This window comes from Tachyglossus aculeatus, chromosome 5 (assembly GCF_015852505.1).
Source record: "Tachyglossus aculeatus isolate mTacAcu1 chromosome 5, mTacAcu1.pri, whole genome shotgun sequence".
Lineage (NCBI taxonomy): Eukaryota > Metazoa > Chordata > Mammalia > Monotremata > Tachyglossidae > Tachyglossus > Tachyglossus aculeatus.
This window is the reverse complement of record NC_052070.1, coordinates 54897575-55029163: the sequence shown is the minus strand read 5'-3', so window position 1 is coordinate 55029163 and position 131589 is coordinate 54897575. Positions and strand designations below refer to the sequence as shown.

The following is a 131589-nucleotide window of genomic DNA, read 5'->3' as shown; positions in this document are numbered from 1 at the left end:
TTGTAATAATAATATTACGGTATTTGTTAAGCGCTTACTATGTGCCAGACACTGTTCTAAGCAGTGGGATAGGTACAAGATAATTGGGTTGGATGCAGTCCCTGTCCCACTCGGGGCTCACGGCCTTAATCCCCATTTTACAGATGAGGGAACTGAGGCACAGAGAAGTTAAGTAACTTGCCCAAGGTCACACGGCAGACGAGTGGCAGATACTGGGATTAGAAGCCGTTAATATTAGTGTACAAGTAAAATAGAGTAATAAATCTGTACAAACATATATACAGGTGCCGTGAGGAGGGGAAGGAGCTTAGTATAGTGCTCTGCACACAGTATATGCTCAATAAATTTGAATGAGTGAATGAGATTATTCATTCATTCAATTGTATTTATTGAGCGCTTACTGTGTGCAGAGCACTGTACTAAGCGCTTGGGAAGTGCAAGTCGGCAACATATAGAGACGGTCTCTAGCCAACAACGGGCTCACAGTCTAGAAGGGGGAGACAACAAAGCAAAGCATGTGGACAGGTGTCAAGGCATCAGAAGAAATAAAAATAAAGCTAGATGCACATCATTAACAAATAGAATACTAAATATGTACAAGTAAAATAAATAGAGTAATAAATCTGTATAAACATATATACAGGTGCTGTGGGGAGGGGAAGGAGCTTAGTACAGTGCTCTGCACACAGTGTATGCTCAATAAATTCTATAATTCAGGTACGTTCCAGTCAATCAACTGTATTGAGCAGTTAAGGTGTGCACAGCACTGTAGGTAGAGTCCCATGATCCCACTGTTGGGTAGGGACCGTCTCTCTATGTTGCCAACTTGTCCTTCCCAAGCGCTTAGTACAGTGCTCTGCACACAGTAAGCGCTCAATAAATACGATTGAATGAATGAATGAATTCGATTGAATGAAAAAATGAGCTTCAGGATGGACCAAAATGGCCCACTTTTCAGCTAATCGGAAACCGTGAGGGCTGGGAGGGGACGCACTGTGTGTAGTTAAAGAATCTGCCTCCTTAAATAATTATTTATTTATTATTTAAATAATTATTTACTGTTTGTTCAGAAAACATGGAGACCCCAATCGAAAGGCTGGTACCCAACTGCCGTTTCACATGGTTCCACTTTAAAGGCTTTTAGTCTGCTCCGAGCAAGCCACTTCCCTCACCTTACTGATTAATTTACCTTCCCAGCCCTCCCCGCAAAATCTGCTTATCTTCCCCTGAATCCGTAGGAAGAGACATCTTTTTTTTAATTGTATTTGTTAAGCGCTTGCTAGTTTCCAGGCACTGCCCTAAGCACTGGAGTAAATACAAGCTAATCAGGTTAGACACAGTCCGTGTCATTCAATCAATCAATCAATCGTATTTACTGAGCACTTACTGTGTGCAGAGCACTGTACTAAGCGCTTGGGAAGTACAGTTCAGCAACAGAGACAATCCCTACCCAACAACGGGCTCACAGTCCCACAGTCTAACACTCTTACAGCCTTATTCATTCATTCATTTATTCATTCATTTATTCGATCATACTCATTGAGCACTTACTGTGTGCAGAGCACTGTACTAAGCGCTTGGGGAGTACAATTCAGCAACAGAGACAATCCCTACCCAACAACGGGCTCACAGTCCCACAGTCTAACACTCTTACAGCCTTGTTCATTTATTCATTCATTCATTCAGTCATTCATTTATTCAATCATACTTATTGAGCACTTACTATGTGCAGAGCACTGTACTAAGCGCTTGGAAAGTGCAATTCGGCAACAGAGACAATCCCTACCCAACGGGCTCACAGTCCCACAGTCTAACACTCTTACAGCCTTAATCATTCATGCATTCATTCATTCAATCGTATTTATTGAGTGCTTACTGTGTGCAGAGAGCACTGTACTGAGCGCTTGGGAAGTACAGTCAATCAATCAATTGTATTTATTGAGCGCTTACTGTGTGCAGAGCACTGTACTAAGCGCTTGGGAAGTACAAGCTGGCAACATATAGAGACGGTCCCTACCCAACAGTGGGCTCAAAGTCTAGAAGGGGGAGACAGAGAACAAAACAAAACATATTAACAGAATAAAATAAATAAATAGAGTAATAAATACGTACAAACATACATACACATATACAGGTGCTGTGGGGAGGGGAAGGAGGTAAGGCAGGTGGATGGGGAAGGGGAGAGGAAGGGGGGAGTTCAGTCTGGGAAGGCTTCCTGGAGGAGGTGAGCTCTCAGTAGGGCTTTGAAGGGAAAGTAAAAACTAAACCCTGACAGGGAATCGAACCCGGGCCGTGGCAGTGAGAGCGCTGAATCCTAACCACTAGACCACCAGGGACTTTTAATCCCCATTTTACAGTTCAGGAACGGGCATAGAGAAGTTAAGTGACTTGCCCAAGATCACACAGCACAGAAGTGGCATTACAGGATTCGAATCCTGGTATTTGGAATTAGAATACCATAGAATATTAGAATACCATATTCTAATCCTGATATTAGAATATGGTATTTGTTATGCACTTTGCCTCGTGCTGGGCACTGCTCTAAGCACAGGGGTAGATGTAAGATCAATCAATCAATCAATCGTATTTATTGAGCGCTTACTGTGTGCAGAGCACTGTACTAAGCGCTGGGGAAGTACAAGTTGGCAACATATCAATCATCAATTGTATTTATTGAGCGCTTACTGTGTGCAGAGCACTGTACTAAGCCCTTGGGAAGTCCAAGTTGGCAACATATAGAGACGGTCCCTACCCAATAGTGGGCTCACAGTCTAAAAGGGGGAGACAGAGAACAAAATCAAACATATTAACAGAACAAAATAAATAGAATAGATATGTACAAGTATTAAAATAGAGTAATAACTATGTACAAACATATATACATATATACAGGTGCTGTGGGGAAGGGAAGGAGGTAAGACGGGGGGGGATGGAGAAGGGGGATGAGGGGGAGAACCTGATCACCTTCTCTCCCCCCCACCCCCCCAGCGCTTAGAACAGTGCTTGGCACATAGTAAGTGCTTAACAAATGCTATTATTATTATTATTCTCTGTGCCTCAGTTCCCTCATCTGTCAAACGGGGATGAAGGCTGGGAGCCCCATGTGGGACAACCTGATCAGCCCGTATCTCCCCCCGTGCTTAGAACGGGGCTGGGCATGTAGTAAGCGCATAACAAAATGCCATCGTCATCACATTTGAATCCCTCTGAGTAGCTAGGAAACTGAACTTAATAGCCCGGATCATCATCATCATCATCATCATCATCATCATCATCATCATCAATCGTATTTATTGAGCGCTTACTGTGTGCAGAGCACTGTACTAAGCGCTTGGGAAGTACAAATTGGCAACATATAGAGACAGTCCCTACCCAACAGTGGGCTCACAGTCTAAAAGGGGGAGACAGACAACAAAGCCAAATTCGGTCTGTAAATGAAATTTGCAAGATAATCAGGTTGGACCCAGTCCATGTCCCATATGGGGCTCACAGTCTTAATCCCCATTTTACAGAAGAGGTACTGAGGCACAGAGAAGTTATGTGACTTTCCCGAAGTCAGTCAATCAATCAATCGTATTTATTGAGCGCTTACTGTGTGCAGAGCACTGTACTAAGCGCTTGGGAAGTACAAGTTGGCAACATAGAGAGACGGTCCCTACCCAACAGTGGGCTCACAGTCTCAAAGGGGGAGACAGAGAACAAGACTAAATATACTAACAAAATAAAATAAATAGAATAGATATGTACAAGTAAAATAAATAAATAGAGTAATAAATATGTACAAACATATATACAGGTGCTGTGGGGAAGGGAAGGAGGCAAGATGGGGGGGATGGAGAGGGGGACGAGGGGGAGAGGAAGGAAGGGGCTCAGTCTGGGAAGGCAAGTGGCAGAGCTGGGATTAGAACCCACGTCCTTCTGAATCCCAGGCCCATGCTTTGTCCGCTAGACTGTGAACCCATTGTTGGGTGGGGATTGTCTCTATCTGTTTCCGAATTGTGCTTTCGAAGCGCTCCGCACACAGGAAGCGCTCAATAAATACGACTGAATGAATGAATAGGCCTCGCCGCTCCTCTTGCTCTTGAGTAACATAACAGCTTGTCAAAATGATAAGCTCAGTGTGATTCTCCTGCGCCAACCTAGAGGCAGCTACAGAGTAACAGCCGCCGCTTCAGATTAGTTTAATTGGATGTCAAGGTTTTCGCCACCCCGCTCTCCCAGCGCAACAAACCAACTCAAGCGCGAGCAAAATCAAAATGCCTTATCGCTGATGGTTTAATCTAATTCTTCTCAGGGCCCGAGGCTAATGTCCTCTTCTTTAGAGAAGCAGCGTGGCTCGGTGGAAAGAGCCTGGGCTTTGGAGTCCAACTTGTTGCCAACTTGTTGCCAACTTGTACTTCCCAAGCGCTTAGTACAGTGCTCTGCACACAGTAAGCACTCAATAAATACGATTGATGATGATGATGGAGTCTGAGGTCATGGGTTCAAATCCCGGCTCTGCCACTTGACAGCTGTGTGACTTTGGGCAAGTCACTTCACTTCTCTGGGCCTCAGTTCCCTCATCTGTAAAAGACTGTGAGCCCCACATGGGACATCCTGATCACCTTGTAACCTCCCCAGTGCTTAGAGCAGTGCTTTGCACATAGTAAGCGCTTAATAAATGCCATTATTATTATTATTGTTATTATTCTGACCAGCAATCACAATCGCTTTACTAATAGGACTGTGAGCAGGGAACCAGGCATACTGGGCCTCAGCCAGCCTGGATGATTGGCAACACCTGCTTCTTTTTTGTTGAGCAATTTCACATTTGTTTTGCTTTTTTGTTCGTTTTGTTTTTTCCATGGTATTTGTCGAGTGCTCATTATGTGTGGGACACTGTGCTAAGCACCGGGGTAGGGACTGTTGGGCACAGTCCCTGTCCCACGCAGGGCTCACAGTCCCCATCCCCGGTATACAGATGAGGTAACTGAGGCCCAGAGAAGTGAAGTGACTTACCCAAGATCACACAGCAGACAAGTGATGGAGGTGGGATTAGAACCCAGGTCCTTCCGACTCCTGGGCCCGTGCTCTATCCACTAGGCCATGCTGCTTCTCTATTTGAGGCAAGGATTGACCTCCTTGCTTTTATTTGAACTGAGGGCAGAAGGAGTTAGGGACTTGACTGTCTTCCTCACCATTTCCTTCTCCCATGGGTGACATCATCAAATATTAACTATGAAGTGTCCTCACTGTGTACGTGGTGCTGGGAAAGTGACCTAAAATGATCACTACCCCTGCTCAAAGAGCTTTCTGCTAAAATGGAGAGAGCAAACAGAGGAAATTCAACTTCGAAATTTTAATTTTGAAGAGCAAATAAGTGCGGGCCCATAAAACCTGAGTGTGAGGTCAATATCCCACTGTAGACTGCTCTGACTGGGGAAGGGTGGGTAGGAGAAAGGAGGGGGAAGTGACAGAGAAAGAGAGTGTGCGTGTGTGTGTCTGTGTGTATTGTGTGTGATGTGTGTACACATTCACAGATTGCTCTTTGTCTCATAACAATGAACGGAAGGGTGGCAACATTTTCTTGCTACTGTGGAGATGGATAGGAGGCAAGGGTCTTGAGGGAGTGAAGATTGGGAAGGGACAGACTTTGGAGGGCAAAGTAAGTAGACACTTAACAAATGCCTTAAAAAAGAAAGCTACCTTAAAGTCAGCAAAGATATGTGTCCCTCTAGACTGAAAGCTCATGGTGGGCAGGGAATGTGCCTGTTATATTGTTCATTCATTCAATCGTATTTAGTGAGCACTTACGGTGTGCAGAGCACTGTACTAAGTGCTTGGGAAGTCCAAGTTGGCAACATCTAGAGACGGTCCCTACCCCACAGCCGGCTCACAGTCTAGAAGGGGGAGACGGACAACAAAGCAAAACATATTAACAAAATCAAATAAATAGAATAGTAAATATGTACAAGTAAAATAGAGTAATAAATCTGTACAAACATATATACAGGTGCTGTGGGGAGGGGAAGGAGGTAGGGCGGGGGGATGGGGAGGGGGAGAGGAAAGAGGGGGCTCAGTCTGGGAAGGCCTCCTGGAGGAGGTGAGCTCTCAGTAGGGCCTTGAAGGGAGGAAGAGAGCTAGCTTGGAGGGTGTGCGGAGGGAGGGCATTCCGGGCCAGAGGGTGGACGTGGGCCGGGGGTCGACGGTGGGACAGGCGAGAATGAGGCACGGTGAGGAGATTAGCGGCAGAGGAGCGGAGGGTGCGGGCTGGGCTGGAGAAGGATATTGTTATATTAGATTGTTATATTGTCCTCTCCCATGCGCTTATTACAGTACTCTGCACACAGTAAGAGCTCAATAAATACGACTGACTGACTGACTGGCCGACTGTTCCTCTTAGTCTATTGGAAGGATATTGAGAAGCAGTATAGCTTTGTACACGGGACTTGGAGTCAGAAGGACCTGGGTTCTAATCCCGGCTCTGCCACATGTCTACTGTGTGACCTTGGACAAGTCTCTGAACTTCTCTGTGACCCAGTTATCTCATCTGTAAAATGGGGGTGAGTGTGAGCCCCATGTGGGACAGGGTCTGTGTCCAACCTGATGAGCTTTTACCTACCCCAGGGCTTAGAACGGTGGTTGGCATGTAGTAAGTGCTTCTCAATCAATCAATCAATCAATTGTATTTATTGAGCGCTTACTGTGTGCAGAGCACTGTACTAAGCGCTTGGTAAGTACAAGCTGGCAACATATAGAGACAGTCCCTACCCAGCAGTGGGCTCACAGTCTAGAAGGGGGAGACAGAGAACAAAACCAAACGTACTAACAAAATAAAATAAATAGAATAGATAGGTACAAGTAAAATAAGTACCATAATAATAATAATTATTATTATTATTATATATATAATAATAGTTATTATTATTATCATATGGGAAGACATAGGGAAAGCTGAGGAGGAAGATGATGGTCAGGGCTGGGGCCACTGAAGGCCCAGGTCAGACAGGGCAGCTGCAGCCTCTAGAGCACCAGTCCCACAGACCCAATGGGTCACTTTAGCTGAGACCAATAATAATAATCACGGTATTTGTTAAGCGCTTACTATGTGCCAAGCACTGTTCTAAGCGCTGGGGGAGCCACAAGGTAATCAGGTTGTCCCACGTGGAGCTCGTAGTCTTAATCCTAGAACGGTCCTAGAATAGTCTTAATCTTAGAACAGTGCTTTGCACGTAGTAAGCGCTTAACAAATGCCATCGTTATTATTAATCCCCATTTTACAGATGAGGTAACTGAGGCACAGAGAAGTGAACTTGCCCAAAGTCACATAGAAGACAAGTGGCGGAGTCGGGATTAGAACTGACTCCCGAGGCTCTTTCCATTGAGCCACGCTGCTTCTAGAGAAGCAGCGTGGCTCAGTGGAAAGAGCATGGGCTTTGGAGTCAGAGGTCGTGGGTTCGAATCCCGGCTCCACCACATGCTTGCTGTGTGACCTTGGGCAAGTCACTTCACTTCTCTGAGCCTCAGTTAACCTCATCTGTAAAATGGGGATTAAGACTGTGAGCCCTGTGTGGGACAACCTGATCACCTTGTATCCCCCCAGCGCTTAGTACAGTGCTTGGCACATAGTAAGCGCATAACAAATGCCATCATCATTATTATTATTATTATTCTACTGAGCCATGCCAATGCTATCAGGCAGCCCTGCCCCTGGCCTACTCTGAGCCATGTTTCCTCCAATCAATCAATCAATCAATCAATTGTATTTATTGAGCACTTACTGTGTTCAGAGCACTGTAGGTAGGAAACGGTGGAGAGGGCGGTGGCGGAGGAAGTACGTGAGCGCTGGCTCTCTTTCCCCCCTGCCCCTCTTCTTTTAGCTGGGGGCATCAGGAAGCCGGTGGCCCAGGCCTCTCAGGAAACAGTGCTGCCATATCAACAGAACATATAAAGAATATACAAACATATAACAGAATCCCACCTCCCACCCCTCCTCGCCATATTTGGCTCTGAGTGACGGAGGACGAGCCTTGATGTGGGACCCTTCGCAAGGCCCGGGCCTCCTCTGCAGTGGTGGAGACGACAGGAGCTGAATGCCAGGGGCCTGGATGCCAAGGGGGCTAGTGGAGAAGCAGCGTGGCTCAGTGGAAAGAGCCCGGGCTTTGGAGTCAGCGGTCATGGGTTCAAATCCCAGCTCCGCCAATGGTCAGCTGTGTGACTTTGGGCATCACTTCACTTCTCTGGGCCTCAGTTCCCTCATCTGTCAAATGGGGATGAAGACTGTGAGCCCCCCGTGGGACAACCTGATCACCTTGTAACCTCCCCAGCGCTTAGAACAGTGCTTTGCACATAGTAAGCGCTTAATAAATGCCATTATTATTATTATTATTATTAGTGGAGAGCACAGAAACTCTAAGGAGCACGAAGGCTAATCAAACCGGCTGGGACACGAAGCAGGACAGGGAGGCAACTGGAGGCAGGTCCCAGGGTGGGTCGGAGGCCTGAACTTGTTTTCATTGTCTCCCCCTTCTAGACTGTGAGCCCACTGTTGGGTAGGGACCGTCTCTATATGTTGCCAACTTGTACTTCCCAAGCGCTTAGTACAGTGTTCTGCACACAGTAAGCACTCAATAAATACGATTGATGATGATGATGATGATGATGACTGTCTCTGTTGCCAACTTGTACTTCCCAAGCGCTTAGTACAGTGCTCTGCACACAGTAAGCGCTCAATAAATACGATTGATTGATTAATTTTGGGGTGTAGCTCTCCCCGAAACTTCGTTCCTATGAAATAGCAAAGATGCCTACTCTACGGAACTCACCCTGGGACATCTGCCCCGGAAAACAATCAGTGCTGGGGAATTCTAAGTAATAGGAGTCGTAATAGTATTTGTTACTGTACTCGTACTTCCCAAGCGCTTAGTACAGTGCTCTGCACACAGTAAGCGCTCAATAAATACGATCGATTGATTGATTTTGGGGTGTAGCTCTCCCCGAAACTTAGTTCCTATGAAATAGCAAAGATGCCTACTCTACGGAACTCACCCTGTGACATCTGTCCCGGAAAACAATCAGTGCTGGGGAATTCTAAGTAATAGTAGTCATAATAGTATTTATTACTGTATACAGACCACTCTGCGAAGCTCTGAGAGAAACTTTACCTACCCCAAGCCCCCACTCTGTGTCTTCCAACTCTAGTGAATTTTACTCTCCCTAGAGCTTAGTACAGTCCTCTGCACTCAATAGTTTTTTTTTAATGGCATTTATTAAGCGCTTACTACATGCAAAGCCCTGTTCTAAGCGCTGGAGCACTGTTCTAAGCTCTGGGTTATCGCCAATGGAATTTATTGAACATTTGCTATATGCAGAGCACTGTATTAAGCCTTCCCAGACTGAGCTCCCTCTTTCCTCTCCCCATCCCCACCCCCCGGCCTTATCTCCTTCCCTTCTAGATGTTGCCAACTTGTACTTCCCAAGCGCTTAGTACAGTGTTCTGCACACAGTAAGCACTCAATAAATACGATTGAATGAATGAATGAGGAGGAGAGGAAAAACAGACTGAGCTCCCTCCTTCCTCTCCCCCTCCTCCCACTCCCCATCCCCCCGCCTTACCTCCTTCCCCTCCCCACAGTACCTGTATATATGTATATATGTTTGTACCAATTTATTACTCTATTTATTTGTTTTACTTGTACATACGTATTCTATTTATTTTATTTGGTCTATATGCTTTGTTTTGTTGTCTGTCTCCCCCTTCTAGACTGTGAGCCCGCTGTTGGGTAGGGACCGTCTCTAGATGTTGCCAACTTGTACTTCCCAAGCGCTTAGTACAGTGCTCTGCACACAGTAAGCACTCAATAAATACGATTGAATGAATGAATGAGGAGGAGAGGAAAAACAGACTGAGCCCCCTCATTCCTCTCCCCCTCCTCCCCCTCCCCATCCCCCCCGCCTTACCTCCTTCCCCTCCCCACAGCACCTGTATATATGTATATATGTTTGTACCGATTTATTACTCTATTTATTTGTTTTACTTGTACATATTTATTCTATTTATTTTATTTGGTTTATATGTTTTGTTTTGTTGTCTGTCTCCCCCTTCTAGACTGTGAGCCTGCTGTTGGGTAGGGACCGTCTCTAGATGTTGCCAACTTGTACTTCCCAAGCGCTTAGTACAGTGCTCTGCACACAGTAAGCGCTCAATAAATACGATCGAATGAATGAATGAGGAGAGGAAAAACAGATTGAGCCCCCTCCTTCCTCTCCCCCTCCTCCCCATCCCCATCCCCCCCACCTCCTTCCCCTCCCCACAGCACCTGCATATATGTAAATATGTTTGTACAGATTTATTACTCTATTTATTTGTTTTACTTGTACATATTTATTTTATTTGGTTTATATGTTTTGTTTTGTTGTCTGTCTCCCTCTTCTAGACTGTGAGCCCGCTGTTGGGTAGGGACCGTCTCTAGATGTTGCCAGCTTGTACTTCCCAAGCGCTTAGTACAGTGCTCTGCACACAGTAAGTGCTCAATAAATACGATTGATTGATTGATTGATTGATTGAATGAATGAATGAAGCGCTTGGGAGAGTACAACACGACAGAGCTGGCATACATGTTCCCCTCCCACAACCGACCTTTCAATCTAGAAGAGGTTATCTTGTCTTGTCTTATGCCGTCGAGTCGTTTCCGACCCATAGCGACACCACGGACACATCTCTCCCGGAACGCCCCGCTCTCCATCTGCAGTCGTTCTGGGAGCGTATCCATAGAGTTTTCTTGGTCAAAATACAGAGTTGATTTACCATTGCCTCCTTCCACGCAGTAAACTTGAGTCTCCGCCCTCTACTCTCTCCCATGCCGCCACTGCCCAGCATGGGTGAGTTTGACCTGTAGCAGATTGCCTTCCACTCACTAGCCACTGTAGCCCAGAGGAATCCACTGATTGACTGACTGATTGACCAAATTGATCTAACACTGTGATATGGTCTGGGTGTCTCTCACAGTTGCTAATGAAAAATTGAACTGAATAGACATGAAACACTGAATTATTGCCCTAGTGTAGACTTAGCTCAAGCAGTCATATGTCGACATTTGACTTCCTCACAGTACCTTGTTCTCGCCTGTCCCGCCATCGAACCCTGGCCCACGTCATCCCCCGGGCCTGGAATGCCCTCCCTCTGCCCATCCGCCAAGCTAGCTCTCCTCCTCCCTTCAAGGCCCTACTGAGAGCTCACCTCCTCCAGGAGGCCTTCCCAGACTGAGCCCCTTCCTTCCTCTCCGCTTCCTCCCCTCTCCACCCCCCTCGTCTTACCTCCTTCCCCTCCCCACAGCACCTGTATATATGTATAGATGTTTGTACATATTTATTGCTCTATTTATTTATTTATTTATTTATTTATTTATTTATTTTACTTGTACATATCTATTCTATTTATTTTATTTTGTTAGTACGTTTGGTTTTGTTCTCTGTCTCCCCCTTTTAGACTGTGAGCCCACTGTCGGGTAGGGACTGTCTCTATATGTTGCCAATTTGTACTTCCCAAGCGCTTAGTACAGTGCTCTGCACATAGTAAGCGCTCAATAAATACGATTGATGATTTCACTCTCTCCCAGGGGGTGATAGTTCAAAGCCTGCATCTTGTTGGTCTGCCTCTGCCTCTCCATGTAGGTGGAAGTCAAATTGGTTTGGCTCCTGGTGATGAAATAAATAAGCCCCAGAGTGTGTCCATTACCCCATTCAGCCTATCACCTCTCACCCTCCCGGTTTAGCACTTGAACCCTGAAGAAGTGAAATAACTCACCCCTTGACCTTGCCCTTGTTCACTGGGAAGGTTGGAGCAGAGGCTCCTATCCCCATCTTACAGGTGAACAAACTGAAAAGCGGTGACCTGCTCCAAGTCCTACACTAAATGTGGACAAGAGCTGCAGGAGAAGCAGCATGGCTCAGTGGAAAGAGCAAGGATTTTGGAGTCAGAGGTCATAGGTTCAAATCCCGGCTCTGCCCATTGTCAGCTGTGTGACTTTGGGCAAGGCACTTCACTTCTCTGGGCCTCAGTTCCCTCATCTGTCAAATGGGGATTAAGACTGTGAGCCCCCCATGGGACAACCTGATCACCTTGTAACCTCCCCAGCGCTTAGAACAGTGCTTTGCACGTAGTAAGCGCTTAATAAAAATGCCATTATTATTATTATTATTATTATTATTATTGTTGTTATTATTATTATTATAATAGCTGGATTCCACGTCTCTGAAGGTCCAGGTTTCCTGTGGGTCTGGGTTCTCTGCCGTGGAATCCCCCAATTCCACCTTCCTGCCCCCAGGGTCGGGGGTCACCAGGTCCCAGATGGGAGGACATTCCTCAGTGCTGAGTGGTTGGGTAGGAGCCTTTAATTTAGGGTGACTTCATGCAGCCTACCCAAACCTGTTTCCCCACAGTCCGCAGAGGAGGTTTCTCAAACAGCCCCGTCTGAGCCTCCGCCTCTCGGCCCTGCCAAGCTCCTAGGCTGGCAGAGGTAGCACCCCCTGGGCCCTGCAACACTTCCTTGTGGCACCTCATACAGCATCCCGCCCCAGCTGCCCAATCAATAAATCACTAATGACCAACAGGCTGTGGAGCTTCCTTCTGCCAGATCAGTTCTGTCAGATCAGGTTTCCTGGTCCGGTCCTGAGAAACCCACATAGGAGCAAAGATGCCCATAAAATGAGTGTTTTACCACCACCTCCAGTGCCCAACTCTACCTGGGCATTGAGTCCTTTCCTCTCGAGATCAAATGCTCAGGGCTTACCCAAGTAACCATCTCATAATAAAACAACAAAGTCCGGTCTATCTGCCCCTCTCTACATCCAGGGCCCTGAATATCTCCACTCAGAGCACGTCAAGCCCAGTCCATGGTGGCCCCCGAGGAGGATGAGTGGGCTACTATGGGCAAGGCCGTGAGAGGGCTGATCTCAGTGATCTGTGTAATTCATTCATTCATTCATTCAATCGTATTTATTGAGTGCTTACTGTGTGCAGAGCACTGTACTAAGTGCTTGGGAAGTACAAGTTGGCAACATATAGAGACGGTCCCTACCCAACAACGGGCTCACGGTCTAGAAGGGGGAGACAGACAACAAAACAAAACATGTAGACACGTCAAGTTGTCAGAACAAATAGAATTAAAGCTAGATGCACATCATTAACAAAATAAATAGAATAGTAAATATGTACAAGTAAAATAAATAGAGTAATAAATCTGTACAAACATATGCAGGTGCTGTGGGGAGGGGAAGGAGGTAGGGCGGGGGGAATTCCCTACATGGACCTTCCTTTAAGCTTCTCCCAAGAAGTGGCTCAGAAATCTCTATGGGTTGGAAAATAAGAATGATGGAGTCTCTTTGAGATCAATCAATCAATCAATCAATCGTATTTATTGAGCGCTTACTGTGTGCAGAGCACTGTACTAAGCTCTTGGGAAGTACAAGTCGGCAACACATAGAGACAGTCCCTACCCAACAGTGGGCTCACAGTCTGGAAGGGGGAGACGGAGAACAAAACCAAACATACTAACAAAATAGAATAAATAGAATAGATATGTACAAGTAAGATAAACAAATAGAGTAATAGATATGTACAAACATATATACATATATACAGGTGCTGTGGGGAAGGGAAGGAGGTAAGATGAGGGGAATGGAGATGGGGACGAGGGGGAGAGGAAGGAGGGGGCTCAGTCTGGGAAGGCCTCCTGGAGGAGGTGAGCTCTCAGTAGGGCCTTGAAGGGAGGAAGAGAGCTAGCTTGGCCAATGTGCGGAGGGAGGGCATTCCAGGCCAGGGGGATGACGTGGGCCGGGGGTCGACGGCGGGACAGGCGAGAACGAGGCACGGAGAGGAGATTAGCGGCAGAGGAGCAGAGGGTGCGGGCTGGGCTGGAGAAAGAGAGAAGGGAGGTGCGGTAGGAGGGGGCGAGGTGATGGACAGCCTTGAAGCCCAGGGTGAGGAGTTTCTGCCTGATGCGTAGGTTGATTGGTAGCCACTGGAGATTTTTGAGGAGATCTGTTGTAATCTGTTGTAAAATCTGTTGTAATGCCCAGTGGCAGCCCTGCTCTCCCTGGGAGCCCCGGTGGGAGGAAACGACAAAGTGAGAGAGGTTGAGGACTGCAGCTCTGGTTTCTGGACTTTCTCAGAAGTGTCAGGGCCTCTCTGCCTGCCCAGGCCAGACTCAACAGACCAGAGCTGAGCCCCCTTCCCTGTCTGCTCTCCTGTAGGGGCTCTCTGAACTCTCACCCTCTTATCATCCCAAACAAACCCACAGCTGAGGCTGAGGCTGAGACAGGGCCTCAGACCTAGACAAACCCTGTCGCCCTGCAGGGTCAGTTGCCCCCAGGGCAGGTTGGGTATGGAGATAGTGGCTGGTGCTGAGTTTTTTCATTCTGGAACTGACTGTCCCAAGAAACGATTTTTTTATGGTGTTTGTTAAGCACTTACTATGTGCCAGGCACTGTAATAATAGTAATAATGGTATTTCTTAAGCGCTTACTATGTGCCAAGCACTAAGTGTTGGGGAGATACAAGGTAATCAGACTGTCCCACATGGGGCTCACAGTCTTAATCCCCACTTTACAGATGAGGTAACTGAAGCCCAGAGAAGTACAGTGACTTGCCCAAAGTCACACAGCGGACAAGTGGCGGAGTCGGGATTAGAACCCACAACCGCTGACTCCCAAGCTCGGGCTCTTTCCACTGAGCTACACTGCTTCTCAACACAGGGGTTGATAGAAATTAATCGGATTGAACGGAGTCCATGTCCCACATGGGACTCAGTCTTAATCCCTATTTTACAGATGAGGTTGTGTGACTTGCCCAAGATCACGCAGCGGACAAGTGGTGCAGCTGGAATTAGACCCAAGTCCTTCTGACTCCCACACCTGCGAAATTCAACCCCTGGCATCCAGTGAGGAAGAGACTAATAATAATAATAATAATAATAATGAAATTTGTTAGGAGAAGCACTGTGGCTTAGTGGAAAGAGCACAGGCTTGGGAGTCAGAGGTTGTGGGTTCTAATCCCGGCTCCACCACTTATCAGCTGTATGCCTTTTTGGCAAGTCTTAACTTCTCTGTGCCTCAGTTACCTCAACTGTAAAGTGGAGATTAAAACTGTGAGCCCTACGTGGGACAACCTGGTTACGCTGTATGTCCCCCAGCACTTAGAACAGTGCTTGGTACATAGTGTTTAACAAATACCATTATTATTTTTATTATTATTTATTAAGCACTTCCTATCATGAACATTGTAGTATTGGAGTGTGGTCAGACCCTTCCATCCCCCACATACCATCTTCGTTGGCAGGACAACAAGATACCCAAGCAATGGCTCAGTGGCGAGTTGAAATGGGGTAATTAGAGGCACAGAAGAAGCTCTTTAAAGAGTCAGAGGAGCAAAACCTTAAAGGACTATGAGGCGTAACAGCGTGGAGAGCTGCAGAAGACAGGTTGGTCTGGTGTACAGCGATCAAGCATGAGATATCTCTCTTGGAGCAGAAAGTTCTGGGAAGATCTTGACGCCAAGAAGGAGGAACAAAAAGAGAACCAGGCAGCGAGTGGCAATCTTCACCAGCTCACAATGCAGAAGGAACCACCAGGCTCCATTGGTGTTATCAGCCCTTTCTGCGTCCACCAAGAAAATCTCATCGGCATCCTTCGCCTCACCGTTGAAACTGAAAGATAACTAATTATGTCATAAATCACGAGGGACCATTAGTTAACAAGTCATGACATAAACTCCTTCACCGCAAGCTCGCTGTGGGCAGGGAATGTGTCTGTTTTTTGTTATATTCCAGCACTTAGTACAGTGCTTGGCACACAGTAAGCACTCAGTAAATACAATTGAATGAATGAATGAATAAATGCTGCATTGAATACGGGCCCTCACGCCCCACAAGGAGCTTTCAGTTCACAGTATTGTGGCTGCTCCCCCGTGGAAGGGGTGCTATCCTATTTCACCAGAGAAGAGAAAGCACAATCACTCTGTGAGATGGAGGGTTGGTGGGGTGGGGGGAGAATCAGCCCATGCACCATCCGACCCCCCACCCCCAGTAAGGAGTTGCTTCTAAAAAACTCCAGTGGTTGCCCACCCACCTCCGCATCACACAAAAACTCCTCACCAGTGGCTTGATAGCAGTCCATCACCTTCTCCCTCCTACTACAACCCAGACCGCACAGTTTGCTCCTCTAATCTGAGCTCATCTCACCGCTGACCTCTGGCCCATGATCTACCTCCCACCCGAAACACCCTCGCTCCTCAAATCCGACCATTACTCTTTCCTCCTTCAAAGCCTTATCAAAGACCCACCTGTCCCCCAGAAAAGCAGTGTGGCTCAGTGGAAGGAGCCCGAGATTGGGAGTCAGAGGTTGTGGGTTTTCAGCCCAGCTCCGCCACTTGTCTGCTGTGTGACCTAGGGCAAGCCACTTAACTTCTCTGTGCCTCAGTTACGTCGTCTGTAAAAGTGGGAGTTAAGACTGTGAGCCCCACGAGGGACAACCTGATTATTACTCTATTTATTTATTTATTTATTTATTTTATTTGTACATATCTATTCGATTTATTTTATTTTGTTAGTATGTTTGGTTTTGTTCTCTGTCTCCCCCTTTTAGACTGTGAGCCCACTGTTGGGTAGGGACTGTCTCTATATGTTGCCAATTTGTACTTCCCAAGCGCTTAGTACAGTGCTCTGCACATAGTAAGCGCTCAATAAATACGATTGATGATGATGATGCTCTACCACAGCACTTAGTACAGTGCTTGGCACATAGTAAGTGCTTAACAAATACCATAATTACTATTATTATTATTTCCTCTTCTCCCACTCCCTTCTGCATCATCCTGACTTTATTCATCCCCCCCTCCCAGCCCCACATCACTTATGTATATATCTGTAATTTATTCATTTATATTAATGTCTGTCGCCCCGCCTCTAGACTGTAAGCTCCCTGTGGGCAGGGAATATATCTGTTTATTGATGTATTGCAGTCTCCCAAGTGCTCAGTACAGTGCTCTGCACACAGCAAGCACTCAATAAATACAAATGAATGAGAGAGAGAGAGAGAGAGAGAAAGATGGAGTTGGTCGGACAGTGAAAGAGACAGAAAGAGAGTATGGACAGCCAGGCAGGCGGCCCCAGAGAGGAAAGCACACCTCCTCCAAGAGGCCTTCCCAGACTAAGCCCCATTTTCCTCAGCTCCCCCTCCCTTCCGCGTCACCTCCACTCACTCCCTTTGCTCTTCCCCCCACCCCATCTAGTTTATATACATGTATATGTCTATAATTCTATTTATTTATATTGATGCCTGTTTACTTGTTTTGATGTCTGTCTCCCCCGCTCTAGACTGTAAGCCTGTCGTGGGCAGAAACTGTCTCTCTTTATTGTTGTATTGTACTTTCCAAGCGCCCGCTGTGGGCAGGGATTGTCTCTATTTTTTGCTGAATTGTACTTCACAAAGGCTTAGTTCAGTGCTCTGCACACAGTAAGTTCTCAATAAATATGATTGGATGAATGAATAAATGCTTAATAAGTACGAATGAATGACTGAATGACTGACTGGCTGACTGACTGAATGAATGACTGGCTGGCTGACTGACTGACTGAATGAATGAATGAATGAATGGCTGAATGACGGACTGACCTAATGACTCAATGAATGAATGCATGAATGAATGGCTGACCAACTGAATGACTCAATGAATGAATGAATGAATGAATGAATGGCTGACCGACTGAATGACTGGCTGACTGAGTGAATGAATGACCGACTGAATGACTGACTGACTGACTGAATGGCTAACTGACTGACTGACTGAATGAATGAATGAATGAATGACCGACCGGCTGACTGGCTGACTGAATGACTGACTGACTGGCTGACTGGCTGACTGACTGACTAAATGATTGAATGAATGGCTGGCTGACCGACTGGCTGACTGACTGACCGACTGACAGAATGAATGAATGACTGGCTGACCGACTGAATGACTGAGTGAATGAACTTCTCTGGACCTCAGTTCCCTCATCTGTAAAATGGGGATGAAGACTGTGAGCCCCCCCGTGGGACAACCCGATCACCTTGTAACCTCCCCAGCGCTTAGAACAGTGCTTTGCACATGGTAAGTGCTTAATAAATGCCATTATTATTATTATTATTATTATTATTATTATTATTAATGAATGAATGGCTGACTGAATGACTGACTGGCTGGCTGACAATGACTGACTGGCTGAATGACTGACTGGCTGGCTGACAATGACTGACTGGCTGAATGACTATGACTGACTGGCTGACAATGACTGACTGGCTGGCTGACAATGACTGACTGGCTGAATGACTATGACTGACTGGTACATTTATTTGTACATGTTTATTCTATTTATTTTATTTTGTCAATATGTTTTGTTTTGTTCTCTCTCACCCTCTTCTAGACTGTGAGCCCACTGTTGGGTAGGGACTGCCTCTATATGTTGCCAACTTGTACGTCCCAAGCACTTAGTACAGTGCTCTGCACACAGTAAGTGCTTAATAAATACGATTGAATGACTGACTGACTGGCTGACAATGACTGACTGGCTGAGAATGACTGGCTGGCTGAGAATGACTGACTGGCTGGCTGACAATGGCTGGCTGAATGACTGACTGGCTGACTGGCTGACAATGACTGGCTGGCTGAATGACTGACTGGCTGACAATGACTGACTGGCTGACAATGACTGACTGGCTGGCTGAATGACTGACTGTCTGACAATGACTGACTGTCTGACAATGACTGACTGGCTGACTGAATGACTGACTGGCTGAGAATGACTGACTGGCTGCCTGAATGACTGACTGACTGGCTGACAATGACTGACTGGCTGACAATGACTGACTGGCTGCCTGAATGACTGACTGACTGGCTGACAATGACTGACTGGCTGACAATGACTGGCTGGCCGAATGACCCACTGTTGGGTAGGGACTGTCTCTATATGTTGCCAATTTGTACTTCCCAAGCGCTTAGTACAGTGCTCTGCACATAGTAAGCGCTCAAGAAATACGATTGATGATGATGACTGGCTGACAATATGGCTGACTGAATGACTGACTGACTGGCTGACAACATGACTGGCTGACGATGCCTGACTGGCTGTCTGACTGACTGGCTGACAATGACTGACTGACAATGACTGACTGGCCGCCAACATGACTGACTTTCTGTCTGCCTGAGGCGCTTCGGCGATGGCGGCGTTGGCCGGTCCGAGGCCTCGGGGGTGAGGGAGCGGGCCCGGACTACAACTCCCAGCAGCCCCCGCGGCGGGGCCGAGGAGGCCGTGCAGGCCCAGGCCCCGACCATTGCCCTCCCTCCCTCCATCCCTCCCTCCCTCAGCACCGGTCGGTCGCCCTCCCTCAGGACCGGTCGCCCACTCGCCCTCCCTCCCTCCCTCCCTCCCTCCTTCCCTCAGGACCGAAAAGCCGCTGCAGCCGCAGCCGGGGAGGGTCGGTCCCGCTCCCAGGCCCGGCGGCGATGAGCAGCAGGACCTGCAGGAGAAGCTGCAGGAGAAGCTGCAGGAAAAGCTGCAAGGGCTGCAGCAGCTGCAGCCGCCTTCGCGATGAGCGCGGGTGAGGGGGGTCGGCCGACGCCGGCTGTTCGGGGGTGGGCTGGCCAGCTCCGTATTTATTACTCTATTTATTTATTTTACTTTATTTATTCTATTCTATTTAGTATGTTTGGTTTTGTTGTCCGTCTCCCCCCTTCTAGACTGGGAGCCCGCTGTTGGGCTAGAGGTTGCCAACTTGGACTTCCCGAGCGCTTAGTACAGTGCTCTGCACGCAGTAGGCGCTCAGTAAATACGATCGAACTGTCAGCCCACTGTTGGGGAAGGACCGGCTCTAGATGGTGCCGACTTGGACTTCCCAAGCGCTTAGTACAGTGCTCTGCACACAGTAAGCGCTCAGTAAATACGATCGAACGAACGAACTGTGATCCCAATGTTGGGTAGGGGCCGTCTCTAGATGTTGCCAACTTGGACTTCCCAAGCGCTTAGTACAGTGCTCTGCACACAGTAAGCGCTCAGTAAATACGATCGAACGAACGAACTGTGATCCCACTGTTGGGGAAGGACCGGCTCTATATGTTGCCGACTTGGACTTCCCGAGCGCTTAGTACAGTGCTCTGCACACAGTAGGCGCTCAGTAAATGCGATCGAACGAACGAACTGTCATCCCACTGTTGGGTAGGGACCGTCTCTAGATGGTGCCAACTTGGACTTCCCAAGCGCTTAGTACAGTGCTCTGCACACAGTAAGCGCTCAGTAAGAACGAACGAACTGTGATCCCACTGTTGGGGAAGGACCGTCTCTAGATGGTGCCAACTTGGACTTCCCAAGCGCTTAGTACAGTGCACACAGTAAGCGCCCAATAAATACGATGGAATGAATGAATGAATGAGCCCGGAGGGGAGACGTGGGCACCAAGCCCGGCATCCCGGTGCCGTGTTCCCGGGAGGGCCCCCAAATCGGGGGGCTGTGCCCCCCTCGGACCGACTTGGGCGAATAATAATAACAAAGGCATTTATTAAGCGCTTACTATGTGCAGAGCGCCGTTCTAAGCGCTGGGGAGGTGACAAGGAGATCAGGTTGTCCCACGGGGGGCTCACGGTCTTCATCCCCGTTTTGCAGATGAGGTCACTGAGGCCCAGAGAAGGGAAGTGACTTGCCCGAAGTCACACAGCTGACAAGTGGCGGGGGCGGGATTCGAACCCGTGATCCCCCCCACCCCTTCCCTCGGCCCCGGGTGACTGACAGCCCGAAAGGGGGTGTGCATCCCCTGCCCCCCCCGGACTCCGGGGTCCTGGGCCAGGCTGGCTCGGGCTACCCCATAGCCCCCAGCCCCTCTGGGAGGGCATCTCGTCCAAGCAATAGCCAGGCTGCAGGGGCCTACTTGGGTTATGCAAACTGGGGAGAGACAGGCTAGGACACCGCAGAACTGCTGCTGCTACTCCTCCTCCTCTTCCTCCTTTTCTTCTTCCTCCTCCTTCTGCTGTCAGCGAGAGGGTGGCACTGTACCAGAGTCCCTGAACCCTACTTGCTTAGGTCTTGTTTCTGGGACAATTGTTGCCAGTTTGTACAAATTGTTGCCAATTTGTACTTCCCAAGCGCTTAGTACAGTGCTCTGCACATAGTAAGCGCTCAATAAATACGATTGATTGATTGATTGATTGGGCTGTGGCCTGTCCCCATCTCTCTTCCCTCCTTAATAATAATGATAATGATGGCATTTCTAGACTGTGAGCCCACTGTTGGGTAGGGACCGTCTCTGTATGTTGCCAGCTTGTACTTCCCAAGCGCTTAGTACAGTGCTCTGCACACAGTAAGCGGTCAATAAATACGATTGAGTGAATGAATTTAAGCACTTGCTCTGTGCCGAACACTGTTCTAAGCGCTGGGGGAGATTCATTCATTCAATCGTGTTTATTGAGCACTTACTGTGTGCAGAGCACTGGACTAAGTGCTTGGGAAGTACAAGTTGGCAACATATAGAGACGGTCCCTACCCAACAGTGGGCTCACAGTCTAGAAGATACAAGGTCATCAGGTTGTCCCACGTGGGGCTCACAGCCTTAATCCCCATTTTCATTCATTCATTCATTCAATCGTATTTATTGAGCGCTTACTTTGTGCAGAGCACTGTATTAAGCGCTTGGGAAGTACAAGTTGGCAACATATAGAGACGGTCCCTACCCAACAGTGGGCTCACAGTCTAGAAGATACAAGGTCATCAGGCTGTCCCACGTGGGGCTCACAGCCTTAATCCCCATTTTCATTCATTCATTCAATCGTATTTATTGAATGCTTACTGTGTGCAGAGCACTGTACTAAGCACTTGGGAAGTACAAGTTAGCAACATATAGAGGACGGTCCCTACCCAACAGTGGGCTCACAGTCTAGAAGATACAAGGTAATAAGGTTGTCCCACGTGGGGCTCACAGCCTTAATTCCCATTTTCATTCATTCAGTCGTATTTATTGAGCCCTTACTGTGTGCAGAGCACTGGACTAAGTGCTTGGGAAGTACAAGTCGGCAACATATAGAGAATTTATTGAGCGCTTACTGTGTGCAGAGCACTGTACTAAGCGCTTGGGAAGTACCAGTCGGCAGTATCTAGAGACGGTCCCTACCCAACAACGGGCTCCCAATCTAGAAGGGGGAGACAGACAACAAAACAAAACACGTGGACAGGTGTCAGGTCGTCAGAATAAATAGAAGTAAAGCTAGATGCACATCTTTAACAAAGATAGAAGGGACCGTCTCTATATGTTGCCAAATTGTACTTCCCAAGCGCTTAGTACAGTGCTCTGCACACAGTAAGCGCTCAATAAATGCAATTGAATGAATGAATATGTACAAGTAAAATAAATCCAGATGAAGGAACTGAGGCCCAGGGAACTGAGGTGAGTTGCCCAAAGTCACACAGCTGATCAGTGACCACTCCCCTCTTCACCTTCCCTCCCGCCATCACTGCCCTCATCTTTCCTCTCTCTCCTTCCCCTCCCTTTCTCCTTCCTCCTCCACCCCGCAGCCCCCGTCCCGGAAGGCCCCAGGGCTGGGAGGTTTTCATTTCATTTATCCAGTCGTATTTATTGAGCGCTTACTGTGTGCAGAGCACTGTACTTGGACTGACAGCCCGAGAACCGGGGGTCAGAGATGCGTCATTGGCAGGGGGTCAAAGGGAGGTGAGGTTCTGAGTTTCTGGATGACAGCCCGAGGGAGACTGATGCCCCGGAGAGGTTTGAGGGAGGGGAGGAAAGGCTGGTTTTGTTCCTGGTACCGGTTCCTCAGTTGGTTTCCTCGAGTCCCTGGCAAGCAGACAACCTGCCTTTTTCCAGAGGCTCCTTGATAGATCTCCTAGTCCATCCCCCTGCCTCCCTGCCAGACCACGCCAGAACCAACCTATCCAGACACAAAAATCTCCCGGTTTAAAGATTTAGGAGAAGGAGCTTCCAAAACCCCCAGGCACCTCCTGGAGGGTCCCATCCCATGCTCTCCGGGAAGTTTTTCCATCAGTTCAACCTAAATCCCTCCTGCCATAATAACGATAATGATGATATTTGTTAACCACTTACTATGTGTCAAGTAATAATAATAATAATGGCATTTGTTAAGCTATGTGCCAAGCACTGTTCTAAGCACTGGGGGAGGTTACAAGGTAATCAGGTTGCCCCACATGGGGCTCACAGTCTTAATCCCCATTTTCATTCATTCATTCAGTCGTATTTATTGAGCGCTTACTGTGGGCAGAGCACTGTACGCTTGGGAAGTACATGTTGGCAACATATAGAGGCGGTCCCTACCCAACAGTGGGCTCACAGTCTAGAAGACTAGAAGTTCCAGATGAGGGAACTGAGGCACAGAGAAGTGAAGTGAGCCCACTGTTGGGTAGGGACTGTCTCTATATGTTGCCAACTTGTACTTCCCAAGCGCTTAGTACAGTGCTTATCAATCAATCAATCAATCAATCGTATTTATTGAGCACTTACTGTGTGCAGAGCACTGTACTAAGCGCTTGGGAAGTACAAGTTGGCAACATATAGAGACAGTCCCTACCCAACAGTGGGCTCACAGTCTAGAACACAGTAAGCGCTCAATAAATACGATTGATTGATTGATTGCCCAAAGTCACACAGCTGACAAGTGGCAGAGCGGGGATTAGAACCCATGACCTCTGACTGCCAAGCCCGTGCTTTTTCCTCTGAGCCACACTGCTTCTGTTCTAAGCGCCGAGTTACATATAAGCTAATCAGGTTGGAGGCAGTCCCTCGTAGTCTTGAATCCCCACTTTTACAGATGAGGTAACTGAGTCACAGAAAAGTGAAGTGACTTGCCCAAGGTCTCACAGCAGACAAGCGGCAGAGCCGGGATTAGAACCCAGGTCCTTCTGACTCCCGGGCCCAAGCTGTAGCCACTGGGCCATGCTGCTTCCCGAGAAACAAGAATGCCCATCTCAGTATCAGGAGAACAAGGATTCACTGGTCTCCGGTCCCCCCCGCGCCGTCCACACACTGAGCCGTACAACCCAAAGCCTCGATCTCACAGCCGGAGATGCCCAGGCTGCCGTCTGCCCGCTTTGCCCGGGCCAGGCTTCTCCCGAGGGCGGGCCGGGGGTGCCCAGGCGGCGAGCCCGGGCAGGGACACAAAGAGGAAGCCCAAATCTGGCTCGGTCTGCGGCCGTATCAGCGGCCAGGGAAGTTGAGGTCTGGCGGCGTGGTCCCAGTAGGAAGCGAAGAGTTCCTGAATAGCTTTGACTCTGGTTCCGTGGCACAGTGGAAGGAGCCCGGGGCTTTGGAGTCAGAGGTCATGGGTTCAAATCCTGGCTCCGCCACTCGTCGGCTGGGTGAATTTGGGCAAGTCACTTAACTTCTCTGGGCCCCAGTTACCTCATCTGTAAAATGGGGATGAAGACTGTGAGCCCCCCGTGGGGCAACCTGATCACCTTGTAACCTCCCCAGCGCTTAGAACAGGGCTTTGCACATAGTAAGCGCTTAATAAATGCCATCATCATTATCATTATTATTATTATTATTATTACTTGGGCTGGGGCCACCCAGCTTGGCTTCTCTCCTACTGGGCTTTGGGAGGGGGTTGTTGTCACCACCATGAGAGGGGAGCCAACTATGGGGCAGAGTAGGCCCCGTGATCCCTCTGCCCCCTGGCTGAGGGGACCCACTTCCATCTTCTAGACTGTGAGCCCACTGTTGGGTAGGGACCGTCTCTATATGTTGGCAACTTGGACTCCCCAAGCGCTTAGGACAGTGCTCTGCCCACAGTAAGCGCTCAATAAATACGATTGAATGAATGAATGAATGAATGAATCCAACTGACCCTGAGCACCTGATCTTTCAAATCCGAGGACCGCTTTTCGTTCTTCTCTCCTTCACCATGCTCACCACCCCTGCTAGTCTCTCCTCCCATCCTCTGGTGGTAGCGGTGACCGAGGGAGTTGGGCCAGAGACGAGGAACAGCTTCCTTTCGGAGAGGGATTTTAGACAGAACCGGCGGCTCAGTAAAGCCAGGTAGTCTCCCACTTTGAACAGCTTCAAAAACCAGGATTCTGCTGCGGTAGGGCGGTTAGGTGGAGTCGTGCCTGGAGGCAGAGGGATGGATTAAATGACCTCTTTGGGGGTGCCTTCCAAGCCCAGGGGTGCCATGTTGTATGGAACAGTGCAATCCGCACAGCTGGTGGGGAAAGTCTGATTTAGGATGATAGTTGGGGAGGGTGTGTGTGTGTGTGTGTGTGTGTGTATATATATGTGTACGCACTTCACATTTACATAAAGGAGAGCAGCCTCACTGAGCTAGCTTGGCTAACCATCCTTCCTGGTTACATGGGAGCCCCTCCTACCCAAAGTCGGAGATTTTGCTCCTCAGGAGACCAGGAGTAGTAGTAATAACGATGATGATCGTCATCAATGGTATTTATTCATTCATTCGTTCGTTCAATCGTATTTATTGAGCGCTTACGGTGTGCAGAGCACTGTCCTAAGCGCTTGGGAAGTACAAGTTGGCAACATATAGAGACGGTCCCTACCCAACAGTGGGCTCACAGTCTAGAAGGGGGAGACAGAGAACAAAACAAAACATATTAACAAAATAAAATAAATAGAATAAATATGTACAAATAAAATAAATAGAGTAATAAGTACGTACAAACATATATACAGGTGCTGTGGGGAGGTAAGGAGATAAGGCGGGGAGGATGGGGAGAGGAATTGTAGTATTCTCATAGTATTGAGAGCTACTATGTGCCAAGCACTGTACTAAGCTCTTGGGAGAGTATTCATTCATTCAGTTGTATTTATTGACACATTCCCTGCCCATAACGCGCTTACAGTCTAGAGGGGGGGAAACAGACATTAATATAAATTAATAAGTTACAGAAATGTACCTAAGTGCTGTGGGGCTGGGAGCGGGGAAGAAGAAAGGGAGCAAGTCAGGGTGATGCAGAAGGGAGTAGGAGAAGAGGAAGGGGGGGCTTAGTCAGGGAAGCCCTCCTGGAGGAGGTGTGCCTTGAAGGGGGCAACAGTAATTGTCTCTCAGATTTTAGGAGGGAGGGTGTTCCAGGTAGGGGTCGGCGGTGAGATAGGCAGGATCGAGTCACAATGAGAAGGGTAGCATTAGAGGAGTGAAGTTTGCGGGCTGGATTGTAGTAGGAAAGTTGCGAGGTGAGGTAGGAGAAGACAGGGTGATTGAGTGCTTCAACACCAATGGTGAGGAGTTTTTGTTTGATGCAGAGATGGAAGGACAACTACTGGAGTTTTTGGAGGAGTGGGGAGACACGTCCTGAACAATTTGTAGAAAAATGACCCGGGCAGCAGAGTGAAATATGGACTGGAGTGGGGAGAGACAGGAGGCCGGGAGGTCAGCAAGGAAGCTGATGCAGTAATCCAGGCAGGACGGGATGAGAGATTGTATTAACATGGTAGCAATTTGGATGGAGAGGAAAGGGAGGATTTTAGCCACGTTGTGAAGGGGGGGACCAACAGGATTTAGTGATGGACTGAATATCTGGGTTGAATGAGAGAGAGGAGTCAAGGATAATGCCAAGGTTAGAAAGGCTTGTGAGATAGAAAGGATGATGGTGCCGTCTACAGCGATGGGGAGGGAATTCAGGGGTACAATACAAAGAGTTATCAATCAATCGTATTTATTGAGTGCTTACCATGTGCAGATTCATTCATTCAATTGCATTGAGCGCTTACTGTATGCAGAGCACTGTACTAAGCGCTTGGGAAGTACAAGTTGGCAACATATAGAGATGGTCCCTACCCAACAATGGGCTCACAGTCTAGAAGAACACTGTACTAAGTGCTTGAGAGAGTACAATATAACAGAGTTGGTAGATGCATTCCCCGCCTACAATGAGCTTAAAGTCTAGAGGGTGAGGCAGATATTAATATAATTAATTTAATATTTATTAAGTGCTTACTGTGTGCAGACCACTGCATTATGCACTTGGGAAGAATGCACACATAGGGGAATTAGACAGATTCCCTATCCTGCAAGGTGCTCACAATCAAAGGGTTTGTTAATGATGTGCATATAGCTATAATTCTATTTGTTCTGATGATTGACACCTGTCTACATGTTTTGTTATGTTGTCTGTCTCCCCCTTCTAGACTTTGAGCCTGTTGTTGGGTAGGGACCGTCTCTATATGTTGCCGACTTGTACTTTCCAAGCGCTTAGTACAGTGCTCTGCACACAGTAAGCGCTCAATAAATGCGATTGATTGATTGATTGTAGGGTAGAGACCGTCTCTATATGTTGCTGACTTGTACTTCCCAAGTGCTTAGTACAGTGCTCTGCACACAGTAAGCGCTCAATAAATACTATTGATTGATTAATTGATTGTTGGGTAGGGACCATCTCTATATGTTGCCGACTTGTACTTCCCGAGCACTTAGTACAGTGCTGTGCACACAGGAAGCGCTCAATAAGTACAATTGAATGAATGAATGAATGAATAAGGGAGGGAGAGGGGTCTGAAGACAGATATATAAGGAGTGTTGGAACAAAGCACTAAAACAATTTAAAAGACAAGACCAAATTCACAGAATAAAAGCAAAGGTAAGTGGGGTGCTGTGGCCAGAAGAGCAGAATTCCAGGCTCCTCATGGCTCAGAGTCCAAGGCACAGCTGTAGCCACAGTGACCCCCTGAAGCAGGTGTTCAGAGGCCGGAGGGCAGGCAAACCAGTACACACATGTTCTCACATGCCCAAAGGCAGCAGAAGGAGCAGCCTGCTTGCCCACCCTAGGAAGACATAGGCCTCATGACCTCCCCTCCCTCCCGGGAACCATCCGGCGACTGAAACAGGAGTCAATATTGATCAGGGGACGTGATGCTTACAGGGTAACTGGCCCAGAATACCGGTGTTGGTGGCCCCGTCACTGTGCCGGCTGGGTTTGCAAGGGCCATGGAGCCAGAATCTCCCAGAAATAATCTGTGCGGCCCTGCAGTCAAGAGTAGGATGGACAGCTCCACGTATACCGCAAGTTGGGGCTTACCACTTCCCGAAATTCCACCTGGCCAAGGGTACTGGCATCCTCGCCGTTGCCTGGAGGATTTAACGTGACCGAGAGGAATGAAAACCCCTAATAGTCCCCGGAGAGCCCCAGCCTTCGGGGGCTGCCTCTGCAGAGGGGGAGCTGAGACCATTACTGCTTCCTCAGCGGAAATCAAGAAACAGTGGGAAAACTTGGTCGGGGGAGCGGTGTGTTGTGGGGAAATGAGCACCAGTTGATTTGAGCGGTTCCGTAACTCAGAGGACCGTCTCTATATGTTGCCAACTTGTACTTCCCAAGCGCTTAGTACAGTGCTCTGCACACAGTAAGTGCTCAATAAATGCGATTGAATGAATGAATGAAAGTAATTTTGTTCCTAAGCTTTATTTGGGGCTCAGGGGCTCAGAGTGCGGAAGTGAATTGAACTAGGAAGTGAACATTTTGCTTGAGGAGGCGGAAAGAGTGTGGGAAAGACCCTTTTAGAGCTTCTCAGCCCCTTCCTCCTCCCCATCCTACTTAGAAATAATAATTGGGGTGTTTAGTTGCTTTATTATGTGCCAGGCACTAGACTAAATCCTGAGGTAGATTCAAAATATAGGTGGGAGAACAGGTATTGAATCCCCATTTTGCAGATGAGGGAGCTGAGGCAAGAGAAGTGAAGTGACTTGCCCAAGGTCACACATCAGACAGGGAAGCAGCATAGCCTAGTAGATAAAGCGTGGGCATAGGAGTCAGAAGGACTTGGGTTCTAATTCAGGCTCTTCTACTTGTCTGCTGTGGAACCTTGGGCAAGTCCCTTAACTTCTCCATGCCCCAGTTACCTCATCTGTAAAGTGGGGATTAAGACTGCGTGCCCCATGTGGGACAGGGACTTCCTCTCCCCCTCCTCGCCCTCTCCATCCCCCCTGCCTTACCTCCTTCCCTTCCCCACAGCACCTGTATATATGTATATAGGTTTGTACGTATTTATTACTCTATTTATTTATTTTACTTGTACATATCTATTCTATTTATTTTATTTTGTTAATACGTTTTGTTTTGTTCTCTGTCTCCCCCTTCTAGACTGTGAGCCCACTGTTGGGTAGGGACCGTCTCTATATGTTGCCGACTTGTACTTCCCAAGCGCTTAGTTCAGTGCTCTGCACACAGTAAGCGCTCAATAAATACGACTGATTGATTGATTGAGTACAACCCAATTTGCTTGTACATGGTAAGCATTTAACAAATACCACAATTATCAAGTGGCAGAGCCGGGATTGGAACCCAGGTCCTTCTGCCTCTCCAGCCCATGCTCTATCCACTGGTCCATGTGAAGCAGCATGGCCTAGAGTTGAGAATGCAAGAAGAAGCAAGACTCAGAGTTGGGAAATGAACATATGAGCCAGCCACCCCTCCCCCCAACCAACTTCTTTCCCACTGCTTTCAAACATGCTCATGATCTCCTCTGACCTAAAACAACCCTTCCTTGACCCCATGTCTCCCTCCTATCATTCCCTCCAAACTCCTTGAGCAAGTCATCTACACCCACTGCCTTCACTTCCTCTTCTCCAATTCTCTCCTTGAACCCCTCCAATTTGGCTTCTTCCCCCTTCCCTGCACCAAAACTGCCCTCTCAAAAGGCCACTAACGGTCTCCTTCTTGCCAAATCCAACATCCTCTACTTCATCCTAATCCTTCTTCGCCGCTCAGCTGCCTTGGACACTATAGGCCTCTTCCTTCTCCCGGAAACATTATCCAACCTCGGCTTCACTGACACTCTCCTCTCCTGGGTCTCCTGTCTCTCTGGTTGCTCATCCTCAGTCTCTTATACAGGCTCCTCCCCTGCCTCCCACCCCCGAACTGTGGGAGTTCCTTAAGGCCCTGTCTATTCTCCATCTCCATCCTTGGAGAACTCATTCAGTCTCATGGCTTTAACTACCATCTCTATGTGGATGATCTCTCCTGATCTCTTTCCGTCTCTGCAGTCTCATATTTCCTCCTGCCTTCAAGACATCTCTCCTTAGATGTCCTGCTGACACCTCCCTGACCGACTGATAGGTCCTTACCCTTACACTGGGATTCCAGAAAAACAATTTTCTATAACACGGATTTCCACATTTCCTCCCAACTTCAAAGGGCAGACAGCGCTCCTTCTACAGCAGGATTAGGGAAATGAAAAAACAGGCTGCTGTCCTCTGTTCTTGTCCAGTTCTAAAGGCCTACTTTAATCTTCCTCCAGTCAGTCACTGTCCACGGTAAATATTTGCTGGAACGTCCTTGGAGAACAGGCTGTTTGCTCTTGATGGCTAGTCAAAGCTTAGCAGTCGGAAAATGTTAGTCACCTGCAGGATTTTTATTAGCCAGGTCTTCTACTTCCTGAAGAAAAAGCACTCCTGTTGACTGGCTCTACTTTTCACATATAAAAACTCATACCCTTTCCCACTGCTCAAGACAGCCCTTCTATGCGCTACTCTTCTGCCGCTTCATTTTATTGGCTAGAAATAAAAACCCATATTTTAATAGCAACATATCTAATTAGAGAAGCAGTGTGGCCCAGTGGAGCCCAGTGTGGCCTCTCCCCCTCCCCATCCGCCCTACCTCCTTCCCCTCCCCACAGCACCTGTATATATGTTTGTACAGATTTATTACTCTATTTATTTTACTTGTACGTATTTACTATTCTATTTATTTTATTTTGTTAATGTTTTGTTGTCTGTCTCCCCCTTCTAGACTGTGAGCCCGCTGTTGGGTAGGGACCGTCTCTGTATGTTGCCAACTTGTACTTCCCAAGCTCTTAGTACAGTGTTGTGCACACAGTAAGCGCTCAGTAAATACAATTGAATGAATGAATGAATGAATGAATGAGAGAGCACAGGCCCGGGTGTCAGAAGTACCTGGGTTCCAACCCCAGCTCTGCCAGTTGCTTGCTGTGTGACCATGGGCAAACCACCTCACCCCTCTGTACCACTGTAAAATGGAGATGCCAGTTCTCCCTCCTATTTAGACTGTGAACCTCATGAAGGACAGGAACTGTGTCTGAACTAATTAACTCATACCTATCCCAGTGCTTAGAACAGTGACATATAGTAAGCGCTTAACAAAGAGCATTTAAAAAAATTTAATGAGCTGGTCTGAACAGAAAGATTATTTCGAATAGAATTGCCACTTGTCCAGGATTTACCCAATCACCTAGTAATCTAGATTTCTGTTTGGTGTCTGTTTAATGTCTGGGAATGTGGTAAGTCTTTACTGAAGTCACCACAGCTTCTGCAGTCCCAGATTTTCCAGCCTGCCTAGGTCAATGGCAGATGATGGCAGTGATAGTTAGCCGTGGATGGGGCTGCTAAGTCCCATTTTTTTTAAATGGCATTTTTTAAGTGCTTACTATTTGCCAGACACTGTACTAAATGTTGGGCAAGTCACTTAACTTCTCTGTGTCTCAATTACCTCCTCTGTAAAATGGGGACTAAGGCTTAAGAGTGCTTGGGTAGTGATAGATGTGAAATTAATCGAGGAAGGCTTCCTGGGGGCGATGTGATTTAAGAAGGACTTTGGAGATGGGAGAGCAGTAATGTGATGGAATTTGAAGAAGGGGAAGGATTTCCAGGCAGACAGAAAAACACGAACAAGAGGTCGACAAGCTGTACTTCCCAAGTGCTTAGTACAGTGCTCTGCACACAGTAAGCGCTCAATAAATACGATTGAATGAATGACAGTGAGAGAGAGGAGATTTTGAGGTAGAGTGGGTAGATTATCCCGAGAGGCACAGAGAGTGTGAGCTGGGGTGTTGTGAGAGACGAAAGTGGATAAATAGAAAGGAGAGAGCTGATGGAGTGCCTTAAAGCCAATCATCTTTCTGCTTGATGTAATGAGGAACTGGCAACCACTGGCAGAGTTGGGAGACGTGAACAGAACAATGTTTTAGAAAAGTGATCCAGGCAGCAGGGTGGACTGGAGAGGAGAGTGTCGAGGCAGGAAGGTAAGCGAGGAGGCTGGTGGAATAGTCAAGGAGGGTTATAAGGAGTTCCTAGACCAGCACGATGGCCATATGGATAGAGAGGAAGGGGCAGAGTCTAGAAGTGTTTTGAGGGGAAAACTGACAGAATGAATATAGGGGTGGAAAAGAGAGGGGACAGTCAAGGTTTGGGTTTTTGAGGGACCAGAAGGATGGTTGGTGGCGGTGTCAACTGGGATGGGAAAGTGAGGGGGAGAAGAGGATTTGGGAGGGAAGATGAAGAGTTCAGATTTGGACATATAATCAATCAATCAATCAATCGTATTTATTGAGTGCTTACTGTGTCCAGAGCACTGTACTAAGTGCTTGGGAAGTACAAGTTGGCAACATATAGAGACAATCCCTATCCAACAGTGGACTCACAGTCTAGAAGGGGGAGACAGAGAACAAAACCAAACATACTAACAAAATAAAATAAATAGAATAGATATGTACAAGTAAAATAAATAAATAGACTAATAAATATGTACAAACAAATATACAGGTGCTGTGGGGAAGGGAAGGAGGTAAGATGGGGGGATGGAGAGGGGGACGAGGGGGAGAGGAAGGAAGGGGCTCAGTCTGGGAAGGCCTCCTGGAGGAGGTGAGCTCTCAGTAGGGCTTGAGGCGTGTATGGAACAACCCTAGAGGAATGTTCTGGAGACAGGAGGAGATGAGAGATTGCAAAGAAGGAGAGCAATCAGGGCTAGCAAGGTAGACTTGGGTGTCATCCACGTAGAGCTGGGAGTTGAAGCCATGGGAATGGATGAACTCCCCAGTCAGTCCTTCAATCAATCAGTGGTATTTATTGAGCCCTTACTGTGTTCAGAGCACTTCACTAAGTGCTTGGGAGAGTATAATTGAGTTAGTAGATACGATCTCTGTCTTCAAGGAGTATTCACTTAAACTCTGGGAGCCGGGAGCTGCACCTCACGAGCCTGCGGGGCTAGCGGGGTCATCCACTACTCACGCGTGGAGCATTCGGCCTCAGCTTGGAGGGCCAAGTCTCGGGGTGTGAGGGAGCGGTCCCCTGGCCAGAGCAGGGGCATGGTGCAAATGGGGCTCGACTGTCCTGCCTGCACTGTGGGCAGTCTGGTTTCCACCAGCCTGTCCCCCGTCCTGGCTGCCGTGATCTGCCTGGGCTCTGGCTTTCAGTACCGGTAACCACCCCGGTCCCTTGGCCATGGCTATGGGCAGGGGCCCATTATTCATTTGCGGTGGCCAGGCTCATGGAAACCAACCAGGGAAGGGAACACAGTGGCTCTGCAGGAAGTTTGGGAGCCTGGGGAGCCTTCCCTAAGCTCTCCTTTTCTCTTCTATTCCCTTTGGCATCACCCTGACTTGCTCCCTTTATTCATCCCCCCTCCTAGCCCCGCAGCACTCATGTACATAGCTGTAATTTTATGTATATTAATGTCTGTCTCCCCCTCTAGTTTGTAAACTCACTGCAGAAAGGGAATATGTCTGTTATATTGTTATAGTCTACTCTCCCGAGTAATACCGTGCTCTGCACACAGTAAGTGCTCAATAAATACTATTAACTGACTGACTGAGGAACCCACCTCTAAAGTCACGCTGAGAAGCAGCGTGACTTAGTGGAAAGAGCATGAGCTTGGGAGTCAGGGTTCCAATCTCAGCTCTGCCACTTATCAGCTGTGTGACTTTGGGCAAATCACTTCTCTGTGTCTCAGTTCCCTCATCTGTACAATGGGGATTAAGACTGTGAGCCCCATGTGGGACAACCTGATTACCTTGTATGTACTGCAGTGCTTAGAACAATTCTTGGCACATCATAAGCACTTAACAAATACCCATTATTATTATTATTATTAAAGTCAGGCCAGCTCCCCTGGAGATGTCTGGATGCCAGATGTTTCCCTCAGGCCAGACGGGCCCTAAAAATGGGCACGGGGGCTTTGAGAGGCAGGAGTTCCTTTAATGGCCCTGCCTGCTCTTCTATCCAGTCCCATGTGGCTGTTTGGCTCAGAGCAGGCAGGTTGGCGTGGTGGGCTCAGGGGACGTGCAGACCCCTGGAGTGGCCAGCCTGTTGTGCCAGAGTGAATCTAGTTTCCGCAGCCCTTCCTTCCTCCTGGGGTAGGTGACACAGAGCCCCTGGGGCTAGGGGCAGTGGGGATGAGGGGGTGTGCATGGGGAGGCCTCCCTTTGGGGAAAAGTCCAGGTGTCTCCCGACTCACTTGCCTTCTGGCAGAGAACAGGGAGCTTTCACCCTGCCCAAAACTGAGAACAGCTGTTCCTCCTGGCCAAGCCCCCAATCAGTCAATCAGTTGTATTTATTGAGCGCTTACTGTGTGCAGAGCACAGATGAGACCCTTGGCCCACAAGGGAGGGAGGGCAGAAGGGTGAGGAGGGGAAGCAGCTGGCTGTGGTTTCCTGTCGTAAGGGTTTCAATGCAGAAGAATGGGGTTAAATTCTCCTCCCTCTTACTTAGACTGAGAGCCCCAAGTGGGACAGGGACTGTGTGCACTCTGATAAATTTGCGTCTGCCCCAGTTCTTGGTACAGAGCGTGGCACATAATAAGTTAGACTGTGAGCCCACTGTTGGGTAGGGACCGTCTCTATGTGTTGCCAACTTGTACTTCCCAAGTGCTTAGTACAGTGCTCTGCACACAGTAAGTGCTCAATAAATACAATTGATTGCTTGAGAAGCAGGGGGTGGCTTAGTGGAAAGAGCACAGGCTTGGGAGTCAGAGGACATGGGTTCTAATCCCAGCTCCACCACTTATCTCCTGTGTGACCTTGGACAAGCCACTTCACTTCTCTCTGCCTCAGTTACCTCATCTGTAAAATGGGGATTAAAACTGTGAGCTCCACGTGGGACAACTTGATTACTCTGTATCCACCCCAGCGCTCAGAACAGTGCTTGACACATTGTAAATGCTTAACAAATGCCATCATTATCAACAAATACCATTAAAAAAAATGTATTGGGTATCGGTTCTGAAAGTATCTGCTGCCTGCTGGCTTTTCACAGTGCATGGGGTGGGCGTGCTAGTACTCACCAGTAGCATTTACCAGAGCCATTGTCTTTAAGACATTCCATCAGCTCTCTTACTAAACCACTCTCTTCTCCCACTGCACCCCAGCTCTCACTCTTAGCTCCTCTCCAGCCCATCTACTCACTGTGCTTCACTCTCCCACACCACCGACCTCTTGTTCAAATCCTGGAATTCCCTCGTCCTCATATCCAGCAAACTCTTGCTCTCCCCATCTTCAAAGCCCTTCTGAGAGCACACGTCCTCCAGGAGGCCTTCCCTGACTAATCTCTCATCTCCCCACCCTGTGTCTCTCAAATGCCACTCCGGCAACTCTCAGCCACCAAAGCACTTTAGCATTTGCAACGCCTCATAGCTCAGTGGAAAGCCTGGGCTTTGGAGTCAGAGGTCATGGGTTCAAATCCCAGCTCCGCCAACTGTCAGCTGTGTGACTTTGGGCAAGGCACTTCACTTCTCTGGGCCTCAGTTACCTCATCTGTAAAATGGGGATCAAAACTGTGAGCCCCCCCGGGACAACCTAATCACCTTGTAACCTCCCCAGCGCTTAGAACAGTGCTTTGCAGATTGTAAGCGCTTAACAAATACTATTATTATTATTATTATTATTTACGGACATGTCTTTGTACTCTATCACTTCTTCCTAGCTGTAATTTATTGAAGGGTCTGGCTCCCCACTAGATTGTAAGCTCCTTGAGAACAAGGATCACGCCTGCTCATTCTCATGTACTCTCCCAATCACTGAAAACATTCATTCAATTCGGTCGTATTTATTGAAGCAGCGTGGCTCAGTGGAAAGAGCACAGGCTTTGGAGTCAGAGGTCATGGGTTCAAATCCCAGCTCTGCCAATTGTCAGCTGTGTGACTTTGGGCAAGTCACTTGATTTCTCTGTGCCTCAGTTCCCTCATCTGTAAAATGGGGATTGAGACTGTGAGCCCCACATGGGACAACCTGATCACCTTGTATCCTCCCCAGTGCTTAGAACAGTGCTTTGCACATAGTAAGTACTTAATACCATTATTATTTTTGTTATTATTATTGAATGCTTACTGTGTCAATATCATATGTTGCCAACTTGTACTTCCCAAGCGCTTAGTACAGTGCCCTGCACACAGTAAGTGCTCAGTAAATACAATTGAATGAATGAATGAATGAATCAACAATGGCATTTATTGAACGCTTGCTGCATTCAGAGCAGTGAACTGAGCGTTAAAGAAGCTGCGTGGCTCAGTGGAAAGAGCCCGGGCTTTGGAGTCAGAGGTCATGGGTTCAAATCCCGGCTCCGCCACTTAGCTGTGTGACTTTGGGCAAGTCACTTAACTTCTCTGGGCCTCAGTTCCCTCATCTGTAAAATGGGGATTAAGACTGTGAGCCCCACTTGGGACAACCTGACCACCTTGTATCCTCCCCAGTGCTTAGAACAGTGCTCTGCACATAGTAAGCGCTTAACAAATGCCATCATTATTATTATTATTATTATTACAACAGAGTTGGCAGAGATTTTCCCTGCCCACAAGGCTCTTACAGTCTAGAGGGGGAGACAAGACTGTCTGTAGGAGCTTACTAAATACTTAATAAATGTGGTAGGAGCTTAATAAATCGTCCTGGCTGATTGATCTGGAGGGTGGGTGAGTCTTCCTTCCTCAGTGACACCTGCTGTGCAGGTCTCTTTGGTACAGCAGGTCGGGGAGCCGGGCCTGCTCAGGGTGATCTGGGTGGCCCATTTGCCCTCCTCGTGCCCGTGGCTCCCTGCCCAGGGCCTGCCATCTTTCTCCTGTGGAAACTGGAGCCCGTCCATCAGCTCTGTACCCGGAGGCACAGTCCACGACAGCTCACCCCAGTCTGGCTCAGCACCCTGAGAGTCGGCTCTCTGCCTCCATCCCGCCCACCCCCAGCAGATGGGAAAGGCCTCTTGACCTGATTCCAGCCAGTCAGTCGTATTTATTGAGCCCTTACTGTATGTAGAGCACTGCACTAAGCGGTTGGGAGAGTACAATACAAACAACAAGCAGACACATTCCCTGCCCATAACGAACTTACAGTTTAGATCATGTAGAGAGTGCCTTCTGAGATAGGGGTCCTTCAGGGAAGGCTGGTCAGAGAATTCAGTCGTATTTATTGAGCACTTACTGTTTGCAAAGCGCTGTACTAAGGGCTTGGGATAGTACAATATAACAATAAACAGACACACTCCCTGGCCACAATGAGCTTACAGTCCAGAGAATGACAGAGTCCGCAGGCGCGGGGTTGGAGAAAGCCAAGGTGGTGAGTTAACTTCGAGCTGGTCACTGATTTGCTGTGTGACATTGGACATTTGTCCAAATTCTCATTCATTCATTCATTGTCGTATTTATTAAGCCCTTACTGTGTGCAGAGCACTGTACTAAGCGCTTGGGAAGTACAAGTTGGCAACATATAGAGACGGTCCCTACCCAACAATGGGCTTACAATCTAGAAGCCCATTTCACCCCACAGCCCATTTCACCCTCCACCCCGCAGCCCTTATGTACATACCTTTAAATTGTTTATTATAAATTATTTATTCATATTAACGTCTGTCTCCCTCTCTAGACTTTAAGCTCATTCTGGGCAGAAAACATGTCCGTTGTTTCAAACTCTCCCAAGCACTTAGAATAGTGCTCTGCACATAGTAAGCGCTCAATAAATATCATTGATTGGGCAAACCTTCTGGGCAGAAAACATGTCCGTTGTTTCAAACTCTCCCAAGCACTTAGAATAGTGCTCTGCACATAGTAAGCGCTCAATAAATATCATTGATTGATTGGGCAAACCTTCTCTGGGCCTTCCTTTACCCATTTGTGAAAAGGATACCCCCCTCGGTGCAACCCTAGGGGTGTGTGATGAGCAGGCGCTGTGGAAAACCAAGGGGCAAGGGAACCTCTGGCCAGGCTAAATAGGTGGGTGGAGCTGGAAGCACCTGCCCAACCTCCCCAGGCCCTGTAACTGGGAGAGGGAGTCATGGGAAGAGAGCGGGATGTGGGCCCAGGAGGCTGGTGGGCACTGCTGATTGTGGGTCAAGGCAGAGGGAAGGACCACCGCTCTTGAATGAGGAAGAAAATTGTTTGCAGAAGTGGGAAAGAGGGTCACCGAGGGCCGAAAGAGTCATCTGCTTGGCTGGTTACCCTCCCCACCCTGAGCCTTGGCAGCCCCAGGCAGGAAGGGTGGGAATGCTGGAGGGGCGACCAGCTGGGACCAGGCCCGAGACCAGTGAGGAGTGGTCAGAGCTCAGGTCAGGGAGGGAAGGAAGGGTGTAGAGGGGGCATGTGTTGGGCAGGAGCTGGACACTCCAACATTGTTGAGATGTCGAGCTGGGGCTGCCCTCTCCAACCCTGGTTACTGGGGCCGGAGCCCTGGGCTGTTTGGTCGTGGGGGCTCCTGGACTCTGGCTACAAGGTGAACTTTCCACAGAGAGCAGAGTGGGACATTTCCCCTCTGGGGTGGGGCAGGACCTGAGGTCCTGGCTTAGGGGTGGAGCCCCGGCTAGGGTGGACAAGGGCGGGGGACCTCATGAGGTGATAGGGTGGGAGTCTTGGGAAGTAAAGGGGTGCGGAGCAACAGACTTCTTGGAGAGCCCTGACAGAGAGGACGTGGCCTGGATGGGCCCGCGAAGGGTCTAGGCTGGGGAAGGAGGGCTCTGAGCCCAGCCCTCACCTACCTGTGCTCCTGTGTCCACAGACAGCAGTCGGCTCCTGAGCCACCCGCCCCCTCGCTACGGGACCCTGGTGCCCGGCACCCCCGTGACCCGGAGGGTACGTGCAGCGTCTGCTGGGGAGATGGTTGGGGGAGCCCGGAGCTCAGGGCGAGGTCTGCCTGGGTCCCCGGTATGGTACTGGGGTGGGGCCGGGGGAAATGAGGTGCCAGCTGAGGGGCTGTGTTATTCTGAACTGCTGAGCCCTCTTCTTAGGCTGCCCTGCCCTCTGGGAGTCAGTCTCTCCGTCTCGCCTAGGGGCTGGGGGGTGGTCGATCTGACCTTCTCTTCCTGGGGGCATAGGGGGTTGCTCTGTCCATCTCTCCTGGGGGGTTGGAGGGGAGTTGATGTATCTATTGCTCCCTGGGGGCTTGGGGAGTGGTTTGTCCATCTCTCCTCGGGGACTCGAGGCGGGGGTGGTCTGCCTCTCCCTGGGGGCTGTCTGTGGTCTCTCCCTGGGGGTCGGGGGGGAGCATTCTGTCTGTCTCTCCCTCCCTGGAGGCTGAGGGGGTCAGACTGTCCATCTCTCCCCGGAGGCCAGGGGGAGATCGCTCTGTCACTCCTTGAGGACTGGGGTGCTCAAATCTCTCCATCCCTCCCTGGGGGTGAATGGGGTTGTAGGTCTGCACATCTCTCCCTGGGAACAGGGCGGGGGTCAGTCTGTCTTTCCCTCCCTAGGGACGGGGAAGAGGGGGTTGGTCTGTCCGCCTCTCCTGGGGCAGTGGGGGGTGGGCGGCAAGTACCTGGCAGGTGGGAGGTGTGGGGCCACAAGGCTCAGTGCCTCTGGGCTTCCCCTCCAGGAGGTGAGCGGCTACCAGCGCAGCACGTGGCGCGTCTGCTTGTGCCACGCGGGGGCTGTGCTCACAGCCGGGGCCCTCCTCCTCCTCTTCCACTGGAAGCCGTGGCTAGAGGTCCAGGCCAAATGCACCTCCTGCCCTCTGGGCCAAGCTGACTGGCTCATCATCAAGGTGAGACTGGCTCCCCCCGAAACGGTCAGGCAGCAGAGAGCCGGAGGGGCCGGGAGGCTCAGGACCCTGTGGCATAGATCCCGCCCCACGGTTCCCGGGGACACTGGAAGGGCTTGCCCACCCTCACCCTTGCCTTGGAGGGAGAAAACCAGGCTCAGAGAGGGTGGAGAGTCATCCGAGTCACACAGGAATCCAAGGACCCTGGCACCCAGGGTCTGGCATGCCCTCCTGTCGCAGGAGGCCTTGCAGGGAAACTAATAATAATGACGTTTATTAAGCGCCTACTATGTGCAAAGCACTGTTCCTACTGCTGGGGAGGTTAGAAGGTGATCAGGTTGTCCCACGGGGGGCTCACAGTCTTAATCCCCATTGTACAGATGAGGGAACTGAGACACAGAGAAGTGAAGTGACTTGCCCAAAGTCACACAGCTGACAGTTGGCAGAGCCGGGATTCGAACCCATGACCTCTGACTCCAAAGCCCACGCTCTTTCCACTGAGCCACGCTGCTTCTCTAATCAGGTTGTCCCACGTGGGGCTGACAGTCTTAACCCCCATTTTACAGATGAGGTAACTGAGGCATAGAGAAGTTAAGCGCCTTGCCCAAAGTCACACCGCTGATAAGTGGAGGAGCCGGGAATAGAACCCACAACCTCTGACTCCCAAGCCCGCGATCTTTCCACTAAGCCACGCTGCTTCCGAGGGGCCCCCGGCGTCAGCTGCCGGGGATGCCAGGGCAGGATTGGGCCACAGGAAAGAAGAGGGGGCGAGGGCTGAGGGCAGGGAGTCGGAGCAGAATGGAGGGGAGGGACCCTGAGGCTTTGAAGGAGCCCCGAGGACCTGCCTTTGCTGGGCCGGGAGCCCAAGGGGACAGCTCTGTGCCCCGGCAGTGAGGGCGCGGGCTCTCGAGGGCCGGGGGAGTTTCGGGATGGTCCCAAGTCCGGGTGCTCCGTGCTTCCTTCCAGGACCAATTTGGACAGCGTTTCACCGCCCGAGTGCAGGCTGAGGCCGTCAGTGATGGCAGGTGGGTCCCGGGCCTTGGTCCAGCTGATCGAGGGGAGAACTGGGGGCACGGCGTGAGTCAGAAGCAGCCCATTTTCTAGAGGGGAGAAACCTTAGGAACTCCACCACCCTACACACTCTGGGTCCCCTGCCCCCGCCTCCGCCCCCCAAGCATCCCCAAACCCACAGGGCGCAGGGCCAGGCTAGACAAAACTGGGGTCCCCCGATTCCCAGCCCCTTCCCTTCTGTTTTCCCGAGAAGCCTGGGGCCGGCCCACGGGGCTCCGCAGGATGACGGACGGAACCACGTGGCCGTGGGAGTGACCCAGGAAGAAGATTGGCAAGACACCATCCAGTTGCAAAGGAGGGAAGAGGTAACGTCCTGTAGCTCTCCTCTATTTTTTTGGTATTTGTTAAGCATTTACTGTGTTCGTTCATTCATTCAGTCGTATTTATTGAGCGCTTACTGTGTGCAGAGCACCGTACTAAGCGCTTGGGAAGTACGAGTTGGCAACATATAGAGACGGTCCCTACCCAACAGCGGGCTCACAGTCTAGAAGTTCAAACACTGTTCTAAATCCTGGGGTCTAATTAGGTCAGAAACAGTCCCTGTCTCACGTGGGGCTCGCAGTCTAAGTAGGAAGGAGATCAGGTATTTAATCCCCTTTTCCCAGTTGAAGAAACTGAGACACAGAGGAAGTAAAGTGACTAGCCCAAGGTCACGCAGCAAGCAATTTCACAGCCTAGGATTAGAACCCAAGTCCTCTGACTCAAAGACCTGGGCTCTTTCCACTAGTCCACACTGCTTCTCTTTCCCCCCACCCGTCCTCGCTGTGGGAGTCGAAGTGATATGTGGCCCCCGGTGCCACTGTCCTGGCCATCGCCCTCGCCCTGCCCTTTGGTCCTGGCCTCCGGTCTCTGGCCCCCAGCAGAGGAAGGCAGGTTCACCTGGGCCCTTTCCTTCCGGGGGACTGGGGCAGGGAGGTGGGGGCTTCAGCTTCTCCTTCTCCTCTCTGCCATCCAGAAGAGTATCCTGCGCTACTACGTGTTCCAGGGCTTGCGATACATCTGGACCGAGGCCCGGCAGGATTTCTGTCCAGCCTGGTGAGGGGCCGGGGGCGGGGGCACCAGATTTTATCGGCCTGTTGGTAGAGAGGACGGCCAGGGGTGTAAACTCTTGGAGCCCCCGGGTTTGGGGGCAGGAGGAGGGTCTGGTGGACTTGGGGCATATCACTTCATCTCTCTGGGCCTCAGTTTCACCATCCGAACAATGGAGCTGGTAGTGTGCCCATCCTGTGAACCCGCATTGGGCCCAGTGGGGACTAGGTGAGGCCTCTATCCCAGAACTGCCTGGTGATACTCCTGCAGGAACTGCCGCCGTGGGTCACTATGAGTGAGGCCTGTGACCCAGAGCAACTGAGTCCCCTTCTGGGGCTTTATCCCTGCTGCTGGGGGAGCCTCACTCCAGACTTCCAAGTGCTTATTAAGCGCACCTTAAGCGTTCAGTAAATACCATGATTAATTGTCCGACTGCCCCCCCACATAGGGGGAGGCCAAGCGCTTGGCCGTCCCCAGGCCTTTGATCATCATCAGTCGTATTTATTGAGCACTTACTATGTGCAGAGCAGGCCTTTGGTGGACCGGGAGGGACTGGAAGAGAGGGGTGGGAGCTGAGGGTGTCCGGATTGTCCCCGACACCCGGGCCCCAGTGACCCGTGGGCCTCTCCGGCTCTCCTCAGCGTCCTGGACAGCGGCTGGACATGTGGGGAGCTCCTCCACTCCTCCGGCCTGACCCGCCAGCAGAGCAAAGACAAGTAAGTGCAGAGCAGACTCCCCTCTCCCCACCCCACGAGGACCCGGGGTCAAGTGGACGGGAGCCGGGCCCAGACTCGATCTTCCTCGTCTACTGTGGCTCAGCGGGGTGACGGAAGAACCCACTTGTCTAAGATAAACAAGGAACCTGAGTTTGATTAATGGGGATGGGAGGACTAGTCATTTTATCTCTCTCTGGACCTGTTTGGCCATCTGTAAAGTGCAGAATCCCTCCCGTCACTGCCCCCTGACTGCCCAGTGGAAGGAGAGGGTGGGTGTCCTGGAGGTTGAGCCGCCCACAGAGCTGGGAGCTTCTGGAGGAACAGATGGGTTTTCTTTCCTCTTGTCCGGGAAGCCCTCCCTGAGGGGCTTCAGCCATTCATTCATTGTCGTATTTATTGAGCGCTCACTGTGTGCAGAGCACTGTACTAAGCGCTTGGGAAGTGCAAGTCGGCGACATATAGAGACGGTCCTTACCCAACAACAGGCTAGAAGGGGGAGACAGACAACAAAACAGAACATGTAGACGGGTGTCAAAATCATCAGAACAAATAGAATTAAAGCTATGTGCACATCATTAGCAAAATAAATAGAATAGTAAATATGTATGAGTAAAATAGAGTAATAAGTCTGTTCAAATATATACAAGTGCTGTGGGGAGGGGAAGGAGGTAGGGCAGAGTGAGGGGATGGGGAGGAGGAGAGGAAAAAAGGTGCTCAGTCTGGGAAGGCCTGGAGGAGGTGAGCTCTCAGTAGGGCTTTGAAGGGAGGAAGAGAGCTAGCTTGGCGGATGTGCGGAGGGAGGGCATTCCAGGACAGGGGTCGACGGCGGGACAGGCGAGAACCAGGTACAGTGAGGAGGTTAGCGGTGGTAGAGGAGTGGAGGGTGCGGGCTGGGCTGCAGAAGGAGAGAAGGGAGGTGAGGTAGGACGGGGTGAGGTGATGACTCTCGGCCTTGAAGCCGAGAGTGAGGAGTTTTTGCTTGATTCGTAAGTTGACAGGCAGCCGCTGGACAGACACCACTTCCCCCTTCCCCCGGTACCAGGGAGAGACACAGCCGTCGTCCCTTATTCTCCCCGGGCTTCTACGCCCTGCCTTTGACCTCCCGTTTTCCTCCTGCAGGAAGAAGATCTACGGGCCCAATGTGATCCAAGTGCCAGTCAAGTCCTACCTGCGGCTGCTCGTGGACGAGGTGGGCTCTCGCCCGGCTCCGCTGTCGATCGGCCGGGTGGCCCCAAGCCGGCCGCTCAGCCTCTCTGGGTCTCAGCCTACCCCGCTGTCAAATGAGAGCGATGAAAACCACCCTTCTATCCACCCAGGAGAGGCTCGGGCCCCTGGGGCCTCAGCTGGGCACCTGTGACTGCCCCCTCCCCGCTGTCCGTCTCCTCCGCAGGTGCTGAACCCGTTCTACGTGTTCCAGGTGTTCAGCATCATCCTGTGGGTGTGCGATGCCTATTATTACTATGCTGCTTGCATCCTCTTCATCTCCGCCAGCTCCATCGGGCTGTCTCTGTACGAGACAAGGAAGGTGGGCCGGGAATGGGGGCGGGGGGCCTGGTGGGGTGGGGAATGGTCGACGGTTCTCAGAAGAGAAGTCAGTAAGGGTGGGGGAGGGGAGGGGCAGAAGTAGCTGCCCACTCCCCCACCCCACTGGCTTCGGGGGAACTGGTGGGCCACCTCACCCCCCGCCGAGCCCCAAGAGGCTCCCCAGGCCTCTGTAGAGGGTAGTCAGTGAGGATGGAGTCTTCGGGCACACCTGCACCACCCGGAGCCCCGCGTTGGACTGGCCAGGATGGGGAATCAGAGCCCGCCCGCCCACCGTGCCCTGTCCACCTCGTGCCCTCCCCGGGCCCCGCACGCCGCCCTCCCCAGAATAGCCACCTCTCCGGCCTGGAGATTCGCCGTCGGAGGGAGGGGGCCCTGGGCGGCGAAATGGAAAGCCAGTGCCAGCTGAGAGTTGAGGGGCGCGGGACGCTGGCTGGGGCACGGGGCTGGCCCTCAGTTGGGGCTTGAGGCCGCTCTCCGCCCACAGCAAAGCCAGAGCCTACAGCGTATGGCCAGCGTGGTGGTGAATGTGACGGTGCGCCGGCCCGGAGGAGGTAAGGAGCTAGACCTGCTAGGAGCCCCTAGGGCCCTTCGCTGGCCCTGTCCCGCAGCGGCACAGCCGCTTCCCTCTGACCCGGGGACCCCGTCCGGCCCCGGCGAGCTGGTGCGGGACCACGGCTGGGAGGCGGGGGCTCCCCGGCCCTGGACTGGACTGAGGCGCCGGGGGGCCTCTGCCCACAGAGGAGGAGCTGATCAGCTCCACGGACCTGGTACCGGGAGACTGCCTGGTGCTGCCCGCCGAGGGGGTGCAGGTGCCCTGCGATGCGGCGCTGCTGGCGGGCGAGTGCATGGTGGATGAGAGCATGCTGACAGGTGGGGGCCCACCCCAGCCTCCTGCTGCCCCAATCCCCAGCTCCCGGCCTGCCCATTCCCCCGACTCCCTTCTCTCCTGCTCCCCCAGGACCTCTGCTCCCTCAGCCCCTCACCAGGGTGTCTCCTTCCTAGGAGAGAGCGTCCCAATCACGAAGACCCCCCTGCCCAGTGGGCCCACGGCAGCCCCCCTGCCCTACTCCCCAAAGGAGCACAGGCAGCACACGCTCTTCTGCGGCACCCTGGTCCTGCAAGCCAAGGCCCACCTGGGACAGGATATCCTGGCGATAGTGACCCGCACAGGTAAGGGGGCCCAAGAGGGGAGAGCAGGGGGCTGCCACCTCCCCGCTTGCTAAGTTGAACCAGATCCATGGGCAGTGGGCAGTGAAACAGGACAGGGTCAGGGACTATAAATGGAAGCAAAGGGTCCAAATTCTGTGAAACTACATAGCCCTCATTCCGTTCTCCACAGAGAGCCCCTCCGGCCAATTGGCAGAGAACAAGCCACTCAGCCTCAGCACCCAGGACTGACCTTGACAGAAGTGTAGGGCATTACCGGTTCCTTATTGGAGGCACATCTCCTCCAAGAGGCCTTCCCCGACTAAGCCCTCCCACTCCCTTCTGTGCCACCCTCACACTTGGATTTGCTCCCTTTTATTCACCCCTCCCTCAGTCCCACAGCACTGATGTCCATATCCATAAGTTATTTATTCATATTAATGTCTGTCTTCTCCACCAGACCGTAAGCCCATTATAGACAGGGAACGTGTCTACGAACTCTATTAATACTGTGCTCTCCCAAGCACTTGTACAGTGACTGATTGATTGCTTCCTGCCCCGGGTCTCAGAAAGAGGGGGCCAGTTGCCCTCAGGAGATTCTTGGGCTGCAGGGAGGGGAGGAGGGTGCCAGCGAGTGGGAGGAGCAGGCGCGGGCCAGGCCGCAACCAGCTGCGACAACGCTGCAGATCTGGAAAGTCCCGGCCTGAGGGTTTGAGCCTCCTTCCTGTGGCAGGTAGGGAGGTGGGTCCACCCCCGGTCTGGCCCATCTCCCCTCTGTGGTGTCCTGGGCCGGGCCCCGGGGGTGGACGGGAGGGGCCGCGGGGACTCAGGGCCCCCGCTCTCGGCCGGCCCCCAGGGTTCTGCACGGACAAAGGCGATCTGATCAGCTCCATCCTCCACCCGAAACCCATCCACTTCAGGTTTTACCGGGACGCCTTCAAGTTTGTCCTCTTCCTCTCGGGCCTCGGTAAGTTCCCCGGGACCCCCAGGCTGGGCCTTCCCGGGGCCGCCCCTGGTGCCTCCCCAGATGCTTCCCCCGGCGCTACCCGGGGTTCCCGCTGAGCCTGGCCCGCTGCTCTGTCTTTCAGCTCTGATGGGCACCATCTACAGCATTGTCGTCCTGATCCGCAACCGGGTAAGGGCCAGCTCCCAGGTCGGGGGGTAAGGGGGGCACCTAGCTTTTCAAGGAACCTCGCATCCACTTCCCACCACCCAGTGCCTCAGTTTTCCCACCACATTTGCTGAGGCGGCGTGTCATGACCTAAGACTGAGCCATGAGGTTCTTTCCTGTTTAGTCTTTCATCCCTCCTGTTGATTTTCCCTCTGAACTCCATCGCCAATTTGTTTTCTGGTCTCAGTGCTCATTGGCACTGTTCTGTTCCCCCCCGGGGAGCACTTTTCTGATGGGGCTGAATACTCTGGTGCTCTTTGAGCGTGTGTAGAGAGCCCCCAAACCTGGAACCAGGGGCATTCACAAAACCCATCCCCTCACCTGAGCCCGGGTCCTCCTGGAGCCTCCTGAACACCCCTGGTCCTCTCTACCCCTGTCCGTCCCATCACCCTCTGACCTGGTCACCAAAGTGACTGAGGAGCAGCCGCAGAGACAGTCAACCGCAGAGCCCCGCCCCCAACCAGGAAGGTCAGTGGTCAGTGCGCAGCCTGCCCGCCGGCCTGGGAAACCAAAAATGAGCCTTCACTCCCTCCTCTCCGGGTCTTCGCTCGGCCCGCCAGGTGCCCACGGAGCAGATCGTGATGCGGGCGCTTGACCTGGTGACGGTCGTGGTGCCCCCAGCTCTGCCAGCCGCCATGACGGTGGGCACCATCTACGCTCAGAAACGCCTGAAGGCCCACGGCATCTTCTGCATTAGCCCCCCGCGCATCAACCTAGGCGGCAAGCTGCGACTCGTCTGCTTCGATAAGGTGGGCGGAGGAGGAGACTGGGCATGGGGGCCCACGGGGAGTTGTGGAGAGACGTGGGGGCTGGTGCCGGGGTGGGTAAGGAGCGTAGGGATAGAACAGTGATGATACCTACCGTGGTGGAGGGCCTGTAGGGGAAGGCTTGCCTGGCCCCAGAGGTGGTCCTGGAGATGGGCACTGGCCCAGGGTGGGATGGGAGCAGCGGGAGGAAACCCCACTCAAGGCAGAGAGGCCCCTACATCCAGGGAACGGGGGCACAGGACAGGGCAGTCAAAGGGCATTGCCCCCAAGATGCAGCATTGGTCTCTCAGCTCTAAGACTTGGCGGCACGTCTGGCTCCGCCCCGAGTGGGGGCCATGCCATGGAAGCAGTTATAGGGGGCTTGGCCCAGCTCCGAGGGGGAGGGAGGGTCTTTCCCAGGATCAAGGACGAACCGTATCCCACCCCCAGGCCTGGTCCTGGTCCTCATCCCGGCACGTGTGCCTGTCCGGGAGTCCCCGGGTCCGGAACGTCCAGCGAGGCAGTCTGAACCTTGGCTCAGGGCTGGGAGGGATTTGCAGGGGCCGGGGGCTGGACAGGAGGACCCGTCTCCCTCTGGCCCCAGAGTCTGATGGGGAAGGGGCAGCCGGGGTTCAGGATCATTCATTCATTCAATTGTATTTATTGAGCGCTTACTGTGTTCAGACCACTGTACTCAGCACTTGGGAAGTACAAGTTGGCAACATATAGAGACTTTCCGTACCCAACGACGGGCTCACAGTCTAGGAGGGGATCAAGTCCGACCCCTCCTCACTTGTCCCCTGCAGACAGGCACGCTGACCGAGGAAGGCCTGGATGTGTGGGGGGTGGTGCCCCTGGGGGAGCCGATGCCCCCGGGGGGGCCGACCTTCCTGCCCCTGGTCCAGGAGCCGCGCCTCCTGCCCCCGGGGCCCCTGCTCAGCACGCTGGCCACCTGCCACACCATCTCCCTGTTCAAGGACCAGCCCATCGGAGACCCCATCGACCTCAAGATGGTCGAGTCCACTGGCTGGGTAAGGGGAGCCGGCTCTCACGGCCGGGCGGTCCAGCCCCAGCCCTCCCCCCTGCCCCCCGGCTCCCTGAAACCCTGGGGGCCCACAGCTCGTGGCCTGTCCAGGGGAGGCCAGCGATCCAGGGATCCCGTTTCCCCCACCTGCACCGCACTCCCCCCCCAGGTCTAGGGCTGTCTGGGCTGAACCGGAAAGCGCAGTCCACCCGGCCGAGGCCCGATCTTTCCCGTCGTGGGCTTGGCCCCCTCCCCCCGCCGCCCCAGGTGCTGCCCAGCTCCGGGACGTCTCCCACCTCACCATCCTTTCTCAGCTCCCAGAGGAAGGCGGTGGCGTGCTGGTGGTTGGTGAGTTTGGGACCAAGGTGCTGGCGGTGATGAGGCCGCCCGCCCCGGAGGACCAGCTGCATGAGGCGGTGAGAGGGGCTGGGGCCGGGGGGCGATGGGTGTGGGGGGGGCACGGGCAGGGGCTGGCCCCTGGTCTGTGGGCCCCGGGTCCTGGCCCGCAGAGCTGAGCCCCGGGCTCCTCCGTCCCCGCGCCCTCCAGAAGCACCAGGTCCCGGCTGGGATCCTCCAGCGGTTCCCCTTCTCATCGTCCCTGCAGCGGATGAGCGTGGTGGTCACCTGGCCAGGGGGCTCCCCTCCCGAGGCCTACATGAAGGGGGCCCCCGAGCTGGTGGCCAGCCTCTGCACCCCGGAGTCGGGTGAGTCCCCGAGGCGTCCCCCGGACTCCAAAGGCTGGCGAGGGCCCCCCGTGTGCCCAGCCTTTGCCTCCTGTGCCTAAGTCCCTAACCCCGCTAGTGTGCCCCCATCCTCCGTGAACAACCAGAGCAGTGTGGTCTTGTGGAGAGAGCTTGGGCCTGGGGGAGACCAGAGACTTGGGCTGCAGGCCCAGCTCCGTCACTGCTGATGGACTTTGGGCAGGCCTCGGCTTACCTGTCCGCAAAAAGAAGCTCCCAGGGCTGATCACTTAGGTCTGATTCCGCCCGCAGTGCCCGGGGATTTCTCCGAGACCCTCCTGCGCTACACCACAGATGGCTTCCGTGTGCTGGGCCTGGCCTCCAAGAGCTTGGCCGCCACCCCCAGCTTCCAGGCGGCCCAGGAGCTGACCAGGTGGGGTCCTGGAGGACTCGGTGAAGGATGTGGAGGATGGGACCCCTGGGAGTTGCGGAAGCTGGTGGGAAAGGTCGGATGGAGAGATCCTGGGGTTGGCGAGGTCTGAAAGCCAGCGCCCTCCCTGCCACCTTCCACACCATCCCAAAATCTCAACTAGGCTCTGACCTCATCCCCTACATGTCCAACCTTGCCCTCCATGGCACCATCCCCGCCCAACACTGCTCTGAATCCGTCCAGCGCACGCGTCCGCTTGCTCTCTTTTTTTCTCTCTCCCTCTCTCACGTACGCACATGCACACACTCTTCCTCCCCGCCTCTGCCGCTCCAAGATCTGACTTCCCCTCCTGGCTCTGACCCCTGGACAGGGAGGCGGTGGAAAGTGGGATGACCCTGAGGGGACTCCTGGTTATGCGGAACGTGCTGAAGCCAGAAACGGCCCCCACCATTCATCAGCTGCGCTGTGCCAGCGTGCGCACCGTCATGGTCACTGGTACGCAGGGATAGCCACGGCGGGGATAGGGTGCAGGGGTTGGCCCTCAGCCCGGGGTTGGGCAGGATGTCTGACGGGAGATCCCAGAACATAGTTTACCCAGCTCCTCCAGCCTCTCACTGCCCTGTCCAGGGGCGGTGACGGGTCAACCCAGGAGAAGGGGCAGAGGCCGTGTTAAGGTGCTTTGAAAGCTTCACTTGACCATCTTGGTGCCCAGCCACCCGAGGGCTCATGAGGGAGGAGGATCTTCACGGCGGGGGTTCATCCTGCCCCTTGCCACCCTGAGAAGCTCAGGGTCTCTACACTGCCCGCTCCCCCACCCTGGGTAGCTCAGCCCGCCCATCTTGGCCCTGCCAGGCGACAACATGTTCACGGCCATCAGCGTGGCCCGCAGCTGTGGCATGGTGGGGCCCCACGAGCGGCTAGTTTTTGTCCGGGCCACGGCCCCGAGCGGCAGCAAGCCTGCCGCCCTCTTGTTTGCCCCCTCGGACCACCTCCCAGGCAGCGGTCAAGCAGAGGTGAGTCTGCCTGCCCCGTCCGTGGGACTTTCTCAACCCTCAGGGCCCCTGTCTCAGTCCAAGCCCCTCTGCTTCCCCGTCACCCAGACGTCCTCAGTCGCCATCTCATCTGGAGACGGGCAGGGTCCCCTGACCCTGAGGTCGCCTTCTCCCTGTGTCATCTGTCACCCCCATAATAATAATAATAATAATGATGGAATTTGTTAAGCGCTTACTGTGTGCCAAGCACTGTTTTAAACACTGGGGGGATACTAGGTGATCAGGTTGTCCCACGTGGGGCTCACAGCCTTCGTCCCCATTTTACAGATGAGGGAACTGAGGCCCAGAGAAGTGAAGTGACTTGCCCAAAGTCACACAGCTGACATTTGGCGGAGCCGGGATTTGAACCCATGACCTCTAAAGCCCGGGCTCTCTCCACTGAGCCATGCTGCTTCCCTATGTGCTTCCCCATAGCTCCACCACCAAAGGGCAGGCTTCCCCTGGGGCAGAAGGAGGAAGGAAGGGAGTGGGGTGGGCATGGGAGGGCACCGAACTGCTGAGTCCCCAGGTGCTGACCCTGGCCGAGGAGCCGGAGCCGTGCCACCTGGCCCTCGACGGGAAGTCGTTTGGGGTGGTGTTGGAGCACTTCCCCGACCTGCTGCCCAAGGTGCGTGGCCCCCACTGCCCCTCGTCCTCTCCCCTCGGATTCTCCTCTTCTCCCCTTCCCCACCCCCAGGGCCTCAGTTCCTGCAGCTGCTGGCCGGATCCCCCTTTTCCCCGCTCCCAAAGCCACCCCCATCTGACCCCCCACCCTCACCGCTCCCCGCCCCCAGATCCTGCTCCGGGGAACGGTCTTCGCCCGCATGACCCCAGACCAGAAGACCCAGCTGGTGTCCTGCTTCCAGAGCTTGGAGTGAGCGAGCTGCCTCCCCGGGGGGCGCGAGGGGGGCTGGAGAAGACCCGAGGGAGCCGGGGTTGCTCTGGGGAAGGGTCCCAGGAGTCCTGCCTCCTGGGCCAGCCCTATCCTCAGGAGCCCCGCTGCCCCACTAGAGGGGCAGGGAGTCCCTGGAGAGGCCCCGGGAGTTGGAGCCTGCCAGCTGACTGGCTCCGTCTCGTTCTGTCCCGTCCCGTGCCGGGCAGCTACTGTGTGGCCATGTGCGGGGATGGCGCCAATGACTGCGGGGCTCTCAAGGCAGCCGACGTGGGCATCTCCCTGGCGGAGGCGGAGGCCTCGGTGGCCGCCCCCTTCACGTCCCACCTGGCAAACATTGAGTGTGTGCCCAGGGTCATCAGGTACGTGGGGTGAGGAGATGGGGGAGGAATCTGGGGGCGGGGAGCCCTCTCTCTGTGTCCTCCTCCCCACCCGCTGTCCCAGATGCCCAGATTATCCCTGCCCATGCCCCAGAGAGCAGCCGGCTCCACCTTTATCCGTCATCCTTCGTGCTCCATCTCCCTCCCCAAGAGCCAAAGAAGCCTCAGAGGCCTGATGGGTCCCCGGCTCTCTGCGGGGTCCTGGGTGTTGACTTTCCTCTCCCAGGTCGGCAAAGAGGGGGAGAGGTGGGAATCTGCCCCCTCAACACCTCCACCATAGTCAGTCGTATTTATTGAGCGCTTTCCGTGTGCAGAGCACTGTCCTAAATGCTTGGGAGAGTACAATATAACAGTATAACAGACCCGTTCCCTGCCCACAACGAACTTACAGTCTAGAGGGGTGGGTGCTGGGGGGAGGAAGGAGTATCTGATGGTGTCAACCTTCCCCCTACCCCGGTCCCTCCCAGGGAAGGTCGCTGCTCTCTGGTCACCTCGTTCGGCGTGTTCAAGTTCATGGCCTTGTACAGCCTCATCCAGTTCATGTCGGTTCTGCTGCTCTACACAGTGAGTGTGGGGGGTCCGGAGCGTGAGACGCCAGCTGACCTTTGGCCAGTCTGTCCACTCTCTAACCGGGCCCTAACGGTGTTCAGAGTGCTGGGCTAGGCCCAGGGGGGTGCCAGCAGTCCCTGTTCTGGCTCTCTTGGAGTCAGAAGGGAACTGGAGAGACAGGTACCTATGAGACCAGCTCTACAAACAGAAAAAGCCCTTAGTGTCACAACTGCAGGTACATTTGGCCCCATTTGACCCCTTTCCTCTCCCAAGCGCTTAGTACAGTGCTCTGCACACAGTAAGCACTCAATAAATATCTGTGCCGGCCATGCCTCAAGTCCCCAAGCCCTGAGCCAGTTGTACCACAAGCAGAGGGAGACAGTGCTCAATTTGTACCGTCAGTCAATCAATGATATTGATGGAGCTCTAAGTGTGTGCAAAGCATTTGGGAGAGTAAAATACAACAGAATTGGTACAGAAGCAACGTGGCCTAGTGCATAAAGCATGGGCCTGGGAGACGGAGGGCCTGGGTTCTAATCCTGGCTCTGCCACTTGTCTGCTGTGTAACCTGGGACAAGTCACTTAACATCTCTGTGCCTCCATTACCTTATCTGCAAAATGAGGATTAATACTGTTAGCCCCATGTGGGACGTGGACCGTGTCCAACCCGATTAGCTTGTGTCTGTCCCAGCACTCAGTGTAATAATAATAATAATGCTGACATTTATTAAGTGCTATGTGCAGATCACTGTTTTAAGTGCTGGGGAGGTCACAAGGTGGTCAGGTTGTCCCATGGAGGGCTCACAGTCTTAATCCCCATTCTACAGATGAGGGAACTGAGGCACAGAGAAGTTAAGTGACTTGCCCGAAGTCACACAGATGACAATTGGCAGAGCCGGGGTTTGAACCCATGACCTCTGACTCCAAAGCCCGGGCCCTTTCCGCTGAGCCACACTGCTTCTAGTGCTGGTACATAGTAAGCTCTTAATAAAGACCTTTAAAAAAACCCAACAGATCCCTGCCCACAAGGAACTTACAGCCTAGCAGGGTAGACAGACATATTAAAATAAATTTCAGGGAGAGGGAATCCTAAGGGAGCCTAAGGATATGGGTGTGGGAGGGTGTTTTGGGGGGCATTCCCAGGGGTTGAGGGAAGACGGAACAAAGTGTATAGGTGATACAGGAGGGAAGGCGTTGGTAGGAAGCAGAGATAAATTAGGGAAGAGCTGGTGTGAAGTGAAGGCATGTAGGTAACGGGGGGCTTGGAGGCTGAGCCTGCCGCCCCTCCCCATCATCATCATCATCATCAATGTATTTATTGAGCACTTACTATGTGCAGAGCACTGTACTAAGCGCTTGGGAAGTACAAATTGGCAACATATAGAGACAGTCCCTACCCAACAGTCAGCTCACAGTCTAAAAGGGGGAGACAGAGAACAAAACCAAACATACTAACAAAATAAAATAAATAGAATAGATATGTACAAATAAAATAAATAAATAAATAAATAGAGTAAAAAATATGTACAAGCATATATACATATATACAGGTGCTGTGGGGAAGGGAAGGAGGTACGATGAGGGGGATGGAGAGGGGGATGAGGGGGAGAGGAAGGAAGGGGCTCAGTCTGGGAAGGCCTCCTGGAGGAGGTGAGCTCACAGCAGGGCCTTGAAGGGAGGAAGAGAGTTACCTTGGCGGATGGGCAGAGGGAGGGCATTCCAGGCCCGGGGGATGACGTGGGCCAGGGGTCGATGGCGGGACAGGCGAGAGCGAGGTACGGTGAGGAGATCCCATCTGGTCCCCCTCCCCAGATCAACACCAACCTGAGCGACCTGCAGTTCCTGTTCATCGACCTGGTGATCACGAGCACGGTGGCCATGCTGATGGGTAGCGCCGGGCCGGCCCGGGAGCTGGGCGTCAAACGGCCGCAGGGCGCTCTGCTCAGCGTCGCCGTGCTGGGCAGCCTCCTCCTGCAGACTGCCCTGCTGGCAGGCACCCAGCTCTCTGCTTACTTGGTCACCACCGGCCAGCCCTGGTGAGGCCCCGGGAGGCGGGGGACAGGGGGGCGCGGCTGGGCACACGGACCGGCCCCTGAGCCAGCTTGGTCCCGGGGAGCGTGGATTCCTCTTCGGGGCACAGTTTCCCCATCCATAAAATGGATGTCTGAGTGGAGGTCCTGGTGGGAGAGGGAGAGCGACCCCCCCTCAAGGGGACCACTGCCGGGAAATGTCCCCAGGTTGCCTGGGCAGGGGCTGGGAAGGGAGACGGCCCCAGCAGGGGCTCAAAGACAAAGAATCGAGGGCTGGGGACTTAGATTCCAATCCCCATTCTGCTGCTCACACGCTGTTTGACCTGGGGCCACTAACCTACCCTCTCTGGGCCTTCCATTACTGGAGCAGGAGAAGAAGCTGAGCCCTCTCCATTGCTAGAGCAGTCGGAGAGACCCGTGGGCTCCTTTGCCCTCTCCCCTCCCCAGGTCCGGCCCACTCCCCTCCCTGAGCCCTGCCCTCTCGCCCTCCCTTCGGCCCCGGCAGGTTCGTCCCTCTGAACAGCACCGTCATGGCCCCGTGGAACCTGCCCAACTACGAGAACACCGTCGTCTTTTGCGTCTCCAGCTTCCAGTACCTCACCCTGGCTGTGGCCATGTCCAAAGGCCACCCCTTCCGCCGGCCTCTCTACACCAATGGTGAGGGCCCGGTGGAGCGTTCATTCAATCGTATTTATTGAGCGCTTACTGCGTGCAGAGCACTGTACTGAGCGCTTGGGAAGTACAGGTTGGCAACATATAGAGACGGTCCCTACCCAACAGCGGGCTCACAGTCTAGGAGTGTCTGGGTCATCTGCTGGTTTGCTGGGGGGAGGGTGACTCGTCTGCCCTAGGACAGGGGGATGGAAGTCAGTGTTGGGGGAGGTCCGGGCCCCGCTGTGTATGTGACACCCCCTGTCTCCTGGCCTCAGTGCTCTTCCTCCTGGCCCTGACTGTGTTGGGCGCCCTCCTGGTCTGGCTGACCCTGAGCCCACCCAGCTTCTTGTGCTCCATGCTGGAGCTGCGGAGCATCGGAGATGGACACTTCAAACTGCTGCTCCTCGGGATGGCCGCGCTCCACTTTGTCGTGGCCTCCGTGCTGGAGGTGGGGATGATAATAATAATGGCATTTATTAAGCGCTTACTATGTGCAAAGCACTGTTCTAAGCGCTGGGGAGGTTACAAGGTGATCAGGTTGTCCCACGGGGGCAGTCTTAATCCCCATTTTACAGATGCGGGAACTGAGGCACAGAGAAGTGACTTGTCCAAAGTCACACAGCTGACAATGGGCGGAGCTGGGATTTGAACCCATGACCTCTGACTCCAAAGCCCGGGCTCTTTCCAGTGAGCCAAGCTGGGATAAGGCGGGGAGGGAGGGCAGAGCCGGTGTGGGGGTGGGCAGGGAGGGGGCCAGAGCCATGCCGGGAGAGCCAAGGATGCCCTCAGCCGAGACACCTTGGGACTTGGGGCCGGGCTGGGAGAGAGGGCAGGCTGGAGGGGGTTGGAAGGTGGGAAGTGGGGTGAGGTCTCCCTCACAATCTTAACTCCCCCCTCATCTTCCTGGCCCAGTGTGCCCTGGACCAGGGGCTTCTCAGCTGCCTGCGTCGCCTGCGACCCAGACGGGCGTCTAAGAAGCTGTACAAGCGGCTGGAGCAGGAACTGGCCCAACAACAGAGCCGCTGGCCCCCGCTCCACCAGCCCATCTTTGCCGCCCCGCTGAGGTAGCCCCGGCCGGCCGCCGCCTCAGGCTTCGGACCTCTCTCTTGGGAGGGGGGCACGGGGAGGAGAGCTGCCGAGGGACTGCCCTTCACCTCGGGGGCCCTCCCCAGCGTGGCCCCCCACCCCCCCATTTCCCTACCTCTTTCCCCATGGCTTTATTTATTCAACCAGTAGCCTGACACTGTGACCCTTCCTGTCCTGAGGTGCCCCTGACCCCCAATCCTCTCCAGTATGGTTCCCTTCCCCAGCACCGTGAGGACGGGGCTGAGCCCTCGCCCCATCAGAGCGGGGCCAAGCAGGAAGGCGCAACCAAGCCCAGGACGAGGGGCAAACCCGCAACCCCGAGGCAGCTCCTCCATCGCCCACCACCTCTGTTGGGGAAGTTATCCCAGCTCCCCCCGTGCCAGGCCTGGGCTCCCAGCTTCCCCGGCCTCACCTCCCGCCTTCCCCAGCGCTGGACCGAGGCTACCGGCTCGGCGGCCTCAGCCGCTTCCCTGGCAGTGCCGTAAACCGGAGCGCTCGGGCCACAGGAGTCCAGCCGTCGGCCCACACCGCCTCGCCTTCATTCCCGCCCGCCCCCTTACCCACCCGGGACGGGCCGAGTCGGCGGCCACAAGGAATGCCCTCCCTCCTGGGTCCCAGGTCCAGGACCCCCCAAAATACAAATATCTATTTTTATCCTGGGGTGGGTCGGGGTACAGATCTGGGGAGATTCTGGGAAGCCGCTGTTTGGGGCGGCTTCCGGTGAATCCAAGAAATAAATCCATGTGGTTTTCCTGGGCCTTGTGACTTGTAGGGTGAGTGTTCCTCTCTGACCTTTGAGGAGATGCAGAGAGCACTCCTCCCCCCATCACCCTGTGGCATAACCCCCTGCTCAAGCATTCCCCAGCTCTAATAATAATAATCTGATAATTTTGGTATTTGTTAATCAATCAGTCGTATTTATTGAGCGCTTACTGTGTGCAGAGCACTGGACTAAGCACTCGGGAAGGACAAGTTGGCAACATATAGAGACGGTCCCTACCCAACAGCGGGCTCACCATCTTGAAGGGGGAGACGGACGACAAAACGTATTAACAAAATAAAATAAATAGAATAAATATGTACAAGTAAAATAGATATGTGACCTTCAAGCACTGTTCTAAGCGCTCAGGTCGGACCCAATCCCTGTCCCACATGGGGCTAATAATAATACTACTAATAATAATGGCATTTATTAAGCGCTTTCTATGTGCAAAGCACTGTTCTAAGCGCTGGGGAGCTACAGGGTGATCAGGTTGTCCCACGGGGGGCTCACAGTCTTAATCCCCATTTTACAGATGAGGTAACTGAGGCACAGAGAAGTGACTTGCCCAAAGTCACACAGCTGACAATTGGCGGAGCTGGGATTTGAACCCATGACCTCTGACTCCCAAGCCTGGGCTCTTTCCACTGAGCCACGCTGCTCCTTAACAGTCTTAAGGAAAAGGGAGAACCGATGTGGACTCTCCATTTTACAGTTGAAGGAACTAAGGCCCAGAGAAATTGCACTGTGCCTCAGTTCACACAGCTGGCAAGTGGCAAGGCCGGGATTAGAAGCCGGGTCCTCTGATTCCCAGGCCCATGCTCCCGGAGCTTGTCTGCCTCAGGGGAAATAATAATAGTGGTATTTGTTAAGCGCTTACTATGTGCCAAGCAACGTACTAAGCAGCGTGGCTCAGTGGAAAGAGCGCGGGCTTGGGAGTCAGAGGTCGTGGGTTCTAATCCCGGCTCCACCACTGCTCAGCTGTGTGACTTTGAGCAAGTCACTTAACTTCTCTGTGCCTCAGTTCCCTCATCTGGAAAGTGAGGATTAATAATAATAATAATAATAAATAATAATAATAATAATAATAATGGCATTTATTAAGCGCTTACTATGTGCAAAGCATTGTTCTAAGCACTGGGGAGACTACAAGATGATCAGGTTGTCCCGTGGGGGGCTCACAGTCTTAATCCCCATTTTACAGATGGGGTATCTGAGGCCCAGAGAAGTGAAGTGACTGGCCCAAAGTCACACAGCTGACAATTGGTGGAGCCGGGATTTGAACACATGACCTCTGACTCCAAAGCCCGGGCTCTTTTCCACTGAGTCACGCTGCTTCTGTGAGCCCTACGTGGGACATCCTGATCAACTTGTATCTCCCCCAGCGCTTTGAAAGGTGCTTGGCACATAGTAAGCGCTTAACAAATAGCAAAATTGTTAATTAGTAAGCACTGGAGAAGATAAAAGCAGCATGGCTCGGTGGAAAGAGCACGGGCTTGGGAGTCAGAGGTCATGGGTTCAAGTCCCGGCTCTGCCGCTTGTCAGCTGTGACTTCGGGCAAGTCACTTCTCTGTGCCTCAGTTACCTCATCTGTAAAATGGGGATTAAGATTGTGAGCCCCACATGGGCCAACCTGATCACCTTATGTCCTCCCCAGCGCTTGGAACCGTGCTTTGCACATAGTAAGTGCTTAACAAATACCAGAATTATTATTATTATTATTATAAAAGGTAATCAGATCCCACATGGAGCTCACAGTTTAAGTAGGAGGGAGAACAGGTATTGCGTCCCCATTTTGCAGATGAAGGAACTGAGGCGCAGCAAAGTTAAATGACTTACCCAAGATCACACAGCGGACAAGTGGCAGAACTGGGATTAGAGAAGCAGCGTGGCTCAGTGGAAAGAGCACAGGCTTGGGAGTCAGGGGTCATGGGTTCGAATCCCGGCTCCGCCACTTTGTCCGCTGTGTGACTTTGGGCCACTTCACTGAGCCTCAGTTCCCTCATCTGTCAAATGGGGATGAAGACTGTGAGCCCCCCGTGAGACAACCTGGTCGTCTTGTATCCTCCCCAGCGCTTAGAACAGTGCTTTGCACGTAGTAAGCGCTTAACAAATGCCATCATTATTATTATTATTATTAGAAAGAGTCCGCCGTCAGGCCCTTCGATGAACTAAGTAGGGGCCGAAGTTGACCGTTGTCCCGGTGGCCGCACTGTACCACGGGTCCGGGCCGGAGCAGGAAGGCCCCAGCGGGTTTCAGACCTGAAAGGTGAGGCTTTCCTTAGTTAATAATGACATTTATTAAGCGCTTACTATATGCAAAGCACTGTTCTAAGCGCTGGGGAGATTACAAGGTGATCAGGTTGTCCCACGGGGGGCTCACGGTCCTCATCCCTCAGTTCCCTCATCTGTAAAATGGGGATAATAATAATAAATAACATTGGCATTTGTTAAGCACTATGTGCGAAGCACTGTTCTAAGCGCTGGGGGGCGCTACAAAGTGATCAGGTTGTCCCACGGGGGGCTCACAGTTTTCATCCCCATTTTCCAGATGGGGAAACTGAGGCTCAGAGAAGTGAAGTGAACTTGCCCAAGGTCACACAGCAGACATGTGGCGGAGTCGGGATTCGAACCCATGACCTCTGACTCCAAAGCCCGGGCTCTTTCCACTGAGCCACGGACTGTAAACCTCACGTGGGACAACCTGATCACCTTGTATCCTTCCCAGCGCTTAGAACAGTGCTTTGCACATAGCGCTTAATAAGTGCCATCGTTATTATTATTAGTATTCATTCAATTGTATTTATTGAGCGCTTACTGTGTGCAGAGCACTGTACTAAGCACTCTGCATACAGTAAGCGCTCATGCTCTGCACACAGTAAGCGCTCAATAAATACAATTGAATAATAATAATGGCATTTGTTAAGCACTTACTATGTGCAAAGCACTGTTCTAAGCGCTGGGGGGGAGATACAAGGTGATGAGGTTGTCCCATTTTACAGATGAGGTAACTGAGGCCCAGAGAAGTGAAGTGACTTGCCCAAAGTCACACAGCTGACAATTGGCGGAGCCGGGATTTCATTTGTTCATTCGTTCATTCAATCGTATTTATTGAGCGCTTACTGTGTGCAGAGCACTGCACTAAGCGCTTGGGAAGTACAGGTTGGCAACACCTAGAGACGGTCCCTACCCAACAGTGGGCTCACAGTCTAGAAGGGGGAGAAAGAGAACAAAACAAAACATATTAACAAAATAAAATAAATAGAATAAATATGTACAAATTAAATAGAGTAATAAATACATACAAACATATACATCAATCAATCAATTGTACTTATTGAGCGCTTACTGTGTGTAGAACACTGGACTAAGTGCTTGGGAAGTCCAAGTTGGCAACATATAGAGACGGTCCCTACCCAACAATGGGCTCACAGTCTAGAAGGAGGAGACAGAGAACAAAACCAAACATATTAACAAAATAAAATCAATAGAATAAATATGTGCAAATAAAAGAAATAATAGAGTAATAAATACATACAAACATAAACATCAATCAATCAATTGTATTTATTGAGCGCTTATTGTGTGCAGAGCACTGTACTAAGTGCTTGGGAAGTCCAAGTTGGCAACATCTAGAGACAGTCCCTACCCAACAGCGGGCTCACAGTCTAGAAGCGGGAGACAGAGAACAAAACAAAACATATTAACAAAATAAAATAAATAGAATAAATATGTACAAATAAAATAGAGTAATAAATATGTATAAACGTATACATATATACAGGTGCTGTGGCGAGGGGAAGGAGGTAAGATGGGGGGAATGGAGAGGGAGAGGAGGGGGAGAGGAAGGAAGGGGCTCAGTCTGGGAAGGCCTCCTGGAGGAGGTGAGCTCTCAGTAGGGCCTTGAAGGGAGGAAGAGAGCTAGCTTGGCGGATGGGCAGCGGGAGGGCATTCCAGGCCCGGGGAGATGACGTGGGCCGGGGGTCGATGGCGGGACAGGCGAGAACGAGGCCTAACGGTGAGGAGATTAGCGGCGGAGGAGCGGAGGGTGCGGGCTGGGCTGGAGAAGGAGAGGAGGGAGGTGAGGTAGGCGGGGGCGAGGGGATGGACAGCCTTGAAGCCCAGGGTGAGGAGCTTCTGGCTGAGAGGAGGCCGCAGCAAGGTGGAGATGCTAGGAGCTGGGGGGAATCCAAGGAACCATGGGCAGGACGTATGTTGCTTCCAATTCTCCTGCAACGGGGCCTTGAGCAAAGGGCCATCCATGTTTGGATTCCATCCCCCTCTCTGGGAGGACCCGGCCCCCGGCCCCTCAAGGGATCCTACAGAGCCGCTGTAGCCCAGCCCCTTTAACAGAGAGACCCCAGCCCCACTCCTGGAGGACAGCACAAGGGAGGGGAGGAGGAGCTCTAGCATATATTCGAAGGAGCAGGCACAGGGCAGCGGGACGGGTCACTCGTCCTCTGACCGACTTTTTTTATGGCATTTATTAAGTGCTTACTATGTGCGAAGCACTGTTCTAAGCGCTGGGGAGGTTACAAGGTGATCAGGTTGTCCCACGGGGGCTCACAGTCTTCATCCCCGTTTTACAGATAGGTAACCGAGGCACAGAGAAGGTAAGTGACTTGCCCAAAGTCACACAACCGACATTTGGTGGAGCCGGGATTTGAACCCATGACCTCTGACTCCAAAGCCCGGGCTCTTTCCACTGAGCCACGCTGCTTCTCTAAGGACTCTCCCTCCCAGTCAGCTCCCCAGCCCAGGACTGCCCCAGTCACTTTTGTGTGTTTTTTTAAAATGGCATTTATTAAACGTTTACTATGTTCCAGGCACTATGCAGAGCTCTGGAGTAGACACAAGAGAATCAGGTTGGACACAGTCTCTACATTAAATAGGATTTATAGTAATAATCCCCATTTTATAGGTGAGGCAACTGAGGCACAGAGAAGTGAAGGGACCTGCCCAAGGGCCCACAGTAGACAAGAGGCAGAGCTGTGGTTAAAACGCCCTAGTCCTCCGACTCCTAGGCCTGTGCTCCTTCTACTAGACGCCACTGCTTCTCTCAACTGAGTTCTTTGGGGTGCCTTTATTACCAAAGCACCTTCCATTAGTTATTTTAATTTACCCCTCACAACACCCCCTGAGAGGTAGGGTTCAGGCAATCATCCCCGTATTAAACACGGGGAAACTGAGGCACGAGGCTGTTAAGTGAGTTAGAGAAGTTGCGTAGTGGAAAGAGTACGAGCCGGGGAGACGGAGGACCTGGGTTCTAATCCCAGCTCTGCCAGTTGCTTGACTTGGGGCAAGTCCCTTCCCTTCTCTGTGCCTCAGTTCTCCTGTTCTCCCTCCTACTTAGACTGTGACTAACCTGATCAACTTGTGTCTATCCCAGCACTTGGGACGGCGTTTGACACACGGTAAGCGCCTAACAAACGCCCTTACAGAAGCGTGGCTCAGTGGGAAAAGCCCGGGCTTTGGAGTCAGAGTTCACGGGTTCAAATCCCGGCTCCACCACTCGTCAGCTGTGTGACTTTAGGCAAGTCACTTCAATCAATCAATCAATCAATCGTATTTATTGAGCGCTTACTGTGCGCAGAGCACTGTACTAAGCACTTGGGAAGTACAAGTTGGCAACATGTAGGGACGGTCCCTACCCAACAGTGGGCTCACGGTCTAGAAGGGGGTGACAGAGAACAAAACCAAACACATCAACAAAATAAAATAAATAGAATAGATAGGTACAAGTAAAATAAATAGAGTAATAAATACGTACAAACATATACATATATACAGGTGCTGTGGGGAAGGGAAGGAGTTAAGGCGGGAGGGATGGGGAGGAGGGGGAGAGGAAGGCTTCTCTGTGCCTCAGTTACCTCATCATAAAATGGGGATTAAGACTGCGAGCCTCCCGGGGGACAACCTGATCACCTTGTAACCTCCCCAGCGCTCAGACCGGTGCTTTGCACGTAGTAAGCGCTTAATAAATGCCAACGTTGTTATTATTTTTATTACAGAAGTGGCTTTTTCCAAAGCCACGCAGTAGACGAGTGGCGGAGCCGGGACCAATCCATCAATCAATCAGTCGTATTTATTGAGCGCTTGCTGTGTGCAGAGCACTGGACTAAGAGCTTGGGAAGTCCAAGTTGGCCCTGCCCCGTCCCCCCCACTACCCCGGGGCCCCCCGGGCCGGGACGGGGCTAGCATTAGGACCCAGCGGAGGGCGAGGCTGGGGGCCCAGGCTGCCGGGCCTCCCTCTGTCGGGCTGGACCAGCCAGGCTACAGCTGCGGGGAGGCTGGAGGGAGGAGGGGGCTCCGGCCAGACGGCTCCGAGGCCGACCAGGAGAGAGGACAGCCTCCAAAACAGCTCAGGTGAGGGACAGACGACAGAGGGGGAGCAGGCCGAGCCGGCTGGCCCTCCAACCCCTGGGCCCACGGCTGGGGACAACCCCCACCCTTTTTTTTTATGGGAGGGGAACCTGGGAAGCCCCCCGCATCCCATGCTTTCGCCCCCCCCCCCCTTTCCAAGCTCTCGAAAACTTCCCACTGTGGAAGGAGGAGGCCCTACTGAGAGCTCACCTCCTCCAGGAGGCCTTCCCAGACTGAGCCCCTTCATCCCCCCCATCTTACCTCCTTCCCTTCCCCCCAGCCCCCGTATATATGTTTGTCCAGATTTCTTACTCTATTTTACTTGTACCTATCTATTCCATTTATTTTATTAGTATGGTTGGTTTTGTTCTCCGTCTCCCCCTTCTAGACTGTGAGCCCGCTGTTGGGTAGGGACTGTCTCTATATGTTGCCAGCTTGGACTTCCCTAAGCGCCTAGTCCAGTGCTCCGCACACAGTAAGCGCTCAATAAATACGATTGATTGATTGATTGATTGACCGAGGGGGGCACGGAGACCCCTCTCCCGGGGTGCAGGGGGACTTTTCTCCCCCAGTCTGGATTGGGGGCCTTCACTTGGGTGGGTCGGGGGGCTTTCTGTTGGGCGGAGGCCACGGAAAAGGCAGCCCTTGAGGGGGGCTTTGTTCTCAGGCGGGAGGAAGAAGTTTTCGTTAAGTTGGGAGGGGGAAGGGGAGGGACGGACACGGGGAAGGTGGGGTTTGCAGAGAGGGAGAGAGAAAGAGCGATTTTTCCCCCGCACTGATTGCTCCCAGATGTGTCTACCCGGGCCATCTGGTTTGTTCCAGCCCCCTCTTCCCACCCCCCGCCCTGTCTCGGCCGCCTCCTCCTCCAGCATCTTGGGATAGGGGGCTGGGAGCTGGGGAGGGGGGGCAACGAGGGTCATTCCCCCTCTTCCACTGAGAGAATTCCCCGCTCTCCGGCTAAAGGGAAGCTGAGAGTTTCCCCATCCACCAGCACTGAGAGACCCCCATAATCAATCAATCATCAATCGTATTTATTGAGTGCTTACTGTGTGCAGAGCACTGGAAGTACAAGTTGGCAACATATAGAGACAGTCCCTACCCAACAGTGGGATTTGTTAGGCGCTTACAATGTGCTAAGCGCTGGGGTAGATACAAGGTCATCAGGTTGCCCCACGTGGGGCTCACGGTCCTAATCCCCATTTTCCAGATGAGGGGACTGAGGCCCAGAGAAGTGAAGTGACTTGCTTATTTTATTTTACTTGTACATATCTGTTCTATTTATTTTATTTTGTTAGTATGTTTGGTTTTGTTCTCTGTCTCCCCCTTTTAGACTGTGAGCCCACTGTTGGGTAGGGACTGTCTCCATATGTTGCCAATTTGTACTTCCCAAGCGCTTAGTACAGTGCTCTGCACATAGTAAGCGCTCAATAAATACGATTGATGATGATGATGCCCCAAGTCACACAGCTGAGAAGTGGTGGAGCCGGGATTAGAACCCATGACCTCTGACTCCCAAGCCCGGGCTCTTTCCACTAAGCCACGGCCTCATGACCTTCTGACCCCCGGGCCCGTGCCCTATCCACCAGGCCACGCCGCTTCTCCACGACGCTTGACCAACCAAGCTTGGGGACCCATGGTATCTTGACCCAGGGTGGAAGGTGTCATCTGTGTGACTTTGGGCAAGTCACTTCACTTCTCTGGGCCTCAGTTCCCTCATCTGTAAAATGGGGATTAGGACTGTGAGCCCCCCGTGGGACAACCTGATGACCTTATAACCTCCCCAGCACTTAGAACAGTGCTTTGCACATAGTAAACGCTTAATAAATGTCATCGTTTATTATTATTATTATTATTATTATTATTATTATTTATTATTGAATCCAAAACACCCCTCAGGTCTGGGCTGGGCTGTCCCTGCCTCACGCCCCTCGCACCCCTCTCCCCTGACCCTATTCCCGTTCCTCCTCCCCCATCCCTCCTAATATTTCCTGGGGCATCCTGGTCCTTTCCCACCCTTTCAACACCACCCCCCCAGTTTCTGCTTTCAATCAATCAATCAATCAATCATAGTTATTGAGTGCTTACTGTGTGCAGAGCACTGTACTAAGCGCTTGGGAAGTACAGCTTTCACCCACCACCCACCTTCCACACCAAACTCCAGGCCCCTGACCTCTTCCTCCCCCACACTCTCCAGACTGGCAAACCTAAGAGGCCAAGGCCGAGCTGGAGTGGGGGGTTTAGGGGGGTGGTCTCAACTTTCGTGCATTGTGGTGGGGGCTCAGATTTTCTGGTTTGAACAGTGCCTTCCCAAGCATTTAGTACAGTGCGCTGCACAAAGTAAGCGCTCAATACAATTGAATGAATTAATCAATGCTCGGCACATAGTAAGTGCTTAACAAATACCATCATTATCATTGTTATTAATCCCAGCTCCGCTACTGAGAGCGTGCTGTGTGCAGAGCACTGTATTAAGCGCTTGGAAAGTACAATTCGTACAACTGAATGAGTTAATGAATGCTCGGCACATAGTAAGCGCTTAACAAATACCATCGTCGTTGTTATTAATCCCAGCTCTGCTACTGAGAGCGTACTGTGTGCAGAGCACTGTTTTAAGCGCTTGGAAAGTACAATTCGGCAACAGATAAAGAGAGCAGCATGGCTCAGTGGTAAGAGCCCGGGCTTTGGAGTCAGAGGTCATGGGTTCAAATCCCGGCTCCCCCACTTGTCAGCCGTGTGACTTTGGGCAAGTCACTTCACTTCTCTGTGCCTCAGTTACCTCATCATAAAATGGGGATTAAGACTGTGAGCCCTCCGTGGGACAACCTGGTCACCTTGTAACCTCCCCAGCGCTTAGAACAGTGCTTTGCATCTAGTAAGTGCTTAATAAATGCCATTATCAAAGACAGTCCCTACCCAACAACGGGCTCACACCCCGAAACTCCAACAGCGCAAATAATGGTTGGTGACTGCAGGGAGGACAGTCCTCGGATCCCCGGGCTCCAGGCACCCCCCCAGCCCCGAGCACAACGGCAACGACCTACCGAGGGCCCACGGAGCCTGACACGCATCCTCCAGAGGCCCCGGGCCTCTGTCTGCTCCTGCTGCGGTGGGCCTTCTGCCTGTAATTGGGCGAGGGCCACCCTCTCGGATCGTCCTCTTGGCCCCTATAGGACAGAGGACAGACTGGAGGCAGAGGGATGGACCAAGTGACCTCTGGAGATTCCCCACTGCCCGAGGCCAAAGATGACTGGGGGCGAGGTCCAGCTGGGGGACCCAGAGACAGAGAGTCTAGCGGAAAGAGCACGTGTCCCCGGGGTCTGGGGACTTGGGTCCTAATCCTGGCTCTGCCCTTCACTTCCCTGGGCTTTCACTTAGCTGTAAAATGGGGATAAAATACCTGTTGTCCCATTTTAGACTGTGAGCCCCATGTGGGCTGTAGGCTCTGTCCAATCTGATTATATTGTATTTACCCCGGTGTTTAGTACAGTGGTTGGAACACAGTAAGCACTTAATACCACTATTATTATTATTGTGAGTTGTGCAAGTTGGGCGCTGTGGCCCTGTCTGTTGGCTCCCTTCGGCTGAGGGTCCTGGGCAGGCCAGGATCTCATTCCCATGGACGCCCCATTCCAGTGGACACCCACTCCCGTGGATCTTGGCCTCAGCCCTAGAACCTCTCTCTGTACCACTTCGCAAGTGAGTCCCCCCGCCCAGAGCCTCTCAGAACCGGACATTGTGCTGTGCTGCTGGTCTGATACCCTGCTGGGGGCTGAACGAGAGGGGCAAGGAATAGGATTCTGGAAGAAGGCCATAGCGGGGCCGAGGCACAGGCTGCAGGACCAGGAGGCTGAGGGGGAGGGAGAGGGGAAGGCGGAGAGGAGCTGGGAGGGGATCGAGCTCTTGGAGTAGGGAGGAGAGGGCGAGGTCAGAGAAGCAGGCATTGGGCAATAGAGGAGCCTCTGGGAGGGATCCTGAACCGCTTTCTGCTGCCTGGTGGTTGACTCAGCTCCACCCGGGGTTTCCTGTTTCCTAATGACCAAAGCTCAGAGTTGGTACTCAAGGAAGCGCCAGCTCCCTCCCCCACCTCCTCCCCCAGCTCCTCCACCCACCACTGGCGGGCTGCTATGTCCTTTTCCCCCCGACACCCTCCCAGGGCCCAGCCATTCCAGGAAACACCCCAGCCCTGGGCCTGGTCCAGCTCTCTAAGAACTGGAGGAGGAGGAGGAGGAGGCAGCCGGGGAGTTGGGGACAGCTGGGAAATGGGGGAAGAGAGCATCCCCTCAGAGTCCCAGGATTGAGGGCTGGGCGGTGGAGCATGGAGGGTCCACGGATTCTGGCCAGGGAGGGTGGGGTCTGGGCCACTCTGCTAACTTGTGGCCCCTCCGCTGGACAGGGCTGCCTGGGCCACTGCAGGAGCACCTGTTTCCCAGCACACACCAGGACATGGAACTATTTGCTCATACATATTGATTACACGCTTACACATACATGCATTTGTGGCCACATCTGCCACCCTCTCCATGTCCACACACCTATGAATGCTGCATACCCTCTCACACATGCACACAGGTATCTCATCCATCCCCTGCCACCAAGGCATAACTGCACCCACCCGCAACCCACCACTCATGGGAGAGTGTCTCCTGTCCTTAAAGACCCATGGAAAAAAGCGTTCTCACAATCCACCTCGGCCTGCCGCAATCCCATATTTGCCGACCCTCACTGCCAGGACGTTCCACTTCGAGGTTCTCACCTAAATCCCTCTGGCTGCAACTGCAGCTCCCCTCAGCGAGTGTCTCCAGGGTGTCTACCCTGTGGCAGGGAATGGGGAAGTTGGGGGAGGATGGGCGGTCCCTCCAGTTTGCCAGGGAGGCCTCTGCCCACCCCCGGGAGAGGCGCCGAGGGGGAGCATGTGTCCATATTTAGTGCAACTGTCTCTGCCGTCCCGGAATGGCCTGACCCCCCGCTGGAAGGGCGGTTCTAAGCCCGGATTTTAATCAGGAGCAGACCACGCTCTGGCCCACGGCCGGTGAGCCTGGCACGGGAACAGCGGACCTGAAGCCCTGCGTCCAGCTGAGCCCCTCTGCTCTTCCCTGATCCACCCGGAGCTGGGAGGCAGGGGGCTTCCCTGAGGGCTGGGGCTGAGGATCGGGAGCAGGAGGGAGGAATTGTGGAGACAGGGGCTCCCTTCAGAGGGGCAGCATCTCCAGGGTCCCGGGGTGCAGCACGTTCACCCCTGGGGAAATGACAGACTCCAAGCCCCGGGTTCCCAGGATTTTCTGGGGCCCGTTGGCCCTTGTCTGGGCCACGGTTCCCAGCTATGAAACGGGTTGAGATGTAGTTGGAAAAACACCATTGATTGATTGAAAGGACTTTGAGATCTCCAGGGCACCAGCCTTGGGCCTGTGAGCCACCTAGTTCTGCACTCTCTCTCTTCTCCCAGCCTTATCCGCTGCCTCCTGCCCAGCTCCTTGCCCTCACTGCCACACCTCCAACACCATGAGGACGGCTTATCTCTTCCTGCTCTGTCTGCCAGGTGAGTGCGGGCTACCGCTGATGGGCAGGGCGGGCACTCGGGGCAAGAGTTCTCCCTCCCCCTGCCTCCGCTTTGTCCCTCACTCAACAGATTCCCGTCTCCCTTTGGGGTTCTTTCCTATTGCAGGGCATCTCCCTGCCCCTCCCAAACCTAGAGATATAGTGTCTGAGCTGGGTGGTCACCATGGCACCGGAGTTATCTTGTCTGTCTCGCCACTGACCCTTCACCCACGTCCTGCCTCTGGCCTGGAACATCCTTCCTCCTCAAATCTGACAGACAGTGATTCTCCCTCTCTTCAAAGTCTTATTGAAGGCACAACCCCTGGTTCAATCTCTCATCCTATCCCGACTGGATTACTGCATCAGCCTCTTCTCTGATCTCCCATCCTCCTGTCTCTCCCCACTTCAGTCTATATTTCACTCTGCTGCCTCTGCTGCCCGGATTATCTTTGTACAGAAACGCTTTGGGCATGTCACTCCCCTCCTCAAAAATCTCCTGTGTTTGCCTGACAACCAAGGCATCAAGCAAAAACTCCTCACTCTTGGCTTCAAGGCTCTCCGTCATCTCGCCCGCTCCTACCTCACCTTGCTTCTCTCCTTCTCCAGCCCAGCCTGCACCCTCCGCCGTTAATCTCCTCACCGTACCTCGTTCTCACCTGTCCCGCTGTCGACCCCCGGCCCATGTCCTCCCCCGGCCCGAAATGCCCTCCCTCTGCACATCCACCAAACTAGCTCTCTTCCTCCCTGCAAAGCCTTACTGAGAGCTCACCTCCTCCAGGAGGCCTTCCCAGACTGAGCCCCCTTTATCCTCTCCTCCTCCCCATCCCCCCAACTCTGCCCTACCTCCTTCCCCTCCCCAGAGCACTTGTACATATTTGTACAGATTTATTACTCTATTTTACTTGTACATATTTACTATTCTATTAATTTTGTTAATAATGTGCATATAGCTCTAATTCTATTTATTCTAACGATTTTGACACCTGTCTGCATGTTTTGTTTTGTTGTCTGCCTCCCCCTTCTAGACTGTGAGCTCGTTGTTGGGTAGGGACCGTCTCTATATGTTGCCGACTTGTACTTCCCAAACACTTAGTACAGTGTTCTGCACACAGTAAGCGCTCAACAAATATGATTGATTGAATGAATGAATGAACCCCTCCAAGAAGCCCTCCCTCAGCCCTCCTTTCCTCTTCCCTGACTCCCTTCTGTGTTGCCCTGACTGCTCCCTTTATTCATTCCTCCTTCCAGCCCCACAGCACTTGTGTACATATCTGTAATTAACATTTATATAATGTCCATCTCACCCACTAGACAGCAGGCTCGTTGTGGCCAGGGAATGTGTCCGTTTATTGTTATATTGCACCCTCCCAAGTGCTTAGTACAGTGCTCTGCACACAGCAAGTGCTCAATAAATACAACTCAGTGACTGAGTTGGGGCACCCTCTCAAACTAAACTTCCACCTCCTGCTTTCTACCCTTCGATTTAAAGTTCTCATTCAACCTGGGGCTTGCTGCAACAAAACCCATCTCCCTCTCCCATGGATCTCAGGGGTCTGAGCTGCCCTGATCCAAGCTCATCAGTTCATTACCTCAAGATTGTTTATGGGCAGGGAACTTGTCCACTAATTCTGTTGTCCTGTACCCTCCCAGGTGCTTAGTGCACTGCTCTGAACGTAGTAAGCGTTCGGTAAATACCATTGATTGATGGATCGACCTTTGTTTCAGCTGGGCTGCTGGCCCAGGGCCAGTATGACATCGAGCCGCCTCCTTACCCCGACCAAGGCCAGTACTCCCAGTACAGTGACCACATCGGTAAGTGTGGGGCCTTGGGTCCCCACAGGTGCAGGGGTGCCTTTGGGTTTCCCGGCTCTGGGGAGTCCCGGCTCTGCGCCGCCTCTGGGAGCGAGCCCCTCAGTGGACCTGTTAGAGCTGACCGGAGTCCGAAGGGAAGAATTAGGAAGGGCCCAGAGTGAAGCCCGTTCCTCTCTCTCCTTGGGGTGGGGTCACTCGGGCTCCATTTGCGGGGGAAGGAGTCCTGGGAAATCCCCAGCTGTCGTGTGGCCAGCATCCAGGGCTCTCCAGACCCCCCAACCCAGAATTGGCCCTCTCCTTCCGCTTCTCCCTTCTACCACCCCAACCTTTTTGCCCCGCCCCTGTCTTTGCCCCTGCTCTGGGAGATGAACCACTCTCTTGCCTTTCAGAAAACCCTGATTATTACGACTACCAAGGTACAGTACCGCACCCACAACGGCTCCGCATTTGCTCCAGCTTGGGCTCGTGGGGCTGGGGAGAAGAGTAAGAGGAGGGGGAGAGGGAGGGAGATGGGGAGGGAGAGAGTGGGGGAGGGAGGGAGCGGGGAAGGAAAGGGGCTTGGCGGGGGAGTGGGCGGGGAAGGGGCATGGAGCGGGAGGAAGCGGGGAAGGGAGGCTTCAGGGAGCCCATTACCCCTCCTATTTCAGAGGTGACCCGCCAGCCTCCTGAGGAGCAGTTCCAGTACCAGTCCCAGCAGCAGGTCCAACAGGAAGTCATCCAGCCCCCCACCCCAGGTAGGCGAGCGACCCCCAGCTGGCTCAGAAGATCCAGAATCCTTGGGAGAATGGAGAATGTGGGAAGACTAGGACCCCGGCCCACAGGAAGCCAGTCTCCAGGGCTGGGAAGCGCCTTCCTTACTTCAGTACCTTCAGCCCCACCCCCAATGCCCCCAAACAATTTGCCCTAGAAATGTCCCCAAGACCCTGGAGGAGATGCCCACAGAAGACCTGTGCCAGGCTCTCGCCATTTCCCCCAAATGCCCCACATCCAACCATTCCCACCCCCCAAAGCCTCAGCCTAAGGCTCACTCCTCGCTTCTTGCCTCACCCCCACAGAAAACCCAGAGACGGAGCCCACGGAGCCCGGCCCCCTGGGTAAGTCAGGGTCTGCCCCCGCCCCGCTCCGTGCTGTGGGGAGTGGGAAGCTGAGTCTCTGTGGCCTGGGATTCGAGGGACAGAAGCCCACTGGGACCTGCCTGTGTACCCATCCCTTGGTATGTGGAAAGAGCCCGGGCTTGGGAGTCAGAGGTCATGGGTTCTAATCCCGGCTCCACCACTTGTCAGCTGTGTGACTTTGGGCAAGTCACTTAACTTCTCTGGGCCTCAGTTACCTCATCTGTTAAATGGGGATTAAGACTGTGAGCCCCCCATGGGACAACGTGATCACCTTGTAACCTCCCCAGTGCTTAGAACAGTGCTCTACACATAGTAAGTGCTTAATAAATGCCATTATTATTATTATTATTATTATTATTATTATGTCTGCAGACAGAGCAAGTTGGCCTTGGCCTTAGAGAAGCAGCGTGGCTCAGTGGAAAGAGCCCGGGCTTTGGAGTCAGAGGTCATGGGTTTTAATACCGGCTCCACCAATTATCAGCTGTGTGACTTGGGGCAAGTCACTTCACTTCTCTGGGCCCCAGTTCCCTCATCTGTAAAATGGGGATGAAGACTGTGAGCCCCCCGTGGGACAACCTGATCACCTTGTAACCTTCCCAGTGCTTAGAACAGTGCTTTGCACATAGCACTTAGTAAATGCATTATTATTATTATTATTATTATTATTATTATTATTATTATTATTATTATTATTGTTATTCCCCAAGCCCTGGGGTCTGGGGAGGAGGTGGCCCAAAACCCCAGTCCTTCTGGATCAGGAACTGGGGAGGGGCTTGACTTGGGCTACTCTCCTGGGCAAGACCAGGCAGGATGGGCAGCTGGGGGGTAGTGTCACAGACCCAGATGGGGGCACCGGGTGTTGGGGCACAGAGATGATAACGGCAAAAGCTCAGCCCAGTTCCCAGCAGCAGGAGCCCTGGTGAGGGGGCTGTGGGACTGGTCATGTCCTGGATTGTTTGCTTTTTTTAAAATGGTATTTATCAAGCACTGACTGTATGTCAAGTGCTATTCTAAGCACAGGTTGGACACAGTCCCTGTCAATCAATCAATCAATCGTATTTATTGAGCGCTTACTGTGTGCAGAGCACTGTACTAAGCGCTTGGGAAGTACAAGCTGGCAACATATAGAGACAGTCCCTACCCAACAGTGGGCTGTCCCACTCAGGGCTTCCAAAGTTGGAAGGAGAACAGTTACTTCAGCCCCATTTTACATTCGAGGAAACCGAGGCACAGAGAAGTCAAGTGACTTGCTGAAGGTCCCCCGGAGGCAAGTGGCAGAGTAAGGATTAGAACTCCAAGGCCCGTGCTGTCTCCACTAGGCCCTACCCCTTTCCACCCTGGGTAGGTGCTTGCCAGCAAGATTGTGTTCTCTGCTGGATTCCCCCCCCTGCCCTGGAAGGGGGAGGCTGTGTCGGAGAGGTCTGGGGTTGGGGAGACGTGACCGAGCCAGGCACTACCTGGGCAGTGGTCCGTTCCAGAGAAAGCAGGGGACCAATTCAAACTCCGTTTCCATGGCGTTCAAGGCCTAGCAGTTGGGCCTTCCCATCTCGGTCTGAAGCTTGGAACTGCCCCATGTTCCCTTCCCACTTTGCTTCCCAGGCTCTCCCAGGGCCTAGGCTGGGAATCGAATCGACTTTATGTGTGTGAGTGACGGTGGATTGGGGAGGCTCCTGTGTCCCCGGGAGCCCCCCACCGCACCCCCACCCACCCCGGGGGCCGGAGACAGTTCAGGCCCCGTTGATTGGATTGTTGCCCAGGACTCTCTTTGAATCCAGCCAAGGGTTTATGTGACTGCCCCCTTCTCTCCCCCTCATCCTGCTGGCTCCAGGAGAAGCCCAGGAGGAATCTGGGATGGGAGGGGAGTAGCGAGTGGAGAGCAGAGCAGGAGGGTGGGGAGGGCTCCTCAGTTAGCACTCTGCTTCCCAGGCTGCCCTCCAGCAAATCGGCAGGGTCCCTTCTGACCTCCAGCCTCTGACTGGGAGGGCCAGGATGTGCCAAATAACAGGGTGGCAAAGGGAGGGGTGGATAAAGAGGCCCGCTTCGACCTCTCAGCTCAGCAAGAGAGCTTCCTGGGGAAGATTAATTAATGATGGCATTTATTAAGCGCTTACTATGTGCAGAGCACTGTTCTAAGCGCTGGGGAGGTGACAAGGTGATCAGGTTGTCCCACAGGGGGCTCACAGTCTTAATCCCCATTTGGCGGATGAGGGAACTGAGGCACAGAGAAGTTAAGTGACTTGCCCAAAGTCACACAGCTGACAATTGGCGGAGCCGGGATTTGAACCCATGACCATCCCCCATCTCCGCCCTCCCCCGGCTGATAGGGACCCGACTCAGCCGGACAGGACTGGACAGGACCGGCCCCGTCAGCCCCCCGGGGTGGGGGGAACTGGGGCACCCACCTCCAGGGGGGAGCTCCACTTCGGGAGGCCGAGGGAGCTCACCCGATCCATGGCCCGTTGGGAAATACAGCTGGATGCCCAGTCTAGTGCCATGCTGCCATGTCTCTGTCCTCCCTGGCATGGCAAGGGAGCGCCAGGCCTCGCCCGATGCCCGCTCTTTCCACCCTCCGAGGAGAGTCACAGGCTGGGGAGGTGCCGAGGGGAGGAGTGGGGTGGGGTTGGCCCTGCCGGGTTGGGGGGCTCCTGCTATACTGTTGCAGCCTGGGGAGCCCCCAAGCCAGGTGAGACTCAATCAAGCAATGGTATTTATCGAGCGCTTGCTCAGCAGAGCAGAACAGAGCGGAGCAGTATACTAAGGAGAAGCAGCATGCCCTAGTGGAAAAATCACAGGCCTACGAGTCAGAGGACCTGGGTTCTAATCCCACCTCTGCCACTTGTCTACTGTATGACCTTGGGCAAGTCATTTTACTTCCCTGTGCTTCATTTTACCTCATCTGTAAGTTAAGACTGTGAGCCCCACGTGAGACATGGACTATGTTCAACCTAATAATGATGGCGTTTGTTAAGTGCTTACTATGTGATGGTGATGGCATTTATTAAGCACTTACTATGTGCAAAGCACTGTTCTAAGCGGTGGGGAGGCTACAAGGTGATCAGGTTGCCCCCCGGGGGGCTCACAGTCTTAATCCTTATTTTACAGACGAGGTAACAGGCACAGAGAAGTGATTTGCCCAAAGTCACACAGCTGACAATTGGCAGGGCCGGGATTTGAACCCATGACCACTGACTCCAAAGCCCGTGCTCTTTCCACTGAGCCACGCTGCTTCTTTCTAAGCACTGGGGTAGATTGAAGCTAATCAGGTTGATTAGCCTCTACCTACCCCAGTACTTAGTACAGGATCTGGTGTGTAGTAAGTGCTTAACAAATATCATAAAGTAAAAAGGGGGAGGGCACAGGTCCTGGCCCAATGTCCCTCCCTTCCTGCCGCTTCCTTGGGGGGCTGGGGCCACCTTCGCTTCCTACCCCAAGTGGTCAGGGGCTGAAAACAGTGCCCAGGAGGCTCAGAAAGCCCTCTGTGGGGCTCAGGGGACGGGGGGCTTTCAGGGCTCCCTGCCCGGGGAATGGGGCTGGGCATCAGTGGCCATGGGTGGGTCTGCTTCCTTCTCCCTTCTGGGGCCTGGGCCCTCAGAACCAGCCACCCCCCGCCCCTCCCCTAGACTGCCGAGAGGAACAGTACCCCTGCACCCGGCTCTACTCGGTCCACAAGCCCTGCAAGCAGTGCCTCAATCAGATCTGCTTCTACAGGTCAGCAGGCGTGGAGGGTGCCGGGGGAGAGGGACCCTGCCACTGTGAAGGGGCGAGCGTTGGGTCGGATGAGGCTGCCTTGAAGGGCATGGGCCCCGGGGTAGTCGGGGGGGGTGGGGGGAGGATTAACCTGGAGCTGAGGGAGGAGAGTGGGGGTCGGGGCGGGAGAGGGGTGGCCCTGAGAACCCCCTCCCACAGTCTGCGCCGCATCTACGTCGTCAACAAGGAGATCTGTGTCCGCACCGTCTGTGCCCACGAGGAGCTGCTGCGAGGTAAGAGCCCCCCACCCAACCCCTGCCCCCGTGGTGGCCCCGTGGTTGGAGCCCCGGCCTGCAGGGACTGTAGGGGGTGAAGTTGGAGGTGGCTGTCCCTGCGTGGGACCGTTCCCCCTGTTTCTAGTGGTCGGCCCCCTCCCCGTCCCCCGCTGACCAGGATGGGCCCCGTCTCCCTCTCCCGCAGCTGACCTCTGCCGGGACAAGTTCTCCAAGTGCGGCGTGATGGCGACGAGCGGGCTGTGCCAGTCGGTGGCTTCCTCCTGTGCCAGAAGCTGCGGGGGCTGCTAGGGCTCTGCGGGGGGTGAGGAGCGAGGCCCCAGGCTGCGGGGGTCCTCAGGGGAGCGGTGGTGCCGGTAGGCTCCCACGACCGACCGACCGGCGCTTCAGAAATCCGGTGCAGGGATTCTGCACACAATATAGGGGACGTTTTTACTCTGCCTTTTTCTATTACCTTTATTTTCTATTTGGTTCCTAACGGGCTGGGTTGCGGTGGTGGGCATGCTCCCGGCTGGAACCTGGGGCTTCCCGTGGCTCCCGGCTCGGCCGTGGAGACTAAGAGGGAGCAGCAGGCCACCCCCTCCCCGGCCCCCGCTGCTCTCCCAAAGCCCTGCCCGGCTGAGTCCGTGGGCACCTGCAGTCCTGGGCAGCCTAGTTCTCCCTTCTGCAGAGGCCGGGCGGGACCTTCCTCTTCCTCCTCCTCTCGTTCCCCACCCAGAGTGGCGTTGGGGGAGGCGAGCACACTAAGGGGTGTTTTGTTAGGGGGTGCCACCCCACAGGGCAATGGGGAAAAGAGCATGCCACCCTTGGCCGGGGTACTGTTAGTCCCTGAGTGGGCACAGGGCAACACTACCCGTGCCCTGCCTGGACCCTAATGAAGTAGACGTACCACCCGCCCCGGCTCCATCCCAGGGCAGTACCCAGGTTTCTCCCGGCTGCCCAGCTGTTGCCCCTCAGGGCCAAGGCTGTGGTCTCAAGCCGGTAAGGTGCTAATCCTGGGGGCCCCTTCCCCCAACCCCGACCCTCTAGTTTCCCTGCATGTACTGTAGCCATGTACAGTCACTGGTTTTTGTACAAAATAAAGGAAAATAAAAGAAATGTGGGGCCACTGTATGGGCTGGGGTGGGACTGGGGACCCGACTATTGTTGAAGGCCTCAGGGCTGTCCAGCATCAGCCCCTAAGGCCAAGAGAAGCCAAAATGAGGCAAAGGCAGAATGAAAACGCAGCCTCTGACGGTAAATCGGCTTCCCTTTCTGGGACTCGGTTTTTCCTTTGGCGAAATGGGCATACCCCACCCCAAGGGCAGGGAGGCGGGAGGGAACCAGAGGAACATCAGCGGCAGACGGGCGAGGAGCAGAGCCGAGCATCCTCTCTCTATGGTGGCATTGACCAGGCGCTGCCAACTGCTGAGACTTGGGGCCAGGGCTGCACCTCTCATGCTAAAGAGCCCACACCCCCCTCATGCTCGGTCTTGGCCCCAACGGACCTGGTTTCACGGGGCAAGCGAAGACCTCGCTGGGTCAGCAAGATGCCGAGGGTCTGTGAAAACTCTGCGTGCCACTCTCCCCCGCCCCGGGGCCCACACAAGAGCCAGCTGGGAAGCGGCAGAAGATGAGGAAGGTTTAATCGGTAGAAACGTTAGCCCCGGACGCCTTAGAAAACTAGACTGTTTTTTAGAAAAGCCATAAACACACAAATGAGGTAAAGGAGGCATAGGAAACTCGCCAAAACGAGAACAAAACTCGCCGCTCCTAGAATACTGAACGTGGAGGCTTTCCTACGTGGAGGAGAAGGACGAGGAGGAGGACCGCTCCACGGCTCCAGCTGAGGTTAGTGTTTACATCTCCAAACTGAAGGTCCCAGGCAAGAGAGACTCAAGAGTCAAGGATACTTGTGGGACAGATCCAAGCTTGCCCTGTGAGGGCATAGCAACTGGGCACAGCCCATGAGGCTGCCCCTCTGCTCTCTGCCTCATCCCCTTTCTCAGAGCTGCCCCACTGCCTTCCCGTAGCAGGGGCATGGCCACCATGGGGCTCAAGACTGAATTTGAGCGAGCACTGCCCACTCTGCCAGCCTCGCGGACAAATACCCTATAGCGCCCATCAATTCACATCTTCTTTCCATGCCCGCTTCCCTTGGGTGGTAGACAGGGAGTTAAGTATGGTGGTAAGTGCTTACTACGCCAAGCACCGTACTAAGCGCTGAGCTACGTACAAGTTAATCAGCCTGGACCTTGTCCCTGACCCACATGGGGCTCACACTCTAAAGGAGAAAGAGAACTGGTATTTAATCCCCATTCTACAGATGAGGAAACCGAGGAAAAGAGCAGTGAAAAGACTTGCCTAAGGTCACAAAGCAGACAAGGGAAGAGCCGAGATTAGAACCCAGGTCCTCTGACTCCTAGCCCTATGCTCTGTCCATTAGGCCACACTAGCCTTTCCCCTTTCCTGGCTCTAAAGGAACTCCCCCAGAGCCAGCCTTTTCTCTGTTCCAGGATGAGAGGGGCCCTGGGCTTCCCAGGCAAAAGGTCAGCTGCTCCTACGAAACACTAGGATCCCCTCTCTAGCCCCACTTTGGCCCCCAGATGAGATGTCCCCAAGAGGAATTTCGGCAGCGGGGATTTGGCAAGAGGCTCCCCCAGAGGAGTTGGAGCTCTGTGGGATGCGATCGCTGCACGGTCAACGATTCCCCGTTCTGGGGAGGGCTGGCACCAAACCACTGCCAAGGGCTGGAGGCAAAGGGGCGAAAGCCTCAGTGAACCCCTACCCGGGGCTCGGCCCTAAGGCTGCTCCACAGCCCCTCAAGCTGGGCAGAGCCGGGGGCCCTGCCCACAATTTCCTGGAAAGAGTGAGTATCCAGAAGTGAGGACGAGGGGGAGGATAGGGAGCAGGCCGCCCATCCCGGCCCTGCCCTCAAGAGGCCCATCGGCCAGCTGAGGGCACCAACCCACTGGGTCTCTGAGGCGTGGGCCACTCAGTTTCCTGACGGATTGGTGGAGGGAGAGATATGGGCTGGGCACTTCCGGATCTCCTGCTGCAACTGCTCCTTCAGAGTGGCGATCTGGAGGGAGAGGGAGAGGGATGGGAAGAAAAGAGGCTACACTGAGGCTGGGTGGTTGTAATGCCCACTAGATAGTATTTTAGAAAAGCCATAAACACCCAAATGAGGTAGAAGAGGCACAGGACACTTGCACCTAGTCCCACCCAGCTTCTATGGCCCGGCACCCGACATTCGCCCTGGGGTAGGATGGGAACAGGGGCACTCTCACCCACTCTCCCCTTATCATCCTGCTCATTTCCATGGAGTAGCCCAGGTGGTGGCTTTGGCCTGAACTCCTAGGGAAAACCTTGCTGGGCGCAGCCGTTTCTAAGGATGCGTTCCCTCTCCTTCCCAGGACCGGTTCGCCCTCCCTAGCCTGTCCCCTGGAGAGCATTTTTCTGTCAGGATCGAGGACCGAGGTCCTCCTGAGCAACAGTCGGCTGACTCCCCTTCTCCCCACCGCCCCCAGGGTGAGGGCTCTGGTGGTCCGGCCTCTCCCCGCCGAGGGCAGGCCAGAAGTCCCCGGGACCCCCGGCTCAGGACGCTCACCTGCTTCTCCAGCCCCCTGACCCGCTGGCGGTGGGCCTGCTCCCGGGCCTCCAGCGTGCGCTCGGCCTGGGCCTGGGCCCCCCGGAGCCGCTCCACCTCCCCCTGCAGCTCCTGCCGATGCCGCGAGGCCGCCTCCAGCAGGCCCTGCGAGGGCGTCTGCTCCAGCTCGGCCACCTGGGCCTGCGGCGGCGTGGGGACGCACCGGGCCGGACCGGGCCGGGCCGGGTGAGAACGGGGTGGGGAGGGAGGGAAGGAGGGAGGGAGAGTCAGCAGGTTGGCACGGAGGATTTGCGCTCAACCTGCCCAAGGCCAAGTCCGGCGGGCGCCCAGTTGGATAAATGAGCTCTCAGCCACCTTCACCATTCACTCACCTGCACACCCATTACTCACCCACCTACAGGTGCTGGCCAGTGGTCATGGGCGGGGCTGAAAAGTACCGCTGGAATTCCAGATTCCCATCCTTATGCTTGGAAGCAGGATGGAGTCAGGCTCAGCAGGAGATGATCCCTATACTCACTTCTGTCCCCTCCTCGGCCCTATCCTTTCCCAACCCTGGAAGGGGCTATACCCCCAGAGTCTGGCCTGGTCCAGGCAGGGCCCTGAGGGTGGGGAGGGGTCAGCAGAGCTTTCCCAACCCCTGGGGCAGTAGGGAGGGAAGGGGGTCAGGGCAGAGACCTCCAGCTGTTGGATCTGCCCCTGGGCCTCAGTCAGCTCTTGCTCGGTGCCGGCAAGGGAGCGGTCCAGCCGGCCTTTCTCGGCGCTCAGCCTCACCCAGTCCTCGTGGCTCTGTAGCTTCTCGCGTGCCACCTGCCACCAGGAAGAGGGAACATGGGAGGCTGTAAGCCCAGGGGCAGCTGCCTCTTTCCACCCTGTCACACACCCTCCGGGGCCACGGGAGTGGGTCAGGGAAGCCAGGGAGACCGGAGCCACAGCTAGTGAGCAGTGAAGCTCCGCCCTGAGATGGGCTGCAATCAATCAATCATATTTATTGAGCGCTTACTATGTGCAGAGCACTGTACTAAGCGCTTGGGAGGCACAAATTGGCAACATATAGAGACAGTCCCTACCCAACACTGGGCTCACAGTCTAAAAGGGGGAGACAGAGAACAAAACCAAACATACTAACAAAATAAAATAAATAGAATAGATATGTACAAGTAAAATAAATAGAGTAATAAATATGTACAAACATATATACATATATACAGGTGCTGTGGGGAAGGGAAGGAGGTAAGATGGGGGGGATGGAGCCGGAGACCACCACCGCACCTGGCAGGCTCTGATGCTCTGGGGCTGGTGGCAGGCAGGGGACAGGAATGGGCAGAGGGTGTTTCCAACCCTTTTGTCCCCCAGCCCCTGGTGACCTGGGGGGTGCCGGGTTCCCCCCCCCCGGCTCCCCACCTTGTCCAGGGTCTTCTTCAGGGCGAGCCGATCTTTCTCCAGGCGCAGGGCTGAGCGCTCTACTTCTCGCTTCTCGCTGTCCAGGTGGGCCAGGGCACGCTGCAGGCTGGCCAGCCGCTCCTGCAGCAGGCCCCGCTCCTCCTGCAGCCTCTGCACGGCCCGCAGGGCGGCCCGCTCGCCTTCCTGCCGCTGCCGCAGCAGCTGAAAGAGTGCAGGGGATGGGGTCGTGAGAACCGTCCCGCTCCGGTCTCCTCCGGGGAGGGTGGGTGGGAGGTTGAGGAAGGGAGAAGGAGGGAGAGCAAAGGGGAGGAACTCAACGGCCCCCAAGGGGACGGTGCAGGACTCCGGGGTCTCAGGGCTCGGAGAGGAAAATGAGCAAGAAGAGGATGATGAGGATGGCATTTATTAAGCGTTTACTATGTGCAAAGCACCGTTCTAAGTGCTGGGGAGGTTACAAGGTGATCAGGTTGTCCCCTGGGGGGCTCCCCCATTTTACAGATGAGGTAACTGAGGCCCAGAGAAGTTAAGTGACTTGCCCCAAGTCACAGAGCTGACAAGTGGCGGAGCCGGAATTTGAACCCATGACCCCTGACTCCACAGCCTGTGCTCTTTCCACTGAGCCACGCTGCTTCTCAGGGTCTGTAGACCCCGTGGGACGACACCCCTGGAGCTTCTCGCCCTACCCGCCACTTGTCAGCTAGGTGACTTTGGGCAAGTCACAACTTCTCTGAGCCTCAGTTACCTCATCTGTAAAATGGGGGTTAAGACTGTGAGCCCCACGTGGGACAACCTGATCACCTTGTCTCCCCCCAGTGCTTAGAACAGTGCTTTGCACATAGTAAGCACTTAACAAATGCCATCATTATGATTCCTATTACCCCTGGCTCCACAGAGGGCAGTTTTGGAGCCTGCTGGGGAGGCAGCCTGGGGGCCAGTTGGTTGGGCTACCGGGAGGGGCAACCGGGGCCCCCCTCACACCTCCTGCAGCTGCTGCACTTGGCCTTCCAGCTCCCTCCGCTGCCGCTCCAGCTCGGCCTGCTCACCGCGCAGGGTCTGGGTCTGCTCCGCCAGCGAGTGGCTCTGCTTCTTGGCCTCGGACACAGCCTGGCGGGCGGCATCCAGGCGCTCCTGGAAGGAGAGAGCTATGCTGAGGGAAGGATGGCATGGGCGGGGAACCCTCTGCTCCGGCTCCCAGCCCCTTCTGCTTGGCACAGACCCCATCGGCAACTCCCATCCCTGTTTTCGCCAGCCAGGTTGCTGTCCAGGAACGCTGGGGCAATTGCTATTGACTAGCTGGCTCACCCGCGAGTCCTGGGCCATGGCCACCGCCCGGCCCGCTCACCCGAGAGCCCTAGCCGTGCCCGCTGCTCAGTCCGCTCACCAGGGAGCCCCAGGCCACTGCCACTGCCCAGCCTGTTCCCCCAGGAGCCCCGGGCCGCGTCGACTGCCCGCTCACCTGCAGGACCCTGCGGTCGTGCTCGCTGGCTGTCAGCGCCTTCTGCAGCTGCAGGTTTTTGTCCTGGGCGGAACCGATGCTGCCACTGCTCTCGGCCAGAGACCCGGTGAGACCCTGCACCTTCTCCCGCAAGGCCTCCTCATTCTGCTCCGCCTTGGCCAGGGCCCCACTCAGCCGCTCCACCGTCAGCTGCAGGGCATCCGCCTTCAGCTCGCTGTCCGCCACCTGCCCGAGGAGTCCGGTGGGTCAGCAGAGGCTGGGGGCCAGGGAAGCTGTGCTGGGGTCACCCCGGGCCTGTCCCCTCCAGCCTAGCCTTGCTTAGCCAGACCTAGGCGAGTTGAGGAGGGCTCAGGGAGAGCAGAGGGAGGGCACACTGGGCCCCGACATTCAGCTGACGGCAAGCCCCAGCCTGGCTCGGCCCCCCAGTCCTCAGGAAGGGGGTGGACCAGGGATTGGGCAGAGTGAGGTAGGGAACCAAGGAGAGAGGATGATGGGAGGGTGGAGGATGAAGTGGGGGAGGAGGGTCGGGGATGACCAAGGGCGGGAGGAGGGACTAGGAGCAGGGCACGAGTGGGCTTGGCAGGGCGGGGCAGGGTAGGGCGACCCCCCGCCACGCCACCTGTCTCTGCAGCGTGACCACCCTCTCGCTCAGCGCGTGGACCTCGGCCTCACGGTCGCCCAGCCCCCGACGGCTGCGCTGCAGCTCCCCCTCCAACGCCCGCCGCAGCAGCTCCAACTTGGTGCCACGACTCTCCGACGCGTCCAGGACCTCCTTCAGACGGCGCTTATCGCTCTCCAGTTTGGCCTCGTTGGCTTTCATCTTGCCGATCTTCTCCTGAGAATGATGGGGGGGGGGGGGGGTCTTAGTGGGGATCAGTCCTCCACCCCACCCCCTCTGTGGCCCCCACTCCAAGCACTAGCCCCACCCCCGATGACCCCACCTCCCAAGCCAGGTGTGCCATGCAAACCTTTCCAGCTGCTTCCCTTCTACCTCTCCGCCTCTCCCAGCCCAGGGGCTCTCCTGTCCTGTAGCCACCGGCTCCCAGCTCTGGAGTGGGATCACCCTGGACATAAGGCCCCCGGCTCCTCGGGAATAACACCCGGGACTTGGGCAGGAAGGAGCAGGGGTTAGTTAAGACCCCAAAGTGACTGGAACGAAGAGCGGAGGCAGGGGCAGGTGTCCCATCCCCAGAAATGCAACCAAGAAGGGAGTGGGATCTCTCCAGTCTGGCTGGCGGGTGCCTGACTTGGCTAACTGGCTGGAGCCTGATGTGGCTAGCTGGCTGGAGCCTGACGTGGCTAGCTGAAGCCTGACCTAACTAGCTGACCGGCTGGAGTCTGACCCGGCTAGCTGGAGCCTGACCTGACTAGCTGGCTGGCTGGAGTCTGCTCTGGCTAGTTGGTTGTCTGGCGCCTCACCTTCCTAGCTGGAGCCTGACCTGCCTGGAGTCCCACCGTTACCAGACTCTGACGGTTGCCCCCAGGGTTTCATAAGCAGGAAAGAGTGCTGCCAGCCAACCTCCTCTGGCTTGGACTCAGAGGAACCATCCTGGAGTGGCGGTGGGGAAGTTCGGGGGCCAGACATGGGCAGAAAGGGGCCGGGATGGGGCCCAGAGTAGAGACACTGTCTCTGTCCCCTGAGCCGTGAGCTGCTGGGAGGGCAGGAGAGGGAAGGAGGAGGTGAGTGGGGGGAGAGAGGAAAGCGGAGGAAGGGAAGGGAGGCCCAGCTGTTCCCTCAGCCCCGCTGCTCCTCCACTCCCCCACGTCGGCTTGGCCAGAGCAGAGGCCAGCTCACTGCCCTGGCTGCCTCCCAGCTTTGTTCCTGGCTCTCCCTCGCCATCCCCGCTCGGAGGCTGGCCCAGGGCCAGAGACGCCAGACATAACAACCGGCAGGGCCAGGCGTGGTGAGGAGGGGCGGCCGGTGGTGAGAGGAAAGGGAGGGGGCCGGGGGAGGGATGGGACCCCCCCCACCACCGGGCCCGCCCACCCCCTGCCCCTACCTGTTGGGCCCGGCTTTCGCTTTCCGCCGCCTGCAGGCTCCGCTCCAGGGCCGCTACCTGGTCCAGGGCAGCCCTGCGCTCCCTCTCGCCGCGCCGCACGGTCTCTTCCTGCAGCACCAGCGCCGTCTGGGCCTCGCTCAGCCGCCCGTCCACGCTGCGCCGCCCTGCGGATGACCGGCAGGGAGGGGTGGGGCACTGGGAAGGGAGCTCAGGGAGGGGGGAGCCCCACGGGTGGAGGTGCCCCAAGTCAGAGACACCACCGGCCCTCACCGGGACGTCCAAGACCGAGGTGAGCTCAGACACCACCCCAGGGGGTGAAGGGGGAAAGGACCCAGCTGGGGGGTTGCTATGGGGGCGTTGGGAGGGGGCGTCACCCAAAAAGGGATCTGGCCAGGAGTCACTCCTTCACCCTCACGGGACACCTCTCTTAACCATCCCCCCCAACCAAGAGCCCTCGCCCCCCGACTGCCCAAGTCCCTGAGAGACTTCCAGCAAGATGATGTGAGAGTAGCTGGGAGTGGGGTGGAGGCTGGGCTTTCCCCTCAGCCTCACCAAATGCTCCTGGAGGCAGGTTGGTGCCCCTTCACATGCCATGACTCACTTCCTCTCCTGCACCGCGGGGTCACCCTCCGACACCTCAGCCTGAGCCCCTCTGGTGCCACGGGCAGAGGGTGGGGCGGGGGGAGAGGAAGACAAGGCTGCCACTCACCTTCCTCACTCTCGGCCATCAGCTCCTGCAGCTGCTGAACCCGGGCGCCGGTGCCGGCCCGCTCTGCCTCCACCTCTGCCATCCGGCGGCTCAGGGCTGTCGCCTGGGCCCGCGCTTGGTCCTGCGGCCCGAGGGCACGGGGGGAGAGAAGCCGGTCATCCGCGGGCCACCCCCCACCCAGCAGGCAGGGCAGCCCACGAGCCGGGGGTACCCAGCCTGGCACGCCTACCCTGGGGCGCCCCCGGCCAGCCGTACCCGTTCTCGCTGGGCATCCCGCAGCTCCTGCAGGAATTCTCGGAGAGCTGCCCGCACAGCCTCCAGATCAAGGTCCCCAGGGGGCGGGGAGAGCACGGGCTCCGGGGACCGCGGACGAGAACCGGGGCTGCGCTCGGGTGACGCGGGGCCAGCGCTGCCGCCGCTGCGGCCCTCGCCGGCTGGCTCGGCTCCTGTGGTGGCCAAGAGGAAGGAGGTAGGAGCCCCAAGGGTCTGGGCTGGAGAAGGAAAGAGCAAAGCAACCCCGGCTGGCAGAACTCTGAACAGAACCACGGACCGGAACCCAGAACCAGGCCTGTTCTAGCGCCCTCAGAATTAATAGTAGTAGTAGTGGTGGTGGTGGTAGTAACATTATTTACTAGGTGCCAACTTTGGGCAGAGGACTACAGGCCGGGCAGTGGGAGCTGCTCTGGGGGAATGAAAGAGAGAAAACTGAAGAACAGTTCACTAATTCTGTTGTACTCTCCCAAGCGCTTAGTACGGTACTCTGCATATAGTAAGCACTCAATAAATACTCCTGATTGATTGACTGATCAAGTGAACATGAGATCACTTGGAATTAGAAACTTAGACCTTGAGGACATCCCGTCTATGGCCATGCCTCTGAGACAGACTGCTCTTACACATTAGGACGGGAAATTCTGGCCAGGTTCTGAGACCTCCACAGAGGCTGCCCAGCACCTCTTCCCCTGACCTCAGGAATAGTCCAATATCTTACCACCCCCCAGATGAGGAGTTCCGTTCGGGTCTAACCTAAATCGCTCTTGTTGCCTTTCCCTCTTGTTCTGGCCTCAGTTGAGGGCTGGAGAAGTCTCCATCCCCTGTACTAGCACCTTCCAGCTCCCAAACATCACCCAGCTTTCTCTTCTCCAGGCTGAGATTCGCCACTTTCTCCCTAGGCTCTCCTGCTCTGCATTCCTCCCCTCCACCAAAGGCCATGAGGGCTGTAAGGGAGGGACTGGAGAATGGGCAAGTTGGGGAAGCAAGGCAGGGGCGGCAGGGAAATCCCGGGAGGATCGAGGAGAGAGTAGCAAGTACCTCTGGCGGGGGAGATGACCCTGAGGGGAGAGCGGGCGCGGCGCCAGGGAGCGGGGCTGGGAGGCCGCCCGGTCCGACCGATGCCCAGAGTGCGTCGCAGGGCGGAGCGCAGGCTGCTCAGCTGGAACTCCCCTTCCCGCCTCTGTCCCTCGACCCGGGCCAGCTCCGCCTCCAGGCCCTGGGCCCGGCCTTCGGCCGCGCTCAGTCGCAGCCCCAGTTCGGCGGCTTGGGCCTGGGCCCCTTCCAGCTTCAGGTCCAGGTGGCGGGCATTGTCCAGCAGCTTCTTTTCGGTCCCCCGCGACTCCTCCAGGGAGCCCAGCAGGCCCCGCTCCCGCGCCCGGAACTCCCCCTCCAGTTCCGACAGCTTCTTCTGCAAGGCCTGAATCTGGGTCGAGGGGGAAAGGGCAGCAAAGTGGGTGGGGGGGCCCGGTGGGGTAAGGGGGGCAGGCACCATCCAAGGGCAGTTCCCCAGGCTTCGGTGGGGGGCAGCTAGGCCAGGCTTCCCCTGCCCTCTGCTAGGGTCAGGGGAGTCAGGGAGGAGGAGGGGGAAGGAGACCCTTTGGACATCAGCAGGGACCAGGGAAGGGCCACAAACAGGAACCGACCCACCATTTGGAGACATTGGGCCAGACCCCAGGGAGGGTGCCGAGGGGAATAAATTTATTCTATTTATTTTATTTTGTAAATATGTTTTGTTTTGTTCTCTGTCTCCCCCTTCTAGACTGTGAGCCCAATGTTGGGTAGGGACCGTCTCTATGTTGCCAACTTGTACTTCCCAAGTGTTTAGTACAGTGCTCTGCACACAGTAAGCGCTCAATAAATACGACTGAATGAATGAATGAATGAATGATGAGGATCCCCCATTAGCTGGTGTGATGCCCAAGGGCCAGGGCTGGGCACCTCTTTCTGAGCCGTCTCCCAGTTGGCCTCGCTCTGCCGGAGTTTCTGCTTCAGGCCGAAGGCCTCTCGTTGGCTCTCTTTCTCCGCCTGCTCCCCCAGCGCTAGGCGGGCCTGCAGCTCCCCGACCTCCTGGCTTTTCTTGGTGTTCTCGCTGTCCAGCACCTTCATCTGCACCAGATGAGACAAGAGAAGAGAAGCAAAGTGGCTCAGTGGAAGGAGTCCGGGCTTTGGAGTCAGCAGTCATGGGTTCAAATCCTGGCTCCGGCAGTTGTGTGTCACTTAACTTCTCTGGGCCTCAGTTACCTCATCTGTCAAATGGGGATTAAGACTGTGAGCCCCCCACGGGACAACCTGATCACCTTGAAACCTCCCCAGTGCTTAGAACAGTGCTTTGCACATAGTAAGCGCTTAATAAATGCCATTATTATTATTGTTACTAGGGGTCCCATACTCCATCGCCACCGCAGATACACTCCCCCCTCAGCCCTGAGAAAGCCTCCTTAATACAAAACCTCCTGGAGACTGTAGCAGACAACTTCCAAAGAACAAAGTCTGGGCAGGGGTCGAATCCGACAGCAGAGCGAGTGGTTTCACAGGCCTGTGGTTTCTCGGGACCGCCAACCACTGGGAGGGTTCATCATCATCATCAACATCAATTGTATTTATTGAGCGCTTACTATGTGCAGAGCTCTCTGGATAGTTCGAACCAAGGGAGGCTGACCGAAGTGGATCGGGGCCTTGCTTCTGAGAGGACGTACCCTCAGCGAGCCTCTCCACACGTTCGCGGGTCTGCCTGATTGATTGGAAGCTGATGCCTGGAGGCGATGGAGGCTTGGGATGGTCCTGAGGCTGGGGAAGGGGTGGAGGCTGGAAAATCCCTCAGTGCTGCCCACCTGATAGGCGGACTGGCTGTTATTAGTGAGGCTGGGGGGATCGAGGCTGTGAAGCCATTTGTGGGGGTGCCTGGCTTCAAGACACAGGGCAAACCTCACTGATGGGTTTACAAATTGTTACAAGCACTGTGGCCTGTTGCACAGAATATGGGTTTAGGAGTCAGGAGGCTCTGGGTTCTAATACCGGCTCCACCATTTGTCTGGGTGACCCTGGGCAAATCATTTCACTTCATCTGTAAAATGGCGATTAAGACTGTGAGCCCCATGTGGGACAGGGACTGTGTCCAACTCCGTTTGCTTCTATCTATCCCAGCACTTACTACAGTGCCTGGTACCTACCAAGTGCTTAGCAAATTCCACAATTACTATAATTATTATTATTATACTCACCCAAGCTCACAGTACAGTGCCCTGCACACAGTAAGCACTCAATAAATATGATTGATTGACTGATGCTTGGTTGGTACCTAGAGACAGCCTGGCCCAAAACAGATTCGGGTGAAAAATGGAAATTTCTACAGGAAGAAAGAAAAATCCCTCTGTGTGGACATGATTAAGACCCTTTAAAGATCCCTGAAGAAACACTCAGCGAGGGAAGCAGCATGGCCTAGCAGATAAAGTATGGGCTTAGGAGGAAGAAGGACCTGAGTTCTAATCCCAGTTTTGCTACTTCTCTGCTCTGTGACCGTGGGCAAGTTACTTCACTTCTCTGTGCCTCAGTTACCTCATCTGTAAAATGGAGATTAAGCGCTTAGTACAGTGCTCTGCACACAGTAAGTGCTCAATAAATACGATTGATGATGAGATTAAGACTGTGACACCCATGTGGGACAAGGACTGTGTCCAACCTGATTAACTTCTACCTACCTCAGCATTTAGTATTGTCTGGCACATAGCAGGTACTTAACAAATACCATTAAAAAAAAAATAAGAAAAACCAATGACCGCAACTTCAGTCTGGCTAACAGATTTTACTGCATTCTACTTAGTCTGTTTTGAATTACTGCATTCTGCCAGGGGTTGGTACGATTGTCTGTGGCCCTGGCTGTTTTAATCTCTGTTATCAGGTCTACCCTGGGTGCTCTCTGGATAATTTAGGTCTCCAATTGCACGTTGATCTCCGGGTATGGTCGGCTCTGACCTGACCCGGCTCTTGGAAGGCGGGACCCAATGCTGGCTTGAGCAACGTTCAGACCTGCACGGGGGTGGGGGGCTAGGGTGGGGTGAGACTGACGGGACAGTGGTGTTCCTCTCTACCCCCTGACCCCCGCTGGCTCACTCCCCCGGGATGCCGTCCACCCTTTACCTGCCGCCGCAGTTCCTGTAGCTCCCGGCGAGCCTCCAGCCGTGACCTCTCCACTTCCTGCAGCCCGGTCCGAAGCTCCCCGGCTTCCCTGCCCGCTGCCGCCCGGGCCTCCTCCAGGAGGGCCAGCTTCTGCTCCTTGTCCTCGTTGGCACGTTTCAGGCTGCGGTGGGAAGCCCGGTCAGAGAGCAATCCCCGGGCCCTGCCTCCCTTGGGTGGATGGCGGGAGGGTCGCGGGGGAAAGAAGGGTACGCCTGGAAACCAGCAGCAGCTTGCTGCCCCGGAATAATAATGATGGCATTTATTAAGCGCTTACTATGTGCAAGGCACTGTTCTAAGCGCTAGGGAGGTTACAAGGTGATCAGGTTGTCCCACCGGGGGCTTACAGTTTTAATCCCCATGTTCCAGATGAGGCAACTGAGGCACAGAGAATTTAAGTGACTTGTCCAAAGTCACACAACTGGCGGAGCCAGAATTTGAATCCATGAGCTCTGACTCCAAAGCCCGTGCTCTTTCCACTGAGCAACGCTGCTTCTCTATTCACAAGGATTCCAATCTAACTCCGGGTTCAGGCCCCGGCTACGTTGGCTAGGGAGCCCACTGCCAGGGGCAGCGGCAAACCCTGATGGGTTGAATGAGCCCATCACACCTGGCTCAGGCTCAGAGTCCCTCTGGGGGTCCAGGGGATCCAGCCCCCTGGACCATCCCCGGACCAATTCCGGTGGCAGGGGATCACTTCTGCCCCCAGGAAGTCCTTGGCAGGCCCAGCCTCAGGGAGTGGGTGGGACGCAGACCCCGCTTCCCTGCCCAGCAGGCTCACCAGATCCTCTCGCCCTCAGCCCTCTTGACGGCAGCCCGCAGTTCCTCATTGGAGCAGCGCAGGGCCTCGCGCTCCTTGGCACTGTCCCCCAGACTGCGACGCAGCTCCAGGGCCTCCTGGCGCTGGGCTTCGCGCCCTTCCTGGCCCTCCCGCACTTTCCGCTGGGCCTCCAGGAGCTCCCGCCGCACCCCGTCTCGCGCATCCTCCACCAGCTGCAGCTGGGTCCGCAGCTCCTCCACCTGACCGGGGGGACGGGTCCGGGGATGATCCCCGGGGCAGTTCCTCCACAAAGGCTCCTTCCCCAGACCCCCAAGCCCCACAGCACGATGGTCTCCCTGCCCGGAAGCCTCCCACTTCCGCCGGCTGGGAATGGTGGTGACCCTCGTTAGGGGCCAATTTGAAAAAGGATCTGGATTTCCGGGCTGAAGGGCCCAGGTAGCGGCCAGGGTCCTCTCTCCCTGCCTGCCCCCACCCCTCCCTCGGTCCAGGGCTCCCCTCCCAGGGGCAGGACTCACCTCCCGGAGGCAGGACTCCCGCTGCTTGCCCAGATCCCAAGCCTGCTCATGCAGCGCCTTCACCTCCCGCTCGTGGGCCGTGATGGCTTCCTCGAACTGGGCCCGCAGGCTCCTCAGCTCCGCCGTCAGCGAGGTGACCGTGCTCTGGAGGCCGCCGCGAGACCACCTGGCTCTCATCCTCCCTCTCCCCGGCCAGCCAGCCAGCCTGCCCTCTCCCTTCCCGCCCACCTAGGGTCCTCCTCCCGCTTCTGAGGAGCCCCCAGGGCCATTCTCACCCGGAGAGTCAGACGTCCCTCTCCCGCCCCCGTACCTCCACGCTCCTCTGAGCCCGGGTCCCTCCACGTGCCTCAGTGGAAGGACCTGAGGGCCGGACAGGCAAGGGAGCAAGGTGGGAAGAGGAGGCCTCCTGACCGCTCCATCTGGTGACACTCCACCCCTCAGGGCTCGGGCCACCCCACCGGTTGGCCCAGCCCGCGCCCCCATCACCAACCCGGTCCTGCTCCTGCCGACTCAAGGCGTCGCGCTTCTGCCGCTCCATCTCCATGGAGACGGCGGCCAGGGTCTGCTGGGTGCCACTCAGCTTCTCGGACAGAGCCGTCTTCTCCGACTCCTTGAGGGACAGCGCCTGGGCCAGGAGGGTCGGGGTGAACGGAGAAGCCCTCAGGGCCAAACCTGCTAACGTTATCTCCGGGGCCATCAGAGATCCCCGGCGTCAGGATGATCCTGGGAACATGCCCAGTGGGTGAAGGGCAGTGGTGCTGTTTGCCATGCCAAGTCAGGAGCCCTGGCTTCTAATTCCAGCTCTCCCCTGACCCACTGCGGGATTTTGGAAAAGTCTCTTAACTCCCCCTCTAGACAGTAAGCTTCTTGCGGGCAATCAATCAATCGTATTTATTGAGCGCTTACTGTGTGCAGAGCACCGTACTAAGCGCTTGGGAAGTACAAGTTGGCAACATATAGAGACAGTCCCTACCCAACAGTGGGCTCACAGTCTAGAAGGGCAGGGATCGTATCTCCCAATTCTAATATATGATTCTCTCCCAAGGGCTTGGTATAGTGCTCTCCACACAGAAAGCACTCAATAAATACCATTGACTGAGGGTCCTCTGTCCCTATCTGATCTGTAAGATAGAGCAATGCAGCCCACATTTTCTGGTCCCTCCCCACCTCTCCCTGCTCCATAGGGCGAGTGTCAGAACAAATTAGTTAATAGGCAAAGTACTTTAGGAAATAAACACATTATGCAAACTTGAGGCCTATTATCCTGATCACTACTACAGCTACTAATTACTGTTGTGATTGTAATCATTTTTCCTGCTCTCTCCCTGACCACATACCCAAGAATGCCATCCTTCTCTGGATCTCAGTGACCTCATCTGTAAAATGGGGATTAAGACTGAGAACCCCACGTGGGACAACCTGATCACCCTGTATCCTCCCCAGAGCTTAGAACAGTGCTTTGCACATAGTAAGTGCTTAACAAATGCCAATTATTATTATTATTATTATCCTGGGCTCAGGTTGCCCTGGACCCCTGCCTTTCCCAGCCCAGCCTTGTCCAGCCCGACCCACCTGCTGCTTCTCATTCTCAGCCAGGAGAAGGCTCTCATCTCGCTCTTGCTGCAGAGCGGTGATCTCCTCGCTCAGCTCCTCCTTTTCCGCCTCGAAGCGTGCGAGCAGCTCCTCCCGCTCTTTGGTGAGCCGGTGCACCAGTTCTGTCCGCTCGGCCTCCAGCTCCCGCCGGGCTGCCTCCTATCGGGGCCCGAGGTCAAACCAGAGGCAGAAGGGCAGCTGGCCCCGCACCCTCAGATGCCCGCCCCGCGGCACCCCCGCCACTCCAGAAGGCAGGTAAGGATCAGGGCCCGGCGACTCCGCTGCCCTGGGTGAGCCAGCCCGGCCGAGGGCTCTCCGGTCACCCCGCGACCCGCCGTCACCCCCAGCCACCCTCCCCCGGCCTCCACCTTCTCCCTGTGGAGTCGCTCCACGGCCTCCTCGTGCGCGGCCTGCTCTCCCCGCAGCGTGGCCTGGGCCTCCTGCTCCACCCGGGCCAGCTTCTGCACCAGGTCCTCCTTGTCTCTCGCCGCCCTCTGCCCCTCAGCCTCCGTCTGTTTCCGCAGGGCCGTCAGCTCCACTGGAACAGGAGCGGCAAAAAGGGGGAAACTCACAGTCAGGGGCCCCATTCCCATCCCCGACGTCCAGGACTGTGGTTTGTGGGCCAAAAAAACCGGTGCCTCTGGCTCCTGCTGCTCTGGGCCTCAGTTTCCCCTGCTGTACCCTGGGAAGGCTCTCACCCTGATTCCCAGAGCCACTCTGAGGAGACAAATGAGATCCCATTTACGAAAGTACAATGGGAATATGAGAGACCCCTAAACTAAGGAATTGTTGCTTCAAAGGCAGAAGCAGGGCTCCTCTGAATGACAGATGGCCCCACGCCAACCGGGACAGCGGGGGCACAAAAAGGAGATGGGCGGCACCACCCCGTGACTCCTCCTGGCACTGCCCAACCGGGGACCGGCCCAGGGGACCAAAGTGGTGCTGGAGCAACTGCCCAGGCCGAGGAAGAGGCCGTGAAGCGGGGAGCCAGGTTTCTTGGGTCTTTCCTTGCCCCGTACCATGCAGCGTCTCCTTGGCCAGGAGCAGGGCCTGGTTCTCGGACTCCAGCTGTTCTTTCCGGCCTTCCAGGTGCCCCAGCTGGTGCTGCAGGTCAAACAGGCTGGTCTCCAGGGCTTCCTTTTCTGACCTGCAACCGCGGACCGACGCTGGCTAGGATCCTTAAGCCACTGTTCCTGGCCAGACCAACTCCCCAGCAGGCAGTCCCCTCCTCTCGGGAGCCCCCAGCCAGGAGGGGCAGACTCATGGCTTGGAGGAGGGCACCCCAACATCTGCTGGGCGTCTAATCGCGGCTGTGGGCTCCGCCACGTGCCTGCTGTGTGACTTTGGGCAGGTCACTTAGCTCTCTGTACATATCTTTAATAACGTACATGCCTGTAATTTAATTATATGAATGTCCGTCTCCCCTTCTAAAGATAATAATAATTGTGGTATTTGTTAAGCACTTACTGAGCGCCACTCACTACACTAAGCGCTGGGGTGGATACAGGCAAATCAGGTTGGACACAGTTCCTGTCCCACATGGGGCTCCCTGTCTCAATCCCCATTTATTATTTTATTTATTTATTTTATTTTTATTTATTTATTTTACTTGTACATATCTATTCTATTTATTTTATTTTGTTGGTATGTTTGGTTTTGTTCTCTGTCTCCCCATTTTAGACTGTGAGCCCACTGCTGGGTAGGGACTGTCTCTATATGTTGCCAACTTGTACTTCCCAAGCGCTTAGTACAGTGCTCTGCACACAGTAAGAGCTCAATAAATACGATTGATTGATTGATTGATTGATTGATTTTACAGGCAACTGAGGCTCAGAGAAGTGAAGTGACTTGCCAAGGTCACACAACAGACAACATTAGTGGTGGAGTTGGGATTAGAAATAAGTCCTTCTGACACCCAGGCCTGTCTGGGCTTTATCCACTATGCTATGCTGCTTCTCATGCTGCTCTACCCCTGTGGACTGTAAGCTCATTGTGGACACGGAATGTGCCTGGTATATTGTGATACTGTACTCTTCCAAGTGCTTAGTACAGTACTGCTCTCTCCCAAGCACTTAGTACAATGCTTTGCACACAGTAAGTGCTCAATAAATGCAATTGAATGAATGAATGCTTTGCACACAGTAAGTGCTCAATAAATACAATTGAATGAATGAATGAATGCTCTGCACACAGTAAGTGCTCAAAAAATACAATTGAATGAATGAATCTCTGGTTCCATCATCTGTAAAATGGGAGTTCAGCACCTGTTTTCCCTCCCATTTAGACTGTGAGCCCCACATGGGACAGGGACAGTGCCCAACCTGATTATCTGTAATTTATTTATTTATATTAATGTCCATCTCCCACCCCTCTAGACTGTAAGCTCATCGTGGTCAGGGAATGGGTCTGTTGTTTTGTACTCTCCCAAGCACTTGGTACAGCACTCTGCACACAGTAAGCGCTCAATAAATACGACTGAATGAATTATACCTACTCCACTCAGTAAACACCACTGACTGATTGATTGAGGAGACGGTCCTCCTCGGCTCCCTGACTCCCAACTCCTCTCAGCATCTGCCACCATCTCCATCCGCACCATCCCTGCTGCACTGGCTCCATGGCCCCCGGAGACATCTCCCTTATTTGGTCCTGGCCTGTCCTCTCCACCCTCCGGAGACAAACATTTACTTTCATATATATAATAATAATTTATTTATATTAATGTCTGCCTCCCCCTCGAGACTACAGGCTCGTTCTGGGCAAGAAACGTGTCTGTTATACTGTATATTGTATATTCATTCATTCAGTTGTATTTATTGAGCGCTTACTTTGTGCAGAGCACTGTACTAAGCCCTTGGGAAGTATAAGTTGGCAACATATAGAGACGGTCCCTACCCAACAGTGGGCTCACAGTCTAGAATATCATCTGCAACCCTACCCTAGCACTTAGCACAGTGTTTGGCACACATAGGAAGTGCATAACAAATACCACAGTTATTAATACCCAGAGGGGCAGCAGCACCAGCCAAATTGGGGGTCCTGGATGCCAACTCACCAGGAGGCAGTGGCCTCCTTGCCGCAGGAAGCACTCACCTCTCCCTTCCAGCCAGACACGGCCCTCGGGGGACTCTGCCATTCTGTGTCTCTCTAATACCCCTTCTGGTGGCCCAGACCTGGGATGCAACAGCTGCAGCTTGTACATATCTATTCTACTTATTTTATTTTAATATGTTTGGTTTTGTTCTCTGTCTTCCCCTTCTAGACTGTGAGCCCACTGTTGGGTAGGGACCGTCTCTATATGTTGCCAACTTGTACTTCCCAAGCGCTTAGAACAGTGTTCTGAACACAGTAAGCGCTCAATAAATACGACTGATTGATTGATTGAAGCCCCTCCCCAAGGGGGGAGACCCCACCCAGCCCGGAGGGAGAGATCAGGGTAAAGATCCCAAAGTGCCTTACCGGAGGCCGGTGGTCTCCTCAGCCAGGGTCCGGTTCTCCCGCTCCGAGGCAGCCAGCTGTACCACCAGGCTGGCCTTCTCCTTGGTCAGCGACTCCTGCTCCCGCGCCGTCCGGGCCAGAGTCTCGGCCTGCCGCTCCCCGTCCCGCCGCGCCTGCAGCAGCTCCTCCTCCTGCCCGCTCCGCTGCCGCGATAGCTGCCAAGGCGCGAGCTCGTTATGGGCAGGAAACCTGACTGCTAATTCTGTTCTACTGTAATAACAATGTTGGTATTTGCTAAGCGCTTACTACGTGCCAAGCCTGTTCTAAGCGCTGGGGGGATACAAGGTGATCGGACTGTCCCACGTGGGGCTCACGGTCTTCATCCCCATTTTACAGACGAGATAACTGAGGCCCGGAGATGTGAAGTGATTGCCCAAAGTCACACAGCTGACAAATGGCGGGGCTGGGATTAGAACCCACGACCTCTGACTCCCAAGCCCGGGCTCTTTCCACTAGGCCACGCTGCTTCACTCCCAAGCACTTAGTACAGCGCTCTGCACAGAGTAAGCACTCAGTAAATACCACTGACTGATTGAGGAGAGGGTCCTCCTCGGCTCCCTGACTCCCAACTCCTCTCAGCATCTGCCGCCATCTCCATCCCCACCATCCCTGCTGCACTGGCTCCATGGCCCCCGGAGACATCTCCCTTATTTGGTCCTGGCCTGTCCTCTCCACCCTCCGGAGACTAACATTTCCTTTCATATATATAATAATAATTTATTTATATTAATGCCTGTCTCCCCCTCGGGACTATAAGCTCGTTGTGGGCAAGGAATGTGTCTGTTATACTGTACATTGTTTATCATCTGTAAAACCTGTAAAATGTAAAATCACCTGTTCTCCCTCCCATTTAGACAGTGAGCCCCACCTGGGACAGGGACTGTGCCCAATCTGCTTATCTGTAATTTATTTATTCTATTAATGTCTGTCTCCTGCCCCTCTAGACCGTAAGCTCGTTGCGGTCAGGGAATGTGTCTGTTTATTGTTGTATCGTACTCTCCCAAGCGCTTAGTACAGTGCTCTGCACACAGTAAGCGCTCAATAAATATGATTGACTGACTGACCCTCTCCTCACTTCGCTCGGCCCTGCCCAACTTGAAGCATCCAGGTCTGTGCCCAGGCCTTGGCCACACCGTGCTTTCGCCATGCCCTGGACCAAGACGCTCCCAAGTAGCGGTGCCATCTTGAGCCCTTGATGCCCCTCTGGGGTCAAGAGGATGGAGCCTGAGCTGGGACTGCCCCAACCCACCTTTGCCCTCCCATGCCCTCCCTTCCAAGGCATGCCCCCCCTTCCAAGGCATGCCCCCACCTGTGCCAGCTGCTCCTGCAGCTGGGCCCGCTCCCTGTGCAAGATGGACAGCTGACGCTCCAGTCGGTCCCGAGTGTCCTGGGCCTCGCGCAGGGCCCGCTCCAGCCCCTGCCGCCCGGCCTTCAGCTCCTGCTTCTCCTGCTCCAGTCGCACCAGCTGGTCCCGCATGGAGCCCTTCTCCTGCTCCGCTTCCCGCCTCTGCCCCACCAGGGCCCCTCGCTCCTCTTCTAGCTGTGGAGGCAAGGGACAGAGGGCCAAGAGGGCCCGTGGTCTCGTCCATAGGAGTCCGGGGGTCAGGTCTTCCAGCCCAGCCAGCAGACCGAGCCAGGGTGGGGCTGTGGAAGTGGAGGCTGCCCTTCCTGGACCTGGGGTCCCAGGGCTAGGTCTAAATTTCTCAGCTCCCTCCACGGCCCCTCATCCTGACGCTCTTGCCCCCGAGTCCTACAGCTGGGAGAGTAAAGACACCCCCTGACTAGCCCTCCTGGGTGGACACTAGCCCCACTCCAGCCAACACCTTCTATCGCAGCTGGACCTGGGAAAGCTGGGCTTCAGTACTTTCAGTCAGCACTCACCTTTCTTTGCCCATCTTCAACCTCTGCCACCACCCAGCACACTGCCGCACTTGGTAAACCAAGGGCGTGACTCATGCCCACTGACCTCGGAAGTTGTTTCCGATGTTTAACTCCCTCTTCAGATCCTCTGCCCCCCCATCTCTTGCCCCTAATGACCTGGCCATCTATTTAATCAATACAATTGAAACCACTGGGTGTGATCTCCTGCTCCTTCAACTCTTTCATCTTCCCCAGCAGTATCACAAGAGGAGATATCTTACCTCCTCTCAAAATCCACTCCTCCATCTGCGCCTCCAACCCCATCCCTTTGCAACTTATCAAAACACTTACTCCATCACTTCTTCCCTCCTTGACCACCATTTGCAACTGTTCACTCTCCAATCACTTTTACCCCACTGCTTTCAAACATGCTTATTTTTACCTACCCTAAAAACACCCTCTCTTGGCCCCATGACTCCCTCCATGGTTCCATCTCCCTTCTACCACTCCTCTCCAAACTCCTTGAGCGAGTTGTCTACACCCGCTATTCCCACTTCCTTTCCTCCAATTCTCTCCTTGAGTCCCCTCCAATCTGACTTCCTCTCCACTTCGCTCCACCGAAACTGCCACTTCAAGGGTCACCAATGATCTCCTTGTTGCCTAATCCAATGGTCTCTACTCCACCCTAATCCTCCTTGACCTCTCAACTGCCTTCGACACTGTTGACCACCCCCTCTTCCTGGAAATATCACCCAAGCTTGGCTTTGCCGACACTGTCCTCTTCTGATTCTCCTCCTCTCTGGCCGCTTATTCTCAATCCCTTTCATGGGTTCCCCTTCTGCCTCCCACGCCCTAATTGCGGGAGTTCCTCAAGGTTCCGTTCTGCATCCCCTTCTCGTCTCCATCTATACCCACTCCCTTGAAGAACTCATTCGCTCCCACGGCTTCAGGTACCATCTCTACGTGGATGATTCCCAAATCTACATCGCCAGCCCTGATCTTTCTCCTTCTCTTCAGTCTCGTGTTTCCTCCCACCTTCAGAACATCTCTACTTGGATGGCACACTGACACCTCAAACTTAACATGTTCAAAACAGAACTCCTCGTTTTTCTCCCACAAACCCTGTCCTCCCCATTACTTTCCCAGCAGTGAAGACAGCACCACCACCCTCCCTGTCTCATAAGCCGCGATCCTCGACTCATCTCTCTCATTCAATACACTTATTTGATTGGCCATCAAATACTGTCAGTTAAACCTTCACAACAACACTAAGATCTGCCCTGTCCTCTCCACCCGAACTACTACCATGTTAATCCCAGCACTTATCCTATCCTACCTCGATTATTGCATCGGCCTTCTTACTGGCCTCCCTGCCTCCTGTCTCTCTCAACTTCAGTACATACTTCACTCTGCTGCCCAGATCATTTTTCTATGAAACCATTCGGTCGATGCTTCCCCACTCAAGGCTCTCCAGCGGTTGCCCATCCACACCCAAGTCAAACAAATTCTTAACCACTGGCTTTAAATCACTCAATCACCTTGCCCCTTCCTACCTATCTCTCTGATTTCTTACTAAAGCCCAGCCAGCACACGTCACTCCTCTAACGCCAACCTCAATGTCATCTATCTCGCCACCGACCCCTCACCTACCTCCTGCGTTGAACTCTCTCCCCCTTCACATCCAACAGACGATCATTCTCCCCATAATCAAAGCCTTACTGAAAGCACATCTCCTCAACTAAGCCCTCATTTCCTCCTCTCCCACCCCCTTCTGCATTGCCCTTGCACTTGGATTTGTACCTTTTATTCGCCCCTCCCTCGTCCTCACAGCACTTCTGTACATATCTGGAGTTTTCTCCTTTTCATTAACGTCTGTCTTGCCCTCCATACTGAAAGCTCCGTGTGGACAGGGAATGTGTCTACCAACTCCATTATACTGTACTCTCCCAAGTGCTATGCACACAGTAAACACTCATTCCCTCATCTGTAAAAAATGGGGATTAAGAGTGTAAGCTCAGTGTGGGACAAAGGACTGTGTCCAACTTGATTAACCTGTTTCTACCCCATTCCATTCATTCACCCATTCAGTCGTATTTACTGAGTGCTTACTGTGTGCAAAGCATTGTACTAAGCCCTTGGGAGAGTACAACGGAACAACAAACGGACACATTCCTGCCCACAACGAACTCGCAGACTAGAGGGGGGCAGATGCAGCGGTGAAGCCGCTACATGACAAGCGTGACAAGTGTAGGGATCAGTGATGGTGGTGAAGGAAGGAAGGGGTGAATCCTGGGCAATTTTGAGGAGGAACAACCAACAGGATTTAGTGACTTGTGGATTGAAAGAGATTTTGGAGTCAAGGATAATCCCTGTGCTTAGAACAGTTCTTGGCACATAATAAGTGCTTAACAAGTACCATAATCATTAATAAATACCATTGATTAATGGCTCTTCTATCCCCAGCAACTGGGCCTTTGCAGAAGGCTGAGAAGCAGCAGAGGGGCTAAGAGGCCCCTCAGAGAAGCAGCGTGGCTCAGTGGGAAGAGCCCGGGCTTTGGAGTCAGAGGTCACGGGTTCAAATCCCGGCTCCGCCAACTGTCAGCTGTGTGACTCTGGGCAAGTCACTTAACTTCTCCGTGCCTCAGTTACCTCAACTGTAAAATGGGGATTAAGACTGTGAGCCCCCCGTGGGATGACCTATCATCTTGTAACCTCCCAGCACTTAGAACAGTGCTTTGCACATAGTAAGCGCTTACTAAATCAATCAATCGTATTTATTGAGTGCTGACTGTGTGCAGAGCACTGTACTAAGCGCTTGGGAAGTACAAGTTGGCAACATAAATGCCATCATTATTATTATTATTATTATTCTGCAGGAAGTGGTACGCTGCCCGATGGTGACAGGCCCTCTCTGAGGGGAAGGCGACCCAGGCACAGGCTCTAATGCCAGTTCCACCATTGGCCTGCTGTGTGACCTCAGGAAAGTCACTTCATTTCTCTGGGACTCAGTTCCTCATCTGTAAAATGGGGATTTAACACCTGTTCTCCATTAGACTATGAGCTCTGAGTGGGACAGGGACTGTGTTCGTTCATTCATTCGTATTTACTGAGCACTTACTGTGTGCAGGGCACTGTACTCTGTCCGTCCGGAAAGGCAGAGCCAGACAAATAAATCTCCCTCCGCACATCCGCCAAGCTAACTCTCTTCCTCCCTTCAAAGCCCTACTGAGAGCTCACCTCCTCCAGGAGGCCTTCCCACACTGAGCCCACTCCTTCCTCTCCCTCTCCTCCCCCGCCTTACCTCCTTCCCCTCCCAACACCTGTATATATGTTTGTACATATTTATTACTCTATTTTATTTGTGCATATTTATCCTATTTATTTTATTTTGTTAGCATGTTTTGTTTTGTTCTCTGTCTCCCCCTTCTAGACTGTGAGCCCGCTGTTGGGTAGTGACCGTCTCTATATGTTGCCAACTTGTGCTTCCCAAGCGCTTAGTACAGTGCTCTGCACACAGTAAGCGCTCAATAAATACGATTGAATGAATGAATGAATGAATACTAAGACCCTGGGAGAGTACAATGTAACAATAAACAGACACATTCGCTGCCCACAACAGGCTTACAGTCTAGAGTAGGTTGTGTCTGATCTAATCACCTCGTATCTGCCCCAGGGCTCAACACAGAGTTAGGGCTTAATGAAAACCGTTACTGTCAGGGCTATTATTACCTGCACAATGGCCCGGTTCAGCTCCAGTTTGTCCTGGGCCAAGCTCTCGTTGAGGGCGCTCAGTTTAGACAGCGAGTCCCGCAGAGAGGCCTCCTCCACCTTCAGCTTCCCCGTGGCCAACTCCAGCTCCACTCTGCTGGCCTCAACCTGGGGGACAGACAGGCAGATCAGAGACAGAGAGCTAGAGAGGGAGCGAGACAGAGACAGGCCCCGGCAGCCGCAGACCAAGACAGAGAGCAAAGCAGAGGGAAAGCCTGAAACAGACACCCAGAAGAAGAGGCAGTCGAAAAGATGAGAGGCAGGGCGTAGGAGACGAGGGCAGAGAACAAGATCAGTATCAAAAAAACACACTGTGGTCAAGTGAAGAAAACGGTCACAAAACCTGTAAGCAAATTCAAACGCTCTTGTCAGAACAAGAGAAGCTGCGTGGCCTAGTGGATAGAGCCCGGGCCTGGGGGTTAAGACCCGGGTTCTAATCCCTGCTCCGCCACTTGTCTGCTTTGTGACCTCTTCGCTGCTCTGGGCCTCAGTTACCTCATCTGTAAAACGGGGATGAAGACTGGGAGCCCTATGTGGAACATGGACTGTGTCCAATCTGATTAGTTTGTATCTACCCCGGGGCTTAGTACTGTGCCTGGCACATAGTAAGTGCTTAACAAATACCACTAAAAAAAAACCACAAGAAGGAATGGACTTGGTGCAGCAGGAATTTTGATTAGTCAGAGGGCAGGGGCGTGCGGGGATTAAACTCTGGTCAAAAAGCCCATCAGAAGACCAGGAGCAGCAAGACTGGAGTCGGGGGGAACAGCAGAAAGATAACTAGCTGTGGGGAGTTTGTGGAGGCTGGCAGAGTTCCCCTGTTCTCACCTAGTCCTGACCCGAACTCTCCCCTGCCAAAGCACTCCAGACGGGCAGGCCAAGATCCTCCCCCGACTCCCACGATTCAGTTCTCACACGGACACATCGGGGATTTCAGAGGGAAGGGGGAGACGGGGGATAAGCAGGCCACCGGCCTCTTTCCGACTGCGCCGGAGTCCTGGCCGCACGCAGCATCCCAGAACCGCGGCACGGAGGGAGCCGACCAGGGCACGGTGGGGAGGTCTGGCCTGAGCAGCTCAAACAGCCGTCCCTCAAGGAAGGTTGAAGGACGGTATATGCCTCGAGGCAGGGGACTGGACTAAATGAATGGGGATCCCCTCTGTGTGGCCACATTTGAACAGGGTCGTTTGCAAAGTAAGCTCCCGGTGTGCCGCGGCTGGAGATGTCCTGCTCCCTGGATGTGCCCAGGGCGGTGTTTCCTGACATCTAGCAGCACACCCGGCAAAAAAGGCTCGGAGGCCTTCCCTGGAGAAGCCGCTCAGGGATACGGGGATCAATCAGCCCGATTAACCCAACGTGAAGGTTGAACGGGGCTGGGGGGGGACCCTGACCTTGCTCAGCGTCTCCGTCACTTCTGCCTTCTCGGCGTCCAGCACGTCCTTCTCCAGCGTGGCCTTGCTCAGCGCCTCTTTAGCCAGCACCAGCTCCTTGGCCAGACCTGATTTCTTCCCCTCCACCTGCTCCAGCTGCTTGCGGCTGCGGGGCAGGGCGGGGCGGGGCGGGGCGGGAGGGAGAGCACCGCCTGGTTCTCCTGTGCCCTCGCCGTCCAACGGCTTTCAGCGATCCCTTCGCCATGCTAGCCTCAAGCCACCAGTTCCTCGAAAAGCCCACGTTCAGAAGACCGGCTCACCGCTGAGCCCCTGCTTTCACTCTTCCCGCCTCCAACCCACCTCCCAGTCTGCTCCCAGTCAGTCAATCATATTTATTGAGCGCTTACTGTGTGCAGAGCACGGCACTAAGCGCTTGGGAGAGTAAAATACAAAAATATCACAGACAACATTCTCTGCCCACAACGAGCTTAGTCTAGAGGGGGAGACCAACATCAATATAAATAAATAAATTACAGATATGCACATAAATGCTGCGGGGCTGAGAGCGGGGAGGAATAAAGGGAGCAAGTCAAGGCGATGCAGAAGGGAGCGGGAGAAGAGGAAAGGAGGGCTTCATCAGGGAAGAGTTCTTGGAGGAGATGTGCCTTCAATAGGTTTTGAAGGAGGGAAGAGTAATTGTCTGTCGGATATGAGGAGGGAGGGCTTTCCGGGCCGGAGGCAGGACGTGGGCTGAGAGGTCAGCAGCGAGATAGACGAGATCGAAGTACAGTGAGAAGGCTGGCATTAGAGGAACGAAATGTGCAGGCCGGATTGTAGGAGAGCAGCGAGGCGAGGTAGGAGGGGGCCGGGTGACTGAGGGCCGAGCTCCCAAGGAGCGGGATGAGCCGCTGTGTGTCGCGTAGCGGTGTGTGTCCTCTCCTGCCGGAGCAGGGTGGCTGAGCAGGGGAAGGAGCCACGAGGCGGGTGCGAGGAGGCGGGAGTGGGGAAGCAGAGGGGGAAGGATCCCTTCAGTCTGGCTCAAAGACCCACTGAGTCAAAGGTCAGGGCCTTTGGAAGAATCTGAGTGGTGAGAGAGAGGAGAGAGTCAGCCCGACGGCCTCTCTCCTCGTCCCCCGCCCCTCACCTTCGCTCGATCTCCCTGCGGGCCCGCTCCCTGTCCTGGATGGCGTCGTCCTTCTCCTCCGCCAGCTGATCCCTCTGCCGCTGCAGGTCCCCGCTGGCCAACTGCAGCTTCTCCTGCTCCTGACGCAGGGCGGCCACCTGCTGCTGCAGGGCCTGGACGTTCCCGGCCAGCTCGCTCTTCTCGCTGCCCAAGGGACCGGGGAGAGGAGGTTCAAGAGGCCCCGGGGGCCTGGGTTCGAGTTCCACCACTCGGGGGATGACCTGGAACAAGTCCCTGGAATTCCCCGGGCCTCCTCCGACCCCCTGTACGATGGGAAGGACAACCCGTGACCCCTCCCTGACCCCTGCCATTCCAGCCCAGGCTGGATAATAATAATAATAATAATGATGGCACTTATTAAGCACTTACTATGTGCAAAGCACTGTTCTAAGCGCTGGGGAGGTTACAAGGTGATCAGGTTGTCCCATGGGGGGCTCACGGTCTTAATCCCCATTTTCCAGAGGAGGGAACTGAGGCCCAGAGAAGTCAAGTGACTTGCCCAAAGTCACACAGCTGGTCGGTGGCAGAGCCGGGATTAGAACCCACGACCTCTGACTCCCAAGCCCGTGATCTTTCCACTACGCCACGCTGCTTCACACAACGACGGCATTTATTAAGCGCTTACTGTGTGCAAAGCAGTGTTCTAAGCACTGGGGAGGTTACAAGGTGATCATGTTGTCCCACAGCGGGCTCACCGTCTTAATCCAGATGGGGTAACTGAGGCCCAGAGAAGTGACTTGCCCAAAGTCACCCAGCTGACAAGTGGCGGAGCCGGGATTCAAACCCATGACCTCTGACTCCAAAGCCCGGGCCTTTTCCGCTGAGCCACGCTGCTGGACCTTCCCGCGGTCTCCCCCGCCCGCCCCGCTCAGGCCCACCTCCCTCCCCCGGTCCGGACCAGGGGTCCGCACCTGCTCAGGAGGTCAGTGACGCCGCGGAGCCGCCGAGCCTCCCTCTGGGCATCCTCCTTGGCCTGAGCCGCCCCATCAAGCGCATCCTGCAGCTGCAGCAGCCGCTTCTCCAGGGCCCGCCGCTCCCCCTCGCCCTGGCCCAGCTGCTTCCGCAGGGAGCCCAGCAGGTCCTGGCTCGCCTCGTACCGCCCCCGCATGTCCTGGAGAGACACCCGGGTCCCCATCTGGGTATCCCCCCGCCAGCCCCCCGGTGCCCAGAACACCCCAGCGACGCAGAATCGGCTCGTCCCTAGGACCCCCGAACCCTGGAGCCCCCCACCAACCAGCCCCCCGCCCCTCCAAGCTGATTCGCCCGGGGCCCCCCACCCCCAGGAGGCCCAGCCGGGTCTTCCCACCTGAACCTGGAGCTGCCGCTTGTGCAGGGCGGAGTGGACCAGGGTCAGCGTGGAGTCCGAGCAGGCCGGGGAGCCGCAGCGGCGGGGGGAGCAGGGGCGCAGCGGGGACGGGGTGCGCAGGCTGGAGGACAGGCCCCGCAGGCTGGCATCCGAGGCCTCTGGTGTGCGCTCCGTCCCGCTCAGCTGAACCCCGCTGTCTGCATCTGACAGGACGGCCTGCCGGGGAAGGGAGCAATCCACCGGTCGGTCAATCGACGGTACATTTACTGAGTGCTCACTGGGCAGACCGCTGTACTAAGCGCTCGGGAGAGGACTACACAGTTGGGGGGGAAAGGGAAAGGCTCACACTGGATCTGCGCATTGCCCAGCTCCATTCCTAATCCCTGCTCTGCGCTGGCCTTCCGACTGCACTCAGATTCTGTTGCTCCTCACCATAATTTAGTATCCGGCTCCGTGGAAAGAGCAGGGGCTTGGGAGTCAGAGGTCATGGGTTCTAATCCCGGCTCCGCCACTTGTCAGCTAGGTGACTTTGGGCAAGTCACTTAACTTCTCTGAGCCTCAGTTACCTCATCTGTAAAATGAAGATTAAGACTGAGCCCCACATGGGGCAACCGGATCACCTTGTATCCCCTTCAGTGCTTAGAACAGTGCTTTGCACATAGTAAGCGCTTAACAAATACCATTATTATTATCTGCCTTCCCCACTAGGCTGTAAACTCTTAGAGGGTAGAGATTGGGTCTACTAACGTTTGTATTCACCAACGTGCTTAGTACAGTGCTCTGCATACGTACACAGCTTGGCCTAGTGGAAAGAACACGGGGCCTGGGAGAGACAGGATTTAGATTCTAGTCCTGGTTCTGACACGTGTCTATCATGTATCCTTGGGCAAATCACTTAATTTCTCTGGGCCTCAGTTCCCTCAACTGTAAAATAGGGATTAAATCCTACTCCTTTCAACTTAGAACGTGAATCCCATGTGGGACAGGGACTCTGTCCAGCCTAATTAACTTGTATCTACCCCGGACCTTAGAACAGCGCTTGGCACGTAGTAAGTGTTTAATAAATACCATTCTTATTATTACTATATACCACCAACTGTCTGATTGACGTACTGGCAAGCATAAGGGGGCAACACAGCTCTCCCACCAGGCCAGCTCTGAACCCTCGCTGCCTATGTTGCTAACTTGGACTTCCCAAGCGCTTAGTACAGTGCTCTGCACACAGTAAGCACTCAATAAATATGAATGAATGAATGAATACAAGCCCACACACACCTGAGCCAGGTCCCTCAGGGTTTGCTGCAGCACCTCCGATTCAGTCCTCAGGGTCTCCAGCTCCTCCGCTTCCAGGACTGTCTGCTCCTGCAGCCGCGTGGCCTCCTGCACAGCCAGGAAAGGACTGAGAGACGCTTCCCTGGTCTTCAATTCCCGGCCCAGGCTTCCGGGCCCGGCTGGAGGTCACCGCCAGGAGCGGCCCCCAGAAGCAAGAGGCGAGGACAACGGAGGTCCCTGGGTTCCCCAGGGATTTCCTCCGCACAGCAACCAAGGCAGCGAGAGTCACTCGAGGCTGACGGCTGAAAAGGCATTGCCTCGGAGGAGAGGCCGCAGGCAGGGCCGGGGCAGGGCCACAGGAACAGGACTACTACAGGGTTGGGGCAGAGGCTGGGGCAGGGATTAGAGCCCAGCCTAGCCCCGGGGACAATCAGGGCCAACAGGGCAGAGGGGGTCAGGCGGGGTTGAAGGGGGCCGGGCAGGGCAAAGGAGCTGCGGCCCTGCCCTCGTCTCACCAGGGTCTCCAGCTTCTGGGTCAGGGCCTCGTTGGCCCGCTCCTTCTCGGCAGCCTGGCTCTGCAGCCGCTCCAGAGATAGTGCCAATTCGGTCACTCTGGGTGAGGGCCGGGGGAAAACGCAGAGGGTGCTGTCAGCTTTGTCTGAACGGAATCCCTCCCATTGCCCTTCCTGGTGCCCCCTCCCCTGCCCCAGCTGCCCAAGGGAAACCGGGACAGCTGGGCTCTTTCCTCTTCCCAAGCCCCCGGTTCTGTGCCCCCCTTCTCTGCTTCCCAGCTCCCCGCAGGTCACCCAGGCTCCCAGATGCAGGGAGGGAAACAGAGACTCTCAACTGCCCTGCCTCTGGCCTCGCTACTCTCCTACTACAACCCAGCCCAGAGACTTCACTCCTCTAATGCCAATCTTCTCACTGCACCTCAGTCTCGACTATCTCACCGCTGACCTCTCGCTCACATCCTGCCTCTGCCCTGGAACGCCCTCCCTCCTCATATCTGACAGACAATTACTCTCCCCCGTTCCAGAGCCTTACCATCTCCAAGAGGCCTTCCTTAACTAAGCCCCCTCTCCTCTTCTCCCACTCCTTTCTGCGTCAGTCTGACTTGCTCTCTTTATTCATCCCCTTTCTCAGCCCCACAGCACTTATGTACATATCTGTAATTTATTTACTTACATTGATACCTGTCTGTCCCTCTAAACTGCGAGCTCATTGTGGGCAGGGAATGTGTCTGTTACTTTGTACTCTCCTAAACACTCAATACGGTGCTCTGCACACAGTAAGCACTCAATAAGTACAATTGACTGACTGGACAGCCCAGACACGGTCCATAGAGCCCCAGTGGGGTCCGGGCAGCACATGCCCACCTGGCACTGAGGTCCGCCTTCTCCAGGTCGCCCTTCATTTGGAGTTGGATCAGCTCGCGGCCCTTGTCCCGCAGCTGCTCCTCCAGCTGGGCACGCAGCAAAGCCTGCCGCTCCAGGGCCGCCTCTCTGCCGCTCTCCGCCAGGCGCAGGCTCCCGCTCAGCCCGACTCCGGCCGCCTGGATGGCCCGGGCCGTCCGCGCCAGCTCCCCTCGCAGCTGACACAGGTCCCTGCAGCCGGGGACGGAGGGACGGAGGGGGGGAAGGAGGGGCGGGGACGGACGAGGGGTCGGCGGGCGGACGACCCCCGCCGGCCTCCCGCGGGGAGCCCTCCGCGACACTCACCTCTCCGTGGAGGCCTTCAGGTGGCCGACGTGCCTCCGGAAGCCCACCACCTGTCTCCAGAGTAGCAGCAGGCGGCTGTGCTCGCTGCTGAAGTAGGTGTTGAAGGACTGGGGCCGGGAAGAGCCAGGGGCACCTCAGGCCGGGGCTGGGCCCCCCGTCCCGTCCCATCCCACGGCTCACCAACCCCTGGCCCTGCTGCTCTCGCTAAGAGCAGGCATTCTCCTACCCACCTGCCCACTGCCCCACCGGGGCTGCAAGCAGCAAACCGGGTCACAGGCCTGTTGCTTCCCTCCCAGGAGTCTGCTCGGCCTCAGGCCCGTGGACCCCAGTGTTCCCTCCCACAGCCCACTCAGGGATCCCGGGTCATTACTGGCCCAAGGTCCCTGGGACGCCGGCTGCCCCAGTTTCCCAGGAGGGCCAAATGGTAGTTCTGTGGATCTGTCCTTCCTGGACCCTCTCCATTCTGGCTTCCCCGTCACTTCACTCCACAAAAACTGTACTCTTTAAGGTCACCAATGATCTCCTTGCCAAATCTAACAGCCTCTACTCAATAATAATAATAATAATAATGGTATTTGCTGAGCGCTTACTATGTGCCAAGCACTGCTCTAAGAGCTGTAGTAGATACACGTTATCAGGTTGTCCCGCATGGGGCTCACAGTCTTAATCCCCATTTTACAGATAAGGTAACTGAGGCACAGAGAAGCGACTTGCCCAAAGTCACACAGCTGACAAGTGGCAAAGCCGGGATTAGAACCCAAGACCTCTGCCTCCCAAGCCTGTGCTCTTCATTCTCCTCAACCTCTCGGCTGCCTTCGACACTGTGGTCCACTCCTTTCTCCTGGAAACTTCATCCAACCTTGACTTCACTGACGCTGTCCTCTTCAGGTTCTCCCTCCTATCTCTCTAGACATGGGCTACTCCTCTGCCTCCCACCCTCTAACTGTGGGGGTCTTTCAAAGCTCAGTTCTAGGTCCTCTTCAATTTTCCATCTTCACCCACTCCCTTGGAGAGCTCATTCAAGTCTGCTGGCTTCAACTACCATCTCTATATCTCCAGCCCTGGACTCTCTCCTCTTCCGCAGTCTCACAGTCCCCCCTGCCTTCAGGACATCTCTGCATGGATGTCCCACTGACAGTTCAAACCTAACACGTCCAAAACAAAACTTCTCATCTTCCTACCCAAACCCTGAACTCTCCTGTCTTTCCCATCACTTTAGACAGCCCCATCCTTCTCCATCTCACAGGCCCGGAACCTTGACATCATCCTCAACTCATCTCTCATTCAACCCACATAGTCAGTCTGTCATCAAATCCTATCGCGTCTACCTTCACAACTTTGCTAAAACCCGCCTTTTCCTGCCCACCCAAGTTGCTACTACCCTGATCCGAGCACTTATCGCATCCCTCCTTGACTACTGCATCAGCCTCCTCACTGCCCTCTGTCTCTCCCCACTCCAGTCCACATTTTATTCTGCGGCACGGGTCATTTTTCTAAAAAAAAGTTCAGTCCACGTTTCCCCACTCCTCAGGAACGTCCAGTGGTTGCCCATCCACTTCCACATCTAACAGAAGCTCCTTGCCGTCGGCTTTGAAACCCTCCATCTCCTCGCTCCCTCCTATCTTACCTTGCTGATTTCCTCCTACAATTCATCACTTTGCTCCTCTAACGCCAGCCTATTCTCACTGTACCTCGATCTCCTCTCTCACCACTGACCTCCTGCCCTCATCCTGCAACTCCTTCCCATTAAGAAGCAGCGTGGCTCAGTGGAAAGAGCCCGGGCTTTGGAGTCACAGGTCAGGGGTTCAAATCCCGGCTCCGCCACTTGTCAGCTCTGTGACTTTGGGCAAGTCGCTTAGCTTCTCTGGGCCTCAGTTACCTCATCTGTAAAATGGGGATGAAGACTGTGAGCCCCCCGTGGGACAACCTGATCACCTTGTAACCTCCCCAGCGCTTAGAACGGTGCTTTGCACATAGTAAGCACTTAATAAATGCCATCATTATTATCTCTTAGAGGACTACCACTCTGTCCAAACCTTGAAACCCTTACTAAAATCACATCTCCTCCAAGTAGGCCTCCCCCAACTAAGCCCTCATTTCCCCTACTCCTCCATTCTGCCTCACCTATGCACTTGGATCTGTACACTTTAAGCATTTGATAATAGTCCCTCTTATTCATTCATTCATTCAATCGTATTTATTGAGCGCTTACTGTGTGCAGAGCACTGTACTAAGCTCTTCGGAAGTACAAGTCGGCAACATATAGAGACAGTCCCTACCCAACAACAGGCTCACAGTCTAGATGAGGGAGACAGACAACAAAACAGGTAGACATGTCAAAATCGTCAAAACAAATAGCCTCTCTCAGCCTCACAGCACTTACGTACATATCCCTAATTTATTTTAATGACTATCCTCCCTATAAACTTCAAACTTTATCCTTATTATTATTATGGCATTTTTAATGGCATTTGTTAAGCACTTACTATGTGCCAGGCATTGCACTAAGAGCTGTTAATCAAGTTGGCCCTAGTCCATGTCCCACCGGGGGCTCAGTCTTAATCCCCGCTTTACAGATGAGGTAACTGAGGCACAGAGAAGTGAAGAGACTTGCCCAAGGTCTCACAGCAGACAAGTGGCCGAGTCAGGATTAGAACCCAAGTCCTTCTCACTTCCAGGCCCATGCTCTATCCTCTAGGCAACCCTGCTTCTCTAAGTATTTATGGGCAGGGACATGTCTTCCAACCCTGCTGTAATGCACTCTCTCAAGAACTTGAGAAGTTGAGAAGTTAATTGAGAAGCAGCGTGGCTCAGTGGAAAGAGCACAGGCTTTGGAGTCCGAGGTCAAGGGTTCAAATCCCGGCTCCACCCTAGTCAGCTGTGTGACTTTGGGCAAGTCACTTGTTGGGTAGGGACTGTCTCTATATGTTGCCAATTTGTACTTCCCAAGCGCTTAGTACAGTGCTCTGCACATAGTAAGCGCTCAATAAATACGATTGATTGATTGATTCTCTGTGCCTCAGTTACCTCATCTGTAAAATGGGGATTCATAATAATAATAATAATAGCATATATTAAGCGCTTACTATGTGCAAGGCACTGTTCTAAGCGCTGGGGAGGTTACAAGGTGATCAGGTTGTCCCACGGGGGGCTCACAATCTTAATCACCATTTTACAGATGAGGTAACTGGTTAAGACTGTGAGCCCCCCGTGGGACAACCTGATCACCTTGTAACCACCCCAGCACTTAGAACAGTGCTTTGCACATTTATTCATTCAATCATATTTATTGAGCGCTTACTGTGCGCAGAGCACTGTACTAAGCACTTGGGAAGTACACGTTCTTCTAGACTGTAAGCCCTCTATTGGGTAGGGACCGTCTCTATATGTTACCAACTTGTACTTCCCAAGTGCTTAGTACAGTGCTCTGCACACTGAAAGCGCTCAATAAATACGATTGAATGAATGAATGAATACAAGCTGGCAACATACAGAGACGGTCCCTACCCAACAGCGGGCTCACAGTCTAGAATGCCATCAAAAAAAAAAACTTCTAACAGTGCTGTGCACAGTAAGCACTCAATAAATACCACTGATTGACTGACTGATTGAGAGCAACGTGAAGGCACAGAGAGACCCGGGATGGTCCGGTTCTTCAGGGGACTTAGGATGAGGGGGTTGGGAGGAAGGGGTCTCTCCGGGTTTCCACCCGAGGGAGCCTGTTAGGCCAAACCAGAGGGATCAGCTGGGGCCCTGGGTGGTAAAGAGTCCACCAATGCCCACCCAGCCACCTGCGGGGCGTCACTCAACCTGCCACATTCAAACTCCTGATGGATAACTGAACTAAAAGCCACGGGCCAGTGGGTACCTTCCACCAAGTCAGAAACCCAGGGGTTGGGGCACAGGTCAGGTTGGAGATCAGGGGAGGGTTCAGATCTGGGTTCTGGGCAGGACCTCGTAGTGCATTGGCTGGGCTCTTGGCGTGGCGAGAATGGAGCCTGGACATGTTGGGGTTTGAGCATTGGAGGGGGGCATTTGGGGGTTTGCTATGCTGCTCTTTCAAGAGCGGGGTCCCCTCTGATGGGGCGGGGACTTCCACGGGGCAGGGCTAGGCTCACTGGACCCACTCCCTCAAGGCACACTGTGCCCACGAGTCCTGGGCCCCTGGAAACCGGGCAAAGGCCACTCCCCTGGGGAGAGATGGGCTTCTCTGCTGGGCCCCGGAGTCCCAGTCCGGCCCAGTACAAGAGAATCTGAGGCACCAACAGTTTCTGGGAGCTCCCTTCGCCCCAGGCCCGGCCCGATCCTCCCCTCCTCCTCCTCACCTCCGCCTCGCGCCTCCACTCCGCCTCCCGCTGCTCCAGCTCATCTCGGCTGCGGGTCCAGTCGCTGGTCAGTTTGCGGATGTCATCGCTCAGGGCCTGGTTGGCGGTGCTGGCCTGTTCCAGCTGGTCCCGCAGCATGGCATTCACCTGGACCAGGCTGGCACTCCTAGAGAAGGGGAGAGGCACGGTCACTCCTCGGGCCCAAGCTGGACAGAGGGCCGGCCCACTGAAGAGCAGTTTGATGCAGTGCAGCTCACTTGGCTCCCATCGGGCAAGGGGAGACCCTGACTACAAGTAGCCATGGCAGCCTGAGGGTTGCCACCTAAGGGCACCGGCATGATGCCTCACACAAGTGCCAAGGTTGGATACAACCACTGAGACCCCAAGTCCCAGCATCCCACAACAGGGATGAAGATGAACGCACCATCACCTCTCCCCTACCCGCCTGGGACGCTAAGGAGGTCAGAGGTCTGGTCAAGGGTGGGCTCCCTCACAGGTCAGGCTTGGCTGGGGCAAGCTGGTGGCTAATGATGGTGTGTGTGAAGCGCTTTATAATACACCGAGCGCTGTGTCACCAGAGAATCAGATTGGACAAGGTCCCTGTCACAGGCGGGGCTCAGAATCAGAAAGGGAGGGAGGGAGATCAGGTAAAGAAGCAGTGTGGCCTATTGGAAAGGGCACATGCCCAAAAGCCCTAGGACCTGGGTACTAATTTTGGCTCTGCCACTTGCCTGCTGTGTCGCCTTGGGCAAGTTGCTTATCTTCCCTGGGCCTCAGTTTCCTCATCTGTAAAATGGGGGGGTGAGCAGTGCCTGTTCCGCCTCCTCCTTACACCGTGAGCCCCTGAGGGACAGCTGCTGTGTCTGATCTGATTATCTTGTACCTGCTTCAGTGCTTAGTACAGTGCTTGGCACGTGGAAAGCGCTTAGCAAATACCACCATTATTACTGATCCCCTTTTTTACAGGTGAGGAAACTGAAGCACAGAGAAGTTATGAGGCCTGCCCAGAGTCAAACAGCAGGCATGTGGCAGGACCAGGACTAGAACCCGGGTCTCCTGACTCCCAGTCTCCTGCTCTTTCCACTAGGCCACACTGCCCTGCGTTACATCAGCCATGAAGGGCTCTGACTTCCAAACCTCAAGGCACACAGGCATCATCCCTTTGATCAGAGGCCTCTCTAGACTGTAAGCATGTTGTGGGCAGGAAACATGTCTGTCATTCTGTATTCTCCCCAAGGTTTAGTACAGTATCCTGCACACAGAAAGCGTTCAATAAGTACGATCGACTGACTGACTCTCTAAGAGGCCAGAGACCAAGCAAGGGTGCCAAGCCAACCCTATTGGTGGCCAGGTAATGGGTCCGGCCACCAGCCGGGGCCCGAGGCGGAGCTGACATCCCCAGGTCTGCTTCACTGGAATCTGGAGGGAATTAGGGCTTGGGAAAGGCAGCGGAGGACAGGCCTCGACAGAGTGTGCCCAGGTCATGACCCTCATTCATTCATTCAATCGTATTTATTGAGCGCTTACTGTGTGCAGAGCACTGTACTAAGCGCTTGGGAAGTACAAGCTGGCAATGTGTAGAGACGGTCCCTACCCAACAACGGGCTCACAGTCTAGAAGGGGGAGACAGACAACAAAACATGTGGACGGGTGTCAAGTCACCAGAATAAATAAAAATAAAGCTAGATATACATCATTAACAAAATAAATAGAATAGTAAATAGGTACAAGTAAAATAAATAGAGACCCTCCTGCCACTATGCCGCTCCCCTCCCCTCACCCCTCCTCATGTCAGGTATCTCCGCCCCTGCCCACCTCTGCTGTTCCTCCTCCAGGCGAATCAGCGCGTTCTCCAGCTCCCGGCTCTGCTCTTCGTCCAGCCGCAGCCTCGAGTCAGTCAGATCCAGGTGGTTCTGGGGGAGAGAGGGAGGGAGGGAGGCACGGAGGAAAGGGTCTGCCCCACTCCCCCTCAATGCCGCTCCCCATGCCCACCCCAGGCCCAGCCCAGGGGCAGTGGGCGACATCGGCTTGATGACCACTCCAAGAGTCGGAGAGCGGCTCCGCTATGGTCACTTGGGCAGTTGAGGGGTGACCGTTGCCCACGGCATACAGCTTGCTGGGCCCAAGTGGCACAGCAAGCTAGGAGGGAGGGCGAGCCTGTGAAGGGGTCTGGCTGTGAAGGAGGAGGGAACAGGGAGTGGAGGATCAGGAGGGAGAAGGGAGGGGAGGGGAGGGAAGGAGGGCGTGGAGGGCAGAGAGGGAGGAAGGAGGAGGGAGCGGAGGGGCGCACCACCAGTCGCTGCTGCTCCAGCAGTGTGGATTTCTCCAGGAGTTGCTCCTCCACCTCTTCACACTTCTTCTTGTACTGGAGAACCTAGGAAGGGGAGGCCGAGAGCGGTGGCATCCATCACAGGGGTATCTCTCTGCCAGCCCCGGCACAGCCCACTTCTGGGGGGCCCAACCCTCAATCCCCCCAGATCCCACAGAGCCTGGATGGAGGTGGAGCTTGAGATGGCCGGAGCCAACCGGGCAAGACCCAAGAGGCCCTCCTGGTCCCTGGGGGCATAGCTTCGGAGAATCCCCCACCTTGTGAGGGCAGTGGGATTGGGGGTGGGGGGTCATTCTCCTCTTCTGGTAAGCAAAGCCCCACCTGACATAACTCTGACTCTGACTAGTAATATTAAGCAGTTACTCCGTGCCAAAGTATTGCGCTAAACTCCACGATAGATGGAAACAGGGAGGCCTACTGCAAAGAACACAGGACTGGGAGTCGGGAGAACTGGGTCCGAATCCTGGCTCCCCAACATCCCCGCTCTGTGACCTCGGGCAAGTCACTCCGCTTCTCATGGCCTCAGTTTGCTTGTCTGTAAAATGGGGATAAGATTGCTGTTCTCCTTCCCCCGTGGGACAGGGACTGTGTCCGATCTGATTTTGCTGTATCTACCCCAATGCTTAGCACAGTGCTCTGCACACAGTAAACACTCACTGCCAATTATTACGCAAGATAATCAGATGGATTTGGTTCTAGGAAAGGTGGGATGGGGGTCTTGGCTCCTTCCCCCAGAACCACCTGGACCCGACGGACTCGCGGATGCGGCTGGGATAAAGGGGAGGGCTGGGAGCTGCAGAACACGCCGATTTGGCTGGAGGAGGAGCACGCGAGAGGGGTGAGGAAAGGGGGTGTTAAAGTGCCATGAGGGTCATGTCCTGGACACACTCCATGTCCTGGCTTTGCTGAAAGGCCAGACCTCGCTGCCCTTCCTAAGCCCTAATTTCTCCCAGATGTCACCTGCTGGATGGGTGGGAGGTCCAGTGATCCTCCCCCAGGAAGGACCGAATCCTCTACGATCTCCTAGAGTCCCTCATCTGGTGCACCCCCCTGGGGCAAGAATCCCCTAGAGTACCTATGGTCCAACCATTGACCAGGGCTGGAAAGGGGCCCCGGGGGGCAGTCGGCCCCGGCTGTAGTGGACTCCCCAGAGCTCACCTTAGCCTGCAGCTTCTGCACAAGCTGGGCCTGGCGCTGCTGTCCCTCCTGGTAGGCCTGCAGCTTGCGCTTATAGGCGGCCTGCTCCTCCTCTAGCTGTCGCCGCAGCTCAATGTTCTGTTGGACCAGGCCCCTGGGCTCCCCAGAGTCCCGCCCAGGCCCGCCGGACTCCAGCTGCAGGGCCGGCTCCAGCTGCAAGAGGGAAACGAGCCACACGGTAACGGAAGGGCCCACCCCGGGCTTTCCCTCCGGCTCCCCCAAGCTCTGTCCCCCCACCTCAGCTCCACCCGGGGGCTCGGATCCAGTTACCTTTGCTATCCCAGCCCTGCTCCCCATCCCCAGGGAGCTCCCAGTCGGATGGGGTGATGGCAGCCCCCTCCTCATCCTTCCCAGAAAGAACCCGGCCTGACCTGGGCTGAGCTGGAGGCCTTGCCCTCCACGCCCAGCCCAATCCCAAGCCAGTTTGGAAGCTGGAAGGATGTTACAGGGCTCTGCTCGTTGGCTCGACTCAGAGCAGCTCACCATCAGAGGGCCTGAATCAAAGTTTCCCATAGTCCTCTGCAAATTCCCAGCCTGCCCAACACTGACTCAAAAGCAAACACCCACCTCCTCACATACTCCCAATACCCAACATGCGAGTCACACAAGTCACAGACACACAAGTCTATGCCAAGGTGCACCCCCCCGCCAAACACACACACATGCACACATGCCCTCTCCCCAGCTCAACCCACACTCCGCAGTCTCTCCCACGTCCCATCTCTGAGGGCCACTGGGGCTGTGCCGGCCCAGAGACCCTCCTCCTGGCACTCTCCATCTCATTTCCTCAACTCCGCTCTCTCATTCACCCCACACATCCAGTCCGTCACCAAAACCTGCCGGTCTCACCTCCATAACATCACCAATACCTGCCCTTTCCTCTCCATCCAAACCGCTAACTTGCTGGTTCAATCTCTCATCCTATCCCGACTGGATTACTGTATCAGCCTCCTCTCTGATCTCCCATCCTCCTGTCTCTCCCCATTTCAGTCTATACTTCACTCTGCTGCCCGGATCATCTTTTAGAACAGTGCTTTGCATATAGTAAGCACTTAATAAATGCCATTATTATTATTATCTTATCAGATTATTATCTTATTATTTTCTTATCTGATTATTATTATCAGAGTGCAGAAATACTCTGGGCATGTTACTCCCCTCCTCAAAAATCTCCAGTGGCTGCCTGTCAACCTATGCATCAAGCAAAAACTCCTCACTCTCGGCTTCAAGGCTGTCCATCCCCTCGCCCCCTCCTACCTCACCTCCCTTCTCTCCTTCTCCAGCCCAGCCCGCACCCTCCGCTCCTCCACCGCTAATCTCCTCACTGTGCCTCGTTCTCACCTGTCCCGCCATCGACCCCCGGCCCACATCCTTCCCCTGGCCTGGAATGCCCTCCCTCCACACATCCGCCAAGCTAGCTCTCTTCCTCCCTCCAAAGCCCTACTGAGAGCTCACCTCCTCCAGGAGGCCTTCCCAGACTGAGCCCCCCTTTTCCTCTCCTCCTCCCTATCCCCCCGCCCTACCTCCTTCCCCTCCCCACAGCACTTGTATATATTTGTACAGATTACTCTATTTTACTTGTACATATTTACTATTCTACTTATTTTGTTAACGATGTGCATATAGCTTTAATTCTATTTGTTCTGACAATTTTGACACCTGTCTACATGTTTTGTTTTGTTGTCTGTCTCCCTCTTCTAGACCGTGAGCCCGTTGTTGGGTAGGGACTGTCTCTATATGTTGCCGACTTGTACTTCCCAAGCGCTTAGTACAGTGCTCTGCACACAGTAAGCACTCAATAAATACGATTGAATGAATTACACTGGGGATGGGCAGAGGTGCCCCAGGGGCTCCAGCTGAGGACTTATTTCAATGTAGGGCCACACCCAGGGCCTAACTCCACACCCAGGGCTTCACCCCACCCACTCGACTGTGGTGCAAAGGCAAGGGAAAGGGGAAGCTCTGGCCTTTCCCTCCAGCTACACTGCTCCAGCAGGTGCCTGCTGCCCAACATCACGGCCCTGTCACAAACCAACCCTCCCTCAATGTCCCTGAAGTGAAGACCCTGGCCCTGGGAGGGAGGGAGTGCGTGCGAGGAGAGGGACCGCTCAGGCACTGAGGGAGCCGTGCCCAGACTCTGCCAATGGGACAATTATCTCAAGGCCAGTGGGCACAGCCTGGGCCCCAGACGGAGGAAGGGTCCTGCCCAAAGAGGGGACCAGCCGGGCTTTCTGGCCAAAATATCAGGGCTGGAGCCCAGAAAGTCCCTATCGAAGGTGGGCAGGTAAGAGGCTATGGGTTTAAGGGGCTGGGGGTTTAAGGGGAAGGGAGAGAGAGGCAGGTCTAGGAACACTGTCTTCCAGCCTCCCGATTCACACTCGGTCCCCACAGCTGACAGGGTGTTGAGCATGGAGGACCATCTCAGGAGGCTGGACAGCCCTGTTGTGCCCAGGGTATCCAAGGAAATCAACCGGGTGAGTGCCCCGATCCTGCCCTTGGGAAGCTCCGTGCCTCCCTCAGGCCACACTGTCCAGAGCTGGGCTTAACCTCAGGTTCAGAAGAGATCCAAAATGATTCCTGACTGGGACAGACCTGAGCAAACCGGGCAGCCCAGGTATTCAGAGGGTAGCTTCCCGAGGCAAGAGAAAGCCAAAGGTCAAGGCCACAGTCTCCACAGTCAGGGATGCCAATTTCACACCTGACCCTAAGGTCTTTCCGGGTAGGCCCCCTGAGGCAGGGAGCTGCTGAGCCCACCTCTCCCACTTTCAGCAGGTCCGAAAGGGCTGATGCCTGCTGAAGCCCCCCTTTCCCTCCCCCAGGGGACACGGATGAAGCTTCAACCTCAGGAACAGAACCACCGCTGGTCCAACAGAGGAGAAGGTGGGGGGCCCAGGCACCTCCTCAGACCGCCCAGCTTTGTCTCTGTTTCCCAGCAGCTCTGGATGTGGTGGGAGGAATGTGCTGCCTGGGGGAGGATGAGGAAGAGAAGGAGGAGGAGGAAGATGTCCTCCATCTCATCTCTTGCCTTTCGGCTCATCTCCATTCTCTGGCCTGGGCCAACACCGGGAGACGATAGCTCGGATACACCCGCCCGACGCACCATCCCTTAACCCTCTGTCCAGCCACACAAATTCCAATTTTTTTTAATTCACCAGGGGAAGGACGGGAGGCTCGGGGAGCGACTCCCCACTGAGTCTTTAGTGAATGAAGTTTACCATAACCCTGGCAACTGCTCCTTTAGCAACCAGCCGCTCAACTCATTCTTCTCCAGGTTGCCATGGACACAGGTTCTACCCAAAGACGGGGACCAAGTCTCAATTAGGCCTTAGAAGAGGAGGGAAACAGTGTGGTGAGGCCTTCCCCGCTTCCCCGCTTCCCAGTAGCCGGTAAATACGACTGATTGAATGAATGCCAGTTTTCCCAACACACTCTCCTCCGATGGCTGATGGGAGAGGGCAATTAACTAGCAGTTTGAGGCCAGGACCAGGAGCCAGACACCTGGGACCTGCTGTCCCCTCCAACCCCAATGATTTAGATGGGTCCCTTCCCTGATCCAGGCCTCAGTTTCTCCCCCTGGTAACAATAATAACTGCAGTATTTGTTAAGCGCTTACTACGTGCCAGGCACAGACTGTGAGCCTGTTGTGGACAGGCTCTCTTTACTGCTGTACTGTACTTTCCAAGTGCTTAGTACAGTGCTCTGCACACAGTAAGTGCTTAATAAATATGGTTGAGTGAATAAGCACTGGGGTAGATACAAACTAATCAGACCGGGCACAGTCCCCGTCCCAAACGGGGCTCCCAATCTCCATCCCCATTTTACAGATGAGATAACAGAGGTACAGAGAAGTGACTTGTCCAGGGTCACACAGCAGGAGCCGGGGACTCGAACCCATGACCTCCTGACTCCCGGAGCCGTGCTCTATCCACTAGGCCATGCTGCTTCTCAACAGAGATATGAACTTGGGCTTCTTACAGGGACAGTAAGGAGTTAACTAGGTTAACGCCCGCTCCGGGCTCGCCTGCTGGAAAGGGGCAAAGTCTTCCCTGTGTGGAGTCTGGAGGGTGCCCTGCCGGGACCGCCATGCCCACCTGCATCACAGGCCTGGCAGGAAGGCCTGGGCACTCGAGGACAGCCAAGAGAGCCTAGCAAGGCAGTAACTAGGAGGTGAGATGGCAACGAACAGGAAGGGACCCTCTCAGCCATGCTGTTCTCACACTATCATCATCAATCATATTTATTGAGCGCTTACTGTGTGCAGAGCACTGTACTAAGCGCTTGGGAAGTACAAGTTGGTAACATATAGAGACAGTCCCTACCCAGCAGTGGGCTCACAGTCTAAAAGAGGGAGACAGAGAACAAAACCAAACATACTAATAAAATAAAATAAATAGAATAGATATGTACAAGTAAAATAGAGTAATAAATATGTACAAACATACATATATATATATATATATATATATATATATATATATATACAGTCACACTACAGACTTCCTCACAAGGCAGAGCAATCAAAAAAAAAATTCCAAATCCGTTTCCTTCAGTCTAACCTCAACCCCTCATGCTGCCTCGTTTCCTCGGTCTGTCCTCAATGCTATGACAGTCATCGCTCAGGTCCTGAATACCACTACGGGAGAGGCCCTCTTCCTGCCCCAGGTTCTGCCTATAAAATGGGGATTCAATCTCCGTTCTCCCTCTCCCTTAGACTGTGAGCACCATGTGGGATAGGGACTGTGTCCTAACTGATTCCTCTGTATTTACCCCAGCGCTTAGTACAGTGCTTGACATATAGTAAGCTCTTAAATACCCCCATCATCTCCTAGCTCTCTCTCATGCTAGCAGGAGCCGCCCCTCAAAAATCTCCAGTGGCTGCCTGTCACAATCTCCATCCCCATTTCACAGATGAGATAACAGAGGTACAGAGAAGTGAAGTGACTTGTCCGGGGTCACACAGCAGGAGCCAGGACTCGAACCCATGACCTTCTGACTCCCGGAGCCAGAAACTCAGAAGCCACCAAGCAGAAACTCCTCACTCTCAGCTTCCAGGCTGTCCATCCCCTCGCCCCCTCCTACCTCACCTCCCTTCTCTCCTTCTCCAGCCCAGCCCGCACCCTCCGCTCCTCTGCCGCTAATCTCCTCACCGTTAGGCCTCGTTCTCGCCTGTCCCGCCATCGATGCCCGGCCCACGTCCTCCCCCTGGCCTGGAATGCCCTCCCTCCGCACATCCGCCAAGCTCGCTCTCTACCTCCCTTCAAAGCCCTACTGAGAGCTCACCTCCTCCAGGAGGCCTTCCCATACTGAGCCCCCTTTTTTCTCTCCTCCTCCCCATCCCCTCACTTTGCCCTACCTCCTTACCCTCCCCACAGCACCTGTATATAGGTTTGTACAGATTTCTTACTCTATTTATTTTACTTATACATACTTACTATTCTATTTATTTTGTTAATGATGTACATTTAGCTTTGTTCTGATGACTTGACACCTGTCCACATGTTCTGTTTTGTCGTCTGTCTCCCCCTTCAAGACTGTGAGCCCATTGTTGGGTAGGGACCATCTATATGTTGCCAATTTGTACTTTCCAAGCGCTTAGTACAGTGCTCTGCACACAGTAAGCGCTCAATACGATTGAATGAATGAATGAATGCCTCAGCACTCGGTCTTTCAGACAACTGGTTTCTACAGAGGTACCCTAAGTTCTCCTCTTCTCCCACTCCCTTCTGTGCCACTTTTACTTCCTCCTTCATTCATCTTCCCTCCCATCCCCACAGCACATATGTATAGGTCTGTATATTTATGTAATTTATTCATTTAGCTGTTTATTTATTTACTGATATTAATGACTGTCTCCCCCTCTAGACTGTGAGCTCATTGTGGGCAAGTTTATTTATACATATTTATTCTATTTATTTTATTTTGTTAATATGCTTTGTTTTGTTCTCAGTCTCCCCCTTCTAGAGTGTGAGCCCGCTGTTGGGTAGGGACTGTCTCTATATGTTGCCAACTTGTACTTCCCAAGCGCTTAGTACAGTGCTCTGCACACAGTAAGTGCTCAATAAATATGATTTAATGAATGAATGAATGAATACCCTGTACTTACTAGTCGAGGCGCTGGGCTTAGCAGGGGAACGGCCTCTGAGAATCACTCAAAATAATAATAATTATGGTATCTGTTAAGCGCTTACTGGCTTACTTAAGCCAGGCACTGTACTAAGCACTGGGGTGGATACGCTTCATAGATCCAAAAATAATAGCAATAATAATTATGGTATTTGTTGAGTGCTTACCATATGCCAGGCACCGTCCTAAGCGCTGGGGTTGATAAAACAAATCAGGTTGGACACCACCTCTGTACCACATGGGACTCACAGTCTCAATCCCCATTTTACAGATGAGGTAACTGAGGCCTGGAGAAGTAAAATGACTTGCCTGAGGTCAAACAGCAGACATGGGACGGAGGCGGGATTAGAACCCAAGACCACCTGACTCGCAGCCTGTGCTCTATCCATTACATCACGCTGCTTGCCCATGGAAACCGCAAGACCCAAAGAGACCCTCTTTCTACATCCCTCACCCTCTTCCTCAATCTATCAATCAATCATATTTATTGAGTGCTTACACACCTTTACAAATACTAACACTTCTCTTTATCGCCTATTTTAATGCAGGAAGTATAATAGTTGCTTAACAAAAACTCTGCCCAAGTTGCAGGTTAATCAACAGCCATCCTGAGGAGAGGGTCAGCCCAGTGAAGCCTTGGGAATGGACAGTGGGTGCGGGGGACAAGAAATGGTGGGAGGTTGTGCAGCAGGGGGAAAAAAGCCAAGGAAGGAAGAGATCCAGCACAAAGCATAAATGCCATTATTATTATTATTATTATTAGAAGGGGTCCATAGGAAGCTCATGTCATAATGCTGAGTTGTACTTTCCAAGTGCTTAGTACAGTGCTCTGCACAAAGTAAGAGCTCAATAAATACAAATGAATGAATGAATGAATGGTGGGAGGGAGCATAATTAGTTTGGGATGGGTGATTGTTATGGGCAGGGAATGTGTCTGTTTATTGTTTTATTTTACTCAAGTGCTTAGGATAGTGCTTTGCACACAGTAAGCACTCAATAAATATGACTGAATGAATGATCGGGGAAACTGCTGGAGAACCACTTAATAATAATAAAATTAATAACTATGGTACTTGTGAAGTGCTTGCTATGTGCCAAACACTGATCTAAGCACTGGGATAGATGCAAGTTAATCAGGTTGAACACAGTCCCTGTCCCACATGGGGGATTTAGGGACACAGTCTCCCCCGGTCAATCAATCAATCAATCAATCAATCAATCGTATTTATTGAGCGCTTACTATGTGCAGAGCACTGTACTAAGCGCTTGGGAAGTACAAATTGGCATCACATAGAGACAGTCCCTACCCGATAGTGGGCTCACAGTCTAAAAGGGGGAGACAGAGAACAGAACCAAACATACCAACAAAATAAAATAAGTAGGATAGAAATATACAAGTAAAATAAATAAATAGAGTAATAAATATGTACAACCATATATACATATATACAGGTGCTGTGGGGAAGGGAAGGAGGTAAGACGGGGATGGAGAGGGGGACGAGGGGGAGAGGAAAGAAGGGGCTCAGTCTGGGAAGGCCACTTAAGGCTCTATTTGTTGCTGAACTGTACTTTCCAAGCGCTTCATACAGTGCTCTGCACACAGTAAGTGCTCAATAAATAAAATTGAACGAATGAGGAACCCCATCCATGTTTCCTCTACTGCAGGTGGAAGAATTGGAGGGATGTGTATTTTGGGGGGGTTTTTTGTTGCTTTTTGTTTTAATGGTATTTGCCAAGTGCTCACTATGTCTCAGGCACTGTACTAGGTCCTGGGGTAGATAAAAGCTAATTAAGTTGGAATCTGCGCATGTCTATATGGGGCTCACAGTTTTAATCCCCATTGTTCAGAGGAGGTAACCGAGGGACAGAGAGGTTAAGTGACTTGCACAAGGTCACACAGCAAACAAGTGGTAGAGCAGGGATTAGAACCCAGGTCCTTCTGACTCGCAGGCCCGAGATGTATCGACTAGGCCATCTGCTTCTCTCTGTTGACTTCAAAATAACTCCAAAAGGTTCTGAAGTCATAATTTGAGTCCACCAGAGAAACATCCCAGGGGACAGAAGGTGGCACTGGGAATGTTTTCCAGTGGCTGCCAGTCAACCTACGCATCAGGCAAAAACTCCTCACCCTTGGCTTCGAGGCTGTCCATCCCCTCGCCCCCTCCTACCTCACCTCCCTTCTCTCCTTCTCCAGCCCAGCCCGCACCCTCCGCTCCTCTGCCGCTAATCTCCTCATCGTGCCTCGTTCTCGCCCGTCCCGCCGTCAATCCCCAGCCTACGTCTTCCCCCTGGCCCGGAATGCCCTCCCTCCGCCCATCCGCCAAGCTAGCTCTCTTCCTCCCTTCAAGGCCCTACTGAGAGCTCACCTCCTCCAGGAGGCCTTCCCAGACTGAGCTCCCTTTTTCCTCTCCTCCTCCCCATCCCCCCGCCCTACCTCCTTCCCCTCCCCACAGCACCTGCATATATGTCTGAACAGATTTATTACTCTATTTATTTTACTTGTACATATTTACTATTCTATTTATTTTATTAATGGTGTGCATCTAGCTTTATTTTTATTTATTCTGACGACCTGACACCTGTCCACATGTTTTGCTTTGTCTGTCTCCCCCTTCTAGACTGTAAGCCCCTTGTTGGGTAGGGACCGTCTCTGTATGTTGCCAACTTGTACTTCCCAAGTGCTTAGTACAGTGCTCTGCACACAGTAAGCACTCAATAAATACGATTGAATGAATAAATGAATGAATGAACAAGGAGTTAGGATAAGCAACAGAACTGTCCTGCTCCTTTTAATCAATCAATCAATTGTATTTATTGAGCGCTTACTGTGTGCAGAGCACTGTACTAAGCGCTTGGGAAGTACAAGTTGGCAACATACAGAGACGGTCCCTACCCAACAGTGGGCTCACAGTCTAGAAGGGGGAGACAGAGAACAAAACCAAACATATTAACAAAATAAAATAAATAGAATAGATATGTACAAGTAAAGTAAATAAATAAATAAACAGAGTAATCATCTCTGGTTCCTTAGACCTTCATTGGGGGTGGGGGGCGAGAGGGTGCTGGCACTTCACAGCAGCAGTTTCCACCTCCTCTCCCAATCATCCTCTTCCCCGCCTGCTCCACCCCCCTGGGGACAGGAACCCAGGCCGGCGAACCCTGGACAAACCAACCCCTCGGTATTGTCGATGGCACCCGGCGGAGAGCCCGCTATTTCCCGGGCAAGTATCTGCAAGCCCGGCACCAAATCCAAGATGAGGAGCATGTCCAGGCAGGCCTCAGACAAGAATGAGGGGCTCACACCCCCGCCACACATCCACACACTCTAACACGGTCATCATTTTTCTAGACAATGACCCCCACAGACACACACTTGCCCCTAAAGCACGCCTGAACCACTACACTCTCACATACACATGGGGACCCCTGAATTCTGTGATATCTGTTAACAACCCTGCTGTACACACACCCCTAAACCTTTAGATGCCCCTTCTAGGAGCTCAAATCCAATTCCACCACTGGGGCACTTGCCCAGCAGTACGTGCTAGGGCGGCACTGCTTAAGATGCAGTCGGCAAGACCAGCCCTCGCTCCGTCAGTGGGTGCCAGCAGTCGGCACCCCCAAGTTTCCCTCTCAATGCCTAATCTGAACTTAACCTGGGTTCTGGCATTGGGCAGAGTGTGAAACAGCAGGAACCCAAGGGTAGGGTGGTGCCAACATGGCTCTGGAGTTGAATCCTTATCTCCTTGGGCTGGAAGAGACTCCGTGAGGTCAACCCATCCATTCCTCAGTCTCCAGGCAGTCACACCCGGAGAGTTTCCAGTACTCTACCAGTCTCGGCTACGGGTGGGAGAGTCAAGCAGAGGCCTACCCATTCCATTCCTACCTTGGGCAGTGGCTAGTGAGTCTGCTACAATCTGCTACAAGTCAAAACTCACCCGTGCTGGGCAGCAGCGGCACGGGAGAGAGTCGAGGCCGTTTACCGTGTGGAAGACGGCAATGGAAAACCACTTCCGTATTTTTACCAAGAAAACTCTATGGCTACACTACCAGAACGATTGCAGATGGAGGGCGGGGCGTTTTGGGAGAGCTGTGCCCGTGGTGTCGCTAAGGGTTGGAAACGACTCGACGGCATAGGACAAGACAAGAGGCGGGAGCTAGGCCCATCTCTCCAGATCGATAAATCCAACCTATTTTCCCTATGTATCGTTTGCCCTTTCCTCCCTTTGAAGCCGGGGCGAAGCGCAGCTCCCCCGCCGTCCTCCCCGTCCCCCACACTGCCGCGACCCGCCGGCCTACCCGCTCACTGATGGCGTTGTATTTGATGGCCAGCTCATCCCGGTCGGCCCGGCTCTGGGCCAACAGGTCTTCGACCCGGGACAGTTCCTGCTGCAGGATTCGATTTTCCTCCTGGAGTGATAGCAGGGATGCCATCTCCAGCCCGGGGGAGGTGGCGCCTGCAGGAAGAGGGAGGAAGAGGAAGGAGAGCCCAGCAAAGACGTTGTCACACACTCCCAATGCCACCTGGGGTTCTGGGCCAACCTCCTCCTGCCCTCCCGGTGCCCGGGGTCCTGAGCAAGAGAGAGGAATCAGGGCACGTCGACATAGAAAAGGCCCCTCGGGGCATTCTAGATCTCAGCACCTTGCCGAGCGATTAAATTGGCAATGGGCATAGCCACCCAACAAGAACAGCATGAGAATGCCCAGCTGAGTCTATCAGAGGGTGATACCCCCACAAGGAGATCGGATGAGAGGTCTCCGGGCAGCAGACCAGCCCAGAGGAAAAGGCAGAGTGGAGTGGCACAGAGAGAGCAAGGAAGCTGCATGGGGAGAGGCAGGAATCGAGCGCAAGAAGGAACCCTGGAATATCTACATTCACCTCTGCCTGGAGATTTATTTATGTATTTATTACTCTATTTATTTATTTATTTATTTTACTTGTACATATTTATTCTATTTATTTTATTCTGTTAATACGTTCTGTTTTGTTCTCCGTCTCCCCCTGCTAGAATGTGAGCCCACCGTTGGGTAGGGACCGTCTCTATACGTCGCCAACTTGGAATTCCCAAGCGCTTCGTACAGTGCTCTGCACACAGTAAGCGCTCAATAAATACGATTGGATGAATGATTGAATGGAGATTACCTCATCTCCCGGACCCCCCTGCCCCAGGGTGGAAGGCTTACCTGAGCCCTCCCTTTCCGACAGATTGCGGGTGACGATCTCTCGGATGCGGGCGGCCAGGCAGGAGGGCGGGGAGTCTTGTGCTGGGCCCAGGGCTGATTGTCCCTCCTCCTCCTCTTTTTCCTCCTTCTCCTCCTCCTCCTTTTCCTCCTGCTTCTTCCCGCAGTCCACGAGTTGGCTCTCCAGCTTCTGTGGGGAGACAGAGGGCGGTGGGCACGTCTTCCTCAGGTCTCTTCCTGGGGAACCCGGGACTTGGGAAGTGGCTGGCTGCTCTCCGGATCTGTCTCGTTCAATCCCACCCCAAAGCCGGGGAAGGAGGCCTGGGGCCAAGGGGGCATCGGCTTGGATTGAGCGGGGGAATCACTATCTCCCAATGCTGAGCAGAAAAGTAGTAGTGGTTGTGATAGTAGTAGTGATAGTTGGCGGTAACAGTATTTATTAAGCACCTACTTTGTACAGAACCTGGGGAATAAATACACAGGTGAAAGCTAAGCGGGGTACCTAGCCCTCCAGGGGCTGACAACCAACTAAGAGAAGAGAGTGGGGACAGGTAACAGACAAATAAAGGATAAAACCATGAAAACATGAAAAAAGCACGCAAGGTGACAACAGCAAAAACGGAGAGATAATGATTTAAGGCCCCAGAGACCCACTCCAGAGAAGCAGCGTGGCCTAGTGGATAAAGCATGGGCTTGGGAGTCGGAAGGACCTGGCTTCTAATACCGGCTCTGCCACTTGTCTACTGTGTGACCTTGGGCAAGTCACTTCACTTCTCTGGGCCTCAGTTATCTGGAAAATGGGGATTAATCAATCAATCGTATTTACTGAGCGCTTACTGTGTGCGGAGCACTGTACAAAGCGCTTGATTAAGGGGGAGTGCGAGACCCAAGTGGGACAGGGGCTGTGTCCAACCTAACTTGTATCTACCCCGGCACTTGGCACATAGTAAGCACTCAACAAGTACCACAATAAGTATCATAATCAAACCCCTCAAATGAAGCCCCCCAGCTCCAAGTACAGACAGCCAGGTCACCTTTTCACGTTTTCCCACGCGCATGCACAAACACACACGTGTGTGCGGGCGCCTGAGAAGGCCCACCAGGCCCCGCTCCCCCGGCCTGTCCCGCACGCTCTGCCCTGCCCACCGTGCCCCGGACGCCCAACCCTCGCACCCCGCCCTGGACGCTGGGCCTCGCTTGCCCTGCCCGAGACCCCTGATGCCGCCCGCCTGGCCCCGCTCGCCCGCCCCGCACATCCTGCCCCAGAAACCCGAGCCCGCACACCGAGTCCCACTCACCCTGCCCACCCTACCCCAGACGTCCGGCCCCGCTGGCCCTACCCCATCGGCCGGCACCACGAAACAAGTTACAAGAAAGCCCAAGCGGACAGCGGGGCACTGACACGTGCCCTCGGCCCCGGCCTAACTCCAGAGGCAGGCCACTGCTCTCCCAGAAGGTGGTCACTGAGCTGGGGCGGCCTCTGCCACGTGGAAAAGCAAGCAGGATTGAGAGTGGTCAAAGCAGCTGGACCTAGCTGGCGGGAGAGCCCTGCTGCCGGCCCTCCTGCCCCCTCGTCCTTTGAGGCCCTGGAAGTTTCTAGGCCCGGACCACGATGGCTCCGCTCTTTGGTCTCTCACAACTTGGGTCCCCAGGGTCCCCCCTACCCTGAGGCTCCCCTGATCCTCGTCCAGCCGGGTGAGGATGGGGATGGGGTCCGGGGCTGGAGCCGGCGGGGCCCACCTGGATGACCACCTCCAGCTTCTGCTCGGCCTCTCCCGAGGCCTGCCCCGAGTTCATGGGGGCCAGAGGGCTGGGCGGCCGTCCCGTCCGCTCCGGTCCGGTCCTGTCAAGTCCTGTCAGAGGGTCTCCCTCCCTCTCTCCCTCCCTCCCAGCCAAGCTGGCAGGCTCTCAGCCCCCCCACGGGACCCCCAGGCCTCCTGGGTCCTTCCCCTGCCCCTCAGCCCGGCTCCTCAGTAGTCCTGCCTCTCTTTCCCGGGGTTTAGCTGGACACAATCGGGATTAGAATTAAATCCCGGCCGGCCCCCTCCCCACGTGACCAGGGGAGGCGGGGAGAGCAGGAGGAAGAGGGAAGGAGGAGGGAGAAGAGAAGGAGGGGAGAGGAGGAGCAGGAGGGAAGGAGGGAGAAGGGAAGGAGGGGAGAGGAGGGAAGGAGGGAGAAAATGAGGAGGAAGGAGAAGGGGAGGGGGAGGGAATTATTTTATTTTGTTAACATATTTTGTTTTGTTCTCTCTCTCCCCCTTCTAGACTGTAAGCCCACTGTTGGGGGGGACCGGCTCTATATGTTGCCAACTTGGACTTCCCAAGCGCTTAGTCCAGTGCTCTGCACACAGTAAGCGCTCAATAAATACGATTGATTGAATGAATGAATGAGAAAAGGAGGAGGAGGGAGAAGAGAAGGAGGAGGAGGAGGGAAGGAGGAAGAAGAGAACGAGGGGAGAGGAGGTGGAGGAGGGAAGGAGGGAGAAGAGAACGGGGGGGAGGAGGAGGAGGAGGGAAGGAGGGAGAAGAGGAGAAGGGAAGGAGGGAGGAAAGGAAGGGAGAGGAAGAGGAGGGAAGGAGGGAGAAGAGAAGGAGGAGGAGGGAAGGAGGGAGACGAGAAGGAGGAGGGAAGGAGGGAGAAAAGGAGGGGAGAGGAGGAGGAGGGAAGGAGGGAGAAGAGAAGGAGGAGGAGGAGGGAAGGAGGGAGATGAGGAGGAGGAGGGAAGGAGGGAGACGAGAAGGAGGAGGAGGGAAGAAGGGAGAAAAGGAGGGGAGAGGAGGAGGGAAGGAGGGAGAAGAGAAGGAGAAGGAGGGAGAAAAGGAGGGGAGAAGAGGAGGAGGGAAGGAGGGAGAAGAGGAGGAGGGAAGGAGGGAGAAGAGAAGGAGGAGGGGGAGGAGGAGGGAAGGCGGGAGAAGAGAAGGAGGAGGGGAGGAGGAGGGAAGGCGGGAGAAGAGAAAGAGGAGGGGGAGGAGGAGGAGGGAAGGAGGGAGAAGAGAAGGAGGGGGGGAGGAGGAGGAGGGAAGGCGGGAGAAGAGAAGGAGGAGGGGAGGAGGAGGGAGAAGAGGAGGAGGAGGAAGATGGGGGTCGGAGGAGCGCCGTTGGAGGGAAAAGCCCCTCTCTCCTAAGGGCTGTTGATTCACTGCGCTCCCGGGTCCTGGCGCCCCGCAGGTCCTCCTCCGCTGGGCGGGCTCAGGGCGGAGCGCGGGAAAAGGGCGCCGGGCCGGAGGGCTCGCTCGCTCACTCGCTCACTCACTCACTCACTCACACACTCACTCACTCACACACTCACTGTCTGACTGCCCGACTCACTGGCCATCTCTTTAATAATGAGGATAGTATTTGTTCAGCGCTTACTATGTGCCAACCACTGTTCTAAGCGCTGGGGGAGATACAAGGTCATCGGGTTGTCCCACGTGGGGCTCACGGTCTTCATCCCCACTGTACAGATGCGAGAACTGAGGCACAGAGAATAATAATGATGATGATGGTATTTGGTAAGCGCATACTATGTGCCAAGCCCTGTTCTAATGATGGTATTTGTTAAGCCCAAGCGCTTAGTACAGTGCTCTGCACACAGTAAGTGCTCAATAAATACGACTGATGATGTGCCAACTTGTACTTCCCAAGCGCTTAGTACAGTGCTCTGCACACAGTAAGCGCTCAATAAATACGACAATGAATGAAAGCACTGTTCTAAGCGCTGGGGTAGATACAAAGTCATCGGGTTGTCCCACGTGGGGCTCACAGTCAATCTCCTTTTTACAGATGAGGTGACTGAGGCACAGAGAAGAATAATAATAATGGTATTTGTTAAGCTCTTACTATCAATCAATCGTTTTTATTGAGCACTTACTGTGCAGAGCACTGTACTAAGCGCTTGGGAAGTACAAGTTGGCAACATATAGAGACAGTCCCTACCCAACAGTGGGCTCACAGTCTAAAAGCTCTTACTATGTGCCAAGCACTGCTTTAAGCGCTGGGGTAGATACGCGGTAATCAGGTTGTCCACATGGAGGTCACAGTCTTAATCCCCTTTTCACAGATGAGATAACTGAGGCACAGAGAAATGAAGTGACTTGCCTAAAGTCACACAGTTAAGTGGTGGAGCTGGGATTAGAACCCACGACCTCTGACACCCAAGCCTGGCCTGTCTCCCTCTACTATTATTATTATTACTAGGATATTTAATTCAATCAATCAGTGGTATTTATTGAACGCTTACTGCTTAGGAGAATCCAGTACAACAGAAGATGTGTTTCCTGCCTTTAATGAGCAGCTCTAAGGCTGGACACATCCCTGTCCCATATGGGGCACCCAGTCTAAGTAGGGGGGAGAACGGGTATTTAATCCCCATTTTAATAGGTGAGGAAACTAAAGCACAGAGAAGTTAAGTGCTTTGCACATAGTAAGCGCTTAATAAATGCCATTATTATTATTATTATTATTATTATTATTATTATTATTATTATTAAGTGACTTGCCAAGGTCACTCTACGGGCAACTGCCAGAGCTGGG

The 131589-nt window shown here is 54.0% G+C and overlaps 3 protein-coding genes across 6 annotated transcripts; 2 read left to right on the top strand and 1 right to left on the bottom strand.

The window, feature by feature from the left end:
* The first annotated feature begins 19515 nt into the window (after window positions 1–19515).
* On the top strand, window positions 19516–56748 carry ATP13A2 (ATPase cation transporting 13A2). The gene is made up of 29 exons (XM_038746850.1): window positions 19516–19614; window positions 38731–38804; window positions 39544–39711; window positions 40675–40733; window positions 40973–41084; window positions 41735–41814; window positions 42450–42524; window positions 43644–43713; window positions 43915–44049; window positions 44554–44620; window positions 44808–44939; window positions 45072–45239; window positions 46072–46182; window positions 46304–46350; window positions 46947–47135; window positions 47939–48163; window positions 48471–48572; window positions 48704–48860; window positions 49149–49269; window positions 49637–49761; window positions 50119–50279; window positions 50827–50925; window positions 51092–51171; window positions 51399–51551; window positions 52037–52133; window positions 53931–54154; window positions 54654–54805; window positions 55078–55250; window positions 55715–56748. The coding sequence occupies exons 1-29, from the start codon at window positions 19605–19607 to the stop codon at window positions 55868–55870; spliced, it is 3522 nt and encodes a 1173-aa protein (XP_038602778.1). The 5' UTR covers window positions 19516–19604; the 3' UTR covers window positions 55871–56748.
* Window positions 56749–68455: 11707 nt separating this feature from the next.
* MFAP2 (microfibril associated protein 2) lies at window positions 68456–76551 on the top strand. Its single transcript, XM_038746893.1, has 8 exons — window positions 68456–68547; window positions 70272–70358; window positions 70748–70774; window positions 71006–71092; window positions 71414–71452; window positions 75094–75181; window positions 75380–75453; window positions 75641–76551. The coding sequence occupies exons 1-8, from the start codon at window positions 68511–68513 to the stop codon at window positions 75742–75744; spliced, it is 543 nt and encodes a 180-aa protein (XP_038602821.1). The 5' UTR covers window positions 68456–68510; the 3' UTR covers window positions 75745–76551.
* A 1273-nt stretch (window positions 76552–77824) lies between these two features.
* CROCC (ciliary rootlet coiled-coil, rootletin) lies at window positions 77825–128886 on the bottom strand. Of its 4 annotated transcripts, none has more exons than XM_038746556.1 (37): window positions 128814–128886; window positions 127077–127263; window positions 126192–126349; window positions 115731–115922; window positions 114534–114617; window positions 114059–114156; window positions 112244–112409; window positions 107919–108025; window positions 107577–107804; window positions 106716–106812; window positions 106204–106308; window positions 104929–105144; window positions 104534–104733; window positions 103584–103766; window positions 102461–102605; window positions 101031–101177; window positions 96751–96981; window positions 95403–95596; window positions 92963–93090; window positions 92312–92481; window positions 91923–92102; window positions 90841–90975; window positions 90351–90494; window positions 89836–90074; window positions 89019–89178; window positions 86820–86987; window positions 85920–86304; window positions 84864–85099; window positions 84609–84729; window positions 83900–84063; window positions 82519–82734; window positions 81900–82124; window positions 81422–81571; window positions 80444–80644; window positions 79718–79849; window positions 79043–79222; window positions 77825–78514 (listed from the first exon to the last, which is right to left on the bottom strand). In XM_038746556.1, exons 1-37 carry the CDS (start codon window positions 128868–128870, stop codon window positions 78428–78430), a joined length of 6216 nt encoding a protein of 2071 aa, XP_038602484.1. In that variant the 5' UTR covers window positions 128871–128886; the 3' UTR covers window positions 77825–78427. The 4 variants fall into 4 exon arrangements, with proteins under 4 accessions (XP_038602484.1, XP_038602485.1, XP_038602486.1 ...); XM_038746557.1 differs by having other exon boundaries at window positions 84864–85054; XM_038746558.1 differs by lacking the exons at window positions 77825–78514; window positions 79043–79222; window positions 79718–79849; ... (1 more) ...; window positions 81422–81571; window positions 81900–82124 and adding an exon at window positions 83419–83551 and having other exon boundaries at window positions 82651–82734.
* Window positions 128887–131589: the final 2703 nt, after the last annotated feature.

Coding starts and splice junctions, on each gene's coding strand:
- ATP13A2 (XM_038746850.1), top strand. Junction 48,164..48,470: donor TGGTCGAGTCCACTGGCTGG/GTAAGGGGAGCC, acceptor ATCCTTTCTCAG/CTCCCAGAGGAAGGCGGTGG. Junction 51,552..52,036: donor TGTGTGCCCAGGGTCATCAG/GTACGTGGGGTG, acceptor GGTCCCTCCCAG/GGAAGGTCGCTGCTCTCTGG.
- MFAP2 (XM_038746893.1), top strand. CDS start 68,511: ATGAGGACGGCTTATCTCTTCCTGCTCTGTCTGCCAG. Junction 68,548..70,271: donor CTTCCTGCTCTGTCTGCCAG/GTGAGTGCGGGC, acceptor CCTTTGTTTCAG/CTGGGCTGCTGGCCCAGGGC. Junction 70,359..70,747: donor CCAGTACAGTGACCACATCG/GTAAGTGTGGGG, acceptor CTTGCCTTTCAG/AAAACCCTGATTATTACGAC.
- CROCC (XM_038746556.1), bottom strand. CDS start 128,870: ATGAACTCGGGGCAGGCCTCGGGAGAGGCCGAGCAGAAGCTGGAGGTG. Junction 105,145..106,203: donor CCCTGAGGGACCTGGCTCAG/GTGTGTGTGGGC, acceptor CTTCCCCGGCAG/GCCGTCCTGTCAGATGCAGA. Junction 89,179..89,835: donor GCTGAGGGCGAGAGGATCTG/GTGAGCCTGCTG, acceptor TTCCCACCGCAG/CCTGAAACGTGCCAACGAGG.